This window comes from Macaca mulatta, chromosome 20, assembly GCF_049350105.2.
Source record: "Macaca mulatta isolate MMU2019108-1 chromosome 20, T2T-MMU8v2.0, whole genome shotgun sequence".
NCBI lineage: Eukaryota > Metazoa > Chordata > Mammalia > Primates > Cercopithecidae > Macaca > Macaca mulatta.
In genome coordinates, this window is record NC_133425.1 from 2,327,852 (window position 1) to 2,445,941 (window position 118,090).

The 118,090-nt window shown below is 62.9% G+C and overlaps 4 protein-coding genes and 1 long non-coding RNA gene across 10 annotated transcripts; 2 read left to right on the forward strand and 3 right to left on the reverse strand.

The window, feature by feature from the left end:
* The first annotated feature begins 14,943 nt into the window (after window positions 1-14,943).
* On the forward strand, window positions 14,944-83,077 carry CACNA1H (calcium voltage-gated channel subunit alpha1 H). Its single transcript, XM_077984990.1, has 34 exons — window positions 14,944-15,081; window positions 15,331-15,647; window positions 55,721-55,832; window positions 56,115-56,248; window positions 56,609-56,706; window positions 59,245-59,404; window positions 61,438-61,990; window positions 62,829-63,618; window positions 65,505-65,947; window positions 66,304-66,455; window positions 67,328-67,513; window positions 68,217-68,334; window positions 68,492-68,647; window positions 69,029-69,119; window positions 69,271-69,479; window positions 70,292-70,672; window positions 71,317-71,417; window positions 71,643-71,766; window positions 71,855-71,923; window positions 72,053-72,237; window positions 72,439-72,565; window positions 72,730-72,855; window positions 72,966-73,055; window positions 73,182-73,374; window positions 73,741-73,758; window positions 74,921-75,072; window positions 76,147-76,256; window positions 76,414-76,547; window positions 76,678-76,748; window positions 78,059-78,137; window positions 79,058-79,179; window positions 79,349-79,793; window positions 80,308-80,468; window positions 81,288-83,077. The coding sequence occupies exons 2-34, from the start codon at window positions 15,349-15,351 to the stop codon at window positions 82,299-82,301; spliced, it is 7,203 nt and encodes a 2,400-aa protein (XP_077841116.1). The 5' UTR covers window positions 14,944-15,081; window positions 15,331-15,348; the 3' UTR covers window positions 82,302-83,077.
* LOC144337831 (uncharacterized) lies at window positions 47,010-55,696 on the reverse strand. Its single transcript, XR_013411428.1, has 2 exons — window positions 55,034-55,696; window positions 47,010-49,950 (listed from the first exon to the last, which is right to left on the reverse strand). It is a non-coding gene; the product is annotated as an uncharacterized LOC144337831 (long non-coding RNA).
* TPSG1 (tryptase gamma 1) lies at window positions 82,960-86,503 on the reverse strand. Of its 2 annotated transcripts, NM_001204311.2 has the most exon segments (7): window positions 82,969-83,102; window positions 83,105-83,403; window positions 83,503-83,648; window positions 83,959-84,224; window positions 84,744-84,915; window positions 85,873-85,899; window positions 86,443-86,500. In NM_001204311.2, coding segments are annotated over 7 exon segments (993 nt in total). In that variant the 5' UTR covers window positions 86,489-86,500; the 3' UTR covers window positions 82,969-83,065.
* Window positions 86,504-89,942: 3,439 nt separating this feature from the next.
* On the reverse strand, window positions 89,943-91,816 carry LOC699599 (tryptase beta-2). Of its 4 annotated transcripts, XM_028841314.2 has the most exons (6): window positions 91,738-91,816; window positions 91,492-91,552; window positions 91,167-91,338; window positions 90,792-91,057; window positions 90,501-90,664; window positions 89,943-90,417 (listed from the first exon to the last, which is right to left on the reverse strand). In XM_028841314.2, exons 2-6 carry the CDS (start codon window positions 91,550-91,552, stop codon window positions 90,253-90,255), a joined length of 828 nt encoding a protein of 275 aa, XP_028697147.2. In that variant the 5' UTR covers window positions 91,738-91,816; the 3' UTR covers window positions 89,943-90,252. The 4 variants fall into 4 exon arrangements, with proteins under 4 accessions (XP_028697147.2, XP_077841436.1, XP_028697146.2 ...); XM_077985310.1 differs by lacking the exon at window positions 91,738-91,816 and having other exon boundaries at window positions 90,810-91,057; window positions 91,492-91,721; XM_028841313.2 differs by lacking the exon at window positions 91,738-91,816 and having other exon boundaries at window positions 91,492-91,721.
* Window positions 91,817-107,061: 15,245 nt separating this feature from the next.
* LOC100425930 (tryptase beta-2) lies at window positions 107,062-109,884 on the forward strand. 2 transcript variants are annotated; one of them, XM_077985309.1, is made up of 6 exons: window positions 107,062-107,134; window positions 107,322-107,382; window positions 107,535-107,706; window positions 107,816-108,081; window positions 109,072-109,235; window positions 109,306-109,884. In XM_077985309.1, the coding sequence occupies exons 2-6, from the start codon at window positions 107,322-107,324 to the stop codon at window positions 109,468-109,470; spliced, it is 828 nt and encodes a 275-aa protein (XP_077841435.1). In that variant the 5' UTR covers window positions 107,062-107,134; the 3' UTR covers window positions 109,471-109,884. The 2 variants fall into 2 exon arrangements, with proteins under 2 accessions (XP_077841435.1, XP_014980749.3); XM_015125263.3 differs by lacking the exon at window positions 107,062-107,134 and having other exon boundaries at window positions 107,169-107,382.
* The last annotated feature ends 8,206 nt before the right edge of the window (window positions 109,885-118,090 follow it).

Below are 118,090 nucleotides of genomic sequence, written 5' to 3' on the forward strand. Positions count from 1 at the left end.
CGCATACATAGGCCCCATCTCTACAAAAAAAATTAAAAATTAGCCAGGCACGGTGGCACCTGTAGTTCCAGCTACTCAGGAGGCTGGGGTGGGAGGATCACTTGAGTCCAGGAGGTGGAGGCTGCTGGGAGCAAAGGTTGCACCACCGCACTCCAGCCTGGGCAACAGAGCAAGACCTAGTCTCAAACACGTTTTTTTGTTTTTGTTGTTTTTTTTAATTTCAGCCGTTTTTGATACATTCTGAGTACAAGCCCTTTGCCATGGATTTGCACTGTGAATATTAACTCCCAATCTGTGGCTTGCATTTTGCTTTTTTTTTTTTTTTTTTTTTTTGAGAGGAGTCTCGCTCTGTCCCCCAGGCTGGAGTGCAGTGGCAGATCTCGGCTCACTGCAAGCTCCACCTCCCGGGTTCAAGCGATTCTCCTGCCTCAGCCTCCCGAGTAGCTGGGATTACAGGCGCCCGCCACCACACCCGGCTAATTTTTGTATTTCTAGTAGAGATGGGGTTTCACCATGTCGGCCAGGCTGATCTTGAACTCCTGCCATTAAATGAATCCTCTCGCCTTGGCCTCCCAATGTGCTGGGATTACAGGCCTGAGCCACCGCACCTGGCATGATTTTGTGGGTTTTTTTGTTTGTTTGTTGTTGTTGTTTTGAGAGAGTCTCTTTTTTTGTTTGTTTGTTTGAGAGAGTCTCGTTCTATCACCCAGGCTGGAGTGCAGTGGCATGATCTCAGTTCACCACAACCTCCACTTCCCAGGTTCAAGCAATTCTCATGACTCAGCCTCACGAGTAGCTGGGATTACAGGCGTCGGCCACCAGGCCCGGCTAATTTTTGAATTTTTAGTAGAGATGGGTTTTCACCATGTTAGCCAGGATGGTCTCAAACTCCTGACCTCAGGTGATCCACCTGCCTTGGCCTCCCAAAGTGCTGGGAATACAGGCGTGAGCCACTGCGTCTGGCCTGTGTTTTCTTTGAGAAATATTTGTCGACACCAAGATCACATGGATATTCCCCTCTAATTCCCTACAGAAGCTTCGCTGGTTTCCCTCGGGTGGGCAGTTGAAGAGCGTGTGTGTGGCGTGAGGCAGGGGTGGCAGCTCATTCTGAGTTCCTCGCGTTTCCCCAGCACTGATTGCCGAGAAGCCTCCTCCTTCGGTGTCCATAAGGCAGCTTTTCCTTCTCTCTGCTTTCAAGATTTTCTCTTTATTTTTAGATTTCTAGAAGTTTGACTGAGTTGAGCTTGGGAGTGGTTTTCTCCGTATTGATCCCGGTTTGGGGTGGTTGAGCCTTTTGGATCCGTAAGTGCTGACTTTCCAGCATATTTGGGAAATCTGGGGCCATGCCCTGAACTGCTTTTTCTGTCCTGTTCTTGGTCCTCAGCCGGTGAGGCTCCACCCGCATGTGCATTACACCACTTGAACCTCACAAATGTCTCTGAAACCCTATTTCCCTCCGGCCACTCTCCCACTCCAGGGCTGTCTACTGTCCCTCGTGGCCTGACCACTTGGACTGAAATCCATTGCTCAAGGCTCCCATGCACATCAGAGTGCAAGGCCGAGACCCCCAGGGACAGCTGCCCTCAGACAGCCCGGCGCCTCCTTCTCCTGGCAGCACTCAGGCCCCCCACCCGCACACCGCCCATGCCCACTCCCGCCTTCACCAAACACTGCTGACCCCCAGCCCCCACCTCGACAGCTGCCCCCCACCTTGGGCATCCCTCGATGTTCAGGCCAGGGTCTCCCCATCCCAGACTCACCTGGTCTGGCACCTGTCTCTGGTTACTGACATCTGACTGGGTCTGAGAGCAGGGGCTGCTTCTACCTTCTCCCCAAGCCTGGCACTCAGGTCCCGGCCAGCACATCCTGGGCTCACGTGGGATGCTGGACCTCCCAGGAAGGTGCATCCTCCTTCTGGCATCCCCAGGCTGGGTGACTCCAGAGTCCTCTTTACAATCCAGCCTCAGCCCACCCAGGGGGATAAGGCAGGCTCCAATGGCCGGTGGGGGTGAGGACAGCCAGGACCCTTGGACCTATGGGCAGGGGCTGGACCAGGAGGCAGAGGCGGCCAGTCTCTCCACTGCCTTGGCCCCTCCTGAGGCCTGTAGGGCCGATCAGGGGCCAACAGACCCCGCCCCACTGGCCCAAGCCTGCAAATGCTCAGGGACCCTCGCAGGTGTCACCCGGTACGCCTGCCCAGGAACAAGAGGTGCCGCGGTTGATTTGCTGAGCCGCTCCACGCCCCCCAGCAGCCCGACGGAGAGGGGCCCTTTCTGCTGTCCTTATCTCAGTAATAAAGTCACAGAAGAGGCTATAAATCCAGGAAAATTAAAGCTTCAGCATCTCCCGGGTAGAAACCTGCGTTGCCTACAGCTGCTCTCTGACCAGGGGAGGGGCGGGAGCTGGAGGAAGGTCGCGGGAGGCAGGGCGGCAGGCAGCTCCTGGAGAGGCCATCCTGTCATCGTCCCCAGGGCCTCCACACTGACCCCGCGACTGGCCAGGGGACCACCCCCGCCCATCATTCGCAAGGCCTATCCAGCAGGCATCGCCTGTTCCCCAAGCGTCCAGCCTGGGCCTGGGATCGGGGCTCAGGACCCAAATGGAGGGCTAAGGGGTTGAACCTTCAGCACAGGCCCAAGGCTCAGCCCTGGGCTGGGTCCCTGGCTGCACCCAGCACAGGCCCAGGTGTGCAGGTGTCCCCGTACCCTCCTGAGACCCCGGTAGTGGGCGGGCTCATCCCAGAGGAAGCCCTGCTTCTTCAAGTGGGCTCTGTGCTCACCGTGGCCACTGCTGCCGGACGCTTCGCAGAGCCTGTCCATCCCTGCTGCCCCCGAGTCCTCATACTCTGAAAGCATCCCCTGCAAGCCTGATCCCCCTGGTTCCACCAGCCCATCCCTCTGAGCTAAGGCCGTGCCTCCCTGGGGCTGGGTGGGGCTGGGGGCAGCCTGCAGGCTGCTGAGATCTGCAGCCTTACTTTCCAACCCCAGCCTTGCGCCACGGCACCCACGCTCCCAGGTGATCACGAAAGCACCTGCTGCCCCATCCCATCCTCTTCCCCTGAACCCCTGCTCGCTGCTGTCGGTGGCAGGAGAGGGCCTGAGAAATGTATTCACACTGCAAAGGCGATGGCTGCTGCAGCTTGGCACACGGTGCCTCCTGGAAGGACGTGGCCTTTGGAAAGAAGAACCTAAGCCTGGGCAACATAGCGAGACCTGTCTCTACAAACAAAAATGAAGAAAATTATTGGGTGTGGCGGGCACCTGTGGTCCCAGCTACTCAAGAGGCTAAGATGGGAGGATCACTTGAGCCCAGAAGGTCGAGGCTACAGTGAACCGTGATCGCACCGCTGCACTCCAGCCTGGGTGACAGACAAGACCCTGACTTTAAAAATAGAAAACAAAAGGCCGGGTGCAGTGGCTCACGCCTGTAATCCCAGCACTTTGGGAGGCCGACGCGTGTGGATCACGAGGTCAGGAGATTAAGACCATCCTGGCTAACACGGTGAAACCCCGTCTCCACCAAAAAAATACAAAACATTATCCGGGCGTGGTGGCGGGCGCCTGTAGTCCCAGCTACTCAGGAGGCTGAGGCAGGAGAACGGCATGAACCCAGGAGGCGGAGCTTGCAGTGAACTGAGATCCGGCCACTGCACTCCAGCCTGGGCGACAGAGCGAGACTCCGTCTCACAAAAAAAAAAAAAAAAAAAAAAAAAAAAGAGAAAGAAAAGAAGAGCCCAGGATGGCCACACTTAATACTTAACCTAAGGAATGGCAGGCTAATGGTGGAACTTCAGAGTAAGAGGAGACTTTCCAATGCCGGCACAGCGCGGCAAGAGTCCTACCCTCCAGGCAAGAACGGAACACCCGCCAGCCCTCCAGGGGCCACAGGCTGGTGGCTCCACGGTGGTCTGGGTGTGACTGATTTAGCAAGGCCCACCCTGTGTGTCCCGCAGGCGGCTCTGCAGCCCACAAAGATAAAGACCAGATACGCGAGGGGTCCGTGCACCCCAGGCGGCGGCCGGCTCGCTGAGCGAGGGGTCCTGCCAGCTCCACGACAGGTGCTCGCCCGCCTCACTGCCACTGCTGCTGCTAGAACACTTAGATCGGTAAAAAGATGCTGTTTTATTTTACCTTCACCTCTGACCACAATTAGAAACTGATTGAGCCGGGCACGGTGGCTCACGCCTGTAATCCCAGGACTTTGGGAGGCCGAGGTGGGCGGATCATGAGGTCAGGAGATCGAGACCATCCTGGCTATCACGGTGAAACCCCGTCTCTACTAAAAGTACAAAAAATTAGCCGGGCGTGGCAGTGGGCGCCTGTGGTCCCAGCTACTCAGAGGCTGAGACAGGAGAATGGCGTGAACCCAGGAGGCGGAGCTTGCAGTGAGCCGAGATCGCGCCACCGCACTCCAGCCTGGGCGACAGAGCGAGACTCCGTCTCAAAAAAAAAAAAAAAAAAGTAATAAACTGATTGAGGGCCGGATACGGCAGCTCACACGTGTAATCCCAGCACTTTGAGAGGCTGAGGCAGGCAGATCACCTGATGTTAGGAGTTTGAGATCAGCCTGACCAACATGGTGAAACCTTGTCTCTACTAAAAATACAAAAAAAAAAAAAAAAAGAAAAAAGAATAGAAAAAAGTTATCTGGGCGTGGTGGTGCGTGCTTGTAATCCCAGCTGCTGGGGCAGCTGAGGCAGGAGAATCGCTTGAACCTGGAAGGCAGAGGTTGTAGTGAGCCAAGATCGTGCCACTGCACTCCAGCCTGGGCGACAGAGTGAGATTTCATCTCAAAGACAAAAAACAAAAACAAAAACAAAAAATACTAAGAAATAAAAAAAGAAGCTGATTTACTAGTGCATGATGGAAAGAACAATAGCCTCTGTCCTCCCCTTGCTGTCTGAAGCCCAGAGGAAATGAGGAAAAACCATCAGGGTGCTTGATGCGGCCACGCGGCATGGAGCAGTGAACACGCTCGTCATCCTAGCTGGAACAAGGCCTTTGCGGCTGTGCACGTGCACCAGAGCTCATCGAATTGCACGCTTTACACGTGTGCGGCTTATTCTGTCTCACCACATGGCACTGTTTCAAAGAATGCACTAGAATGGGCAGACTCCATGCAGTGCATCTGCAGGGTGGACTAGTCCTCAGCCCCAAAGAGGAGGCGCTGACCTACACTCCCAAGATGCACCTTGGAGTGCCACATCCAGAGAAAGAGGACAGCCTCACACACATCGCAGCCAGGCGGGAAGAGGGGAGGCCGGCCTCGCACACATCACAGCCACGCCCAGGGGAAGAGGCCGGCCTTGTACACATCACAGCCAGGCGGGGAGACAGGAGGCCCCCATTTCCCTGGGGTAGAGCAAGGCTGGTTTTGGAGGCTTGCAGGCAGCCTCCGGGGCCCAGATGAGAGGAAACACCAGGGTCGCTTGGGCTCAGACGCCCCCACCCAGAATGGCCTGGACCTCATCCCACATGGGTGATGGGGGCCAAGGCCGTCAGAGTGTGGCCCACGCCCCAGCCGGGCCCAGGGTACAGGAGGGCCTTCCTGTATCCAGAGGAGACCCCTGTGCCCTGGAGCCCACTCTGAGTGAAGCCGCTCGGCTGGACTAGCTTGCACCTGCCCTTGGTCCACACACCCCACCCGGCGCCAGCCTCCAGGACACAATGGCTTCCAGGTGGTGCTAGGGATGGGAGACAAAAGACCCGTGACAATGGTCCCGGCTGGCCTGTTGTGCCCTGTCCTGCCCCAGCCTGCCATGAGACCCTGCTGAGTCCCGTCCAAGGCCGCCACTGGCACCCCACTGTTCTCCAAGGTCCCCAGAGACCCTTAAGGGCTGGGAACCCCGAGACTCCCGAGACTGGGGCTGCAAAGTCTCGGCCCCATGGCCGGTACCACGGCCCCCACTTCTGGGCCGGAATGGAAGGAACAGGCCTTCTTTTCAAGGCTCCCAGAGTGACTGGTCATCACCCTCACGCCTGAGGTGCTGCCATGGCCAGCTCTGGCCCAGGAGGCCTCGTTGTCCCTGTGTGTCCGGGATGTGGGGAGTAGGAGCAGAGAGAAGGTGTTTGTCCTGCCAGCTTCCTGCTGTCCCATGCCGCCTCCCAGGGAAGGGAGGTGCTGATCCGGGGTGCCGGCCGTGTGGGGGTGCACGGGCTTGGGCAGGGAGCCGGGCAGGAACGGCCACGGCTCTCGTGGGCTGGATACCTGGTCTCAAGGCAGAGCCCTATTGTCAGGCGCAGCCCTCCCTCCCCGAACGTGGTCGGCTCCCTGCGACGTGGCCCGGCCGGCAAGCCCAGGAAGTCGGTATTAAGTGGAATCAGCAGAGCGTTAAACGAGGCACAAATGATTTGCAATAAATTATATAAATGCTGTCGGAGCTGTCGGGCCTCGGCCCCCAAAGCCCGTGAGGTCTCCTCGGGCAGCCTGGGGGCACAGGCGTCCGGCACCCCCATGGCCATCCCTGGGGCAGCTACACGGCCTCTGTGGATGCCGACCTTTGTCACAGCCAGGAGGGGACCTCCCTCGGGAGGGGCTGTTCAAATATTGGCAGTTGATGACTTAACTCAGTTAACCGTAAAGATAAAAAAAACCTCCCGGGTGAGTACAAAAGGAGCTGGAGTCGGAGCGCCTGGCTGCACAGCTGGGGCCCAGCCTCTCTCTGCAGCCACCGTGGGCGGCGTTGGCCTCTCCACTGGCCGCCTGGGGCTTGTAGCCGGCTCCTGTCCAGTTCTCCCAGGTGACGCAGGCTGTGGAGCGGGGGCTGCCCCCCCAGTGCCCGACCCCTGGCCACTCTGCACAGGCCCCCACCCCGGGTCTGGCTCAGCTGGTTCCTCAGATGTCCCTGGGCGGGCTGGCACCTTCTCTGAGTGGCTCCTGGGTGAAATCCCCCCAAAACACACTCTCGAGGCCCGTACGTGGTCATCTGTGGTTCTAAGAGCTTTGCCTGCTGGGCCGAGAACTGGGGCACCTGGCACCTGAGGGTGGGAGGGGTGAAGGACCTAGGAATGCCTGCAGATCCACATTCCAGGGGCTCCTCTCGTGTGAATCTCCTCAGAGCTGCCGGGGCTGGGCCTGGCCTGGGGGAGAGTGAGGTGGGGATGTTGAGGGTGGTCCGGTGGCTGGACCTGGAATCCGGGGGACCTGCTGCATTGACCTCCTGAGGACTCCCTAAGAGAGGACCCCACTGAGGCCTGGAAGGGACCCTGTGGCTCTGCACCAGCTCAGCCCTTCCTGCAAGCAGAAGGGCCGTGCAGAGCTGGGTGCTGGTGAGGGAGCCAGGCAGGGAAAAGGGGTACCAATGTCTGCTTTGCCACTTCCACGGCCTCGTGCAGTGTGTTGGAAGCACCCAGCCTGGGCTCACCCCATTCTGTCACTTTCCTTCCCAGGTCAACCCTCATCCTTCCCCCTCCACAGTGATCCGGGGAACTCAGCGGCTCAGGCAGAGTTGGGTGCTGCCAAGCACATGACCTGTGCCCACCCCCGCACACCCCAGACTCAGCTCCCTGCCCCCCATGCCCTCAGAAGAGGCTTCCCTGACACATCTGGGGCCAAGAGACTGAACCAGACGTGTCCACCCCAGCCTCAAGGCCTTGACCCAGGCCAGAGGCAGCCCCACTGCTAGGGCCTCCGAGATCCTGAGGACCCCAAGGGGCAAGCTGAAGGCTCTGCTCCCCCAGCCCAGCTCCATCCTGGGTTCTGTCTCCTCCCACGAGGCCACGCCCTCTGGCTCCACCCCCACGGGGGCACCTCCCTCTTTGTGAGCCTTCATCCAGTGCAGGCTCCTATCCTTCATGACTGCACAGCCTGAGACAGCGTTCACAGACGGACGGCTCACCCACTTATGGGCACTGTGCTGCAGTTTTCAGTGCACCCAGCGGTGCAACCATCTCTGCAGGTCTCGCTCTGTCGCCCAGGCTGGAGTGCGGTGGCACAATCTCTGCTCACTGCAGCCTCGACCCCCTCACTGTCAAGCAATCCTCCCACCTCAGCCTCCCAAGTAGCTGAGACTACAGGCACCACCACCTGGCTAATTTTATTTCATTTTTTTTTTTCTTTTTGGAGAGACGGGGTTGGGTCTCAGTATGTTGCCCAGGCTGGTCTCAAATTCTTGGGCTCAAATGATCTTCCTGCCCAGCCCCCATAAGAGCTTGGATTGCAGGTTCGAGCCACTGTGCCCAGCCCACAGTCAACCGTCATCACCCTAAAATAAATCCTTTTCTGTGTTAGTCTGGTTTGTGTTGCTGTAAAGGAATGCTTGGGACTGTGTGATTTCTAAAGAAAAGAGGTTGATCTGGCTCACGGTCCTACAGCCTGTATAGGAAGTAAAGCGCAGGCATCTGCTTCTGGGGAGGCAGGCCTCAGGAAGCTTCCAATCGTGGCATAAGGGAAGAACCCAAGAGTCACATGGAGGGAGAGGGTGTCAGGGAGAGGAGGGGTGTCAGCACCCATGTGAACTACCAGAGCAAGAAGGCAGTCATCACCACTGGACAGCAGCAAGCCACTCCTGAGGAATCCACCCTGATGCAAACACCTCCCATCAGGCCCACTTCCAACCCTGGAAGTCACGTCTCAACGTGAGATTTGGAGGGGCCACACATCCAAACCACACGAACCGCCTACCTGCTAGCAGTCTCCCCTCCCCACCGCCCCCAGCCCTTGGCAGCCACCCATCTTGGTTCTATGGATTTACCTGTGCTGAAAAGCTCCTATCAATAGGATCCTATGAGGTGTGTCATTTTGTGTCTGCCTTATTTCACCTGGTACGATGTCTTCAAGGTTCATCTACGTATGTCAGAATGTCATCCTTTTTTTTTTTTTTTGAGACAGAATTTTGCTCTGTCACCCAGGCTGGAGTGCAATGTCACGGCCTCGGCTCACTGCAAGCTCCGCTTCCTGGGTTCAAGTGATTCTCCTGCCTCAGCCTCCGGAGTAGCTGCAATGACAGGCATGTGCCACCACGCCGGCTAATTTTTGTAATTTTAGTAGAGACAGGGTTTCTCCATGTTGATCAGGCCGGTCTCAAACTCCCAACCTCCTGATCTGCCCACCTCGGCCTCCCAAAGTGCTGGGATTACAGGTGTGAGCCACTGTGCCTGGCCGTGTCGTTCCTTTTCATGGCTAAATAATATTCCACTGTATGGAGAAGCCACATTTTGTTTACCTGCTTATCTGTGGGATACTTGGGATGTCTACACCCTTGGCTTTTGTGAACAATGCTGCTGTGGACGCCCGAATCCACAGTTTTGTGTGGACACACGTTTTCATTCCTCTTGGGTACACCCGGAAGAGAAATTGCCGGGTTGCATGGTAATTCCATATGTAATCATTGGAGGACCGCCTGTTCATGACCACTTTTTTTTTTTTTTTTTTTTTTTGAGACGGAGTCTCGCTGTGTCTCCCAGGCTGGAGTGCAGTGGCGTGATCTCGGCTCACTGCAAGCTCCGCCTCCTGGGTTCACGCCATTCTCCCGCCTCAGCCTCCCAAGTAGCTGAGACTACAGGCGCCCGCCACCACGCCCAGCTAGTTTTTTGTATTTTTAGTAGAGACGGGGTTTCACCATGTTAGCCAGGATAGTCTCGATCTCCTGACCTCGTGATCCACCCGCCTCGGCCTCCCAAAGTGCTGGGATTACAGGCTTGAGCCACCGTGCCCGGCCTCATGACCACTTTTTATGTGATGAAGCATTGATTTTCCAGAGGAGGAAATTTAAGGCTCAGAGAGGGTAAGACGCATGTCGAAGGCCACGCAGCCAGGAAGTAGTGGAGCTGGAATTTCAACCCAGGCTGTGTGTCTGCAGAGCCAGAGAAAGGGCCAGAGCCTCCCTCCCCGAGTAACCAGGCGGCGTGTGTGCCCCTCACAGCCCAGTGATCCTTCAAGCACGCCCCAGCCCAGCCTCCGCCTGCAGCTCCTCCACAGCCTGTCCAGGGCAGGGAAGGGCCACCTCGCAGGCCACGGCCTTTTCCTCGCAGTGCCTGGGGGCCGGTCTTGGGGACAGTGGCGTGGTGCCCGTGCCCCTCCCGTCTTCCACACAGACAACTGCGACGGTGAGAAGGGTCGGCGGCGTCTAAACGGCGCTGTCCACCCAGCGGCAATAAAACCAGATGTTGGCCGGGCGCGGTGGCTCACGCCTGTAATCCCAGCACTTTGGGAGGCCGAGGCGGGCGGATCACAAGGTCAGGAGATCGAGACCACGGTGAAACCCCGTCTCTACTAAAAATACAAAAAATTAGCTGGGCGCGGTTGTGGGCGCCTGTAGTCCCAGCTACTCGGGAGGCTGAGGCAGGAGAATGGCGTGAACCCGGGAGGCGGAACTTGCAGTGAGCCGAGATCGCGCCACTGCACTCCAGCCTGGACAACAGAGCGCGACTCCGTCTCAAAAAAAAAAAAAAAAAAAAAACAAAACAAAAAAAACCCAGATGTTTCTGCACGCAGCACCGTCATAGGCTTTCGCCATTTAATACAGGAACTCTTAAAATCATTACTGCTGACTCAAAACTGTCCCGAGATCAGGAAAGGGCTTGGGGCGCCCGCCAGCCGGCAGCCACCAGGCTCCCCGTCCCACAGTGTGGGGTCATGTCTCCTGCCCAGCCCGGTCTCGAGGGTTGTGGATCCCAAAATTCCCTGGGATGCTAGTGCAGTCCCTTCAGCCACCCAGTCAGCGGGCATTTATTAGCACCTACTGGATGCTGGGCAGGGTCTCGTGTCTCTGACTCCACGGCAGGATGAAGGCGAGAGCCCGCCATGCTTCAGGGCGGCCTATCGGGCTCCGTTCTGCCCTAGAGTCTGCCACTCAATGGGGCTCCGCCGAGGTTGCTCCCAGGGAAGCAGCATTCCGGCTAGGCAGGGCCCGGGCCTGTGTCAGTGAGAGGCCGTGTTGCCTGCTCTGGAGGCTGATCCCTGCAGAGGCCAGTCTAGGCAGGGACGCCCCTCTTGTCTGCATCTCCCCGGGGCCTGGTTTCCTGGCTGCGTGGGCAGCCTCCTTGGTGGCGGTGGCCTGGGTCCCCAACTCACAGGCCACAGGTAGCAGCAGAATCCAGAGCTGGCTGGGAGAAGGGGTCTCATTGGACACCAGGCAGGGACCGCCACGGCTGGCTCTCCAGGCTTTGCCAGGACAGGACTCTGTCCACCAGCCCTTGGTCCAGTTTCTAGCAGACCAGCCATGGGCCCCACTGCTGCAGGGAGCCAAGGACCACTCGGGGCGTGCCTGTCCCATCAGTGCCATGCTGGGCCTCACTGCCGATGTCCTCCTTCCCCTGGGCAGCGTGGGTGATGCTGAGATCTGGGGGAGACCCCAAGGAGCCCACCCCACCTTCTTGGGTTCCACCTCATGATGGAAAGAAAAAAGGAAACAGCAAAAAGCAGAACCAAATTTTCCAGAGACCTGGAGGATTAGAATCAACACATCTGAACATTCTGTAGTTGAATTAAACAATCGCAATGCCAGTTTCCAACTGTCCTGGGCTTCTCTCTGACGCTTAGCGAAAGGCGCATGTCACAGCATCATTGCTCTCAGGACGGTTTCCCGTCTTATCTTACCGGACTGCCTGCCTTTTACGTCCTTTTTTGGTGGAGGCCTTCACATCATGTTGAGGTGGACCCCGCTCCGGCTGCATGAACGCGGTCTCAGCTGCCTCATCTTCTGGCTGATGGACGTTCAGTGCAGGGAGTGTCTACGTTCCAGGTGTGCGGGCACCTGTTCCACCAGACGTGGACCGCACAAGTCAGTGGGCAGCAGCCCAGGGGACACAGAGCCCCCAAGGACAAGGTGGGCACACCATCCGATTGGCTGGAGTGAGCGGAAGGCGGTGGGAGGAGGCCTCCCTCCCAGACCTTGAGCTGGAAAATGCCCATCCAGGTGCTGGAGCGGCTCCAACCGGTCTGCAAATTGTCCGTGGGATGCCTGGCAACCGCACGCTTTCTCAGATTACAGACGCTTTCTTTAAAAAATCACGTCTGTTGGCCGGGCGCGGTGGCTCACGTCTATAATCCCTGCACTTTTGCAGTCTGAGGCGGGCGGATCACAAGGTCAGGAGTTCAAGACCAGCCTAGCCAACATGGCGAAACCCTGTCTCTACTAAAAATATGAAAATTAGCTGGACATGGCAATTACATGCCTGTAATCCCAGCTACTTGGGAGACTGAGGCAGGAGAATCGCTTGAACCGAGACCAGGAGTCGAAGGTTGCAGTAAGCCGAGATCATACCACTGCATTCCAGTCTGGGCTACAGAGTGAGACTATGTCTCAAATTAAAAAAAATGTTTTAGAAGTCCGTGGTCCTTTTCCCTTCTGCCGACATCTGGAGGACAAAGAGTGGCCAGGAGGACAGAAAGTGGCTAGGAAGGCAACAGCTGCTGTGTTCACCATTCCAAGATGCTTCCCAGTCGCCCTCTGGGTCTTCCCGCTCCCGGGCTCCCTCCAGCCTGCCACAGGGCCTTTGCACAAGGTGCCGTTGCTGCTGGAAAGAGCTACTGCTTCTCTTCTGTCTGCTGGCTTGTCCTCACGGAGGCCCTGCCCTCGCCTATCTGGGCACCCCCTGGCACTTAGCTTGGAAACCGTTTCCTCCTCTCCATAGGACGGAAGCTGCAGGGCACGAGAACTGGGTCTGTCTGGTCACAGTCAAGGCATCTCCACTCTCCAACCGGACCCCTGCACACTGTCCACCCTCAACTACCGTTTGTCCAGCAAATGAACCACAGCCCCCAGCTAGAATCTGGAGCTTCAGTCTGTAGCTTTACCTTGGCTTCAATTAATTTATTTACTTATTTATTTATTTTTTTTGAGATAGAGTCCTACTCTGTCACCCAGGCTGGAGTGCAGTGGCATGATCTTGGCTCACTGCAATCTCTGTCCCCCAGGTTCAAGTGATTCTCCTTCCTCAGCCTCCAGAGTAGCTGGGACTACAGGCATATGTCACCACGCCTGGCTAATTTTTGCATTTTAGTAGAGACAGGATTTCACCATGTTGGCCAGGCTGGTCTCGAACTCTGGACCTCAAGTGATCCAAACACCTCGGCCTCCCAAAGTGCTGGGATTACAGGCGTGAGCCACCGCGCCTGGCCCGCCCTAATTTTTAATGAGCAGGGTGTTGAGAAAAAGATCAGAGCTTCCAAGTGCCTTCTGGAGAGGACTCCAATTCAGCGTTTGTGTCTCCCCACATGCTCCAGCCTCCCTCCACGGATGTGTCCAAAGCACTGGGCTCTCCTAGCTCCTGCTCCTCTGTGGCTGGGACCTTAACTGCTCTTTGAAGGCCTAATTCACCAGCTGTGGCCCTCCATCGCTGAGTAGTTGCATGAAAATAGACTAAATGTTTTCTTTTTCTTGAAAAGTTCACGTATACAGGAGGAGGTGCTGCTGAGGAGGACCTGTACCCCAGCCGGGGCCTCACACTCTCGCCTTCCAGTTCCTCAGCCCACCCCAGGTGCTGTGTCCTTCTGGGCCCCAGCTGGGCAGGGCCTGTTCTCCTTCCTGCATGGTGTGGCCCACCCAGGGGCGGTCCTGCTTCTCTGCTGCTCACCCGCAGGTGGGAAGCCACAGCCGCCCCACAGCCTCTCCGGATCTGGGGTCTCAGGGTGGGCCTTGGAGCAGGGCCTCTTTGTCTGGAAGGAAAAGAGGTTTCTTCCACTACCAGAAGCCCCTTATTGGTGGGCGTGCTGAGGTGCAGACCTGGGAGCTCAAACCCTCTGGCGCACAAAGCAGCGGTCCCAGAAGCAAGACCCCCCTTCCAGCCTGGAGGGTACCCTGGGAGGAGTCGGGAGCCTGGGCACCTGCCCCCACCTGCTGGCACCTCGAGGTGTGGTGAGCCCTCGCTGGGACATGGCCCTGGCCATCCCCAATGTCTGAAAGGGCCACCCCTTCACGACCAAATCACTTGCTCTGAGGGTCCAGGGGAAGGCCCCTCCGCTGGCCTGGCTGAAGGAGCAGCTGCTGGCAGGGAGAGGGGGCCTGCACTTCTCCTCGGGGGTCCCTCGGTGAGTCTCGGTGAGGCAGCGGGGTTGAGGGGTGCAGGAGCACCAGGCCGCCGTCCCCAGGGTCCCCCAGATTCCCACACGGGAGGGGGCTGGAGACGGGGACAAGTTCGCGGAAACTGCCCGTGCGTGTCGGGAAGAGATGCGCATGCAGGAGCACCCAGAATCCCACCCACGGACTCCAAGCCGCAAAGCACACCCCCGCCCGCCCCCGCGCCCCATCACACACGCGCGCGTGCGGGCACACCCGGGACACACACGCGGCGGGGGAGGGGCACGCAGCCTCTCCCCTTCCACGCCCGCCCGGTCCCCGCCCCTCCGCCGACCCGGGCCCGCGTCGCAGTGGGGGTGGGGGCGGCGGCGGCGCGCGCGACGGCGCGGAGGGGGAGGGGAGCGGCAGCGGGGGGGAGGGGCGCGGCATCCGCAGCTTGGCCGCCCCCGCAGTTGGGGGCGGGGAAGGACTTAGGTGCTCCCCTCCCACCCTGCTGGATCCTCCCGCGAGCGCCCCCTGGTGCACCCCACGCCCGGCGTTGGCGGGGGAGCACGAGGAACGCGGAGCCCAGTGCGGGGGCGTGGAGGGGGCTCGGGCGGGGTCCAACTTCCCCGACTCAGGGGCGGGGTGGGGCGCCGGGCGGCGACGGGGAGGGGTCGCTCGGGCGCGCGCATCTCGGGCCGGGGGCGGATCCTCCTCGGCACCCCCACCCGCCCCGCCCCCGGCCCGGCCCCGCCCCCTCCGCGCCTGCCCCGCCCCTTCCCCGCCCCGCCCCGCCCCCCGCCGCTCAGCCCGAAGTTTCCTGCGCCGCGCGCGGACGGGCTCGAGGCTCGCTCGCTGCCTCACCGGCCCCCGGCCCGCGCCCCGCGCCCCGCGCCCCCAGCCCCGGCCTCACCCGTCCGCTCAGCGGCCTCCACGCCGCGCCAGGGCCGCCGCCGTCGCCTCCGCCGGGCAAGCCGGAGCCGGAGTCAAGCCGCAGCCGGGAGCCGGGAGCCGGGCGGGCTGGGGGCGCGGGCCGGGGGCGGAGGCGCTCGGGGCCGGGGCCGGGCGCCGAGCGGGGTCCGCGGTGACTGCGCCGCCCGGGCGATGCCCGCGGGGACGCCGTCGGCCAGCGGAGCGAGGTGAGACGCGGCGAGGACGTGCGCCTGGGACCCTCGTCAACTTGCGCGGAGCCGGCCAGGGAGCCCCTCGGGGTGGGGGTGGGGCCGCCGGAGGGAGGGAGGGGGCGGGCGGGGGCGGGGGGCGCGTTTGTCTCTAATAAGAAAAGACAAAGACATCCCGGCGGCAGCGGCTGTTCCCGCAGCTCCGCGCCGCGCGAGGCAGGGCGGGGGCGTCGCCACCGGCCCCGGGTCACCCCCTGTCCTCCGCAGGTGCTGCCGGCCGCCACCATGACCGAGGGCGCACGGGCCGCCGATGAGGTCCGGGTGCCCCTGGGCGCGCCGCCCCCTGGTCCTGCGGCGGCTGTGGGGGCGTCCCCGGAGAGCCCCGGGGTGCCGGGACGCGAGGCGGAGCAGGGTTCCGAGCCCGGCGTGTCGCCCCCCGAGAGCCCGGCGGCCGAGCGCGGCGCGGAGCTGGGCGCCGACGAGGAGCAGCGCGTCCCGTACCCGGCCCTGGCGGCCACGGTCTTCTTCTGCCTCGGGCAGACCACGCGGCCGCGCAGCTGGTGTCTCCGGCTGGTCTGCAACCCATATCCTTCCCGGCCGGCGGGGGGCGGGGGGCGTGGGGAGGGCGGGGGTCCGGGGCTCGGGACTCCCTCGGCGTGCGCCCCCGCGCGCCCATGTTGGTGGGACCTGGCGTGGGCCGGGCGCGCGGGGGTGCAGGGCAGGGCCGCGAGGTCGGCGTTCTTCCTTCCGAGAGTGGCGGGCGTGGGGGGCCCCCGGGCGCCTCCGGACTCCCTTCCCCAGAGCCGGCTCCGGACGGAGAAGGTGGAAGCGAAGCGGCGAGGCCACCGCGGGCTTGGTGGGGAGAGGAGTCGGGTAGGGAGTAACTCTTCGCGCCCCCAAGAGTGTTGGCCAGGACGGGAATTTCCCCTTGGCTGTTTGAACGTCCTGCCCGAGGCAGGCCCCTCGCGGGGGAGGGGGAGGCCAGAGGAGCTGGAGTCAGGGGTGCAAAGTTTTCAGCTGGCGCCTGGTGGTTCCGAGTGCGTGGGGAGACCCGTGGGGCCTGTGAGCGCTGCCAGGCCCTTTTCCATGGAGGGAGGCGGTGACGTTGGTTGTGAACTCGCTTTTTCTGGCTGAACTCGGTGGCGGGGCTGATTTAAGTCATGCGCAGCTTGAGGGTGGGGGGCAGGGAGGCAACTGGCACTGCCCAGGGGGAGTCCCTTCTCCCCAGCCCCTTCCCTGGCTGGAGAGGAAGGGGCAGCCCCTTTTATTCTTGGCGAGAGCGGCACAGACTTACAGCGAAGGTTCCAGAACAGAGTTGGGTTAGGGCCAGTGGTATTTCTGGGATGTACACGGAGGTCCGGGGGGCCTCCAGCAGGTGACCTTATCGGCCGGTCTCCGCACGCCCTGAGAAGTGCCTTACCCGGTGCCTGTGTCAGGGCTGGGTCTCCCCACCGGCCCTCTGAGCTGGCAGTTGGGGTGGCCAGGCTGTGGCTGCTGCTCCGGGCGTGGGGATGGGTGGTGGGCGGCCTAGGGCAGGGTTAACACCGTGCCCGCAGACATCCCCCGTCCGAGGTGGGGAGACAGGCTGGCAGCAGGAGCGGCCTGTGTACACTTCCCTACTTTGTGTGTTTAACTGTACAAATATTAAGCATAAAAGAGGAATCAGTACGAGAAAAGTCATAAAGCCCGTGTTTCTCCTTTCCCAAATCTAAACATGGAGTGAGTCAGACTCATCTCTGCTTGTAGAGGAAGAGGAGGCCGCCGTGGTCCCGGGGGCAGCCGGCCCCGGCCAGAGGGTTGCCTCGGAGCCCCACACCCGCTGCCCTGGTGGCCTTGGCCTCCGTCGCCCGAGGGTGATGTCTTCGGGTGGGTGGGTGGGTGTCCCTGGGAGCCAAGCTTCAGGCCTGGCCTTGAAGGGCAGTTGTAGGTTTGTCTCCTCTCTAGAACCAAAGTGGGAGGTGGCTATGCCCCTTTTTTCTGGTGGAAGGTGTCCAGGTGTGGAGTCAGTCCGCGGTGCCGGCAGGCTGTGGGGAAGGGGCTAGAAGGCACTGCATGGGTTGGGACGGGAGGCTGGCGCCGAGCCAAGGCCTGCGTTCCTTGTTTCCAAATGTGTGCAGACCAGAGAGGGGAAAGAACCAAGCAGGACCTGGGCTCTGCTCACAGCCCCGGGCCTGGCTGCCCGTTCCCAAGCAGGGCCTGGACTCTCTCCTCACAGCCCCAGGCCTGGCTACCCCGTCCCCAAGCAGGGCCTGGACTCTCTTCACAGCCCGGGCCTGGCTGTCCTGTGCCGTCTCGGCCGAGAGAGTTTTAGAGCCTGGCCCTGGTGTTCTGGGCTGGCTGTGTCCCTCAGGGCTTCCAAGGAGGTTGTTTGCGTTGCTGTGTGCAGGGAAGGTGTTGACTGGGTGGCCTCACGCAAGTGGGATGAGCCCTCCAGGGGGAGATGAGGGCTGGGGGCCAGCAGCATCACGTGACCCAGGCCCTGTCCCCGGGCCTCCTGAGGTGCTGTCCTCGTGGGCTTCGTAACCTGACAGGAGGATGCTCTGGTAGCCCGAGAAGGACTTGGGCGCTGTCCTGGTCTCGGGGGCTGAGTAGTGGTTTCAGTCTGGGAAGAGTAGTGTGCGCCCCATCCCTGGTGTTCCCAGGGCTCCCCGGACTGGGAGAGGACGGGCGGTCGGCCTCCTGTTCTTCAATGGCATCCCTGGCTTGGAGCACTGGGTCTGCCTGCAGCATCGTAGGACCCCCACCCTCCTCACCGCCAGCACCTCCCAGCCCCAAACCCAGTGATGTGGGGTGTCCCCAGTGCCCTCCACTCCAGGAGACGTGGGAAGCGGAGCTGAGACCCCAGGCTCGGTTCGTTCTTGGCCCCGTGGAAATACCCATTGGTCAGGTGGAGTGGGCTTGTGGAGACCTCTGCTCCGTGGCAGTGGGTGTGACCTCTAGCAGATGCCTGGCCTGGAGCGAGGGTGTGTGTTTTGGCCTCAGAGAGAACCTAAAATAAGCTGGCAGGCCTGGACAGGTGGGGGATTGGCTGAGCCGGGGAAGCCCGTGTGGGCCGCGGCTGAGGCTTTCCAGAGCTCTTCGGATTCCTGGGAATTGGGAGGGGGCGGCTTTGCAGGAGGTGGAGGGGCGGTGGGCGGCTGGTGTGGCCGGGGCGTGTCCTGTAGCAAGAGGGTGCTTCCTGGGCCTCAGCCTCCCCTCCGCAAGGCCCCACATCCCTCCTGAAGAGGGTGAACTTGAGAGGGAGGGATAATCGGATTTGCTCAGGGAGCCCACACTCAGGAAGACGACTCCATGCTCCCTGGGGGTTGGCAGAGTCCCAGCTGCTGTCCGCCGGGCCCAGCCTGAGCCGGGGTTCAGTCAGCACAGGAACCTGGGGGAGGGCCCGCATTTATCCCTGAACCTTTCCGGAACCCCCAGGTGGACACCCAGCACCAGGGAACACGTGCGAGCCGACTCTGTCTCCAGGGTGACTCCATCCCAGGCAAAGGAGCCTCTGAGGACGGCCCTTATCTTTATTGATTGGTTTCTTAAAAATATAATTGTCTTAGAACTTTTGGGGCGAGTGCTGTTTCTCCTCCACAGGTTTATTTATAGAGGAAGGTGGGTGGGATCTGTGTGTTGTCGCCCGGCTGGGCTGTGTGCTGCCCGGGCTCCCAGGGTTCCTGACTCTGCGTTCGCCTGCGACACAGCTGCCACCGTCCCGGCGCACGGGCGGGCGGGGCGGGGTGGGGCCCCCGGGAATGCTTGGAGGCCAGGAGGGGGGACCCTGCCTCAGTCCCTGCGAGTGCGAGGGAGGCGGGCTGTGGGTGTGTAGGGACCAGAAGGTGACCAAGGGGTGCTTGGGGGCTTGGGGATGGCAGGACGCTCTGGGAGGCGTCTCCTAGGGCCCAGGCTCCAAACACCCCGTGTCACGGAGCTCTGAGATGGGGAAGGATATATCAAGGTCATCAGGATGCTGAAGGGCAGAGCTGGGTGAGCCCATCTTGGCTCTGAGGGCCACGTGCTTGGCACAGCCCTGCCCGGGTGGGGACGAGCTGCAGGAGCCTGAGACAGCCCTTCACGGCATCTCTGAACACTCGGCGCTTGGGCTGTCACGCTGCTCCACGGGCGTCCCCTGGGAGTGCGAGAGGGCACCGATCTGGAAAGGGCCGGTCCCGCCCGCACCCGCCTCCCCGGGCTCCACGTGCCCCGCAGGCCCTGCGTGGGCAGGACGGGGCTGGTCGTCCTCTACTGACCTTGCATCGTGGTAGTCTCTTGATCACTGTGTCTCAGCAGCGTCTGGATATCTGAACTGGTTTCAGAGGGGCTGCCTCAGTGGTCGGAAGTCACAGGCCCAGGAGGCCCCAGAACCGTCCCATGACCCTGGGCCTGAGCTCCGAGCTGGGGGTCTCTCGGGAGGGCGGGGCTCGGCAGAGGGTCCGTCACAGGCCAGACGTCCCTTCTGCCTGGGTGGACCAGGGCGTGAACTCGGTGGTTGCACCCGACCCATGGCCTGGCTTCTCTTGGCCGTACTAGGGCGCAGTGTCTCCCGGGGACCCTGGGCTGCCCGTCCCTTGGCCCTGGCGCCCTTGCCCGCGTTCTGACAGGAAGGAGAGTTGCAGGAATGGGTCTGCTAGTCTCTGAAGCCACCGACTGGCATCGCAGTGTTCCTGGGGTAGGTGTGGGTTCCCACCGAGCCCTACGGCCTGCCCACAACGCGGCTGGATGTGTCCCTGCCTCCTGGGCTGGTGTAAGGTGGGAGAGGCTGCCTCCCCACCCCCACGGTTGATCCTGTGAAGAAGCAGAGACACAGATGGGGCTGAGACGGGAGCGTTGCAGGGCTCGGGGGAGGGGCCTCCCCACCCACCGAGAGCTGGGGGAGCCGTGGGGGCAGCTCATCCTTCCCGGGGTGGTGGGAAGAGGCCCCTGGGGATGGCGGCAGGGTAGGGGTCTGCCGAGCGCCTGTTGGGGTCATTCCCTCCCCTTTGTGGAAGCATCGGGGCCACGCGCCCCTTGGGACGTCATCTTGTTCCTGCCAGGAAGTGGGCGTGACGCCAGCAGGCTGAGCTCACTCTCCGGGTCGGGGCTACCCCACTGGACTCAGGACTCAGGCCCCACTGGGGAGGAGGGAGGAGATGGAGCCCAGAGCAGGCTGGGCCCTGGCAGGGACCGTGGGCCTCCCAGACCTGCTTCTGCAGCTGGGGCTGGTGGGGATGTGACCTTGGGGCTCCTGGGAACAAGTTTGCCGGGAGCTCTGGTTCCTGAACCACTCCTGCCGTGCCGCACCCCCAGTCCCTAAGGCTCCCACTCAGCCCGCACCCCCGGGACCGGGCAGGGGTCTCGGCTTTCACTGTTCTTCTGGCTCCCGGACTCTTCATCACTGGGATCGCCCTTGGCGTTGACTAACCTCAGGGCCCCTGTTTGCCCGCCTGGGGCACTTCAGGGTGGAGGGAGTCCCTGAGCGCGGCCTTCAGCCTCTGGTGGGGGGACTCGGGGAGTGGTGCAGAGTGGGGACAGCCTCTGATCGCCTCGGCAAATGTCTCGTGGTCAGGCCCCCACAGAGTGCACGGGTGTCTGTATCCTGGGGTAGAGCGAGGCTGGCCTGATCCCTGTGAGCAAGGCAGGCAGGGGCCCCTCGGACGGTGGGGTGGGCCAGACCGGGGGGCCCAGGAGCCTGTGTGGGAGGAGGCGTTCGAACTGAGACCTGGATGGGGCGCGCCGAGGGAAGAGTATCCAGGCAGGGGGACGGTGCGGGCCCTGAGGTGGGGGGTGTCTGTATAGCAGATGGGAGCGGGGGCAAGGAGCACGGCGGGCCGTGGGGAGGAGATCTGGGCACGTGGCGGTGGCACACCAGCGTGGCGACCTGGGCCCTGAGCCTGCCCCCGGGAGTTTGTGGGCTGTGAGGAGGCAGAGTGATGGTGGGGACCAGCAGGTGGGCTGGCCTGGGGGCCCGGGGCTCAGCTCTGCCTCTAGCTGGCTTCGCAACTGCTCCTTAGGGAGGGCAGGCCTGGGGCCAGGCTTAGCGGGAAGTCGAGGCGAGAGACAAGGCTGGAAGGGCAGGTGAGGGCTTCGCAGGGACGGAGGCTGGGAGTTGGGAGCGCTGGTGTCCCACACCCTCAGGCCTAGAGGGCATGGCTGCTGCCAGCCCCTAAAGGAGGCTCTCGGGCTTGTGGGCATCACGCTCCGAGCACCCGAACTTCATTCTGACTGGGGCCGGCGGTGGGCGCCCTCCCGGCCCGGTGCAGCGCTCGGGGTGGTTCTGTGTGCTCCCCTCACCTCCCCCGAGGGCTGAGAGCCGAGGGCGATGCAGGGCTCCCGGAGCTGCAGAAGAGACGTTCCGTTCCAGGGTCAGGACTGGAGGAATGCGGGGGAGGGGCCGGCCTGTCAAGCACTCCGGGGATGGATCCACAGCAGCTCTGCTGGCTGAGTCCAAGCCACGGTCACACAGTCAAGGTCAGACGAGGAACGCGTTACCTCTGTTTATGCAGATGTCGGACGGGCCGTCCGTCCAGCCGCCTGTGCCGAGCCCGCTGTGGGAAGGGCGGGGACCATCCCTGCCCGCCCCCGCGAGTGGGCATTCCCCTCCCTGGCACAGAAGAGGAGTCTTCCCTCTCCTCAGTGGTTCATGTTGGCGTAACTTGGAACAAGTCTAAGTCGCGCAGGCCCAGGTTGAATTTCCAGGCTGGAGATTAAAGACCGGCCGCTCACCCTGGGCAGAAACAAGGGGTGAAATCAGCCGGTCGCGCCCTGAGTGGTGATGTGCGGCCCCGCCTCGGTCGGAGATGGTGGGGGCGGGGCTCGGGGAAGGAGCTCTGCTGGCTCTCAGCCCCTGCCCAGCTCAGGAGAGCTGGCAGCAGGTCTGGGCACCGTCCCCAGAGCGCTGTGCCCGCCGAGGATGACAGATGGGGACCGAGTAGCAGCTTGCCGTGGTGCAGGGGGTGTGCCGCCACGTGGCCGCTGGTGTCCCTGGCCTCCACACACACTCCTTGTGGGGCGGAGGTGGGCCCAGGCTGACGGGAGAAGCGGCCGTTGGCGGGGCGTGAGCGCCCCAGGGTTTGATGAGCCCGAGGGTTGATGAATGTGCTCAGTGAGGCTTCCTTTGTCCTCTTGCTGCCGCCTGGGTGCTTGCTGGGAGCGGAGCTGTGGGCAGAGAGAGCCTTGGGTGGGTGTGGCCGCTGCCTGCCTTCGGAGGCCCAGTGCAGCATCGACCCGGGAGGCCAGAGCACTCCATCCTCGGGTGGCCGGCGAGGACCAGGGCGTTAGCCCAGTGCGGCCCCCACCCAGCCTCGGTGCAGCCCTGGGCTCTTTGCCCCAGTTGCGAGCAGGGCTGGCAGGGAGAGCGCCCGGAGGCCCCCACGCTGCCTCAGGGTGAAGAGGCTCCTCTGACCTGCAAGGGGTGTAGACCTGATGCAGGTGCACCCCCAGCTCTGCTTGATGTCTGCGGACCTGGCTCCTGCAGAAAAGGCCTTGGGTGAGACCTCAGCCTCGGCTGGCCCCGCTGGACTCGTCTGACCCTGGGCTGCTGGTGCTGTGGGTGCTTCTGTCGTTGGCGACTGATGGGAGCAAAGCTGTTCCCCTGTGGATGGACCGTTAGGTGACACGGGATGTTGGCATTAGTGAATGCCGTCACTGAGCCGGTGGCAGAGGTGGGGGCAAGGCCAGGGATCTGGGTACAGAATGGTCTTGGATAGCGGAGAAAGTGCGCGAAGTGGGGTGCGCACAGACCACATCCAAGACCTTGGGCCTTAGCAGGGGTGTGCCCAGCCGGGGTGGGGGACTCCTGGTCACTCTCTGTCCCATCTGTCCCACCTGGGTTCTGCCTGCCCCTGAGGGCAGGTTCCAGGTGGGGTCCGAACCAGGGGGAGGGCTTGGAGCCCCGCTCAGGGAGCCCGCGCTGCTGTTGACCCCCGGGCTGCCCTGTGTTCTCGTCCCTTGTCCCCTACCCAGCTGTCTGCACCTGGTGGCTGTCGCTAGGCCCCTCACTGGCCTTAGGACTGAGGTGGGGACATCCTGAGTCCTTTTGGACAAGGTGGTCTTTAGTAGCCCTGGATGTTAAAGACTCAGCCTCAGTTGGGTGGAGCCTCTTGGGATTCTGGGGTCTCCTTGGGCACAGGAGGGGGGTTAGCAACCCCTGCTAGCCTGGGCAGTGCCTCCACGTGTGCCTCAGTTTCCCTGTCACACCACCTTGGTCTGCCATCTCGGTCACTGATGGAGTGAGGCTCCCACCAGACCGGGTGGGAGAAGGGGCCAGATGCGGTCCTGGGAGAGAGGCTGTCGGCCCCGTCCAGTCAGTGAGTGGCCAGTGTGGTGGCTGATGGGGGACAGACCCCTGGCCAGGCCCCACACCAGCGCTGTCCCCATCTCTGAGCAGCCCCTGGGCCTCCTGGGTCCCCTCGCCGCAGCCTGCCTGTGGGGTGGGCCTGTGGGGCAGGCCTGGTCGGATGCATTAATGGTGGCTCGGGGCAGATCTTTCTACAAGGCAGCAGAGCCGTCGCGGTGGGCCAGGCTGTGTCCTGTGAAGTCCGCAGTGGGCTGGCAGAGGTGGGCACCGAGGCCCCTGCTCCGGACCCTGTTGGGGTCCTGTCACCTCCTGGCTGTTGGTTTTCTCATCTGTGAAATGGGCCTGCTGCCCGCATGGCCTCTGGGTGTGTGGCAGGGACTCCTCATCCCTACTGAGTCTCCAGCGTGGTGCGGGACACGGGATCCTGTCGGCCCCATGACCCCTCGCCCTGGGCCTCCGGCCTCCAGAGCCCCAAGAGGCCGTTGCTGTCTCAGGCCCCTACCTGTGGCACTCTGTTACAGTTGCCTGTAGCCGGGATGCCCCCATCCGCCCTCACAGCTGCGAGCAGGGGTGCTGGTGTCCAGGGAGGCCCCCAGCACCTGCTTGGCCCCTTCCCTGCCTCTCCTGCGGCCCCCCCCGGAGGGAGAAGAATGGCCCATGAGCAGGACGTGCTTGACGCAGTAACAGGAGTCAGCCCCTTTCAGGATAAATCGCAATTGGTCGCCCACTATGTCAGGTTCCTGCGATGCGGAGCAGCCCCCGGAGAGAGGGTGCTTGGCCGTGAAGTGGGTCATTCGGAGCCTCGGTCGGCGCGGGGGCCGGTGTTAAGCTTGTGTGTCTGTGCCCTGGTTAGAAGCTGCCCCGCACGGCCGGCTCCTGCGGACACCTGCAGTAGGGGAGTCCGTCTAGGAGGAGCCGAGTGTCTTGGGACCCTGTGAAGGAGTCTGGGGGGCCGCGCTCGGCTCTGGTGAGCGGGGAACAAGATGGATGAGACCCGGGCCCACCGATGCCGGGAGGGCCGCGTCCGAGCTCGGGGACTGTCCACCAGGGCTGTGGCGTGAAGGCCGAGGGGGTATGAGCAGGGGTGGGATGGTCCCAGGTGGCTGGAAACAGCTGTGGCCAGGTGGGTGCGCAGTGGTCAGTGGCCTGTGGCCCCTGGAGCACCTCTTTTCATGGCCACTCCATGGGTGCCTGTCCCTGTGGCCACGCGGAGCTGTCTTTGGCTCCAGCCACAAAGGCTGTGGGGACACAGTGGCTGGTGTTCCTGCCTCCCTGGACCTTGGGCTCCTCTGACCTTGTGTTTGCTGTGTATTCCTCACTTGTCACCCAGCCTATCTGTTCTGGGCAGGTGAGGCAGCCTGCAGAAAGGGGTAGGTGTGGGCCAGTCTGCCCTGGGGGGCTGACCCTGTGTCTGGAGAGGCCATAGCCACCTCCACCAGCTCTGCCATGGACCTCGAGGCTTGAGACTGCGCCCTGGTGCCCGTCTGCAGGGCGGCGGGGGTGGCCTCGGCCCGGTAGGGCCAGGTGAGCATCAGGGATGTTGAGTGGGGTCCAGGTGGAGCAGGGCCTGGGAGGCAGGCAGTGGGGCATGGTGTGGAGCTGCGAGTCTCCGCACGCGCCTCGTGCTCTCGGAAGGGGGTGCTGGTCTGGCCTGGGAGTGTCCAGGGAGCAGCCGGCCTGTGCCCAGCCCCTTCTGAAGGCCCAGCCACACACAGCCCCGCCTGCCACAGAGGGGAACCCGCGTCCAGATGCCCAGAGAGTGGCCACGGCCTGCCGGGAAGGTGTGGAGGGGCAAGGGTATCTCTCAGAGCTGCACACACGGTCCCTGCCCCGGCCTTTGCAGGCAGCCACCAGCCCTGGCTGTGGTCTGATGAGTCAGCCTGCATTAGCGCCTCATTAAAATGGACGGGAACTTGTCCCGGGCTGCTGGGGGAAGCTGGCCGCTGTCTCTGAGGATCGCTCAGGTTACTGCCTTGGCTGGTAGCTGGGACAACACTCGCCCAAGCCCACTGGGCCACGGGCTCTCGTGCCAGTGCTGACCTCATGCTTGGGTGACCTCCTGCAGGTGCTGGGGTGAGAGGCCCGGGGACGCCACCTCCTCTCCCTGAGAAGCTTGGTCATTGCAATGAGAAGTTGGGCTGTGTGGCGGCCACCTCGAGGGCCAGGTCTGAGGACCCTCCTGCCTGCGACTCAGTGGCTCAGCTTCTTGCTTAGTGAGGAGGGGAGAGGCCGTGTCTGGCTCAGCTGCCTGTGCCCCAGCCGAGGAGCAGCCAATGGGCGCCCGCTGGGGTGTGAGGCTGCATGGCCACTGGCTGGGTATGGAGGCCGGCACAGGCGTGGGGGCATATCTGCCTCCCATGGAAGCCACACAAGCAAGGGCCCTGGGCCTGAGTCCCTGACTGAAAATCCAGGATGCTCATTCAGTTACATTTGGGTTTCAGGTGAGTGAGAATGTTTCAGGGTGAGGGGCGTCCCTGCAGTGTTGGAGACGGACAGCAGCGTCCTCAACTGCAGGGGTGCGGTCCAAGGCCCCCAGGGATGCCTGAAGCCTCAGATCCAATGAGCTGTGTCCTGTACGTATTGTTTCTTCTTTACGTTTTTGAGACAAGGTCTCACTCCGTCACCCAGGCTGAGCGTGGTGGTGCAGTCACACCTCACTGCAGCCTCGATCTCACATGTTCAGATGACTCTTATGCCTCAGCTTCCCCGGGTGCTGGGATTACAGGTGTGAGCCGCCACACCAGGCCTCATACTCTGTTTTTTTCAGCCTGATAACGGAGATGGCTGCTAAGTGGCCATCGGGTGGGCGGTGGCCCGCAGCGCGGGTCCGCTGAGCACGGGCGATTCGGACCCCTGGCAGTGCTGAGCGCGGCTACACCAGGCTCATGGCTGTACAGAACGGGGCACAGTTAAAACCTGGGAGTGAGGTCTGCCCGTCAGAGACCCTTTGGATCTCCCTTCTGTGAGACCTCGGTCCTCAAGCCCCGCGGAGGGGCTCGTGGGGTCCTGTCGGTGGAGCTGGGGTCTGGTGGCGTTGCCCTCACTGACCGGGCTCAGGATATGCTGTTCGGGGTGGAGGGCGGCCGTTCACAGCCCTGGGGTCTGGAGGAGGTGTGGGTGAGCCCGTGGCCCCGTTTGGGTTTTGGGGAGTGGGTCGAGTCACCCCTTTTGCTGGTCCCTGGCTTGGCAGATGTGTTTTTTTCCTTGGGTGCAGCAGGCGGGGCCCGTTGGTCCAGCATGGGCTGATCTCAGGGCGCTTTGGCTCCGTGGGGTTCTGGGGCGTGAAGGACACCCGTGCGGGGGCGGGAACAGTGGCACTGACCTGACCGGGCAAGGAGGGGGCTGGTGGGGCAGGAGGAGCAGAGAAAGTGCTGGCGTGTCTGGGGCCCGGAAGTGGGTGGGGATGCGGCAGGCACCGGCAGACGACTGTGGCGCAGTTGCTGGGGAGATGGGGGGAAGAGCAGGGAGCACACGAGGCACAGGCCCATTGGAGGAACATTCTAGAAGCCAGGTGTAGCATCACAGGAATGGCTCCAGCGGGCCTGAGGGCAAAGGCTCAGAGGCAGCAGACCCGGACCACAGTTGGTGTGTTTGAAAGCCGGGCCTGCCGGGCCTCCCGGGCCACACTCTCGTGATGGCACAGAGCTGTTGTTTTCTAACCTTCCGTGGAAATCTGGGTCACTCACATGAGGAGGATGAGGCTGATGGTCTCAGGGAGCTGCTCGGTCGCGTGGGCCGAGCCCCCGTCCAGCACACTCACAGCCGGGTGGAGAGAGAAGCGCCCGGGCTGCCCCCACCTGGGCTCCGGTGCATCCAGACAAGGGGGTTCAGGCTGCACAAACCAGCCCAGAGCTGAGGTGCCCTCCCTTTTCCCCGCCTGTCCCCCCGAGGCTGTTGCCAGGTGACTGCACACGGGGGACACCCCTCCTGAGGCTGTAGAGGGGCTGCCTCCCACCCCCGCCCCAGCTCGCAGTGCGGGTGGGTCACCCACCACCCGGGGTTTCCTTCCTCTCCAGGAGATCGGGGGCTGGGAGCTGGTTCCCCTGGAGAGAGGGGTGGGTCCTGCGGCCCCTGCTTGGGTGGCGTCTGGGGCCTGGCCCGGCCGTGTGGGGCAAGAGTGGCGGGCATACCGGCCCGTGCGTGTTGTCATTGTGGTGCCTCTTTCTGGGCTGAGGCCCCTTCTCGGTCCTCCTCGTGCTGCTGGCGCCGTAGGGGACACGTTCCCGTTTGTGAGTTGGAACTGGGTGACTCTGAGAGCTGATGCTGAGATTTCTTGTTTGTGTTTTCTCACTCAGACTCGGAGAATGGTGAGGCCTAGGGAAGGGGCAGGCAGGCCTGAGAGGACGGTGGGTGTTGGGGTGAGGGTGCCTCTTGCCCCCGGGGGCAGGCAGAGTGTCCACAAGGGAGTCCTTTGCGTCCAGAGTGGGGTCTTCACTGGCTGCTCCATTCCTCTGTGTGGGGAGTGGAAGACAGGAGCTCCCTGTGGCTCAGACCCTGCTCAGCTCCATGGCTCCAGGGCCGAGTAACGGTGCCCCGAATCCCGACCCCTGCCTTCCTCTCAGGCCTGCCGAGGAGGAGGCCGAGGCTAGAGGGCCCTCCAGCTGGCCCAGCACCCGCTCGTTCCTGTTGTTGGTCTTTTCCCAGTGGTACTGAGAAGTAATTTATCCACCACCTAACTCGCCGGTAAAGGGTCCAATTCGGTCATTCTTCCTGTGTCCTCGGGGTGGCACAGCCGCAGCAGCGATGGGCTCCAGAAGGCTTTCGTCGCCCGAGAGGACACCCTGCAGTGAGCTGTCTTGGCGTCTCCCGCTGGCCTTTTCCATCTCCAAGGTTGGCCTGTTCTGGACGTTTCCTGTATATGGAATCCCGTGCAGCGTGACTCCTGTGCTGGCTTCTCGTGAGCTTCGTGCAGGCTGGTCGTCCATCCTCGCCACAGCGGCAGAGCCCTGACCCTTCCGCAGTTAGATGTGCCCTTACGTAGACGGGCTGCAGTGTTTATCTCTTCACGGGTGGATGTCTGGGCCATTTCGCTCTTTGCTGCTCTTCACGGCGCTGCCGGGACGTCCGTGCTCCAGGTTCTGGGGAAACCCTGGCTTCACGACTCTTGGACATAAATCTGGGAGCGGAATTGCTGGGTCAGGCGGGAACAGTGTCGAGTCCTCGGAGGAATGGCCAGGCTGTTTTCCAAAGCTCTGCCCTCCTGTTGACCCACCTCTCACCCCCAGCTTTGGGGTCCCTGAGCGGTGGTTCTGCAGCCGTGACACCCAGCCCGAGTCCAGGGCTGTGGGCAGTGGGCACAGCCCTTCCTTTCCTTGCTGACCCATCGGGAAATGGCAGCCCCTGACCTGCCCAGTAGGGATGAAACGGGGTCTTTGTGGGGGGCCTGTGGAGTTTGGGCTTCCTGTCAACAGCCTGTCCCGGTGGGCGGGGCTTGCCCGCTGCCCCATGAATGTCAGGAACCTTGGAGTCCTGACGCACGGGGGTGCGGGGGCGATACCGGCACAGAGCGGGCGGGGTGGCGCCCGGGCCGCGGGTGGGAGAATCTGGCGTGTGTGTTTGCACGGCATCCATCCCTCCATCCGTCCTCTGGAGAATTTCAACACCCACACTTGGAATAAAAAAAAAAAAAAATTATTAATGAGCTTGGTGCGGTTGCCATGGGAACCTGTTGCTAATGAATCTCTGGGGTTTCCTGTTACCTTTGCCGAGCCTAGGAAGGCTGGAGCCGCGCTCCTCACCACGGCAGTGCCACTAATGGGGTTGCCGTGGCAACGCCTGTCACTAATCCCCAGCTGCTCCTGGTTGACCGGCCCGGTCTGTGTTACATAAAGCGGTTTGGCCCATGCAGGCCGCCTCCCGGCTAGAGACCCCGAGACCCCTCCCTTGCTCCCTGAAAGGAGCCCACCCCTCCTCCAAGGACACACCGAGACACGGGAAATGGGACACCTGGAGCTGCGGCGCTGGCGTGTGCTTAGAAAGTGCACCTGCAAGGCTGGGGCGTGGCCTGGCTGTCCGTCCACGGGGCCCGGGCTGCCCACGGCCGCAGGTGCCCAGTAAGGACCTGCCTCCCCGGTGTGTGGAGCGCATGGGGCCTCGGGAGCCAGGCCTGTTCCCCGGGGCTGCCTGGAGGCGGCCGCTTGTCCCCAAGGCCTGGCGTCCGCACGTCTGTCTGCCCTAGGCCTTCGAATTGGGGGATATTTTGTAAGGAGCCCCTGTGCTTGGGCCAGGGATGTTTTCGGGGGGGGGCCCTGTACCCGGAGAGGTGAACCAGAATTCCCCTGGGGCATGGTGTTGGGAGACCAGGGCGGCCTCTGGTGCCCCTGACCCCTCCAGTTGGGGCGGTTCATGGGGGACCCCACCGGTGACAGTCTTTACCCAGCTCACCCCGATGAGCCCACCATGTCCCGTCTGTTTGGACGCTGGCCATCCAGCTACCCCCGTCTCCTCCCTCCCAGGGCCTGGACGTCTGAGGCCTGCAGTCCCCGAAGCAGGAAGGTCTGGAGCTGGTGGAGTCCATGCAGTCCGACCACCCACCCTGGGGCGTGGTTCTAGGATGAGGCCAATGATGTGGGGAGGCTCCTGGGCGGGCGGGGAGGCTGCTGGATTTGTGATTGTGGCTCCTGCGTGGGCCACTCTGGGGGCCCTCCAGCTGCCCTGCCGGGTGCCCAGGTCACCCCAGAGCTGGGGAGATGCACCCTGCAGGCAGGGAGGGCTCCCTGGAAGTGGTGGCAGGTGGGGTCAAGGTAGGGAGGGTGACGGCCCAGTGTGTCTGGTGGTCCTCAGTGCCCCCAAGCCCCTCATGCATCGTGCCGGCTGAGTTGGCCCTGCGTCAGGAGCCTGCTGGGCCCCCACTCATTGCTCTCCAGACCCTTCCAGAGTCCCAGGGCACCATGCCCCACTCTGGGTGCCTGTCCTAGGAGGGTCGTGGCGCCTCCCACCCCAGCCTTGCCCTCCAGGCCTCCCCTGGAGCCTGAGGTCCGAGGAGCAGTGAGTCTGTCTGCCTCGGGCACTCCCTCCTCCTCAGCCTGCTTCCCACTTTAGGGGCCGCAGGGGGTGACCCGCTCTGAAATACCCTGGCCCGTGAGCCTCTAGGAGGTGGGCTGGGCACGCCCCTGCCCGTCTGGGGTGAGTCTGGCCACAGTGGAGTCTCAGGTGACGCCAGGGGGTTTTGTCTGCCAGGGTTCCGAGCGCGTGGGCTCGGGTGCTCCATAAGCGCGCAGCCTCGGCAGCAGGAGGTGGAGGGAGGGAAGGTTCTGGACCATTCCAGATAACGGAACGCGGGGTGTGCCTCCCAGAGCGTGCCTGGCAGCGGCCGGGCTTCTTGCAGTGGGGTGGGAGTGGGGCGAGGCTTGCTGGGGGTCTTAGCCCCGAACCTGGACATGGACGGGCTTCCTTTGCCACTGTGTTCACTGTGGGCGGCACCGTGGCCGGTGGCTGAGTCTTCCTGCCCCAGACAGCACTTGGTGAAGGGCTGGCATCAGATGCTGCCTGGGCTGGCCAGAGCCGCCGACCTGCCCTCCCGCCCTCCAGCATGGGCGTTGTGGACTGGGCTGGTGGGGTGGGCCCCGAGAAGGTGGCACGGGCGTTCGCCTTGGTCCTTGCCGGCGTGCCCGTGGCCCCCGCGACTTTCCCCAAGCAGCAGCAGCAGCAGCACTTGGCGGGCACGGCGCGCGTCTCGTGTTCCCCGTGGGCAGCGGCCCCACGCGCCGGCCTCTCCCGCCGAGAGACACTTCAGAGCTGTGTGGGCCGTGTTTTCGCCTCCGCCCATCAGCCGGCGTCCGGGGTCCTGGTGCTTCCCTCGGAGATCAGGGAGGCCCCAGCCCACAGGCCGGTGGGGGCAGCTGACACCATGGTGGCTGTGGGGGCTTCAGGCCGGCCAGTGCTGGTTCCCAGCGGCGTTTGTCTGTCTGCCTCCTGGGCCTGGTCCCTGGCCCCAGGGTGAGCGGGGCCCATCCAGAGCCCGGGACTGGCTCCCTGTGAGGCTGGACATGGGCGTGTGCGGCCACCCAGCGCTGCAGTCACGTTGGGAAGCGCAGAGGCTTGGAGCTGGGCGGCTGGGTGTTTTTCTGAGCATTTGAAATATGGCCTGCCCACGGGTCAGGATCAAGGATGTTTTAATTCCTAATTTAGACTGTTTATGTGCAGGGCTCAAGTCCTGGTGGGAAGAGAGAGTGTGGGCTGATCCCCCCTCCCCCCCTCGCCTCTCCAGGGCGGCCTCCCGGCTTACAGCGAGCTCCCAGCCGCTGGGGGTGCGGGGTCTGCCCGCGGGGGTGCCGGAGGGGGGGCCTGACCTCTGCACCCTGACCCCAGCCCGTCGGGGTGCGTCTTCACTGCAGGGCTACCCAGACCCAGCCCGCCCTGCTCCCAGCACAGAGCCTTCTTTGTGAGGGGCAGGCCCCTCCCCACGCCTTCGGGCCTTTCTCTGGGACGGGAGCTGAGGTCGCACCTTGGCCGTGGCCATCAGGCTGCAGGGCTCCTTGGGGCGGAGCCAGCGGGACAGGGCCCGAGGAATCCGGGGGCAACACTGGGCAGACGCAGCTGTCGGCCTGGTTTACCGTAAAATAAACTCGGAGAGACACGGAGGCAGGGGAGGGGAGGGGAGGGGGTGGATGGGAGGGGACGGGTCGTGAACAGCGAAAAACATGCCCCCCACACTGGCCTGCAGCCCCCCACAAGCCCAGTGGCCGTCAGCCTTGGGATTTTCAGGTTTTCCAACTTCAATCAGGGAATAGGTCTCTCTTCCCTGCACGAGTGACGTGTGGGGCCTGGTCGCCTTCCTGACTGTCATGCTGCCCGGGTTTGCGGGGCCCTCCTCGTGCCCCTCCATCTGGACGGGGGTTTCGGGGTGAGGGGTGCTGGGCTGTGTCGGGGCCCCCGTGTGCAGCAGGAAGGGGCCAGGAGACGAGGTCGTAGTGGGGCAGCTCCCTGCTGTGCCCTCTTTCCTGTGGCCGTGCCGCCTGTCTTTTTGTTTTGGGTGCTGGCCCTGGTCCCGTGGCTCAGGGTTCAAGGAGCCCACCCACGTTGTCTCCTTGGCTCAGCGGCTCTCGTGTGGAGGGTCGGGGTGCCTGGTGTGGGGGCCTTCTGCTCCCCAGGGGGACAGGTGCAGTCAGGTGTCAGGAGAGGGCAGACCATCCCCCTAGTTCTCCCCCCACCTGCTGCACCCACAGCCCCTCCCTCCTTTTCCCTGCACACCCTTGGCTCCCTGTCCCACTCCACGGTCAGGCCTTTTTCCCTGCTGAGCCCCTTCCCTCCCCTAGCACATTCCCACCTGCACCCCTGGGGTGCTCTCTGGGGAGCCCTCAAAGCCTGTACCCTACCCAGCTGTCTGCTCACACCCCCGCTGCCCGGACCGCCTTCTTGTGGGGAGTCTCTCAGGCAGCCTGCTCTGTGGGGCCCTCCCGTGTGGTCTGGGCGTCTAGTGGGGGTCGTGGAGCTTTGGGACTGTCAGCAGCCAGGGGGGTAAGAGGACAAGGCCCAGATGGGCCAGTGGCCCTGGGGACAGGCTTTCCTTAGAAAGTTACTGGGGTCCTGGAGCGAGTCCCTGCGGCCCACTTTTTTTTTTCTTTTGAGGCGGAGTCTCGCTCTGCCGCCCAGGCTGGAGTGCAGTGGCTGGATCTCGGCTCACTGCAAGCTCCGCCTCCCAGGTTCACGCCATTCTCCTGCCTCAGCCTCCTGAGTAGCTGGGACTACAGGCGCCGCCACCACGCCCGGCTAACGTTTTGTATTTTTTAGTAGAGACGCGGTTTCACCGTGTTAGCCAGGATGGTCTCGATCTCCTGACCTCGTGATCCGCCCGCCTCGGCCTCCCGAAGTGCTGGGGTTACAGGTGTGAACCACCGTGCCCGGCCCCCACCCGCAGCCCACTTTTTGGCTTCAGGCCCTGACCACAGAGTCCACGGAGGCTGGAGCCTGGAGGAGGCTGACGTGAAGCTTCTGGAAACAAAGTTTGAGTGGAGATGGGGGTCGGTGTGGATTTTATTTTCCAGGCAGTAAACTCCGTTGGCTGCCGCAGAAAACCAGAGGAACCTCAGGCGGCTTTTGTTGCTCGGAGCTGTGGGGTTCCCTCATTTCCAGTTTGCCAAGGCTGCCTGGGGGCCGGCTCATCCCTCCCGCCTCCTGGGCTGTCCCTCGGCCCACGGGGACCACCACCCTCCCTCCGGAGCTGCTGGAGTCCCTGGAGCTCTGGGCAGCCTTCCCCCGTCCACAACGTCGCCACCCTCCCAGGCTGGGCAGACACGACCCCCGTCTCGCTCCGTCTCTGGGCGCCCGCTGGCTCCGTCTCTGGGCGCCCGCTGGGTCCGTCTCTGGGCGCCCGCTGGCTCCGTCTCTGGGCGCCCACTGGCTCGGTCTCTGGGCGCCCGCTGGGTCCGTCTCTGGGCGCCCGCTGGGTCCGTCTCTGGGCGCCCGCTGGCTCGGTCTCTGGGCGCCCGCTGGCTCGGTCTCTGGGCGCCCGCTGGGTCCGTCTCTGGGCGCCCGCTGGGTCCGTCTCTGGGCGCCCGCTGGCTCGGTCTCTGGGCGCCCGCTGGCTCCGTCTCTGGGCGCCCACTGGGTCCGAGGTGTCCGTTCTGGGCTCCTCGCTCACGGACGAGAGGGTCAGGGCAGAGCCCGAGGCGGGGAGCAGTGTCCGTGGGTGTGGGCGTCTTCCCAGGCCAGGCAGGCGCCAGGACGGGTGCTGGGGTCCAGGTGCGGCATGGGGCCCACGTGGGCCCCCCTGCCGGGCGCCGTGGAGTCAGAGCAGCTCGGCTCAAGGTCCTGGGGTCTGTGCCAGCCTTCACTGAAGTCTGCAGCCGGCCTGCAGGTGCCAGGACGTCACCGGGAAGATGCTGGAGTGGGCAGGGCCCCGGGCCGCAGGGGGTGGGCCGCACACGGTGGGTGTCGGGGCGAGAGTGGCTGTGTGCCTCGATCTGGCTGGCCCAGGGCCTGGGCAGCGCCCCTGGAGCTTGGCAGGGAGTTGGGGGTGGGGCACCCCCCACAGTGCGGCACCTCGGCCTTCCCTGTTGAGTAGAAAGGATGCTCGGGGAGCAAGGCTGTGCCGTCCCCAATGTTCTAGGCTCTGTCTGAGCCCCCATTACCCCGTCCCTAGGCTGCCCCCAGGCATCCTTCCCTTTCAGATGGTGGCGGCGGGGCTGCCCTGACCCTGCCCTGAGCCTGGCCCGCCTCCGTCTGGGGTGGCCGTGGGGTCCCCAGCAGGACACGTATGTACCTGTGTGTTGTCACGCACATCACCCGCTCAACAGGGAACCCCAGGGCGTGGGAGCAGCGGGTCGTCTGCACTCCACACCGCTGGATCCCAGCAGGAGCTCCCGGCTTCCCTAATTAAACGATTTATTATTAAAGCAGCTGCTTCCCCATAACTGGCTTCCTGCAGCCACAGGGGCAGAGCCGCCCGCATGGGTGCGGGGCAGGGAGGTGCATGGGGTGGGCTGGGGCGCCCATGGGCGAAGTGGGCTGCTGCTGCCTGTGTGCCCCCCGGGGCTCCTGTCCAGGTCCAGGCCCAGGGCTGTGGGCTGGGAGGACTCAACAGCTTTGCTTCTCCGAGGCGGGGCAGGGGCTGTGATCAGGGTTGGTACCGCCCCGTGGGGACTCCCGCAGTCACTGGCCCTAAGCTTTGTCAGTCCTTGGCAGCCAGCCCCAGGGACACCAGGGACCTGCAGGTGGGTACTGTCTGGGAGGGAGGGGTGGTGCGGGGCTGGAGTCCCAGGACCGCAGACCTGTCCTGGGCATGGCGTGGGGGCCCTCTGTGTGGCCATGGACCTGGGGATCCGAAGTGTCCTTGTGGATATCGGGGTGTCGAGGTGTGGGGCAAGTTGGAGGTCCTAGTGTGTTTAAGCGGCTGACGGGTGCAAGGTGGAGGTGCCCAAGAGGCCGAGGCTGGAAGGGGGCCGCAGATGACGGGGTGCTGGTGACCAGGCAGGGAGGAACGGGGTGCGGAGCTTTGCAGGGGTTTGAGCAGGTGGCACTGGGAGGCCCAGCAGGCACAAAGGTGGCAGAGCCCCGGGGTGGGAGGACGTGCTTGTGGAGTGTGGGACGAGGTGTGCTCCCCCACAACCTCCAGAACAGCAGCTGTGCCTCCGGCCTCGGGACCCGTCCCGCCGGTGTGGACGGACGAAGCTCAGAGCCTCTGCCACTGGTTTCTCTCTCTCATTGTTTACCTTGTTAGTATTTAACATAAGAAAATTTTAAAAATTATTTACTAAGTTACTTAACCACAATAAGTCCTTTGTGTGTTAACATAACATGTTCTTTCACCGAAAAGGGTTATATTTCTCAAAACCTTAAAAATTCAGTGAGAAGTGGGGCTGTGTTTTGCGGTTTTGCAAGACCCTTTGCTGCCCGGCCTGGTGGAAGTGTCCGGGGACGCCCGTAGGAGGGGCGAGGGAAGGAGGGTGGGGCTCCCCAGCCGCCACACTGAGAACCACTGGTCTAAACCAGCAGGTTCACCCCACGAGAATTCCCCCTCTCCTTCTGAAAGACTGTGGGCGTTGACCTGTGCGCACAGTGGGGCCTCGCGTCACCTGGGGCTGTGGGCATTGACCTGCGTGCACCAGTAGGATCTCGCATCATGCAGGCCTGTGAAAGTTGACCTGTGCGTACAGTAGGCCTCCTGATACGGGGAGCCGTCACCTGGCTGGACTCTCAGTTCCTGCAGCCCTGAGACCCACCACAGAGCCATGGCCTCTCAGATGAGGGCACTGAAGCAGAGAGTCCCCGAGGAAGGGCAGAGCTCTTGGCGTCCTCAGTTTGCTCCTCCCTCTCAGGGCACCCGGCTGAAGTCTCCTGTGGGGCTCCTGGGTTCAAGGCCACCCCACGGCCACGGGCCAGGTGCCTTTCTCTCGCTCCTCCTGGATCCCACCCTTGGTGGGGGCTAGACCCCAGAGCCCAGGACGTGGAGGTAACTACCATTTCACAGCAGCCAAGCGTGAATTTAGCCCATTGCTGCCAGGATGGGGGGCTCCATCTCGGGGTGCTGGCATGAGGCTTTCAACAGCTGCGGGCAGCGCAGCCCACCTGGCCCAGCCCGGACTCTGCAGGGTGGAAGCTGGGGTGTGGCCACGGGGAGGTAGGGAGGGGAGGAGGGAGGGGTGGGGTCGCCGTGGCTCTCCAAGGGAAGCCCCTGCCACGCTCGCTCGGGGCTGTCTGGGCCCCTCCCCCAGCAGGGGCAGAGGCACCTTCCAGAACACAGCAGAACAGTGTGTGTCCAGCCCCCAGCTGGGAGAGGAGAGGCGCCCATTGTTAGTTTAAAAAAAAATGACTCAGAGAGTTCACAGAGCCTTCCTTTTCCTGCCGGCTTCCAAGAATTCCGATCTGACTTAATGGATCGAGTTGCCGGTGGGTGGATTCGGACACGGGTGAGAGCCAGGATGGCCGAGTTGGCGCAGCGCTGGCCTCGGGGCTACCAAGGGCCCAGATCTGCAGCCAGCTGGCGGTGGGCAGGCGGGAGGCCAGTGGGAGGCCCCTACCCCACCCCCACCTTCACCCCCACCCCCCACCCCCCACGTCCACCCCACCAGCCGGGTCTGGCCATGGCTCCGTGGTAGGTCTCAGAGCTGCAGGGACTGTGAGGCCAGATAGGTGGCAGCTCCCTGGATTAAGAGGCTTATTCTATGCGTAGGTCGGCGCCCACAGCCCCACGCGACGTGAGGCCCCACTGTGCGCGCAGGTCGACGCCCACAGCCCCACGCGACGTGAGGCCCCACTGTGCGCGCAGGTCGACGCCCACAGCCCCACGCGACGTGAGGCCCCACTGTGCGAGCAGGTCAATGCTGCTCGCAGGTTAACGTCCACAGCCTCCATGTGGTGTGAGGCCTTACTCTGTGTGTAGGTGTGGCCACCAAGGGAAGCCTTCCTGCATGTGGGGTTCTCTGCCGGGTTCCGGGGAGCCCCGGGAGGACCACTCACCTTCCCGCACGTCCCTTTGGTAGTTTTGCATTATGCAGGCTGGTTGTGGGGCCGGGCTTTGAGGGGGTTGACAGGAGACATGGTCTGGGGCCCTCAGGACTTCCCCCTGCTGTGTCCTTGCTCCTGCTGGGCCCTGGCCTGGGCCGGATGCACCCTTTCCCGCTCCACCCTGTAGCCTCCAGCTCCCGAGCACCACTCAGTCTAGGTCCGTGTGTCCGGCGTGCCCCGAGCTTGTCCTTCGCCATTGCTGCGCCCAGTCCTGACAGCTGGCCCCACGTGTTTACTCTCATGTCCGAGAACCTGAAGCGGTTGCTGACACACAGTAGTTGTTCCGCAAATGCCTTAGGGAGGAGGAGTAGCCCAGGTGTCCTTCCTAGAGGAAGACCCTGGGAGTGGGTTTTGAGGGCTGCGTAGGAGTGTTCCCAGGCTGGGGAGGTGGGCGGGCGGTGGGCGTTCCCTGGGAGTGGGTTTTGAGGGCTGCGTAGGAGTGTTCCCAGGCTGGGGAGGTGGGCGGGCCGTGGGCATTCACCGGGAGTGGGTTTTGAGGGCTGCGTAGGAGTGTTCCCAGGCTGGGGAGGTGGGCGGGCCGTGGGCATTCACCGGGAGTGGGTTTTGAGGGCTGCGTAGGAGTGTTCCCAGGCTGGGGAGGTGGGCGGACGGTGGGCGTTCCCCGGGAGTGGGTTTTGAGGGCTGCGTAGGAGTGTTCCCAGGCTGGGGAGGTGGGCGGGCCGTGGGCATTCACCGGGAGTGGGTTTTGAGGGCTGTGTAGGAGTGTTCCCAGGCTGGGGAGGTGGGCGGACGGTGGGCGTTCCCCGGGAGTGGGTTTTGAGGGCTGCGTAGGAGTGTTCCCAGGCTGGGGAGGTGGGCGGGCCGTGGGCGTTGCAGGCTGCAGGTGAATTGGGCTGGGCTTGGGATGGTGCATTGAGGGGCGTGTGCCAGTGGCCCCTGTCCGTCTTGGGTAGACCCTGGGCTGCCATTCCTCCTTCCCGGACCCCCAGTGCAGGTTCTACAACAGCCTGGAGTCTGACCCCGGTTCCTCCGTCTGGACCTGGCCTTGTGGCCCAGCCCCATTCAGGGAGGTGCCTCCCGCTCCCATCGCCCAGTCATGGGACACGCCGTGTCTAGCAGGCTCTGCTCTTTCCACCTCTTTGCAAATTGGCTTGCATAATGGCTCAGCTGGGTTCTAGACCTAGGGAATTTCAGCCCAACCCATTAGACACAAATGCTGTGTGGTTAGAGATGCTGTGTGGTTAGAGATGTTTGTGCCGGAGCCGCCCTGTCAGTTCTGAGCTCGGAGCTCTAATTAGTGCCCAACGGGGCGCCTCACCCCCACGGGGGGGCAGGAGCGAGGCACAGCAGCAATGTCGCAGAGCTTCCTTGCCCACCTTCGGGTCCAGCTGTGCGGACAGCCAGGCGTGGGTCTGGGAGGGCTGTTGCCGCAGAGTGGGGTCGGCCGCTCCTGCTCTCGGTGGCCCCAGGGCCTCTGCATGGATCTCCGCTGCCGGCTGTTTCTGCAGGGTGGACGTGGCAGTGGCCTGTGGTTGGGCTGGGAAGACCTGGGGCCAGTAGTTCCCACCATGCTTACAGGTGACGGGCCTGGGCTGCTGTGGGGACCCCGAGAGGGAGTCTGGGTCTCAGGTGACCCCTCCCAGCCAAGGGGTGCCGGGTTTGAGTCTGCACAGGCCCCGGGACCAGCCACTCTAGCAGTGAGCAGTGGGCTGATGGGGGGCCGGGGACCGGCTGGACACAGAGTCTCGGTGGCCCAGTAGGGGATGTACCCTGAAGCTCCGTTTATCTGCCAAGAAAATCGTGGTGCTGGGAGGGGAGCGGGGCTGCCCGCTGGGGAGCTGCCTCTGTCCTACAGTTACGCCCGCCTCCCCGCGGGCCTTCCCGCCAGTCTCTTCACCCCAGGGGACGGGGAGGGGGCCCTAAGGCCAGTGTGGCCTTCTGGAGGCTGAGTGTTCGTCGCTGCAGCTGCTGTGAGCATGTCCCACGGGGTGGCGTGGGTTCGGCTCAGGTGGGGGCTGCCTGGGGACAGGCAGAGTCCCCCAGGCTGGGAGGAAGCGCTGGGGGAGGCCTGGGCAGCCTCACTCCCTCCCCACAGGAGCTTTTCTCAGGCCCTCCACACCTTTCTGTGAACCCTACACTGGACCCCAAAGGCCACTGTGACTTCAGAGGCTGCCACTCCAGGCGTCTGTCCTGGGCAACCCTGTTGGTCATTCCACTGACGTGTACGAAGGCCGTCTCCGACTCTCCGGCACTTGGAATTCTGAGTGACACAGGCTGGATGGAGTTTGACTCCACCAGGCACTGCCGACCCCCAGGCCACCCCCCACCTCCGCTGCCGATCCCCTCCAGGGCCGGGTCCCCTGCTGCCCGGGCCTGAGCCCCGGCCCTGCTATTTACACACTGTGGCCGCCGGCACCCTTGGAGACCCAGCCCAAAGTTCAGGGCCGAGGGCCCTCCTCATGGTACGGTGCGGGGACAGCGTCCGACCGAGACTCACCCTTCCGTCACCCCGGAGTCCCCCAGGCTGGCACACCTAGCGGCTCGTGGTCACATGTGTGTCATAGATTTGAGGGCCGAATTCGGACTCAGGCCAGAGAGTGGAACAAGCTCCAAGCGGGAAAGGGGGTGTTGGGTGGAAGGAAAGGGACCCCCCAAGGCAGGCTTGGGAGGGGCGTCTTAGTCTGCTTGGGCTGTGACAGAAATTCTGAGGACGTGGTGGACGTCCCGGGGCAGGGCTGGGAGGATCGGGCTCCACGGCGGCCGCTTGTGGGTGACGACGCCTGCTTCTGCCTGTGTCCTCACGTGGTGGGAGGAGGAGGGGTCTCTCGAGGTCCTTGTTATAAGGGCATTAACCCCATTTTCTGAGGGCTCCCCCGCTCCTGACCTCACCTCATCCCAGTCACCTCCCAAAGGCCCCGCGGTCTCAGCGTCTGAACTCGGGGGACACAAACTCTTCGTCCCCAGCAGGTGCCCAGGCTGCGGGCTCTGCCCTTTCTCCCTGGGCCCCACTGTGGTCTCTCCCGCCCCCTCTCCCTGGGGACCCCGTGGTCCCTCCCCCACCCCAGAAACCCCCCCCCATGGATTCTCCCGCCCCCTCTCCATGGGGCCCCTCATGGTCCTTCCCTGCTCTGCCTGGGACCCCCCCACCAGGCTCTCCTACCCTGGATCCTTGGATCCCCCCCATAGTCCCTCCCACGCCCCCTCTTTCTGGACCCTCCCCCATGGCCTCCCCGGTCGCCTCAACTGCAGGCTCGTTCTGGTGCCCCCGTATTCATATCTCAGAGTCCTAACCCACCCCCCGAGTGCCTTAAAATGTGACTATTTGGAGATAAGGGCCGTTTGGAAGGGGTTAGGATTAGGTGAGGCCACAGGGGGACACAGATGCAGACGGGTGACAGCAGCGTCTACAGGCCGAGGACAGCCACAGGAGGAGCTGGCCCTGCCTACATCATGGTCTCAGACTCCAGCCTTCAGGCTGTGGGAAAGTGAGCGTCTGTTGCTTCAGCCACCGCCATCCAGCAGACCGGTGTCCAGCCCCAGAGGGGCCACACTGTCCCTCGGGTCCCTCCCTGCCCCCTGGCCGGACCTGGCTCACCCCCGGCCAGGAGCTCCTGCACAGGTTGGGCCCGGATGCCCCTGCCCTGTCTCCACCGAGCTCCAGAAATCGGGGTTAGGGTGAAGAGACATGGCAGAGTGCCCGTGGCAGGCAGGTGTGGCTGTCAGGGCAGAGGGAGGACCAGATGGTGCATCTCCCCAGCAGGGCAGCCCCCATGGCCCTCCAAGCCCCTCCATTTTCCCCGGGGAATAAACTGAGGCTCTGTGACCCCTGACAAGTCTCAGAGACCCTGTTGAGTGGTGAATGGGTGGCCCGTGGACAACAGGCTGTGGTGGTGTGGGGCTCCGCCCTCCCCTCACGCTGTTCCTCACGCCTGCCTGGGAAGCGAAACCACAGCAGCGTCACCCCTGGCTGGGCCTGGCCACCGCCTGCTCAGGAGCGAGAGCTGTGTTTTTATCTAACGTGCCTCCCGGCATGGGTGGAAGAGGTGTGTAGTGGCCCTGTCGGTGGGGTTTGGCCTCAGGGGCTTCTGGGCAGGGTGAGCTGGGGGTCCCTGACCTCAGTCACCAGGCAGCGGTGGACGGAAGCCTTGGCTGACCTGGCATCGGGGCCTGGGGACTCCCCCTGTAAGGGGAGGGAGGTGGGAGAGCAGACCGAGCTGCTGCTGAGTAGCTGCTCCGTTCTCCTCATTTAATTATTTGTGTATGCATTTGTGCGTGTGTGTTGTTTTGTTGTTGTTGCTGGTGTGATCTTGGCTCGCTGCAACCTCCGCCTCCTGGGTTCAATCAATTCTCCTGCTTCAGCATCCTGAATAGATGGGATTACAGGCACCTACCACCACGCCCAGCTAATTTTTTTGTATTTTTAGTAGAGATGGGGTTTCACCATCTTGGCCAGTCTGGTCTTGAACTCCTGACCTCGTGATCCACCTGCCTCGGCCTCCCAAAGTGCTGGAATAACAGACATGAGCCGCTGTGCCCAGCCCATTTTTCTTTTTTTAATATGTATCTGGTTGCCAGGTGATACTGAGGAGACTGGGCTCTGCAGGGACAGGGCTGAGGGGCGTCATGTGGATGGACGGCCAGCCCATTGGGTGCCCTGGGTGGGTCCCCGTACCTGCATACCGGGCGAGCCGGCTCCTGCGTGTGCACAGGCATGGGTCCCCGTCCCTGTATACCGGGGGAACCGGCTCGTGTGTGTGCCCCGGGTGTGTCCACATCCCTGCATACGGGGCGAGCCGGCTCCTGCGTGTGCACAGGCGTGGGTCCCCGTCCCTGCATACCGGGCGAGCCGGCTCCTGCGTGTGCACAGGCGTGGGTCCCCGTCCCTGCATACCGGGCGAGCCGGCTCCTGCGTGTGCACAGGCGTGGGTCCCCGTCCCTGCATACCGGGCGAGCCGGTTCCTGTGTGTACACAGGCGTGTGGTGTGTGTCTGTGTTGCAAAACACTGGATGTTGCAGGCCTGAACTGGGTTTTCGCACAGATTGAGACCACAGCGTCACTCACAGAGCATGTAGAGGCAAGAGGGACTCGGGCCGCCGTGGGCTGGGGAGGAGGGTCCCATAACTGGGGGGCAGAGCAGGGGCAGGCTGGGTGAGGAGGGGGTTCCCCAGGTGTCTGAACCCCAGGTCTGGGGAGGCCTGAGGTCTTAAGGGAGATCCCCAGTGGTGAGACTGGAGGTGCCCTGGGGCGTAGAGGGTGGGCCTGTGTCCTGGCATCCCCAGCGTCCCCATACCCCCTCTGAGGCACAGTCACAGTCTCTGGGTCCTGAGCAGGGCCCGCAGTCACAGCTAGGGTGTGGGGGGACCAGGGAGGGTCTGCTCTCCGTAGCGCTGGGGAGTGGCCTGGCTGGCCTTGGCTTTCCTGGCGCAGGGGTCCCCTCGGTCACTGCGTGGAGTAGGGAGGGGCCTGGGTAGGGCGGGAGGGGCCTGGGTAGGGCGGGAGGGGCCTGGGTAGGGCGGGTGGGGCCTGGGTAGGGCGGGTGGGGCAGGCAGAGATGAGATGCAGACTGGGGAGAGAGCTCAGGGTGCGCAGCGGGGGCCGGGATGCCGCCGAATGGGAGCCTGTGGCTCCCACAGGGAGGCCCCTTAGGGGAAGAGGACCAGAGTGAGGTCAGCCCTGGTCCACGGCCACCCCTGCCCTGGACTCCCTGGGCCAGCACCCGACCTGGCCGCCAGTGTGCGGAGGACAGACCCGCCGGGCCGCTTTGGCAGGGACTCACCCTGTCTTCCCGCAGGACAGAGCGTTGGCGGGACTGCTTCCGCCAGCTTCCGGGCCAGACTCAAGGCTGGAGCTCCAGGCCACGTTCCCATGGAGGGAGGGCCTCGTCCCCTGGGGGGGGTCTCTAATTTGGGCCGCGGCAGCTGTGCAGTGGCACTCAGGCAGTTATTTCTGGCCTGGAGAATTCCAGCCCGGAGCAGGCCCCACGGGCCCGTCCCAGGGGCGGGCGGTCGTCTTCCCCAGGGTCCCGCGGTCGTCTTCCCCAGGGTCCCCTCCTGGCTGGGTTTTTGCTGCCCACGCTTTTTCTTTCCAAGCTTGGGGGCATGTAGCACCCTCATATGGGGACCAGGATGGGCAGGGGCGAGGCCAGAGGGGAGGAGCTCTCACCCGGCACGGCCGGCCCCTCCACCTCCTGCTCCCAGGACAAAGCCTGCCTGACCAGGTGGCCCTGACCTGGGGCAGCTGCTGAGCCCTCGGCAGTGGTGGGAGCTGAGCCAGCACTTGGATGCCTGTGTCGGCCTTGAGAGTCTTGGGGTCTGCTCCACTTTCAGGCAGAACATCCTGGATGGTCGTGCACCCAAGGTGCTTGCCGGCATTGCTACACGCTGCCACCACGTGGCTGGCAGGGCCTCCGGTTTCTCGGCCTGCACAGCCGGGCTTCCCACAGGCACCCAGATGAGGGCTGGGATCAGGCACTTTTCCACTCAATTGTGCCTTGAAAAGTTCCCAAATCAAGCTCTTTGTTAGAGATAAGCAGATACATTAGGTCTCTTCCTAATTAGCATGACTTTTTAAATCGCACGAAGTTAGAGGGAGCTGTCCGCATGTGCCGCGAACCAATCTCTCCTTTTGTCCCTGGAGGTGGGGGACCCGCCCTTGTCTCAAGCCTGAAGAGGGCTGTGTGTGTGTTCTCCACTCGTGTGGGGTGAGCCCGGCCCATGCACACAGGCAGCTACACACACATCGCACACCCACACCCGGACACGTGCCTCAGGTCCCCACGTTGCCGTCACACTGCATGCACCCCTTGCACACGCACGCCCCCGCACACGCCCCTCTCACGCCCCTCTCGCACGCATGCCCTCCTCGCACACGCATGCGCACAGGCCCACTCTGCCGCCTGTCCCTGGCTGCTGTGTGCTTCCCGCCCTCCCTGTCCCCCACACCGATGGGCGCGATGCTCCCCAGGGTGAGAAGTGGCCGCCCAGGTGAGCCTGGTGGTTCCCTGGGCTGTGGCAGGGGCGGGATCCGTGCCTAAGACAGCTCAGGCGATGGGATCATTTCGGCTCCTCCGGTGGGTGGCGGGTGGGAGGTTCTGTGGGGTGGGGGAGGCGGGCCTCACCCCGCCTGGGTGCAGCCCCGTGGACATAGAGGCGGAGGCCAGGGCCGCTCCCTGTGGGGCCCGAGTCTCCCGAGGCCACTGTGTAGGGAGGAGCTCCGTTGAGACGGAATGTTCCGGCAGCCGGGAGTGAGCCGTCCACTCATGGAGCTGTGACTTCAATCCCCCAGGTGGTAGCCTGTGGTGGGTGTGGGCTCCCCGCACCCCTGTGCTGGGGGTGGTGCGCTCCCACGGGCAGCCCAGCCCCCGTGCCCTCCTGTGACCCGCGGCGCCGGCTGGAGACAAACACTCCATGTTTGGCTGCTGCCCGGGCTCCCCACCCCCACCGCCCGTGTGAGTCACGCAAGTCCAGGCGGCTGGCTCCGGCCTCGTTCCCCTGGCCAGGCCACGGGGGAGAGGGGCTCCCACATCGGGGGCCTGGCTGGGGTGGAAGCTCAGGGTAGGCTGCACTTTGAGACTCGGAGCAGACTGGGGGCGGCTGGAAGAGGCTGGGGGTGAGGACCAGGACAGAGGCCAGGAGAACTCGCAGCCCCCTGATGAGATGGTTGGTCAGTGTGGCAGGGACCCCCACCTCAGCTCCCCTCTTGATGTTGCCCAGATCCTCCGTTCCCTGCCAGGGATGGGGTGCAGGTGATCTCCGTGGAGCTGAGTCCTGAGTCCTGGCCCCAGCCTGAGAGCTCCCAGGGCGGGAGTCGGCCACGGGGTCCATGGGCACTGCAGGTTCTCAGGAGGGCAGCTGTCCCATCTCTGGACAGTTCAGTCTCCAGGGCTGGTACCGGTGCCTGTGAAGGAGGCCTGGGCCCCAAGCACCACCCCCGCCCCCACCTACTGTGACACCCACCACCCCCACCCCCCACCCTCCATGACACCCACTGTGACTCCCCCAGCAGCAGGGATTGGGGTGGGACACGGTGGGGCCCCGGGTGGCTGTTTCCGGGAAGTTCTCTGTCAGGCCTGGAGCCCGGGAACCCGGTACCCTCCAGCCCCGTGGGGCTGTGGGAATCTTGGGGCTGCTCTCGGGAGCCGGCCTCCCCAGGACCCCTGACAGGTTCTGTTGGGTCTGATGGCAGTGCGTCCCCCCACTTTTCCCCAGCACAGACGGGTCTTCAGGACCCCACCCGAGTTAAAACCCTGCAGTGGCTTCTCCCGAGGAAGGAGACGGGCGTGGGGGCCGCCCTCAGCGTGGAACTGGGGATCCCGCCTGGCCCCTCCCCCCAGCCCTGACCGGGTTTCCTCCTCCCTTGTCTCCATGGCAACGGCCTCCAGGGAAGGAAGAGAAACCTCCTTCAATCAGCGCATCCCTGGCATCCCTGATCCTGGATCGCGTGGCTGCCTTGCCCTCCCTCTTCCCACCCAATCCCCTCCCCCTAACAGGCCCCGCTGGAGAACAGGACACTCGCCTGTCGTGGCGTTGGGGTCACGGGTCCGGCGGAGGCACTGCGCTCAGGGCAGGCTCTGGAGCTCCCTGGGCCCCGTCCCGTCCTGCAGGTTTCATGTATTTTCTGTCGTCTCCCCTGTGAGGCTGGGGGGCGGTCCTGGGGGGAGCGTGTGAGAGCACTTGTGTGTACACGGGTGTGCACGTGACCTGGTGTGTTGCTCCCCCAGTGGGGTCTGTCCCATCCCCCCTGCTGGGAGACTCCAGAGTCTGCCAACATCTGGCTCCAGAATGTCCTCACTGCAGAGGGAGACTGAATTAATTAATTCCCTCCTGGATAGGTTAATTAACCTCCGGTACTCTGGAGCCGTGTCCGTGCCGCCTGGGGAAGGGGTGTCTGGGCGGCCGCGGCTGCTCCAGTCTTTATCGGACGCCAGGGACCAGAAGAGTCAAGGCCAGCTGGGCTGTGCCTGGCCCCTCAGGCCTAGGTGGAGCTGGTAGGGGAGATGGGACACCAGCCCACTCCACAGGATGTAGGCCAGACTCCAGGGTGTCACTTCTGCCCACGGAGGCTTCCGGCGCTTCAGGAACGGTCAGGTCCAGCCTGCCGCATGCACAGGGCCCCTCCGAGAGCCCTGAGATCAGGGAGCAGACCCTGGCCAAGGCTCCGGCCCACTGAGTCCTTGACAGCTTTGGGCCTTACTGCCTGAAGCAGAGGCTGAACTGTGGAGGCCGGCAAGTGTGGGACCGAGGCTCCGGTGAATGGGGCCCCCAGCCCCAGAGAACTCCAGGCGGCTTGGCCTGGGCACCTGCGCACAGCGGCTGTCCTGCCTTCGAGGGACATGCATGGGGAGGGCTCCTCACCTGCTGCCAGGGGCTGCTCGTCTCCCGGCCCTCAGCCTCATCCTCTGTGAGCCTGGGAGGAGGCACAGATGCCGCATGAGTCTCCAAGCGCCCTTGCCCTCTCGTGGGCATCCGGACCCCCTGGTGGAAGGCAGGTCTCAAGGCGCTGGGGGGCACCAGGAGTCGTCATGTGGCCGGGTGGGCCCAGGGCATGTGGGGGCCTTCTGCCCAGCGATAGTGGAAGCCACGGGGCAGGAGGAGGAGATGCCCCCTACCACACCCTGTCTTCCCAGGTGCCGGGTCTCAATTCCCGGTCCAAAGGGCGCTCTGAGTGGCGGCTGCAGACAAGCACAGGGCTCCAGCGAAGCTGCCATTTAGAGGGAAAGCTGGAAACGCAGGCTGTGGTGATGTCTGAAGTGAGGTTCGTGTACCACGGGGTTGGCCGTTTTATTTCACGGGGTTGGCGTTTTATTTACTTATTTATTTGACGATCAGCTGATTTTAAGGAATTAACATTTTAAAGCGCACGGTCAGCGACCTTCGCATTGTTGAACCATCACCTCTGCCTAGTTCCGGAATGCTTCCCTCGCCCCAGAGGGAAACCGCGTCCCCGTCAGCCCTCGCTGCCCAGCCCTGGCGGTCTCTACCTTGCTTTGTCTCTGGGTTTGCCTGTGCGGGACTTTCCATGTGACATGTGGTCCTTCTGTGCCCAGCTCCTCCTGGCATCACGTCCCCGGGTTCACCCGCGTCGTGGCGTGTCAAGCTTCCTTCTTTTTCATGGTTGGGTAATATTCCGCCCTGTGGCCAGACTGCGTTCCGTCCATTCATGGGTCTGTTGGACACTGGGCTGTTTCCATCGCAGGCTGTCAGGGTCATTGCTGCCGCGGACATGCGTGGGCCCGTCTGTCGTGAGTGCCTGTTTCCCTTGTCCCTGGAGTAGGCAGGATTGGCCTTCATGGCCTCACCCACCGGTTATCTGGAGCAGGATTAGACACGCCCTGGGTGGGAGCTGGACTCCTGGATGCTGTCTGTGGGTCCTGCCAGCAGCAGCCAGACTCCCACGTGGACCCAGCCATCTGCAGACGCCTCCCCTAAGTCTGCCCTTCTGGGGAACCCCGGAGATGCTCAGAAAGCCTAGTGGGGCCGGGCACGGTGGCTCACGCCTGTAATCCCAGCACTTTGGGAGGCCGAGGCGGGCGGATCACGAGGTCAGGAGATTGTGACCATCCTGGCTCACACAGCGAAACTCTGTCTCTACTAAAAATATAAAAAGTTATCTGGGCGTGGTGGCGGGTACCTGTAGTCCCAGCCACTCGGGAGGCTGAGGCAGGAGAATGGTGTGAACCCGGGAGGTGGAGCTTGCAGTGAGCCAAGATTGTGCCACTGCACTCCAGCCTGGGGAACAAACACAGACTCCATCTCAAAAAAAACAAAAAGGCTAGTAGGGCACAGGGGTCCACGGCAGGTGAGTAGCCGGTCGGCGTGCGTAGGGGCTGGAGGTGGGGTGTGTGGGGGGCCAGGGTGTACCACACTGGTCCTCCCGGGGCTGCTCAATGGGGTCTCCTTCACGGTGTTTTGAATAAAAATGCACGGCTCCCTCGGGGTGTCCCAGCAGGGCTGTTCAGAAGCTGGGCCCAGGGATCCCGGAAGGCCGGGCCCACCCTGCTGTGACTGCACAGGCCGGGACTCCCGGACATTTCGTTTCTGTAATTGCACACGCGGGGCCTTGATTCGCCGTGCAGAAAGCCAGACGATGCCGTGGCGTGGGGGTGAATGTCAAAGGGTCACTGTGGAGTCTGCCCTCGTCTTGTCCCTCCCCATGGTGTTCTCATCCTCCAGCGATTCCCTGAGAACTTCTCTGTGTCTCTGCACACACGTGTGCACACACACGCTCCTCGAGGTGGCGTGCACTGCGGCTTCTGTCGTGAATGGGGTCACGTGCCCTCCGTGACTCACTCCTCCTGCCCTGTGTACCTTGGACCTGGCTCGGTCCTGATGCCCACGGCACCACTGCCACCTTTCGGGTGGCCACGTAACGCTTCCTGGCCGGGTGAACATGCCGTGTCAGTGGAGACATTCTGCTCTTCCAGCTCTTGTCGATACAAGCAGTGCGCCCTGGCTCTCAGGGCCATGACCACCACTGTGGCCGGCAGACTTCAGGGCGGTCGGTTCCACCCCCGTGGCCTCGAGGGTCCTTTGGAGCTGCCGCGGTTCTGAGCGGGGGTGGACACAGACACAGGGCCGGAGGGTCGAGGCTCTCTGAAGGTGGAAAATGCGTCGTTTCGTTCTGACCAGGCAGCCGGTTCCTGGGGATCTCCTGTGCCACTCATTGACTCCCAGGGTCTGCGGCTGGCCCAGCCCCTCCTGGGTCTCTTGATGTGGAATCGAAGCTGTTGCTTCCCCTGCAGCAAAGGGGACGGAGTCCCTCAGAGCACGCGACCGTCCCCTCCACACTGCAGGCTGATGGCTCTTGCGGGAATGGGCTTCCCCCATGAGTAGACAAAGGGCTTCTCCTTAAACAAATGGGAAAAGTAAGGTCGAGCGCTCATGAGAATGAGGGCCGGGAGGGGAGGAGGCAGCCAGCGCTGCGTGGGGCCATGGGCAGAGCGGGCAGGGAGGGAGCGGCCTCAGCCTTGGCATCTTCTGCCCAGGGCAGGGAGGGTTTGCCCAGCCAGGGATGGGTGCAGAGAGGGGAGCATGTGGCTGAGAGTCCTGGCTGCCTGTGAGCCCAGCTGCAGTCTGTGCCCTGCGGGGCGTGGGGTCCTGAGTGGGGGGCTGTGGCCCACCTCACCGTGGGCTTCCCCTTCTTGCTCTGGGTGCCTTCCCCGCCCACACCCCTGCCCCTGGCGCGGGCCGCTGGTGCCCAGCTGTTGCGGATTTGGCCTAATGGGGCTCAGCTGGCTGAGCAGATTGCTCTGGGGACAGCATGCGGGGAGGGAGCGGCTCAGCCTCCCGATCCTCCCAGCTGCAGAGCCCTGCGGCCCCCGCACTGATGTCAGGATGCAGCCCAGCACGGAGCCCCACTGGGATCCCTGGAAGCCACAGCCTTGCTTGGGGGCCACTCTGACCATAGAGGAGGGACCAGGCGGCAGCTGCACCTGGAGACATCCCTTCGCTGGGCTGGCACTCCCCCGTGGTCTGAGGAGCTGAGGCTGGCCCATGTCTTTGATGCCTTAACCATCTCTTGAGGAGGGACACACAGCCCCGCCTCCATCCCACTGTAGAAACGTCTGTCCTGACCTTGCTCCGGCTAACGTGGAGGCCTTGGTGTGGTGAAAACGTGTCCTCCAGAGCCAGCAGGAGCAGGGCCCAGCCGTGTCCGGAGGGTAGATGGAGGGTCTTGTTTTGCAGGAGGATCTTGTTTTGCAGGAGGGTCTGCATAAAACCTGTCAGTGCCAGAAAGATGAAATAGCCCGTTTGTACAGATGGGGACACTGAGGCTTAGAAAGGGGGAGGTGCAGGTGGAGGTAGAATTGGGGTCAGGTTCTTGCCCCACGGCCCTGGCTTGAGGATTAGTCACGGGGCAGGGGCAGGGAGGCCCTGACCCCAGGATACCTGAGCCAGCAGGTCTGGGCGAGCCTGGGAGCTGATGTTAGCTGATGTTTCGGGTTGGGGTGGTCCAGGACCACCCTTTGAGCCATGCTGGTCCCACAGCACGTGGGCTTCTGAGGACCCCCTGTCCCGACCTGGGACCTTGGAGACTGCTGGCTCTGGGGAGAGGGGTCCCACGGCACCTCAGGGCTCAGCTGGCAATGTTTGGGGGTCTGGCAGCCCCGATCTTTGCTGAGTGGCCCTGAGACTGGCTCCTGGCCCCCAAGAATCCCAGGTCTCCAGCATCTTCGGCACAGAGATAGCAGCTGCCAGGGTTCCCCCCACTCCCAGACACTCCCCCTCACCCAGCAGCGGGGAATGCAGGCCTTGCTGTCCCCCACATAACAGGCAGTACTTCTGGGGCTGCCCACGCCCACGCCCAGGGGCCAGGAGAAAACGGCACCTTCAGAGCTGTGCACTTTCAAGCTGGGAAGAACAGTTTGGGAGTCTTTTTCCTCCTCGACTCCCCGCGGAGGAGAAAGCGGGGATCAGTGGAGCAGCTCCAGTGAAGCTGTGTGTTTCTGGCCAGGAGGCCACTTCCTGGCCCCCACACCTAACCGCAGCCGTCCCAGCTCGGGTACACCCAGGACAGGCCCAGGCGAGGCGGCCGCTTCAGCACCACGGACAGCAGCCGCCGCAGCACTGCCCGCCCTGCGTCCATGCCTCCTGACCCACCAGAGGCTGGCATTGGGGGTGTGCTGGAGCTGGGCTCCTCGGAGGGCCCCCCAGGTCCTGAGAGCGGAGTGGGTCCTGTGGACCTGCCCGCCCTGCGTCCATGCCTCCTGACCCGCCAGAAGCTGGCATTGGGGGTGTGCTGGAGCTGGGCTCCTCGGAGGGCCCCCCAGGTCCTGAGAGCGGAGGGGCTCCTGTGGACCTTGGTGTGGGCCGCCGTGGCCACAGGTGGTGCCCGTGCGGGAAGGGGAGCACTTAGCACCACAGAAAGGAGGCTGGGGGGCCATCTTTGCTCCAGGGTCCTGAGGGAAGCAGCGGTCTGCAACAGGAAGCCTGCGGGGGTGAGAAAAAGCAGTTCGTCTCCCAGAGACGGAGGAGCTGGTGTCCCTGAAGCGTCCTGGGCAGGACTGGTTTTCTTTGTGGGTGCCAGCTGGGGAGGCCTGGCCCCAGGCAGGGCTGCAGGAGTAGGAAGGGGCCTTCACACCTGCCCAGCCCCTCAGAAGTGCACAGGCCTGGAGGCCTGAGGAAGGGGAGGTGGCCAGGGTCTGCTGGACCTGGCAGGTGCCCTGAAGAGTATCCTTTTTTTTTTTTTTTTTTTGGCATGGGGTCTTGCTCCGTCACCCAGCCTGGAGTGCAGTGGCGTGATCGTGGCTCACTGCAGCTTCCACTTCCTGGGGTCAGGCAATCCTTCCACCTCAGCCTCCCGAGTAGCTGACATCACACTCAGCTAATTTTTTTGTTAAATATTTTTGTAGCGGTGAGGTCTCACTACATTGTCCAGGCTGGTCTCGGACTCCTGAGTTCAAGTGATCCTCCTGCCTCAGCCTCCCAAAGTGCTGGAATTACGGGTGTAAACCACCGCGCCCAGCCGGGGAGCACTGATTAATTTAGAGTGTGGGACTGAGGGACAGGATGCGTTCTGTGCTTGAGGGGTCATTCCTCAGGACCCCACCGCCGAGGGGGTCTTCAGCCCTGTTCCCCTGTTCAAGCCTCTCTGGGGGGATTTCTCCTTTATGAGCCTCTGGCCTGCATTGTGGGGCAAGTGAGCCCAGCCCAGCGGGGGCCGCCTGGGGAACATGTCACCCAGGCCAGACTCCAGGGGCTGGAGAAGGCCCCTGTGTTCCCCCCCAGCCTTGGTCTGTCAGGAAAGAGGAGAGTCACTGAGGTCCTGGGGCTTAGCCCGAGGAGATGAAGGAGCAAGGGTTGGTGGGTGCGTTGCCGCTGGCCGGGCCTCAGGGTCTGCTCCCTGCCTGAGGGAGACCCCGTAGCTGAGACCGTCTCACTGCGCCGCTGCCCTTGGCTGCCCGGCCCTTCCCTGGCTGGGTTCCCTGACCGTTCCGTCGCCCTGCAGCCACCAGGCCCCGTCCCAGGGCTGCTCCCGGCCGCGCTGGCCCGCCTTCCTCCAACCCGCAGTGGACATTGATTCTAATTTGTAGAAGTTGATTTGAAACCTAAAAGAATTTTTAATTAAAACCCAGAAAATCCATCTGTGTAATTAAGGCCCTGGAAGTCACCGGGCTCCGTGCGAGGCAGCCGGCAGATACTGCGTGTCCTCAGCTGGCCACAGAAGTGTGGCCGGGACGGCGTGACACATGAGGGCCAGCCTGCTCCGCCCGGAGCTGCCCGAGCCCCTGCTGGCCTATAAGGGACGTGGGACATGGACTGGCTGCTCCCCTCTCTAGGCAAAGCTCCAGGGGGCACTGGGACCTGGTACATCTGGCAGTCCCTCTCCAGGGCAGGGAGGGCTGGTGGCTGGGGTGTGCCCTGGTTGGGAGGTGCCCAACATGCCTGCCTGTCACCTCCTCTGTTGTGAGAGGCCTCCTTGGGGCCCCCCCGGATCCTGCTACACCATCATTCCCCCCAGAGTTGCACCACAGGTACAGGGGTGGGATCCTTGCCGTTGGAGGAGCTCTCTGGGATTGTGGGGCTAATTTCAGGGTGGGTGCTGGGGGAAGGGGAGGCAGAGGATCTACGCTGGGTAGGGGCCCTGCAGACCCAAAAGCTGCGAGCCGAGAGGCCGGCCTGGTTGTGTGGCCTCAGGCGCGCTCGGGGTCTCTGCGAGCCGGGAGGCCGGCCTGGCTGTGTGGCCTCAGGCACGCTCGGGGTCTCTGCAAGCCAGCACCTGTGTAGCACCGTGGGTCCAGGAGATTTGGGGTTGCCATTGTCGCCAGGCATAGCTCAGGAGGCCATCTGCAGTTGGGGTGCCTGCAGGCCCAGCCTTGTCCCTCTAAGGCCTTCAGCTATGTGTGTGATTTTGGGGGGACATGCGCCTGGATGGGAGGGGCTCACTGGAGCCACACCCCTGCCTGGAAAAGACAGTCCCATCCCCCACTAAACCAGATGGTCTGAGAGGTCGGGTAGGGGCACCCAGGCCCCCTTCTGGCTTCCTTCACAGCCAGTCACAGAGGCTTGGGGTGGGTCTCAGTGGCATGGTAGAAGGGGCAAAGGTGTCCAGGTAGGAGACCTGTAGCCAGCCGTCTTTGGGGAGTGACTAAGCACTGGGTTTCACCCACCCCTGCCAGCCCCTCTGTGCCATGGGGGCAGCTCTCGTGGTGACTGGCACTGACTGGCCCTGGGCTCCGACACCATCCACTCTACTCTGCTGGCCGGACAGGCCTAGAGATGGCTGGTCAGAGGTGCTGGCCCCTTCCCTTCTGTCCCCATTGGCCTCTCCGCCTCAGGGTCTGGGCCGGGTCCAGAAGTCAGCATTCCCCTCAGTGCTGGGGAGGCCATGCCGTACCTTTAGCTCTAAGTCCTGAGCTGGCTGGGGTGGCAGGAACTGCCAGGGGTGGCTGGAAACTGCCTGCTTTCATAGTGGAATGTGTGTGCGCTGGTTGGGGGCCCAACTTGAAGGAGAGTGTGGAGGGAGGAGACAGGCGGCCTCAGGCACCCATGGGACAGTCTCACCACCCCCATTGGGTAGACGGGTAAACTGAGGCCTGGGATGCCCTGTGCCCAGGGAGAGGCAGTGCCACCTACAAGACCCGTGGCTCAGCCAGGCTGGGGTGGAGTGCGGTGGGGGCTCAGGTCAGGGAGCAGCATTCCCCACACCTGCCTCTGCTGTGTCCTGTCCTGGCTGGGTGCCTTTGAGCTCCTCCCCGCCAGCCTGTTCCGTTGATCTAAGAAAATCCCTCCCCCCGGGAAATGACGGCCCTCATAGAGATGCACAAAGACAGTCCCCAGCCAGGCCCGCAGAAAGGTGCTATTTGCAGCAGTTAGGGGACAAAGGTGCCCGAGGCGGGGGGCAGAGCCGCCATCCACCGTCGTTCCCTTGCACTGGCATTAGGTCAGGAGGCCGGGAGAGGCCAAGGGGCCTGGCACGGCTTCCACAGCGGGGCCTCCGCTCCTGCCCCCACCACCTTGAGCAAGTCACGCAAACTCCACCCCCACCTCGTCCAGCAAGGACCGTGTTCCGAGGCTTGCTGTGAGCGCGCTCACACACTGGCCGCTGGGCTTGCACTGGGTGCGTCACCGGTAGGCGGCAGTGCGTGCTGTGGCCTCGCCCACCTACGGGACAACGGCGTGGCCGTGCCAGCATGCCAGCTGCCTTGGCGGGAGGCTGATTTCAGCTTCTTGTAGTCGTGTTACAGCTGAGGGTCTGTTACTGCTGAACCCATTAAGTGTAATTACTGCCCTCTTGGCGGGAATGCGTAATTACATTGGTGGCCTGGTAGCCGTGGCACTGGCATCAAATGCTGACCTGCCAGGAGGCTGGGGCCCTGGCTTTGTGGGAGGGAGGGTTCCGGGATGGGCTGCTGGGGTCCCTGAGGGGGGGCTCCAGGCTGGACTGACAGGCAAAGGCAGGGAAGGTCCTCATCACCGAGCCTCTTCCCCTCCTACTGTGGCAGCTGCCCTTGCTATCATCCCTGAGAGTTTCAGACACTCAGACCCTGACCTCAGTGCTGCACGCAGCACCCGGGACCTCCGCTGTAGTGAGCATGGCCCGTGTTGGGCAGGGGGCGCGGCTGCTGCTACCATCATCCTGCCAGGGGTGAGGGGGAGCCCTGGGCGCTGAGGCCTGTGGTCTGCGCGAGGTGGGTGCCAGGAAGGGCGGCCACTGAGAGTCAAGCACAGGCCCAAGTCCAGAGCCAAGGGTGGGGACGGCCACCAGGCTGCCCCCGAACTAGCTGTGAGTGGATGCCCAGCTCCATCCCCTCCTCAGTTCCCACGTGTTGGGGACCGCAGGGGCTGGCAGAGCTGGGGGACTTCCCGAGGCTGTTTGCTGACAAGTTGGCGTTTTCCAAATGCCGACTTCTGTCTACCTTAAGCAAGGTCGCTCCAGGTCCACAGTCATCACCGGATTGCCCCTCCCTCCTTCCTCTGGTTCCCTGGTCAGAGTGGGGCCCTGCAGCCCTGGGACAGAGGGCCAGGAAAGCCTGCCCCAAGTGTGCCGCCGCCCAGGCCTGGAGGGTGGGACGGGGAGTCCTGTCCCGGTGGGTCACATGGTTGTACCCGGACATCCCCTGGGGCCCTCCCAGTTGCGCAGGGCGCCCTGCCTGCAGCCCCCCAGCGAGGGAGCCCTAGGCAGCCTGGGCCCCACGTGGGCAGCTAGGCTCTGGGAGTCTGAGTGGTCCTCAGTGGGGCCTCACTCCTGACGCAGCCAGCCCCCCGAGGGCTCCTGCACCCCGCTTTCTTAATGAGCCAACGCCGGGGGCCTGGGGGCCGGGCCTGGGACAGCGACCCCCACGGCGCAGAGCCCGGCCAGGCGCAGGCTCCCGGCGCCACCTGGTGGCTGCTTTCAGGACTGTCCGTGGGCCCTGCAGGTCCCCATCCTGGACGCCCCCACGCGTGCACACCCATGGCGGGGCACCAGGCGACCGGGTGGACACTTGGAGGGCCCCGTGGGGGCGGGTCCCGGGCTGCGCCGGCGTGCTCCTTAACCCGCGGCGACACGTGGTTCGAGCACGTGAGCATGCTGGTGATCATGCTCAACTGCGTGACCCTGGGCATGTTCCGGCCCTGTGAGGACGTCGAGTGCGGGTCCGAGCGCTGCAACATCCTGGAGGTGAGGGGCGTGGCTCGGGGGTGGGGAGGGGGCGTGGTTTGGGGTGGGGCGGGGCTAGGGCGAGGTGAGGTTCAAGGTGGGACGGGGCGTCGGGTGGGGCGGGGGTGTGGCAGGGGTTGGGGGTGGAGTGAGGTTGAAGGCGGGGCGGGGCGTGGGGGTGAGGTTCGGGGCGGGGCGTCGGGTGGGGGCGGGGCTCAGGCTGGGGCGGGGCTCAGGCTTGAGGGGAGTGGGCTGAGCTGAGCCAAGCCGTTCCATGGGTTCTCCTGATTTCTCCTCCCGCAGGCCTTTGACGCCTTCATTTTCGCTTTTTTCGCGGTGGAGATGGTCATCAAGATGGTGGCCTTGGGGCTGTTCGGGCAGAAGTGTTACCTGGGTGACACGTGGAACAGGCTGGATTTCTTCATCGTCGTGGCGGGGTAGGCCCCGCCTCGGAGAGGCCACAGCGCTGGCGAAGGGGCCCCGCCTCACCCCACAGGGATCCCTGGGTCCCACCTGTAAAGAAAGATGGGAGGTGTGTTCTGGAGGGATCCAGGTAGAACCAGGGACCCTGTCTGGGACTCCGGAGATCCTCCTTCCTGGGCACAGGTGAGGGAAGTGGCCGCCTGGTGTGACCAAGAGTCGTGCTCCTGCTACCTTGGGGCCTATCCTGGCCGATTCAAGGCCCTCCGGGTGCCGGGCTGGCCGACTCTGTGCCTGCCCGCCTTGCTCTGCACCCAACCCCACCCCTGGCCGCCTGGGCCCCTCGCTGAGCTGCTCCCTCTCGGCCCCACCCCCAGCATGATGGAGTACTCGTTGGATGGACACAACGTGAGCCTCTCGGCTATCAGGACCGTGCGGGTGCTGCGGCCCCTCCGTGCCATCAATCGTGTGCCGAGTAAGTGACCAGCCCCACCTGGGCTTGAGACCAACAGGCTTGCGTGTCCGCCAGCCCTGCAGAGCCCTCAGAAGGGCTCACAGGAGCACAGGACTGGGAGGTGAAGGTTCCCAGGCACTCAGGCCCCAGCCCGGACCCCAGCACTGGGGGGGCCCCTGCCACTATCCGTGGGCCCTGCAGGTCTGGGGATAATCAAGCTGGGGTGTGGTGGGCAATCAGCATTCACAGGATCCCTGGCTTCCACATGGCCGAGTGACAACCTCGGGTTTCTCCTCTGCATGGCATCTGGGGCAAGGCTGGGGGCCAAGCAAATCCCTGGTGGATTTGCTGTCTGGCGCATCCTAGTGTGGCTCATGGCTGGTGGAGACACCCTTGTGAGTGCAGCTCAGCTCAGCTGGGGGCTCTGTGCAGCACCCCCTTCACTCCCACACAGGCGAGGGGAGAGCCTGACACCTGTCCTGAGGACAGCTCACCCTCCCTACCCGCCACTGCTTCTGGCCCCCACCCTCCTGCCAGGAGCCCCACCCAAGGGAAGAGGGGAAGCTGGCTGGCCAGGGCTGGGCCTCCATGTCCCCTGCTGAGCAGCTGATTTTCTAGAAGGAAGGCTGGAAACCCTTCAGGACTTGGCCAGCAGGCGTGAGGAGGGGGCCTGGTGGAGAGGAGCTCCTGTGTGTCTGCTGTGCACTGGGGATGAGGGGAGGCAGAGGAAAAGCTTCCCGGGAAGTCCCATGCCTGCTTGTTTGGGAAAGATCCGGTCAAACCCGGGCCAAGGGCCACCCACCTGCGTCAGGGGATGGGGTGGGATCGTTCTTTAAAGCCCTCAGCTACATTCAGTTGCTCTGGCTCCTGGGGGTGGGTTCAGCTCCCACGAGGCCGTAAGAGGCCCCGAGTGCACGCTGTGTGTAGGAGTGGCCCCATGTGTGCACATGCTGGTATAACACAACCTTTCTGGCTACCTAACCAGGGTCCTGGTGGCCTTGGCACTCAGGGCTTGACCTGCAGCAACCCCCCAAAGTCACAGATCCCCAGGGCTAGGCACTCCTTCCCCTGGAGCCTCTAGCTTCGCAAAAGGCAGGTGCCACTTGTCCCCGAGCCTGCCTTCCCCCTGCCTGCCTTGGCTCAACTGTGCGGCTCAGATAGGGCTTGAATACTGTGTGACACTGATTAACAGAGCCTGAACCTCAGTTTCTCCTGGAATAGTGGCGTACAGGGGTAGCCATGACCCCAAGGGTGGCTGAGCCTGCGGTGAGTGGACGCACGTGTGGCTCTTGGCCCTTTGCCCGGCACCCACTGTATGCTCAGTCTGCACACCGGCCTGGCCCCACCTGTTGGAGCATGAAGTAACCCAGCATACACAGCCCCCTGGAATTCCACGGATGTTTATTTTTCAGGTTAAATTCCCAGAGTGGCCCTACTTGTCGCCAGCAGCCTGGCCTCCTGGGGACCTGCTCCTGTCTCGAGGGAATTAGGGAACTCTTCCAGACTGCATAATAACGTTCCTGATAATAAGGGCACGTTCAGGGCTGCATCCCATTCTGTTGGCCTGGGGTCCAGTCTGACCCTTGGATCATCTGTGATCTTTGAGGCAGTGCGGTCTGGCCAGGGCAGCGCTCACCGATTGTCTGCTCCTGTCGGCTCTTTTGACACTTCAGTGCTCCTCCTGGCTCTGACTCACCCCATGACCTGAGGGGCCCATTTTGCCATTGATACCCCTGGGTGCTGGGTGAGACCTTAGCGTCCCCAGGCTCCTGGCCCAGGGCTCTGCCTGCAGCCTCAGCCTGGCCTTTGCTTAAATTTGGGGAAAAGAACGTCTTGGGGGAGCAGGCCCAGGATGGAGCAAGGGGCGCATGGGGCTTGGCTGACCCCCTTGCTGGATTAATCTGGAGTTCACATAGCTCATAGCACCCAGGACCGATGGCTTCAGTGGTACCTCTTGAAAAGCCACTGTCTGTCCTCCCCACCGCCTCCAGCAGCCTCTCTGAGGTGGGGCTCTGCTCTGGCAGGATTCTCACTGGGCATCAGAAAGGTTTCAGGATCCCAGACCTGCTGCAGAGACCCCCGGAGGCAGCCAACCACCTGAGGTTCTGGGGCTCCCGAGGCCGCTGCTGCCTCGATGGCAACTTTAGGGTGCAGCTGGACAAGCCTTGAGCACCACTAAGCTCCACCTGATCATCCTGAGCCCCTGAGATACCGCACGGTCAGACCTGCCGCGGGCAGTCCCCTGCCTCCGCTCCCACCCCTCCACACCGCAGCCCTCCAAAAGCAGCAGACCTGCCATCCTGGTATGGTTGGAGGTGGAGACCTGGCACACCTGTGGATGGGTGTCAGTGTCCCTGGAGGCTGGCGGTGGTAGGAGGGGAGCCCCGATCACCCTAGGGGTGCAGGAAAGTCACCAGGGGGTGGCCTGAGTCAGTGTGCGGTGGGCGTGGACACCTGCTGTGAACAGTGGACGGGGCTCAGCGGACCCAGGAGGGGCTGTAGCCCCAAGGACGCTCCTGCAAGGCTTAGGAGTGCCAATCCTGGACCTGCTGCCCACAGGCATGCGAATCCTGGTCACTCTGCTGCTGGACACGCTGCCCATGCTCGGGAACGTTCTTCTGCTCTGCTTCTTCGTCTTCTTCATTTTCGGCATCGTTGGCGTCCAGCTCTGGGCTGGCCTCCTGCGGAACCGCTGCTTCCTGGACAGTGCCTTTGTCAGGTACCCAGACCCCACCCCTGTGACCCCTGTGAGGCCCCGCCCACCATGCATATAACACACCATGTGGCTCCACCCAACACAGTTACCGCCCCACGTGGCTCTGCCCATCATGCAGTCACCTGCTCTCCACCCCCACCTTCGTCATGACTCCGCTCGCCATGTAGTCACCTGTCCCTCCTGCACCCTCCCCCATGCCCCCCTACCCCCATCATGATTCCGCCCACCATGCAGTCGTCCGTGCCTCCCGCCCCCCCCATGGTTCTGCCCACGATATAGTCTCCGCCCACCATGCAGTCACCTGCACCGCCCCACCCCCATCTTGGCTCCGCCCACATGCGGTCTGTCACCGCCCCACATGGCACTGCCCCACATAGCTCCGCCCACCATGCAGTCAAGTTCCTGCCTCACATGGCTCCGCCCACATGCAGTCGCTTGCCCCGCGGAACCGCAGCATAGGCCCCGCCCCCAGTGCCGCTTTTTCTCAGCCCGCAGGACACGTTAGTCCCCACACTCCGTCCCCTCTCCTCACCCCCAAGTTCCCTCACCCCTCACCCCGTGGTCCCCTCAGCCCTCACCCCGGGGTCCTCTCTGCCCTCACCCCGGGGTCCCCTCAGCCCTCACCCCGGGGTCCCCTCAGCCCTCACCCCGGGGTCCCTTCTGCCCTCACCCCGGGGTCCCCTCAGCCCTCACCCCGGGGTCCCCTCAGCCCTCACCCCGGGGTCCTCTCTGCCCTCACCCCGGGGTCCCCTCAGCCCTCACCCCGGGGTCCCCTCAGCCCTCACCCCGGGGTCCCTTCTGCCCTCACCCCGGGGTCCCCTCACCCCTCACCCCGGGGTCCCCTCAGCCCTCACCCCGGGGTCTCCCCTCAGCCCTCACCCCGGGGTCCCCTCAGCCCTCACCCCGGGGTCTCCCCTCAGCCCTCACCCCGGGGTCCTCTCAGCCCTCACCCCAGGGTCTCCCCTCAGCCCTCTCCCCGGGGTCCCCTCAGCCCTCACCCTGGGGTCTCCCCTCAGCCCTCTCCCCGGGGTCTCCTCAGCCCTCTCCCCGGGGTCTCCTCAGCCCTCTCCCCGGGGTCCCCTCAGCCCTCACCCTGGGGTCTCCCCTCAGCCCTCTCCCCGGGGTCTCCTCAGCCCTCACCCCGGGGTCCCCTCAGCCCTCACCCCGGGGTCCCCTCAGCCCTCTCCCTGGGGTCCCCTCAGCCCTCTCCCCGGGGTCCCCTCAGCCCTCTCCCCGGGGTCTCCCCTCAGCCCTCACCCCGGGGTCTCCCCTCAGCCCTCTCCCCGGGGTCCCCTCAGCCCTCTCCCCGGGGTCTCCCCTCAGCCCTCACCCCGGGGTCTCCCCTCAGCCCTCACCTTGGGGTCTTCCCTCAGCTCTCTCCCCGGGGTCTCCCCTCAGCCCTCACCCCGGGGTCCTCTCATCCCTTACTCTGGGATCGCCTCTCCTCACCTCAGGGTTCTCTCAGCCGTTGTCCTGCAGTCACCTCCCCTCACCCCAGGAGCCCCTCAGCCCATGCCCCAGGGTCCCCTCAGCGCCTGTCCTGGGATTTCTCCACTCCTGCTTTGGGGTCCCCTCCCCTCATCCCTCAGCCCAGGATTTCCTCGGCCCTCACCCCAGGGCTGCCTCCCCTCCCTCACCCCAGGGTTTCCTCTCCTAGTCCCTTGCCCCTCCCCCCTCATACCCTTCCAGGAGGAGCTGAGGTCTGAGCCTGGGTTTCTGGCTCCTGGGTCCTCCTCCCTGTTTCTCTGCTGTTCTTTGTCGATTTCTCTGTCTATCCCTGTTCCTTTGTGTCTTTCTCTCTCTGTGGATTGGGGCTGAGGAGGGTGTGGTTTCTGCAGCACCGCTGTGTCCTTGACTCTGGTTCTGGCTGTGTCCCCTGATCCTGGTCGTGACCCCAGGTCCTATCACACCCCCTGACCCTAAGTGTGCCTCCCTAACCACGATTGGTCTACTGGTCCTGACCCTGATCGTGCCCCCGACCCTGACCGTCCCTGACCCTGATTGTACCTCTTGGCCCTGGTCGTGCCCGTCCCCAGAAACAACAACCTGACCTTCCTGCGGCCGTACTACCAGACGGAGGAGGGCGAGGAGAACCCGTTCATCTGCTCCTCGCGCCGAGACAACGGCATGCAGAAGTGCTCGCACATCCCCAGCCGCCGCGAGTTGCGCGTGCCCTGCACGCTGGGCTGGGAGGCCTACGTGCAGCCCCAGGCCGAGGGGGTGGGCGCCACGCGCAACGCCTGCATCAACTGGAACCAGTACTACAACGTGTGCCGCTCGGGCGACTCCAACCCCCACAACGGTGCCATCAACTTCGACAACATTGGCTACGCCTGGATCGCCATCTTCCAGGTGGGCGGCAAGAAGGTGGGACGGGGACCCTGGGGCACGGCAGGGGAGCGGGTGCAGGACTCGCCCCCCAGCCGAGACCCCAGGGGGCACGGGCGGGGAGGAGGAGGGGTCGTGCGGGCCCAAGTCCAGCCACCGCCCCCCCAGGTGATCACGCTGGAAGGCTGGGTGGACATCATGTACTACGTCATGGACGCCCACTCGTTCTACAATTTCATCTATTTCATCTTGCTCATCATCGTGAGTGTGGGCGGCAGCGGTCGCCACGATGGGCCCTGGTGTTAGCTGGCTGGAGGTGGGGTGGGGTACCTGGGTGGTCACAGGGGCTTCTGTCTGGCCTCCAGTTGAAGGGAGGGAGGCAGAGCTTGCGGGGGTGGGGAGATGCGGTTGGGGACCTCAAGAGGCCATGCCACCACCTAGACAGGGCCCAGGCCTGTGGGTGCTGGCTCAGGGCTGAAAAGCCAGGAACACCTCTGGAGAGTACACAGCCTCCCAGCGCAGCTTTCCACAGCGCGTGTGGCCCCAGGTGTGCTCCTCACCTGGTCCTCTCACAGGCCCCATGGGGTCCCAGCAGAGTTGGGCTAATCAGGCCGCAGACATCTGTGGGGTGCTGGGTGTACGTAGAGCCACCCTGCAAGGACCCAGCAGGTAACAGAAGCAGACAGACATCCCCAGCTTGTTCTCAGAGAGCAAGCGAGGAGAGCGAGCAGAGATTTGCTGCACACTGGCCGGTGCTAAGGAGGAAACACCTGGGGTGCTGGGGAGGGGAGAGTGGCCACCGTTGAGAGGGTCATCTCAAGGGCAGACCTGCAGGCAAAGGAGGGGCTGAGCCACATGGAGAGACAGGAAAGAGGGTTCCAGGTGTTTCATCTAAACAGGCATAGAACAGCTACTGTGCCGCCTGCCGCAGACGTAGGGGCTCAGCAGTGAACACCGCAGTAACCTGCCCATAGCAGGGCACCCCACCCACTGTGCTTATGGCGTGGCCCCCACTCGAATAGGCGGCGCGCAGTAGGGCTCAGTGGCGAATCAGAGACTCACTCACTCACCGCCACCCACCTGCCCGCCCCCGTCACAGGTGGGCTCCTTCTTCATGATCAACCTGTGCCTGGTGGTGATTGCCACGCAGTTCTCAGAGACAAAGCAGCGAGAGAGCCAGCTGATGCGGGAGCAGCGGGCGCGCCACCTATCCAACGACAGCACACTGGCCAGCTTCTCCGAGCCTGGCAGCTGCTACGAAGAGCTGCTGAAGTATGTGGGCCACATATTCCGCAAGGTCAAGCGGCGCGGCTTGCGCCTCTATGCCCGCTGGCAGAGCCGCTGGCGCAAGAAGGTGGACCCTAGCGCTGTGCAAGGCCAGGGTCCCGGGCACCGCCAGCGCCGGGCGGGCAGGCACACAGCCTCGGTGCACCACCTGGTCTACCACCATCACCACCACCACCACCACCACTACCATTTCAGCCACAGCAGCCCCCGCAGGCCCGGCCCTGAGCCAGGCGCCTGCGACACCAGGGTGGTGCGGGCCGGCGCGCCCCCCTCACCACCCTCCCCAGGCAGCAGAGCACCCGACGCAGAGTCTGTGCACAGCATCTATCATGCCGACTGCCACGTAGAGGGGCCGCAGGAGAGGGCCCAGGTGGCACGTGCCGCCGCCACCGCTGCCGCCAGCCTCAAACTGGCCACGGGGCTGGGCACCATGAACTACCCCACCATCCTGTCCTCAGGGATGGGCAGCGGCAGAGGCAGCACCAGCCCCGGACCCAAGGGGAAGTGGGCCAGTGGGCCTCCAGGCACTGGGGGGCACAGCCCCTTGAGCTTGAATAGCCCTGATCCCTACGAGAAGATCCAGCATGTGGTCGGGGAGCATGGTGAGGACCCAGCCCCACCCCATGGAGGAGGTGGTGGGACCTAGGCAGGGCGGGCAGGGTCTCCAGTGTGTCATGCCTGCCCCCAGTCTAAGCACTCTCATGAGCCCAGCTTTGATTTGTGGAACAGACCAGCCACGCCTCTGGAACCCATAAGAGGGGAAAAGAGGGAGGTCCTGCCCCCGTCAGTGCCAAAGCAAGCCCCCCGTGGCCCACATCTCACAGCAGGCGTGGTGGCCACGGAGGTGGGATTCTGAACCTGACAAGGCCTGTCAGAGCCTCCTGGGCCAGCATCCGTTGCCCCTGCCCGGCTCCAAGAGGGACCACGTGCTTGTGTCCACAGACTGGACACTTCCCTGGAGGACTTGCAGCGCCCTTTGTGGCCATTGAGGCTGGCCCCCCTTCTAGGTGGGGACACCGAGCGGGGGAGTGTGGGGGAGGTACCGTCACAGTCAGCCAGTCAGGAAGAGAGGCTGGTGCAGGGTTCTCCTACCCGGGGCCTGGGCCTCCGTTGACCAGGTGAATGGGAGACTCCAGGACCCCCAGATGGTAGGTTCCACACAGGCTTGGGGGTCCCTCCTGGTTCCGGACACAGATGTAGAGACGCAGGCAGGGGTGTGTCCCCCGTGGCCGGGATGGGTGCAACTGAGGGTACCAGGATGCTGTGTGCCCTCATGCACCGGTACCCAGGGCATGCGGGCAACAGTGTCAGGGGCACGTGCTTCTAGCCCTTGAACTGTGGGAGTCCAGCCACTGTGCATCGTAAGAGGCACACGGGTTCCAAAGACAGCGTGAAAACATCACAGGACGGCTGGCTGGTCATTTTTATGTCAGTTTCGTGTTGGAGTGATCGTGGTTTGCTTGCGCGGAGTCCAATAGAATCCCGTAGCTAACTTCGCTGTGTGCTGTGGCTGCTGGGAAGTGGCTGGTGTTACATGTCTGCAGATGGCACAGCCTAAGGCAGGCAAACGTCTCTGCACCTAAGTGTGTCCCTGCCCCAGTAGGTGAGCAGGAATGCGGCTGTGGGGGTTGGGCCTGTGTGCCCAGGTGTGTCTGTGAATGTGCCCAGTATGTGCCCGAATGTATGGCTTTTCTGATGTCTGAGGCTGCTGTCACCACGAACTAGTGGGCTTGGAACAGTGGAAACTCACTCTCAGCAGTGGAGGCTGGTGGTCCAAAATCCGGGCGTTGCAGGGTTCTTTCTCTGGAGGCTCTGGGGGAGACCTTTCCTCACCTCTCCTGTGTTCTGGTTTTGCCGGTCCCCGGCTTGTCGACACGTCCCTGCGGTGTCTGTCTGTCTTCACGTGGCTGTTTGTTTTCTTTTTTTTTCTTTTTTTTTTTTGAGACGGAGTCTCGCTCTGTTGCCCGGGCTGGAGTGCAGTGGCCGGATCTCAGCTCACTGCAAGCTCCGCCTCCCGGGTTCACGCCATTCTCCTGCCTCAGCCTCCCGAGTAGCTGGGACTACAGGCGCCCACCACCGCGCCCGGCTACTTTTTTGTATTTTTTAGCAGAGACGGGGTTTCACCGTGTTAGCCAGGATGGTCTCGATCTCCTGACCTCGTGATCCGCCCGTCTCGGCCTCCCAAAGTGCTGGGATTACAGGCTTGAGCCACCGCGCCCGGCCTGTTTGTTTTCTTCTTATTGGAACAGTTGTGGCTCAGGGCCTTCCCTACTCCAGGATAGCCTCATTCCTCATTCTTCATTTTGACTCGACACCTGCAGAGATCCTACTTTCTGTGAAGTCCATTTGCAGGTTCTGGAGGTTGGACTCTGGATGGATCTTTTTGTGGGGGACACGTTCACCCTACCGCTCCTGTGTGTGTGGGTTCCCGGGCCCCTGTGGCAGCACCACTGAGTGGGCCTGCCTCTGTCTGTGCCCTCTCCCACAGGACTGGGCCAGGCCCCTGGCCATCTGTCAGGCCTCAGCGTGCCCTGCCCCCTGCCCAGCCCCCCAGCAGGCACGCTGACCTGTGAGCTGAAGAGCTGCCCATACTGCACCCGTGCCCTGGAGGACCCGGAGGGGGAGCTCAGTGGCTCAGAGAGTGGAGACTCAGATGGCCGTGGCATCTACGAATTCACGCAGGACATCCAGCACGGTGACCGCCGGGATCCCATGCAACCACCCCCTGCGACGGACACACCAGGCCCAGGCAGCCCCCGGCGGCGGGCACAGCAGATGGCAGCCCCGGGCGAGCCAGGCAGACTGGGCCACCTCTGGGCTACCTTCAGCGGCAAGCTGCGCCGCATCGTGGACAGCAAGTACTTCAGCCGTGGCATCATGATGGCCATTCTCGTCAACACGCTGAGCATGGGCGTGGAGTACCATGAGCAGGTGCGGGCTGGCCTGGTCACGGGGCTGGCTCCCTGTCATGCTTGCAGGGCCTGGGGAGTCTCAAGAGGCTTCCAGCAGTCCCAGTGCCTGACCTGATGGTAGGACAGTCAGGCAGGGCCCCAGAAAGCCGGGGGTGGTGAGGAAAGGAGACTAGGTATGCTGAGCCTCTGCTGGAGGGAGCCTCCTTGGGGTCCTGGCCTCCTCTCTAGATGGCAATTGATTAGGCTGCTGAGATGCTGCTGCAGCCCTCCTGATCCCTTGGGTCTTGATGCAGCCAAACCTGCTCCTAGATAAGTGCTGAGGAGGGTTGGGAGCCATGGATGGGGTCACCTGATTGTCCCCACCTCTGCCTGCAGCCCGAGGAACTGACTCACGCCCTGGAGATCAGCAACATTGTGTTCACCAGCATGTTCGCCTTGGAGATGTTGTTGAAACTGCTGGCCTGTGGCCCTCTGGGTTACATCCGGAACCCGTACAACATCTTCGACGGCATCATCGTGGTCATCAGGTGGGTCTCCACCCGCTCCCCAGGCCAGAGGGGCCCGGGAAGCTCCACTGTCTGGCAAAGAATCCACCTGCAGAGCAAAACCCTGAGCACAGGAGGAAGTGCTGGCAGCGACACAGCTCTTTATGACAAGCTGTGGGAAGCAGGTGCTTGGTGGCCCCAGTGCCCCATGGGACTGTCCTGGGCAGAGTCCCCTCCCCAGACCCTATGCTTCCCTGCAGGCACTACTAGGTGCACACCTGTTAGGTCAGCTGCATCTCAGAAGGATGTTTCTGGAAACTAGAAGAGCTGTTCCCTGCAGGAACAATGCAGGTGTGCATTGGCCTCAGGGCTGAACTGTTTGGGGCCAGACCCAGCGAGAAAGACCAGCTTAAAAGGCTGAATCATGTTTGCTGCTGGGGGAGCATTTGCTGCAACAAAATTAAACCAGAAAGGATTGGGAAAATTTGAGGGGAAACGCCGCCCGTCTTCCCCTAGAAGGAAGCTCATCCCTTGAGAGTAGAGAGGGGTGAGGGGTCTCACACCCCGGGGCAGGGAGTGGGTGAGCGGAACGGACAAGCCAGGTTGGCTGTGGAAGTCCCGGGACAGGAGAGCGTCCTTGGCGAAGGGGCTTCCTCGACCTGACCAGAGCCAGGCTTCTGCTTTCCCGGCGGTGCGGGGGGCCAGACAGCCGCTGGGGCTGTCAGCAGGTCAAGAGGCTTTTGAGGTGCATCCGCAGCTGCTCATGCCCCTCGATGCAGCCAGACCTGCTCCCGTCTGTGGGATGCAGCACAGGGGCCACTGTGGCTCCCTGGCTGTTAATCCTGCTTCCAGCGGGAGGAGGGCTGGGGTCGGGGACCATGGCCCCGCTGACCGTCGCCCCCACCCATCCGCAGCGTCTGGGAGATCGTGGGGCAGGCGGACGGCGGTCTGTCTGTGCTGCGCACCTTCCGGCTGCTGCGTGTGCTGAAGCTGGTGCGCTTCCTGCCAGCGCTGCGGCGCCAGCTTGTGGTACTGGTGAAGACCATGGACAACGTGGCCACCTTCTGCACGCTGCTCATGCTCTTCATTTTCATCTTCAGGTGGGCCCCCCAGCCCGCCCAGCGTCTCACCCCAGGGCAGCCAGGAGCACAGGCCCGGGGCGCCCCCAAACAGAAGGAGCCCTCCCACCACCAGCCCCAGGGCATCTGCAGACACTCGACCTCCGCTGCCTTCATTCGAGAAGCACTGATGGGGCACCTACTGTGTGCCACGCACTAGACATGGAGGGAGTGAGATGGCAGGGTTCAGAGATGGGTTGCCAGGTAGACAAACTGGGGACTTACTGAAATAAGGGTAGAGTGCTGGGGGTGGGGATGGGCACCAGGCTCCAACTGGGTTGTTCTGAGCGCCCGCTGGGTGCCACTCTAGCCTGGAGCTCAGGGTCAGGGTCAGCTGGAGGGTAAGAAGCCAGGCAGGCGGGGTTCTCACGGTCCAGAGGGGCTGAATGAGGCAGGTGTCCCAGGTCCCGGTTGCCGCCCGAAGCCAGAGTGGTCTCCCCATGTTTGTTCCACCTCTGGTCTTGGTCCTCTTGCCTGTAGAATGGACATTACTGAGTTGTGGGGGTAGGAAGTCCCTTGTAAGCCAGAGAGCTTGGGCGCCCAGGGAGGGTGGGGGGCCAGGAGAGCCCAGATGGCCAGAGCCAGCCCTGCCCCTCCTTCCTTCCACTCTTCTCCCCTCCCCCACCTTCTTCCCCTCAGCACACCCCTGCTTCCACCCTCAACACGCCCCTGTCCCCGCCCCCAGCATCCTGGGCATGCACCTTTTCGGTTGCAAGTTCAGCCTGAAGACAGACACCGGAGACACCGTGCCCGACAGAAAGAACTTTGACTCCCTGCTGTGGGCCATCGTCACCGTGTTCCAGGTAGTGCCCAGGGGTGCCCGCAGCAGTGCTGGCTGCCGAGTCTGGTCCCCAGAGAGGTGGATGTGCCGTGCTGCGTGCCCAGAGCTGCCTCCATCCCAAGGACTTGCTGGCATTTTGGGGCTGGGCTGACCATCCCGGTCTCCCTGCTGTCCCCCAGATCCTGACCCAGGAGGACTGGAACGTGGTGCTGTACAACGGCATGGCCTCCACCTCCTCCTGGGCCGCCCTCTACTTCGTGGCCCTCATGACCTTCGGCAACTACGTGCTCTTCAACCTGCTGGTGGCCATCCTTGTGGAGGGCTTTCAGGCGGAGGTGAGGAGGCAGGGAGAGGGGCTTCCAGGAGAAGGGGTTGCTGCCAGGAGGAGGGCGATGAGAAGCAAAAAGGGCTTTAGGTCGAGGGGAGGGGTCCCCGTGGGGGGCCTGCCAGGAGGTGAGGGATAGAGAAGGGAAACTGGCTTCCACGAGGAGGGGGCCTTCCAGAAGGAGCGGGGAGGCCAGGAGCCCAGCGGGGTGGGCAGGGATTGGTCTGGAGAGGCAGATTCCTCACCTACCTGCCCCGACCTTGGCAGTGAGATCATCCTCTGGGTCCTCCTGTCTACACCCCACCTCCCAGGCCAGCCCAGCCTTCCATCTGGCATGAGGGGTCACCACTCACAGGGCCCTCATCCCTGCCTTGTGCTTTGCGGGGTACAGGGTGATGCCAACAGATCCGACACGGACGAGGACAAGACATCGGTCCACTTCGAGGAGGATTTCCACAAGCTCAGAGAGCTCCAGACCACAGGTGCGTGTGGTCGGTGGGTGGTCCGGGTTCTGGTGGGTGGAGTACGCCGGGCTGGCTGGGCAGGGCCCCCAAGGGCGAGTCCTAGGTGGGAGGATTCCTGATCCTGGGAGCCTGGCAGCTTTAGGGGCCTGTTCCTCCCTCTGTTGCGCAGAGCTGAAGATGTGTTCCCTGGCCGTGACCCCCAACGGGCACCTGGAGGGACGAGGCAGCCTGTCCCCTCCCCTCATCATGTGCACAGCGGCCACACCCATGCCTACTCCCAAGAGCTCACCATACCTGGACGCAGCCCCCAGCCTCCCAGACTCTCGGCGTGGCAGCAGCAGCTCCGGAGACCCGCCCCTGGGAGACCAGAAGCCTCCGGTAGGGACCATCTCCTGCCCCAGCTCTTAGGCCCCTTCAGGTTTTCCCCACCTGGCTCCTTATGGCCTTCCCCAAACACGAGTGAGGGTCCCTCCCCACATGCCCATAAAGTCCCAACCCTGTGCAGAGACTGGGAAAGAGTGCTCTGGTTTCTGTAAACGGAAGCCAGGGCTGCTGTTCCGCGAGGCCGGTGTGAAGGGGCAGGCGTGGAACCTCTGTGCAGCCAACGGTCTAGCAGAGTGCACAGCGCACAGCACGGGAAGACCCAAGGCAGCTGGGGGCAGAAGCGTGCCCGGGAAACAGACAGCAGGCCAGGCGGGGGTTCCGCTGCCACGAGAAGCAGCCCGATTCCCTTTACAGCCAGGGCATCTCTCTGGGTCCGGGGAACTGGAGGGGAGCAGTTTTGAAACGAACTCCAGGCAGTACCACCTGCAACAGTCACGGAGCACGGGAGTGAGGCAGACGCCCTAGCAGGGGAGGAAGCGGGACAGATGTGAGGCTGAGCCACAGGCCCAGCTCCTGGGGATGCTGGGGCCACCCGCGCTTTGTCTGGTCCTGCACTGGTTCTGGCCCCTGACCCAGCAGAGCCCAGGGCCTCACCCCTGCAAGGCGGGCACCTTGACCCTCACGAGCTGTGCCTATGGTTGGCTCGGTGGGCCCCTAAAATCGCAGCCTCCACCGTGCTTCCCTGGCAGGGCTGTCTATGTGTGAAATGATCCACGTATGGTTTGCACACAGTAGGTGCTCCATAAATGCCAACAGTTGGTGTTAATAGTGATGCCGTCAGGCCACTGACTCCCGCCACCCCCCAGGCCAACCTCCGAAGTTCTCCCTGCGCCCCCTGGGGCCCCAATGGTGCCTGGAGCAGCCGGCGTTCCAGCTGGAGCAGCCTGGGCCGTGCCCCCAGCCTCAAGCGCCGCAGCCAGTGCGGGGAACGTGAGTCCTTGCTGTCCGGTGAGGGCAAGGGCAGTACTGACGACGAAGCCGAGGACGGCAGGGCCACGCCGGGGCCCCGTGCCACCCCACTGCGGCGGGCCGAGTCCCTGGACCCACGGCCCCTCCGGCCGGCCCCCCACCCACCCACCAAGTGTCGCGACTGCAACGGGCAGATGGTGGCCCTGCCCAGCGAGTTCTTCCTACGCGTCGACAGCCACCGGGAGGATGCGGCCGAGCTTGACGATGACTTGGAGGATGTGAGTGCGTGGCCCTGGGCCCACAGCCGTCTCGCCTCCCTCTGTCTGGGGCAGGTTCCCTGAAGTGGGATTTGAGGTGGGATTCAGAGCATGGTGTTAACTGGGGAGGTTCAGAAGGGGAGAGAAGCAGGCTGGGCCAGGGAGGAATCCAGCAGCATTCAGGGATTCAGCCACAGCCGATCCCAGAGTCCCTGTTGTCTGGGGGCCGTGTCCTAGATGATCCATGTACAGCCTGCATACGGGGGCTGCGCCCTGCACCGTGGGTCAGCCACTGGCTGAGAGCTGTTGCCGAGGCAGGGCCAGGCATCCACTAGACTCTCAGGCTCCTGTGGGTCAAGGACCACTCCTCAGAGCCAGAGCCAGAGCCAGGGGCCCAAGAGCACCCACTTACCTGGCCCCGTGGACTCCCAGCATGGGTCACTCTGCCATCCCCAGGGTAGGGAAGGAGGCGGTTCTGTGCTACGGGCCCCAGAGGCCAGAAAGCCAGAGCCCAGAGGCCAGTGGGTGAGGAATGAGGATGGACAAGGCTGAGAAGGTGCTGGGAGGAGGGCTGGGAGGAGTGGCCGAGCTGAGTGCAGAGGGCCCTGGTGGGGGGCCAGGCAGGCAGGCACAGGGCTCTGAGAACCCGACTTCTCATCCCCCAGAGCTGCTGCTTCCGCCTGCACAAAGTTCTGGAGCCCTACAAGCCCCAGTGGTGCCGGAGCCGGGAGGTCTGGGCCCTCTACCTCTTCTCCCCACAGAACCGGTGAGGAGGCCGGGTCAGGAGGCTACATGGCTCGTGCCAGCCCACGGGACCCCCGCCCCCAGGTCCCCACTGGGCGGGGCTGGCACTTGGAGGATATTTCTGGGTGGGCCCCCCTTCTCAGACCACAGGGACCCGGGCTGAAGTGGAGACCTGGCCAGGGCTGTCCTGCGACCCCCATCCACTCCGCTGTCTGTGCCCGCCTCTCACCCGCTCCTGCCCACCCAGGTTCCGCGTCTCCTGCCAGAAGATCATCACGCACAAGATGTTTGATCACGTGGTCCTCGTCTTCATCTTCCTCAACTGCGTCACCATCGCCCTGGAGAGGCCTGACATTGACCCCGGCAGCACCGTGAGTCGGCCAACCCCATCGTCCCAGGCCACCGCGACCCCCAGGGAGGGACGGAGTGGACACAGCCCCCACCGTCCTCTCCCGGCAGGAGCGGGCCTTCCTCAGCGTCTCCAATTACATCTTCACGGCCATCTTCGTGGTGGAGATGATGGTGAAGGTACCGCAGGGCCCGGGGACTGCCCCTCGTTCCCAGGCCCCCATTCTGCCCTCATCCCCACCAGTTGCGTGCCAACTTCCCAGATCCCCCAGGCCTGAGCCTGAGATCAGTGCCATTGGCCCTCCCCAGGTGGTGGCCCTGGGGCTGCTTTCGGGCGAGCATGCCTACCTTCAGAGCAGCTGGAACCTGCTGGACGGGCTGCTGGTGCTGGTGTCCCTGGTCGACATTGTCGTGGCCATGGCCTCGGCTGGTGGCGCCAAGATCCTGGGCGTTCTGCGCGTGCTGCGTCTGCTGCGGACCTTGCGGCCTCTGAGGTGGGGACCGGGGGCACCCCTGGGCTCCTGGGGCAACCCGGAAGCACAGTCCCCCGACGCCACTATCCATCACTGCTCTCGCAGTCCTGGGCTGTTCGCAGGCTGCCCAGTCAGCCCCACCTTGGGGCCTTTGCCAAGCTGTGCCAGCGCCTGGCAGCTGCTGCCATGGATGACCGCAGTGTATCCTTCACTCTCTTCCAGGGTCATCAGCCGGGCCCCGGGCCTCAAGCTGGTGGTGGAGACGCTGATCTCGTCACTCAGGCCCATCGGGAACATCGTCCTCATCTGCTGCGCCTTCTTCATCATTTTTGGCATCTTGGGTGTGCAGGTGTGTGGCCTCCACGTGCCCCAGGGTCTGTCTTCCCAGTGTGGCTCCCAGCAGCACTGTTGTGGGACGGGGAGGGACAGCTCAGGCCTCACTCGCACCCCAGGAGGCCCTCTGTGGGGTGGGGCACAGGCCGGGCCCTCCGCGGTGACCGCCGCACCCATCAGCTCTTCAAAGGGAAGTTCTACTACTGCGAGGGCGGCGACACCAGGAACATCTCCACCAAGGCGCAGTGCCGGGCCGCCCACTACCGCTGGGTGAGGCGCAAGTACAACTTCGACAACCTGGGCCAGGTGGGCAGGCGGCGGCAGGAGGCGGGGGGGGGTCTCCAGGACCCCCTGGAGCGAGAGGGCCAGCGACCCCAGCTCCAGCCCTCCTCAGTGACCCTGGCTCTGGCCCTCAGGCCCTGATGTCGCTGTTCGTGCTGTCGTCCAAAGACGGCTGGGTGAACATCATGTACGACGGGCTGGACGCCGTCGGTGTGGACCAGCAGGTGTGCACAGGCGGGTGGCCGGGTCACCTCAGGGTCTCCCCCGAGTGGCTGTCTTGGCTTCTGGAGACTCGTGGGGCCGTCCTGGGCAGGGCATCTGGGCGGGGACCCACCAGCTCTGTGCCGCAGCCCGTGCAGAACCACAACCCCTGGATGCTGCTGTACTTCATCTCCTTCCTGCTCATCGTCAGCTTCTTCGTGCTCAACATGTTCGTGGGTGTCGTGGTCGAGAACTTCCACAAGTGCCGGCAGCACCAGGAGGCGGAGGAGGCGCGGCGGCGTGAGGAGAAGCGGCTACGGCGCCTGGAGAGGAGGCGCAGGAGTAAGGCGCTCCCGGTGGCGGTGGCGGGTCGGTACCTGTGTGCCCACCGGGCCCTCCAGCCCTGCCTGCTCCAGCCCCAGCCTCCCCGAATGGCTCTGCACGCCACCCGCCTTGCCTGGGCCTGCATGGGGGCCGGGCCTTGGAGGGGCTGGCCGGAGAGGGCCGCTGGGGGAGCCCGCCACAGCAGGAGAGGAGGCGCCCCCAACCCCATCCCCAGTGCCCAAGGGGCAGGTTCCCCACCGAGTCCTTACTCCACAAGGAGCCAGCACAGCCCCCGAAACACGGGGCCTGAGGGAGAGCAGGGAGGGCTCCAGGCCCGAGTGCCCCCATGCCCTTAGCCCTCAGACCATCTCCTTGTCTTTCCAGGCACTTTCCCCAGCCCAGGTACCGGCCCTGCCCTGCATGCCTCAGGCCCCGCTCCTGCGGCCGCTGCTCGGGAAAGGGCGGGCATCCCAGGCCTGCTGGGGTCCTCCGCAGGGCGGGCACAGGCAGCTGGAGGTGCTGGGTGTGTGGCGCAGGGACGGGCTGCGCTCGCCCACTGGTGCCTGGGCTGCTGTGTACATGCATGTGTGTGGCTGTGCCCGACTCACAGTCTGCCTGCATCTCTGCCGTGCACCAGGACACCCAGAGCAACAAGGGGCCACCCACACCCCTGCAGGCCTGTGGCTGCCCTGTGTCCTTGCTGGTCCAGCCCGACTGTCCGCTGGCCCCCTCTGGCTGCCTAGGCTGCACCGAGTGCTTCCGTGACTGCATGCTGGCCCGCAGAGCATGGGGGTCGGGCGGGGGGTGTATCCTGCTCTTCCAGGCCCTGGGCCAGTGGTCCCCACCCGTGTGTGGTTCTGTGGCCGAGGCAGGTGCTGGGGTGTGGTGGCAGCTCACGCCTTCACCTGCGGGAGCTCCTCCTTGTGCGTGGAGGGGCCCTGGAGGCCGAGCGTTCAGTGCACACCTGCCTGGGAGACACACGCAGATGGTGGGCACCGACTTCAGATGGTCTGGAGTCTGGCAGACCCTAGACCACAGCCCATGGCCTCTTGGATGATGGGGAGGGGAGGGACTTGGGCTGGTGGCCAGAGGGCAGGTCACGCTCTCGTCTCTGCTCCAGTGAGGCCTTGTGGGCCCGGGTCTAAGAGAGGGGCCCAGCCATGTGGTGTGCCAATCTGGGAGCTCCAGGAGGGCGGGGTGTGCCAGGCAGCCAGGTGGGATGTGGGGAAGCCGTCTCAGCTTCGGACCCACTCTTGGGGCCTGCCCAGGATGCGGCCGCGTTGCTGAGGAGGAGGTTAGTCAGCGGCCTGCTCCAGCCCGGGCCTCCTGGCCTGGCCAGCTTCCCAGTGAGCTGCATCTCACCTAGAACAGGGTCCCTTCCCTGAGTGAGTCCTTCTCCTCCAGTCTGACGTGAGCCCTGCCATGAGGCAGGGCCAGCCCCATCTTCACATCTGAGCCTGGGCCCCCACTTCTCCCCTACACTTGGCCACCTGGGAAGAGAATGGGGTCTGCAGGAGCCTGGGGCAGCCCTCCCGCCTGGCGCTCACGGCCGCCCTCCCTGCAGAGGCCCAGCGCCGGCCCTACTATGCTGATTACTCGCCCACCCGCCGCTCCATTCACTCGCTGTGCACCAGCCACTATCTCGATCTCTTCATCACCTTCATTATCTGCGTCAATGTCATCACCATGTCCATGGAGCACTATAACCAACCAAAGGTGGGTGCGAGAGGGCCCTTCCTTCCCGCAGACCAGGGTGGCGAGGGGGCCCTTCCTTCCCCCACACCAGGGCGAAAAGAGGGCCCTGGGGCTGGGGCACCCCCAGTGGGGCAGCTAACAGCACGTACAACCCAGGACTGGCGCTCCGCTGAGCCCTCACTGGGGTTTGCATGGGGGATGTGGAGATTTTGTGTGAAAACAAGTCTTTCTTTTAACATTGATTGAAACTCCCCTCCCCCTGCCCTGGAGGCCCCTCCCCAGCCTGGCCGTGCGCGTCCCACCCGTGAGGAGGGGCTGGCAGGCCGTGCATGTCCCATCGTGAGGAGGCTGGCAGGAGACAGGAGGGCCTGAGATGGAGTTTCTCTTTACTCGGGTCCCCCTGTATCCTATCCTTTCCTCAGTGGAAGGACATGGTCCTCCCAGCCTTCCAGAGGAAGGAGGTAGTCTCGGTAGCAGTAAGCCTTTGAGGCTGAGCGGACTCAGCTCTGTGGAACACATTTTGTGTGGAGCTGAGGATGGCCGTGGCCAGAAACCAGGAGCATGGGCTGGGAGGGGCAGGGTCTTCCCTCCCCAGAGGTTCATCCTCAGAGGGTGGGGGGCTCCAGGATCCATCCAGGCAGTGCGTCCCAGCCCAGCCCAGGCTGCATACCGTAGGTGCTCAGAGTTGGGCCCTGTGAGCCCATGTCCCCATGCCGCCGAGGTGCTCAGGTCGGTAGGGGACAGTTGGGAGGCCAGGACACTGCCGCTGGGGCGCACAGATGGCTGCAGCGTGTGAAGTAGGCGGGCAGCTCAGGGTGGCTTCCCGGACCCGGAGACCGTGGCGTTCAGCTGGGCCTGTGGATGCTGGGAGAGTAGCTTTCACTCATTCACCTGGTCAGATGCTTCGAAGCACTGCCTGTGTGCTGGGCTGGAGGAGGGCCGAAGAGGCTCCCGGTGCCCAGGAAGGAGCTGCTGAGCTGACCTGGGAGCCTCCAGGGCCGGCCCCCGGGGTCACTCACAGGCGTGCAGAGTGGGAGCCAGGGGAAGAGGGGTGGCCCCAGCCCCACCTCAGCCAGCCCGACCCTCCACCCCCAGTCGCTGGACGAGGCCCTCAAGTACTGCAACTACGTGTTCACCATCGTGTTTGTCTTCGAGGCTGCGCTGAAGCTGGTGGCGTTTGGGTTCCGTCGGTTCTTCAAGGACAGGTGTGTGGGGCAGGGCCGTCTCGGGTTCTGGGGGCCCCTCGGGGCTCTAGAGGCTGGGGCAGGTGCGGCCGCAGGCTTTTCCACGGGGGGGCAGAAGTGATGCTGCTGAGCCGAGGCGGGGACCCCGGGCGTGTGCGCTGAGCCTGCGGCCTCGCAGGTGGAACCAGCTGGACCTGGCCATCGTGCTGCTGTCACTCATGGGCATCACGCTGGAGGAGATAGAGATGAGCGCCGCGCTGCCCATCAACCCCACCATCATCCGCATCATGCGTGTGCTCCGCATCGCCCGGGGTAGGTGCCCGCGCGCCCGCCAGGTGCCCTCTGCGGGTGGAGGGTGGGGGCTCGGCCTTAGGTGGGAGTGAGGGTAGGCGCGACCAGGGTCCCCAGCCCAGCCCTGCTGACGCTCAGCTCCCGGCCCTAGTGCTGAAGCTGCTGAAGATGGCCACGGGCATGCGCGCCCTGCTGGACACCGTCGTGCAAGCCCTGCCCCAGGTAGGTGGAGCCCTCACCATCCTCAGCGCAGGCCCCACACGCGCCCGAAAGAGGAGGTTGCAGGGAGGGCCTCGCCGCCCCCACTCTCCCTCATTTGTCTCTCTGGTCCCTCGGTTGTGCGACGGCTGAAGCCGTATCCCTGCTGTGTGCAGTGGGTGGCTTGGCTGGGCTGGGAGAGGTGGATCCAGCCGCTGCCCTCTGGCCTCCGTCCTCTGGGCAAGACCCATAACTGGGGCCACCTGCCCAGTGCACTTCCAGAGGCAGGGGCTGTGGAGAGCCGGAGGGATCCAGGCAGAGTGCAGCAGGTGGCCAGGGCGCGTGTGTGTGCGCCCAGGACCACACCCAGGATGCAGGCGTCAGCCGCAGGCCTGGCTCCCCCTCAGAGCCCACATGGGCCCAGCCTCCCTGCTTCCTGTGCCCCTGGCCCCTGCCCAGATCCTTTCTGGCCTCCACAGCCAAGAGACCCAATGCAGTGTCCTGTCCATAGTCTCTAGTACACCTGTCCAACCCTCGTGTCCATCTATCCACCAGCCCAGCCACGTTCCCAGCCACCCGCCACCCCCATGGCTGCCCATGCACCTGGCACCTCCTCTTCCCAGTCATTTCCCGTCTCTGTGCCATCTGTCAGTTGCCCCCTGCCTGTCTTCTGCCTCCCACCTCAGCCGTCCCCACTCACCCTGTCCTCAGCGGTGTGCCTAGCTTCATCCGAGTAACACTCCCGAGGGCCCGGTGCCGCTTCACCAGGTGCTCAGCTGTGCAGAGGAGGGACGTGGAGTAGGGCAGGCCTGGCCAGCCTTGGAGGGTGCGCCGCCCGGCGGAGCAGTGTGTGCAGATGCTGGGGCTGGTGGGGTGGTCCACAGGAGAGCTGTGGCAGGGGAGGGGTGAGGCCCAGGCCACCTGCCAGGACCCCTCAGTCAGCCGCGTGCCGGCCTGGGCCCCGCCATGGAATCTCTGAGGTAGCCCCTGAACAGGGTGGGCCAGAGCCCTGGGGGAACCTGCTGGGCAGAGAGTGTGGAGTGGGCTCTGGGCCAGAGGCTGATGCTCAGGGGGAGGGCGCAAAGAGAGAAGCCAGTGTGGGCGAGCATGGAGGGGTAGGTTGTGTCTGTCTACCTGGTGAGACCATGGAGCCCCGAAAGGGGCGTGGGGCTGAGGAACGGGGGTCCCCGCCCAGCTCTGGGAACTTGCTTCCACTTGGCCTGGAAGAGGGTGGGCCGGTGGGGCCTGGTGGCTGAGGTGCCGAGTGCCCTGCAGCGTGGGCTGAGGCCTCCCTGCCCGCCTGCCTGACCCGGCTCTGCTTCTCTCTCATGTAGGTGGGCAACCTGGGCCTTCTTTTCATGCTCCTGTTTTTTATCTATGCTGCGCTGGGAGTGGAGCTGTTCGGGAGGCTGGGTGAGTGGCCCCTGCGCCCTCCTCCTGGCACACACGGGGTCCTGATAGGCACCCCCGTGCCCGTCTACTCACAACGCAGTCACATGCCTGCGAACAGTGCGGGGCCTGACGGGGGCCACACACCCGCTGGGCGTCCTCACTCGGGCCTGCGTCTGAGCCTTTTCTGCACGAGGCCGAGGCTCCTATGTTGACGCAGAGGCCTGCACCCAGGCTTGTGACACGTATGCAGACGTGCACACAGGAACGCAGACACAGGGATGCCTGCCACACACGAGGGGAAGCGAGTAGACGTGGAGACGTGCACGCACAAACATCTAGAAACACGCCGCCATCCCTAATGCCACGTGGTCCCCGGAGACAAATGCTGGCTGTGTCCCCTCGCCTGGTGGCTGTAGCCTCCTGAGGCCCCCACCCAGGCCTCAGCCTCAGCCCAGGCTGGGCGGGGCAGGCAGGGACCCTCCTTAGATGGCCCAGCCCTGCCCCTACCGGGTCCCACTTCAGACAGCCCAGTCCCTGCCAGGTCCCTTCCCCGAGCCCCGTTCTGACAGGTGTGACATTGTCACAGTCCAGCATCTGTCCACCGGGCAAGCTTGATTCTGGCCAGCCGGCCCCCACTTGCCCCCCACCACGCACAGTCCCAGACACAGACAATGATGTTTCTTCCACGGTTTGGGGTCGCAGCCGCCAGGCCTGATGAGTCCCAGCCAAGGTGCGGCAGCAGAGGCCTCAGCCCAGGGCCTCCGGCCTCACACCCAGGGTCAGCCTCTGCTGGGCAGGTCGAACCACCGGGGCCTCGTCATCCACATCCTCTGGGCTGACCCCGCCTCTGGGCTCCCCAGGGAGCATGTGGAGGCTGGGTGTGTGTCCCGCCTCCACCCAGAGCAGGCGCGGCTGACCGGGCGGGGGGTCCCTCCCTTCAGAGTGCAGTGAAGACAACCCCTGCGAGGGCCTGAGTAGGCACGCCACCTTCAGCAACTTCGGCATGGCCTTCCTCACACTGTTCCGCGTGTCCACGGGGGACAACTGGAACGGGATCATGAAGGTACCCGCCATGGCCGTGACCCTGGTACCTGGCAACCCCAGTGGTGTTTCAGGTTTTCCCAGGACTGGGCCGGGTCCGTCCTTGCCGGGCAGGGGGAAGGGCATGGCACTCCCAGGGTGGTGCCCACAGGTGGGTGTGGACCCCAGCCTGCAGCTGTCCCCCGCCGCAGGACACGCTGCGCGAGTGCACCCGCGAGGACAAGCACTGCCTGAGCTACCTGCCGGCGCTGTCGCCCGTCTACTTCGTGACCTTCGTGCTGGTGGCCCAGTTCGTGCTGGTGAACGTGGTGGTGGCCGTGCTCATGAAGCACCTGGAGGAGAGCAACAAGGAGGCACGCGAGGATGCAGAGTTGGACGCCGAGATCGAGCTGGAGCTGGCGCAGGGCCCCGGGGGTGCACGCCGGGTGGATGCAGACAGGCCTCCCTCGCCCCAGGAGAGTCCGGGCGCCAGGGACACCCCAAACCTCCTTGTCGCACGCAAGGTGTCCGTGTCCAGGATGCTCTCACTGCCCAACGACAGCTATATGTTCCGGCCTGTGGTGCCTGCGGCGGCGCCCCACCCCCGCCCGCTGCAGGAGGTGGAGATGGAGACCTATGGGGCCAGCACCCCCCTGGGTACGGCAGCCGGTGGGGCCAGCAGGAAGACGTGGGCTGAGTGGGAAGCAGGACAGGGCAGTGAGAGGGAGGATGGCCGGACAGGGAGGAGGATGGGGCAGGCCAGGGTGGGGCAGGAGGGAGGGTGGGTGGGAAGGAGGATGGGGGCAGGCAGGAGGGAGGATGGAGGCCAGGCCGGGGAGGCCGGGTGTGGGCAGATGAGGGGACGACTGGGTGGGCAGGTGAGAGGGAGGACGGATTGGGCCGGGGCTGGCCAGGAAGGAGGATGGTGGCAGGTTGGGGGAGGACGGGGTGGGTGGAAGCCGGGCGGGAAGGAGGGTGGGGGCAGGTTGGGGGAGGACGGGGTGGGTGGAAGCCGGGCGGGAAGGAGGGTGGGGGCAGGTTTGGGGAGGACGGGGTGGGTGGAAGCCGGGCGGGAAGGAGGGTGGGGGCAGGTTGGGGGAGGACGGGGTGGGTGGAAGCTGGGCGGGAAGGCAGGGGCAGAGCTGCCAGCTTAGATTCTCCCCTGCCCTAGGCTCCGTGGCCTCTGCACACTCGCCGCCCGCGGAGTCCTGTGCCTCCCTCCAGATCCCATTGGCTGTGTCATCCCCAGCCAGGAGCAGCGAGACCCTCCACGCCCTGTCCCCTCGGGGCACAGCCCGCTCCCCCAGCTTCAGCCGGCTGCTCTGCAGACAGGTAGGAGAAGCTGTTGCCTGCAGTGGAGGCTGGCGGGGGTGGGGGGCTTACAGGGATGCCCTCTCTCATCTGAAGGACCAGCAGATGAGGACAAGGCCCAGGGAGGGTGGCACTGGGTCCTTGGGGCTCTAAAGTTTTCTGCCTGCTGCTTGGTGGATCTCGGAGCATTGGGCCCAGGTGGGTCTTCAGGCCTGTGAGCCTGTCTGTGGCTATAGAGCTCCTGGCTACGGGGACCCGAATCTTCTTGGAACCACAGCCTCAGGCCCCAGGGTGGGCAAACAGCAGTTTCTCAGGCCCACCCCATGACAGGCAGACGGCAATTTTCCAGGCCCCATGTGGGCGTGTGTCCCATGGTGGGCAGACAGCGGCTTCTCCGGTCCTGGCTTGTGCTCAGATGTCCCAGCCTCACCCACTTGCAGCCTCAGCTCCTCTTCCTGCCTCTCCCTGCCTCTTGCTGCCCAGTGCAAGACCCCCGTTCCGCATGGGAGCAGTTAGGAGAGCCCCATCCTGGGGGTGCCCAGCTGGGCTGCTGGTGTCCCGGGGTGGGGAGGTAGCCTCAGCTCTGTGCCCCTGGGGGCCGTGGCATCTGTGCCTGCAGAGTAGCGGGTACAGGCTTTCCCCAGGAGCCTCACAGGTCAGGAGTGAGACTGGGATGTCCACACCAGTGGCTTCCAGCCCCATCTCGAGGGTCAGGAGCCACCCAGGGGACCTGCCCACGTTGGCCTCTCTAGGACCTGGATGGTGAGGGGTCCCCGGGCCCCGGCCACCGATAGGGCTCTCCCAGGTTCGTGCTCCTTCCTTTGCCTCCACATCCTACAGGAGGCTGTGTGCGCTGATTCCTTGGAAGGGCAGATTGACGGCCCTAGGGACACCCTGGACCCTGTGGAGACTGGCGAGAAAACCCTGGTGAGGCCGGTGTCCCAGGGGGGCTCCCTGCAGTCTCCCCCACGCTCCCCACGGCCCGCCAGCACCCGCACCCGGAAGCACACCTTCGGACAGCGCTGCGTCTCCAGCCGGACGGCAGCCCCGGGCGGAGAGGAGGCCGAGGCCTCGGACCCAGCTGACGAGGAGGTCAGCCACATCACCAGCTCCGCCCGCCCCTGGCAGCCCGCGGCCGAGCCCCAGGGCCCCGAAGCCTCTCCCGTGGCCGGCGGCGAGCGGGACCTGCGCAGGCTCTACAGCGTGGACGCTCAGGGCTTCCTGGACAAGCCGGGCCGGGCGGACGAGCAGTGGCGGCCCTCGGCGGAGCTGGGCAGCGGGGAGCCTGGGGAGGCCAAGGCCTGGGGCCCCGAGGCCGAGCCCGCTCTGGGTGCGCGCAGAAAGAAGAAGATGAGCCCCCCCTGTATCTCGGTGGAGCCCCCGGCGGAGGATGAGGGCTCCGCGCGGCCCCCTGCAGCGGAAGGCGGCAGCACCACCCTGAGGCGCAGAACCCCGTCCTGTGAGGCCACCCCTCACAGGGACTCCCTGGAGCCCACGGAGGGCTCAGGCACCGGAGGGGACCCTGCAGCCAAGGGGGAGCGCTGGGGCCAGGCCTCCTGCCGGGCCGAGCACCTGACCGTCCCCAGCTTTGCCTTCGAGCCGCTGGACCTCGGGGGCCCCAGTGGAGACCCTTTCTTGGACGGTAGCCACAGCGTGACCCCAGAACCCAGAGCTTTCTCTTCAGGGGCCATAGTGCTCCTGGAACCCCCAGAAACAGAGCCTCCCATGCCCGTCAGTGACCCCCCAGAGAAGAGGCGGGGGCCGTACCTCACAGTCCCCCAGTGTCCTCTGGAGAAACCAGGGTCCCCCTCAGCCACGCCTGCCCCAGGGGATGGTACAGATGACCCCGTGTAGCTCGGGGCTTGGTGCCGCACAGCGCTTTGGCACTGGGGTCTGGGGGCCCCGCTGGGGTGGTGGCCCAGGCGGAGCCGTGCGTGGACCCTGACTTGGGTCCCGTCGTGAGCAGAGAGGCCCGGGGAGGATGACAGCCCAGGCCCTGGTTCTCTGCCCAGTGAAGCAGGAGTGGCTGCTGGGCCCCGCGAGCCCCCGTCCGTTCTGGTTCGGGCTTCTTGGAGTTTTGCTGCCAGCTGAGGCTGTGCGGGCAGCTGGGTCAGCGTCCCGTCGTGAGAGAAGCTGTGTTTGTGGGACGAAGACCAGGCATCCGCCAGAGAGGGGAAGGTACCAGGCTGCGTCCTCTCAGGCTGCGCATTGTTACAGGACACTCACTGGGGGCCTGGGCCCTTGCCGGCAGCAGGTGCGGCCACCACGGCCCAAGGCCACCTTCACTCACAGTCTGAGTTCTTGTCCGCCTGTCACGCCCTCACCACCCTCCCCTTCCAGCCACCACCCTTTCCGTTCCGCTCGGGCCTTCCCACAAGCGTCCTGTGACTCTGGGAGATGGTGACGTCACATCACTAAGGAGCCGACTCCGTGGAGTAACGCGCCCGGCACCGACGCAAATCGGGCCTCCCCTCCATCTGGGGGCTTTGGCCGCGAGATTCCCGTTGACACCTTTGTTTTGTGTGCTTTTAAATTCAGGTTAAATGTTGCAATAATCTGATGCGGAAGACTCAGCTTCTCAAGGGAGAGGGAGGGGGCAGAGCGGAATAAACAGTAACTTATTTAAGAAATGCGCTTGGATTCCTGCCATCAGTCAGGCGGGGAAGGGAGCGCCATCCCCAGACGGGCGCAGCAGGCACTTGGCCAGCAAGACACAGGAGACTAGCAGAAGGAAGAGTCCGGGGAGGAAGAAACCAGCCAGGAGGGGGAGCCTGGGGTACCCAGACCCTGGGCCCCCTGACGCTGTGGTGTGGCGGCGGATCCAGCTCACATAGGCGGGGACACGGGTGTAGACCCCTGGCCTGTTGGGGCGGCCGCAGCCCTCACCCCAGCTCACAATGCCAGCCTGCACCCAGGCACCGTTCACCTGGCAGACCAGGGGCCCCCCGGAGTCATCCTGAGGACAGAGAAGGCGAGCATGGGGAGCCGAGAAGGTGGGGAGCCCCTCCCTGGGCTGCACCCACCCCCGTCCTCTGTCACGGCCTGGCAGGCTCACCTGGCAGGCATCCCCGGGGCCCTGGGCGCACAACATGTCGGGCCGAAGAATGCTGCCCCCAGGGCCAGGGTAGTCCCGGCGGCAGGTCTCTGTGTCCACCACCGAGACTTCTACCTCCTGAAGGCTGTAGGGGGGTGGCAGAGGCTCTGGGGTGGGGGAGACAGGCTTCAGGGAAGGTTGGAGCATCAGGCCCTGCCCTGGGGGGATGGGAGACCTTGCCAGACACAAGTCCAATGCCACTGTGACCCTCGTCATGGCACGTGGGTTGTGATCTGATGTTTGGTCGCTGCTCTGGACCCACACGATAGGCTTTGAAAAGGGACAGCCGACGGGGGCGGCCTTGGCCGGGTGTGCAGGCCACCAGGAGCAGGTGGTGGCATCAGTGTCCCTCAGGCCAGCTCTCTTCCAGCTGCCCTTGCCTCCCTCCATCCCAGCATCCCCACACAGGCTCCTCACCTCCCTCCCGCTTGTAGCCCCAGCCAGTCACCCAGCACCGGCTCCCAGGGCGGAAGTCATCTGAGGCCTCCGGGAGGCAGACGGGCAGGATCCGGCTGGAGAGGGTCACGGGGACACTGAGTTGCACCAGGGCAATGTCCCCGCTGGACCCCGGCGGTCCCGAGGGGCTGGAGTGCAGGATGATCTGCCTCACGGTGGAGAAGTGGGGAGACAGAGTGATCTCCAGCTCCCCCAGGTGCACCTGGTAATCGGAAGAGTTCAGGGACCTGGGAGGGAAGGTGGGTGGGTGTTGCGGGCATCAGTGCCCTGAGAGGGGCCGGCTGCAGAGGCCGGAGGTGAGCATCGGCCCTGCCCAGACCCCACCCCTGCGGGCATCTGAAGCCCAGCTCTTCCCTCCTGGGCTCGGGACACACACAGCCTGGGCAGTGGCCTCGCCCTCCAGGGTCCAAGGACCACGGCAGCACCTTGGGGTTCCTGCCAGCGCCCGGAAAAGCCAGCAGCACACCCGAGACCAGCAGGGGCTGGTCAGGAGGCAGATTGCAAGCTCAGTTTCACATGAAGAGATAGCGGCGGGGGCGCGGGAGGGAGCCGTCGGTCCCTAGAGGTGAGCAGAGACCGGCAGAACCTCACAGAGAGTGGGCAGCCAGCTCCTCCCTTTCCACTGGAAGGAAACAGGCTCAGAGTTCCCAAGCCTCAGTGAGTGAAGACCCGGTGGAGGCCTGTGCGCTGGCGTAGGCCGCACTCAGGCCTGGACGTTCAGAGTGCCCCTGCCCAGCCAGACTCACCCGGAGAAGCAGTGGGCAGCTGTGAGCACCCACTGGGGGCTGAGCAGGGACCCGCCACACACGTGCACCCTCCGCAGGCGGAGGCTGGCCTGCCATGGCCATGCGCCGGCCTGGGCAGCGTGGCCCCCCACGATCCGGCCTCCTACACCCGAATGCTGCGGCTGGCCACACCCTAAGTCGAAGGAGGAAGGGGTGGCTGGTGGGGATCCCAAGAAACCCACTGTGCTTCCTCCAGGGAGCCTTCCCTGACCACACCTGCCTTCTCGGGGACTTCGCTCTTCAGCTCCCCCGTCTGCCGGCCTTTCCCTGCAAGCCTCGCGGGTGCAGCGGAAATGACAGCCAGCAGCCGTGAGCGCGCCCGGTGCGCAGGCTGCAGTTTGTAAGTGCCGTGCTCCACAAACTAACCAGGGCTCCCCGGGCAGCTAGAAAGGGGCTCAGAGAACGGTGGAGCCCCCGAGAAGGCCGGGAGTGGCTGCCTGGTGGGCAGTTTTCCTTCAGGGGAGGTGGAGATGTTCGGAGCTGGATAGAACGGGAGGGGGGGTGGGTACACGGCACTGTCCGAGGTGCTCAGGGTCTCTGAACTGGACGCTTGATAATGTAACTTTATCTCCTGTGAACTTCACCTCAGAAAATTAGAAAGAAATTAGGAGGAAGTCGGCTTGAGGCCCACCGGCCGCACTTGGGGCCGCCTGAGCTGGATAATTTTGCTGGCAATGGAGTGTGGGCACTCGACTGCATGGAAGGGAAGCTGGGCTGTAGACAGACGTAGAGATTTATAGACAGGGAGTGGGTCTGGGGGTGGGGCGTGGGCTCTCCTGCTCAGCAAAGCCCCCAGCTGGCTCCTGGGCCACAGTGGGGACCCTGCGGGGAGGAAGTTCAAGGAGGGCCAGGTGGCTTTCATGGCCTCAAAGCATCTCCCAAGGTACAAACTGACCGCAGTGGTGGGGGAGACGGCCCCGGCAGCAGACCCCGGCCAGCCTCCCTCAACCGAGAGATGTGAGCGGAAACCACCTGACAAACCATGGCCTCCCCAGTGGGACCCCCAGAGAAGGAGAGGGTTGTCTCCGAGGCCCCCCTGCCAGGCCTTGCCTGCACCCACCCCCTCACCGCACACCTGTTGGAGACGTACCTGGCTGCAAAGCCCTGAGGGACACACCTGTGGGAAAGAGACGGAGGGCCCAGGATGGAGGGGGCTGCCGAGGGGAGGGGTGTGCAGGCTCCAGAGGCCCCTGCCCGACACCTGCCGGGCCTCAGGGTGACACTGGGGTGGGCCCTGGCCCTGAGCAGAGGGGCCCGGCCTGGTGAGGCTGGGTTAGCCGCTGTCTCACTGGCCCGGGGCTGGGTGGAACCAGCCACGGGCCATAAACAGCAGCTGGAGGTCGGGAGTTTGGCCTCAGGCCTGGGCCTCCTCCCCACCCTCCAGGTCCTGCTCGGGGGAGAAATCACCAGTATTCTGGGTCCTGGGACTCCCGGCACCCCCAACTCCCACCCGCACCTCCCTCCTGCCTCTGTCCCCAGGCACGGACAGCCGGGCCTCCAGCCAGGGGTGCAGTCTCCTCAGAGGAGACACGGGGCCCCACAGGGTGGGGGCTCAGCGTGTTCCTCCCTCCCTCAGGCCAGCCGCCAGCTTCACCCCCACCAGGGATCCAGGCTGGAAGCAGATGCCCCCCCATCCTCATACCCAGGCCAGGTCACCCACCGGGCACAGCCAGGAACAGCAGGAGGCCACGGGCCCCGAGGGCCATGGTGTCTGCCCACTGTAGGGAGAAGAAGGAGGGCCCGCCTGACCCTTGGACCTGCTGGGCGTGGGGGATAGGGGTGGCCACACGCCTGCTGTCAGGCAGGGCGGGAGGATGGAGGAGGCGGGAGCTCCACAGACGGCCCCACCTGTTCCTTCTGCACATCTCCTAAGAAGGGTCGTCACCTCCATTTATCCCATGTGGATGCCACAGCCCTGGCACCAAGTGGCCGGCAAGGCCCAAGGGCACAGTGGTGAAGGACAGAAAGCAAGCACCACTTCTCACCCTATGTCTGCTCCGGGGCCAGGGCTGAGGGAGAGGTAAGTGTCCCTATCAGTGCCGCCCCCTCCAAGAAGCCTTCCCTGGTTCCCTCAGGGCACACTGGCCGCCTCTGCTTCATCCTCTGGGAGCCCAGGCCTCGGGGTTCCTCAGGAGGGTCCCAATCAAGGCCCAGCAGCCCCATGGAGACAGCTCAGGCCCTCGTGACAGCCACCCTCTGAAAAGTCCCTGTCCCCACATCGGGCAGCAGGTCCCGTGCTCGCTCGGCAGATCAGATGGGCGCCATTTCGCTGCCCAGCCTGGACTGGCCCTTCCTAACCGTCCTGGCCGCCCCAGCCTGATGACCCAGCTGATAAGGGGCCCTGGGCAGTGCCCGGGACTTTCCTGCCCCCTTCCCCAGATCCAAATCACAGGCCGGGCTGGAGGGTCCGCCTGAGACCCTCGAGGTCAGGGATCCCCTCTTTGATGTGGGGAACTGAGGCACGGGGGTGAAATTGCCTGACCACCCACCAGGGTGTGGCCTCCTGGGCACAGACTTGGCCTCCTGCACGCCAGCGCGGGGGGCAGCCAAGGCTCTGAACTGTAGGCTCAGTGTTTTTCCTGGTGACGAAGAAGGACAACACCAGCCTCTCCCTTCGCGTGCGGGGCCAGCAGCGCACCCACGACCGGGCACCCTCCTCCCTCACGGCGGCCGCACACCTGATGGCAGGGGCACACCTGGAGGGGTTGCCTTGGGGGAGGCAGGACAGTCCCATCCCACACAAGGGAGCAGAGTCTGAGCCACCAGTCCGTGGCCCAGGGCACCCCTACCCAGGGTGATGTCATCCAGTGGGGAGGAGCCTGAGGGGCCAGGGTCTTCATGGAACCAGGTCCTCTAGTCCTGACCTCGAGGGCTGTCCCCAGGTCCCCACAGGCGGAGACTTCGGGGCCCTCACCTGTCCCAATTCAATTCACCTGCAGCACTGGGGACCCCGTGTCTCTGCCTGTGCCCCAGCACGCCGCTCCCAGCAGTGTGTGCCACACCACCCAGATTCCAGGCCTGCTGGGGAGAAGGAAGCTCCACACACCATCCTGTGAGCCCCACATTCCTGTGATGTGGTGCCTTTCCCCCCCCCCCGTCAGACAGGAGAGCCAACTGAGGAACAGGGAGGGGGCCTGGCCCTGGCAGTGGCCTCCAGCATGGTGGGGTCTCCTGTAACCCAGGACCCTGGGAGACCTGGGGTTGCTTCTGTCTACAGTAACCTGGCCACCTGGGCGCTGTCCCCTCAGTAGGAACCCTGGACCCCCCACTGGCCCTCCCCCTCACACCCCCGGGGACAGGGAACCAGGGCCTCCTGCCAGCAGCCACATGGGTGATCTTGGAGCAGGTCACCCCGTCCCAGTCAAAACGCAGGTGGCTGCAGCCGTGGCCAATGGCCTGCCTGCCGCGTCCTGAGAGACCCTTCCTGTTGAAGCTGACGCTCACTTCCGCCAGTGTCACTGGGCTGAGCTTCGGTGAGCTTCCCAGGAATCTTGGATCTAATTTGGGAAGCTCTGGGACTGGAGCCTGCCCCGCCCCCTCCACCTAGTGGCCGGCCCCTGCTGTCCACCTTCCCTTACACCGGAAACCCCGGGTCCGTGTTGCTTCCCTTCAGGGTCTCATGCCTCCGACTCCCACCCCGCAAAACCGTCGCTGGGCGTGCGGAAGTGCTTCTAGGGGCTCAGTGCTCACTGGGAGTCACCCCGTGCTGTCCCTGTGATCCCTAGAAGGTGGGATGGGCCAGAGGGAGGAAGGAGGGCTGGAGTTCCAGATCCATCTTCATAAACAAGACGCTGGGCCTGCAGGACAGGAGCCGAGGGATGGGCTCCTGGTGCCCCTCTGTCCCCACCCTCCAGGGGCTGCAGAGACAGAGGTCACGTGGGACTGAACAGGGCACTGGGAGTCGAGTACACCCCTTTCGAGGACAGAGGTCATTTGCAGAGATCCGGCCGACTGAATGCACATCTCTGCATCTGACAGTTGGAAGGAAAGAATGAATGTTTTCTTAGAGATTTTTCTTTTTTTTTTTTTTTTTTTTTTTTTTGAGACGGAGTCTCGCTCTGTCGCCCAGGCTGGAGTGCAGTGGCCGGATCTCAGCTCACTGCAAGCTCCGCCTCCCGGGTTCACGCCATTCTCCTGCCTCAGCCTCCCGAGTAGCTGGGACTACAGGCGCCCACAACCGCGCCCGGCTAATTTTTTGTATTTTTAGTAGAGACGGGGTTTCACCGTGGTCTCGATCTCCTGACCTTGTGATCCGCCCGCCTCGGCCTCCCAAAGTGCTGGGATTACAGGCGTGAGCCACCGCGCCCGGCCTGAGATTTTTCAACCAGAATAGCCTAGCCCCATATTTCATTTATGAGTATAATCATGTTCAAATATAAAACGCAAACAAGAGCCTGGGATAAAATGCAACACTCGCCAGACGCCAAGGGCTCACGTACTGATGTAGAGAAAGACCTCAAAATGAATTTGAAAATGTGAAACTCAGGTCGGGTGCGGTGGCTCACGCCTGTCATCCCGGCACTTTGGGAGGCCGAGGCAGGCGGATCACTTTGAGATCCGGAGTTCGAGACCAGCCTGGCCAACATGGTGAAACCCCATCTCTCCTGAAAATAACAAAAATTAGCTGGGCATGGTGGCGGGCGTCTGTAATCGCAGCTGCACAGGAGGCCAAGATGGGAGGATCGCTTGAGCCCAGGAGTTCAAGGCTGCAGTGAGCCCTGATCACACCACTGCACTTCAGCCTGGATGACAGAAGTGCAGGCTGAGTGAGATCCTGTCTCAGAGCAAACAACTGGGCAAAGCGAAAGCGTTGGACGGAGGGGCAGGGAGAAGACCTCGTGAGAAGCGCGGGGTAGGGGCTTGTGATGGGCAGCCCCAGGGCTCCCAGTGACCATGCTCTCTCTTGACCGTCGTGGGGACCTAGCTGTCCTTTACAATCATCTTTAAATTGCCGGAGTGGCTCTGTGTGACCTGAATGCTGGGTGCATTGTGTGGGGAGAAGCCATCCCCAGGGACCAGGGCTGCCCAGGAGACCCCATCCCACAGTGAATGGCTGTGCCTTGGGGGCCGGGAACCTGCAGCTCCGGCAGCTGTCCCCAGCACACCTGGACGCCTCCTCCCCCAGTGACATCCACAACCAGAAACAGCAACCCACACCAGTGATTTTCATGCACTTTAATGAGGTCCAGCGCTCAGAAGGATTAGCACCCACCACCAGCTAGCTGGGCAGGGGAGGGCCGGAGGGCCCGGTGCAGGGGTCAGGCTCAGGACAGGGGAGGGGGCTCAGGATGGGGAAGGGTCCTCAGGACAGGGGAAGGGACTCGGGACAGAGCAGGGGGCTCAGGACAGGAAGGGGCACTCGGGACGGGGCAGGGAAGGTGTGGGGGGCAGTCGCCACCTGGGTCGGAAGCAGTGGTGTTTTGGACAGGAGGGGCTGGCCCTCCGCTGACCCGGGTGACACAGGCCTGGCTCAGGGCTTCTCGGGGACGTAGCGGTGGATCCAGTCCAAGTAGTAGGTGATGCGAGTGTAGATTCCGGGCCGGTAGGGCTGGGCACAGCCCTCGTCCCAGCTGACCACGCCAGCCTGAAGCCAGGTGCCATTCACCTTGCAGACCAGGGGCCCTCCGGAGTCGCCCTGCGAAGGGCAGGGGTCAGTGCTCGCCGGCCAGGCCCGGGCGTGGGGGCTGTGGTGCGGGGCGGGGAGCACGCAGAGCCCACCTGGCAGGTGTCCCTCCGGCTGTTCCCGGCACACAGCATGTCATCGCGGATGATGCGAACGTCATCTCCCGTGTAGAGGCCAGAGTGGTATTTCGCATCACAAATGTGGTTTTCCATTATGGGGACCTTCACCTGCTTCAGGGGAAATGGCGGTGGGAGGGGCACTGCGGGTGGGGAAGAGGGTGCAGACTCAGGAGGGGGCCCGGCAACCGCCACCCGGAGCCAGAGGGAGCCCAGGGGCTGGGCCGTGGCTAAGACCCAGCACCCACTTCCCACTGTCCCCAGCCCCACCATCATTGTTCACGTCACCCCAGCCGGTGACCCAGCACGGTGTCCCCGGCGGGAAAGTCTCTGAGGCAGGGGGCAGGGTGACCGTGTGGACGTGGCTGGAGATGTTCACGGGCTCCTCTAGCTCCAGCAGGGCAATGTCCGCCCCGGTCTGGACAGTGTAGAACTGCGGGTGCACGATGATCCTGCTGACCGGCAGCAGCTGGTCCTGGTAGTAGAGGTGCTGCTCTCGCAGCTGCACCCTGAGGTCGGCCAGATCCTTGACGTCCCTGGCCAGCGGAGGCTCCCATTCAGGGCCCTGGGCAGCCTCCAGGAGCACCCGGGAGCCAGGGCACACATCCGGCCCTCGCCCACCCCACCAGGCCCCGGGAGACTCACGGTCCCACGCAGTGTGCCGCGGTCAGCACCCACTGGGGGTGGATGAGGGAGCCCCCACAGAAGTGCATCCAGTACTGGTCGTGGAGTCTCAGGCTCACCTGCCAGGGCCACTTGCTCCTGGGGGCCTCCTTTCCCCCGACGATGCCCGCTCGCTGCAGGGCCTGGCCTGGGGCTGGGGCAGGAGCCAGTTCAGGACCAGGAAGCAGCCCCACGCCTGGGCCCAGCCCTTCCCTGTGTGGGGGCCAGCCCGGCCTCCCCAGAACCCACCCAGGCCCTGGCCTGTGGAATGTGGTGAGGGGCAGGGTGGACCCCGGCTGGGACTCACCAGGGGCCGCGTGGGCCGGGCTCACCAGGACGGGCAGCGCCAGCAGCAGCAGGTTCAGCATCTGGGGAGCAAGGAGGGGCATTGTGGGCCTGGCCGGGGCTCACAGGGCAGGGCTGGGGGCTGCAGATTATGGGGTGAAGAATGGAGCTGGGACGGGGGGCCTGGGTCTTGGTGCTCTGAGTCTGAGGCTGGGCCACTCTGCTCCAGGCGACGCTGATGTCAGGGTGTCTGAGAGTGGGGACTTACCCTGGCCGCTCACTGTTCCTTCTACCCAGCAGGCTTTCCCCTCCCCATTTATCCTTCCAGATCAGGACGGCGTGGAGGAGGGGCGCTGCGCCCTCCCATCCAGATACGGAGGAAGTGGGTGACTCAGACCCAGGGCCCCCATGTAACACGTGCCCCCGCCACCCTGACGCCCTCTGTGTGTGGGGCTGCCAGGCAGGCCGCGCCGAGGGCTGAGCACTGGAGGCTCGCAGCTCCGCCTGTCAGCTGGTGGATCCCAGCACCGGAACGCACCACCTTCCCGCTGGTGGGATCAGCTGCCCTGTCCCGGTGCCAGGAGGCCTTCAGGCACAGCTGCACCCAGGCGGCCTGGCTGCCCCATGCTACGAGACCAGTTGCCCTGAAACCTGTTTCCCCAAGAGGGACACGGGATGGGGAACTCATGACCATGGGCCACCCTCCAAGCGACGGGAAGGTGCCCATGAGGTGGGAACATGACAGGTGTCATCTCTCCTACGGACTCCGAATCCACGGGGGTGGGGCCAGCCCTCCTCGACTCACTTGGTGGGGGGCTCACAAGAGATCTCCTTGTCAGATGAGGAAACAGCCTTGAGAGGGGACAGCACCGAGTGTCCTCAGCCAGGAAGGGGCCCTGCTGTCCACCCTTGGTATGAGACCCAAGTCCTCCTGTGAGTCCTCAATGTCCACCTCTGGGGCTGTCCGTGCAGGTTCCCTGGTCTGCAGGTGCCTTATTGTCATGGGATCTGAGCTTCATCTGCAGAGGGAGGAACAGACGGGAGTGGGGTGCGACCCGAGGAGACCCAGCCCAGCTCTTCACGGACTCACCCCAGGAGACCCAGCCTGGCTCCCCACGGACTCACCCTAAGCCTCAGCCAAGCTCCCCATGGTCTCACCCCCAGTCCCAGCCCAGCTCCCCACGGACTCACCCCAGGAGACCCAGCCTGGCTCCCCACGGACTCACCCTAAGCCCCAGCCAAGCTCCCCATGGTCTCACCCCCAGTCCCAGCCCAGCTCCCCACAGACTCACCCCAGGAGGCCCAGCCTGGCTCCCCACGGACTCACCCCAGCCCCAGCCCAGCTCCCCACGGACTCACCCCAGCCCCAGCCCAGCTCCCCACGAACTCACTCCAGCCCCAGCCGCAGCTCTCTGTGTACTCACCTCCAGCCCAGACCCAGCTCCCCATGGTCTCACCCCCGGTCCCAGCTACCTGTGCTCTCCGTCCATCCAGCACTGACACTGTCCCTGCAGGTCTGTCCACCCCACCTCCCAACTCCCCTGGGCCTGCTGGTCACTGAGGCCTCCAGCCCACCTCCTCCCCTTCTGAGCCCCAGGACCCCCTACCTGTCCCCCGACTGCCAACACAGGGCCACTCCAGCGCTCACCCTGCCCCCACCCTGCCTGGGACCAGCCTGGTTTGGGGCTGACGCTGCACACCGAGGCCATATCCACCTGAACTCCTTCCAGGCAGCATCCCCAGGGCACAGGCAGGGGTGGCCCAGACCGCTCCTGCTCACGACCCTGCTCCTCATCCATTCTCTGGACAAACTCCCCAGAGGCCTCCACCTGCCCCGTCCTGGTTCCATGAACGAGGCCCACAAGATGGGACCCTCAGGAGCCCAGGAAGTGAGGGGATGGGGTGATGGGGGACACCAGGGACGAGGGTGGGGCAGGGACACGGGAGACACCAGGGTTGACAGTGAAGAAGAGACTCGGGACCCTAGGGCTGGGGGAACCCAGGGACACACGGGACTGTGGCTGGGGGAACTCAGGGACACACGGGACACCAGGGCTGGGGTGTGCAGAGGGCTCTGGCACCCCTGCGTCAGGGGCTCTGGTCCTTCCTCCTAGGAACACCCCGATAGGGTCAGGCCTGGGAGGCGGACCAATCAGCAGCGTGGGGATGCGAGTGCTTTGGCTAACCCTGGGCCCATCAGGGCGAGTCCTGGGCACCCTGCCCCGATCCCGGCCCCTCACCTGGGGTGCTGCAGGGCTGGCTCCCAGGCCATTGACAGACATTGGGAAAGAGGCCACACGAGGCAATGTCCCCGAGAGAAGGGTGGTGAGCTGGGTTAGACGACAGTGACATGTCAGGACTCAGTGCAGCAACGGGAAACTCAGCCCCAGGAGCTTGTGGGCTGGGGAGACGGACACTGGCATGTGGAGAGGCCCAGGCAGCAAGGACTCATGAGACAGAAAACTGGAGAGGAGAGAACGGTACAGATGCTCGGAGGCATCTGCAGGGGGGTCCCCCGGAGTCCTTGGCCCAGTGCCGGAGACGCAGAGACACGCAGAAGTCACGTCAGAAACAAGAACCACCAGAGAAGGTGGGCAGAGGAGTCCGGGAGTGCCCGCAGAGCTGGGAATACCATGTGTCCCCACCGGCCGAGTGTAGAAACCTTGTCAGAGGCAGGCATTGGAGAGTCCTCAGAAAGGTATCGAAGGGTACTAGGGGAGAAAATTTTCCCAAAACCGAAGGCTTCTCTGGACCCACCCTCACAAAGCTGAAAAGCAAACTGCAGACGGATCCAAATGATTTCAAGTAACTTAACTGCCTGTGAGAACACATCCCAAAATGATGTCAAGGAATATAACACAATCCAGCACGCAACAAAACACTCCAGAGAGTATTCACGAGACGGGGCTACTCAAAAACAAGCAGGCGCCCAGGCGCGGTGGCTCACGCCTGTAATCCCAGCACTTTGGGAGGCCGAGGTGGGCAGATCATGAGGTCAGGAGATCGAGACCATCCTGGCTAACACGGTGAAACCCCGTCTCTACTACAAACATAAAAATTAGCCGGGCGTGGTGGCACGTGCCTGTAATCCCAGCTACTCGGGAGACTGAGGCAGGAGAATCGCTTGAACCAGGGAGTCAGAGGTTGCAGTGAGCCGAGATCTTGCCACTGCACTCCAGTCTGGCAACAAAGCGAGGCTCTGTCTTAAAAAAGAAAAAAAAAAAAAAAAGTAGGCATGAAAAAGGTTGACCCTCCAATAAAAAAATCAGTCATGGCCAGGCATGGTGGCTGACACCTGTAATCCTAGCACTTTGGGAGGCTGAGGTGGGCGGATCACAAGGTCAGGAGATCAAGACCATCCAGGCTAACACGGTCAAACCCCATCTCTACTGAAAATACAAAAAACTAGCCGGGCATGGTGGCGGGCACCTGTAGTCCCAGCTACTCGGGAGGCTGAGGCAGGAGAAAGGCGTGAACCTGGGAGGCAGAGCTTGCAGTGAGCAGAGATCGCGCCACTTCACTCCTGCCTGGGGGACAGAGCGAGACTCTGCCTCAAAAAAAAAAAAAAAAAAAAAAAAGAAAGGAAAAAAAGAAATGTGAAAGGAAATTCTGCGGAAAGAAGATAAGAGATGAAAATCTAAACCTAAACTAAGGGAAGGCAAGCTCTAGAAATGGAAACAGCTGTGACTGTGTAAGACAGTTTTCTCTCTCAAAAAATGTTGAAAAGAGAATTGACAGTTTGAAGCAACAACAGTAAAGCAAGTGCAGGTATTGTGTGGTTTATGGAATACACACAGGTGTGATGTGTGCTACAGTAACAGAAGGATTCAGGGGAGACCAAAAGCAGGTTGTCCCAAGGTGAAATTGCACATGAAGTTGTATGGTGTTTGGAATTCATATACTTTATTATTTTATTATTATTATTATTATTATTATTATTTTTGAGACAGAGTCTCGCTCTGTCGCCCAGCCTGGAGTGCAGTGGCGCCATCTTGGCTCACTGCAAGCTCTGCCTTCCAAGTTCATGCCAGTCTCCTGGCTCAGCCTCCCAAGTAGCTGGGACTATAGGCGCCCGCCACCTCGCCCGGCTAATTTTTTGTATTTTTAGTAGAGATGGAGTTTCACCGTGTTAGCCAGGATGGTCTCAATCTCCTGACCTCGTGATCCACCCACCTTGGCGTCCCAAAGTGCTGGGGTTACAGGCGTGAGCCACCGTGCCCAGCCCATACACTTTATTTTTTATTTATTTTTATTTTTTATTTTTTATTTTTATTTTTATTTTTATTTTTTTTGAGACGGAGTCTCGCTTTGTCGCCCAGGCTGGAGTGCAGTGGCCGGATCTCAGCTCACTGCAAGCTCCGCCTCCCGGGTTTACGCCATTCTCCTGCCGCAGCCTCCCGAGTAGCTGGGACTACAGGCGCCCACCACCTCGCCCGGCTAGTTTTTTTTTTTGTATTTTTAGTAGAGACGGGGTTTCACCATATTAGCCAGGATGGTCTCGATCTCCTGACCTCATGATCCGCCCGTCTCGGCCTCCCAAAGTGCTGGGATTACAGGCTTGAGCCACCGCGCCCGGCCCACTTTATTTTTTAGAGCAGTTTTAAGTTAACAGACAACTAGGCAGATAGTACAGATAGTATAACCCCCACACCCGCCCCCCCCACACACAGAGTTTCCTGTGATGAACATTTTGCATTAGTGTGGTGCATTGTTACAGCTGATGAACAATATTGATACATTATTACTAACGCCCACATTTTACATGAGGGTTTACTCTGTGTATTGTACATTGTGTTCTGAGGGTCGTACGTGGCAATTGCACAAGTCATGTGTCCACCATTACTGTATTATACAGAATACATCCACTGCCCTCAAAATCTCGTGCTCCATTGCTTCTCCCCCTCCGAAACCCCTGGAAACTATGGATATTTTCATTGTCTCTGAAGTTTTGATTTATCCACCATAGATGATACACTGTTAACTTTTTCCGACTGGCTTTTTTCACTTTTTTCACAGTTAAGGCCCCTCTATGTCTTTTCAAGGCTTGATAGCTCATTGCTTTTATTTATTTATTTATTTATTTATTTATTTATTTATTTAGAGACGGAGTCTTGCTCTGTCACCAGGCTGGAGTGCAGTGGCACGATCTTGGCTCACTACAACCTCCAACTCCCTGGTTCAAGTGATCCTCCTGCCTCAGCCTCCCGAGCAGCTGGGATTACAGGCATGCGCCACCACGCCCAGCTAATTTTTATGTTTTTGGTAGAGACAGGGTTTCACCATGTTGGCCAGGCTGGTCTCTATCTCCTGACCTTGACCTCGTGATCTGATCCGCCCGCCTCAGCCTCCAACAGTGCTGGGATGACCGGCGTGAGCCACCGCGCCCGGCCGGGTTGCTTGCGCTGGGATGACAGGCGTGACTACGCGCCCGGCCGGGTTTCTTGTTCTCTTTAATGTTGACTTTGAGAGTTCTTGGTATATTCTGGATAATCATCCTTTATGAGATACGAGTTTTGCAAAGATATTCTCCCAGTCTGTGGCTTGTCTTTTCATTCTCTTAACAATGTTGCTTTAGAGCAGAGGTTTTTAATTTTTTTTTTTTTTGAGACGGGGTCTTGCTCTGTTGCCCAGGCTGGAGTGCAGCGATGCGATCCTAGCTCGCTGAAGCTTCAACCTCCCAGGCTCAAGTGATCCTCCCACCTCAGCCTCCCGAGTAGCCACCGGTCTGTCCAGTTTGGGAGCAGTGCTTTGCCCTGTGAGCCCAGTTCTCAGATGGCTGTTCAGCTGCATTTCATTTTGCCCAGCGTTTCCGATGTGGTTGTGAGGATGGACTTGATGACTTCCAATCCGTTTGTATGGTTGAGTGGGAACTGAATGTATAGATATATTTTTTATTGAGAGAAAATTAAATAAACAGAATGCACAGACCTGAAATGTCCAGTTCAATAAATTGTGATGATCCCACACCTGTGTAACCATGGCCCAAAGCAAGATGTATCACCCTAGGGTGTCTGCTCCCCGCCCCTTCAGGCAGGTGACCGAGAGGTGAGGAAACACTCTAGGGTGATGAAAATGGCCCGTGTTCCTGTCGCTCCACCTACGAAGGGCTTTGAAATTTCCTTCCAGCTGGATTTGTCCTTTTTGGTGCAGAGATCTTGCGTGCCTTCTATTAAATGTATTCCTGGTGTTTGACTTTTTTATTGTGTAGTAAAGGGTATTGATGTTCGCGTTGATCTTCCAATATTCATGGCTGGCATTTAGAAATAAAATAATACTTTTGTGTATTGGTTTTGTATCTCGCAGCCCCGCTAAGTCCCTTAGTCCAGGGTGTGTGAAACCTGGATTTTCTATGCAGCGATCCGACGTCTCCCTCCGGAGCGCTGCACTTCCCCGAGTCTCCACCAGAGGGGGCCCCTGACCGTGCAAAGCGGAGCCCGGGCGCGGCCGAGGCAGGCGCTGGGAGGAAGCCGGGGCGGGGCGTTTGTGGGAGGGCGGGGCGCGGGCGGGCAGGGGGCAGGGCAGGTGCGGGGAGAGGGCAGGGCAGGTGCGGGGAGGGGAGGGGAACTTCCAGCCCTGGAATAGGCCCTGCGTGTGACCCTAGCAGGTAACTGCACCCTCTCTGCCTCAGTTTCCCCACGGGGAGAAGAGACTGCACTGGGGTGCGAGCCCAGGCTGTGCAGGCCTGGAGCGGGGTCTCCCTCCAGGCCTAGCCTGTCGCCATTGTCCTCCACTCCCCTGGGAGGAGGGAGCTGCAGGGGCTCATGCAGGTCAGGGGCCAAGGGTCAGAGGTTGGGGGAGGAAGAGCCACTGAGGCTGGCCCAGAGATCCCTTAGCCACCAGACGCAGGAGACAGCCAAGAGGAGGACGAGTTGGAGGAGGAGGAAGAAGCCCCCCGGAAGGGGAGCCTGGGGAGGCGCCTGAGCCCCCGATGCTGGGGCCGGCTCACACAGGCAGAGAGGAGGATGTAGACCTCTGGCCAGTCCGGGAAGCTGTAGCTCTTGACCCAGCTCATGACACCAACCTGCCCTCAGGAACCATGCACCTGGCAGACCGGAGGCCCTCCCGAGTCACCCTGAGGGCAGAGAAGGCAAGGACTAGCAGGTGGGGGGTCCGGTTTCCGGGCTCCAGCACCCCCACGCTCCGTGCCCAGCCTGGCTCATCAGGTGGCTTTCGTGAAAGCCTCAGGGAGTGCCCACCACACACCCACGGAAACGGCCAGAAGCTTTCTAAACAGTCAAGCTCTGCTCACTTCTCCACCCCACCCCTTCCCTTTCCCTCCGATAGATTCGGTCCTAAAGCCTCTCGTGGGGCGAGTCCCAGGGTGGACCTGGGGCGCCACAGCCACACTGGCCCAGAGTGGGGGGCACACGGGGGATTGATGAGATCAATGAATTGGGGGTGGAACCAGCTCCCCACTGCTGAAGGCAGTCCGATGGGAGAGGAGAAATGCAGAGTGAGCCCTGTGGGGTGGAACCACAGCTGAGGCACTGTGAGAGCTCATGGTTTTCATTATAGAGATGGCCGTGTAGATGTGTACGTGGGAGTGTGTGTGTGTGTCAGTGTGTGAGTGTGCATATGTGAGGGTGTGCATACGTGTGTATGTGTGTGCATGTGTGAGTGTGAATGTGTGCATGTGTGTTCGTCTGTGCATGTGAACATTTATGTGTGTGCATATGTGCATGTGAGTGTGCACACATGTGTGTGTGTGAGTGCATATGTGCGTCGACCAAGTACATGCATGTGTGGGCATATGTGTGTGCACGCACATGTGTGTATACATGTGTGTGTGAATGTATGAGTCCATGTGTGCGTGTGAGCATTCGTGTGTGTATATGTGCATGTATATGTGTGTGTGCACACATGTGCATGCATGTGAGTGCATGTGTGAGTGTGCATGGATCTAGTATGTGCATGTGTGTGCATGTATGTGTGCGCACGTGTGCATGTGTATGAATTCATGTGTAAATGTGCATGGATCAAGTGTGTGCATGCGTTGCATATGCGAGAGAGTGTGTGTGTGAGTGTGCATGGATTAAGTGTGTGCATGCATGTGCATGTGTGTGAGTGTACGTGTGCACACATACATGTGTTACCTGGCTCTGTCCCCTGAGAAGGGCTGCGAGCAGTGGCACCCAAGAGCAATGGGCAACCCCTTCACCTAGATCGTGGTCTCTAAATACCATTTGCCACTGACAGGAGCTGGGCTTCCTGGAGGAATGCCTGGCGCAGAGGCGGATACGAGAGGAGCCCATGAGAATCTTGTGGGAGGAAAAGTTCAGAGTCAGAGACGTGTCAGACGACACAGAGGCCAGCTCGCAGGAGCTCCCAGTGTCCGCATCAGGGTGAGTTTGCATATTATAAAATGGGAAAAAGAAATTTAAATAATTGAATAAAACAAGAGACCATGAATCCACACAGTTATAAATAAGCAAATGAATACATAGAGAGTCTGATGAGAACTCAGCTGGTTACAGGGTCTCAAGAAGTCTCCCCACGAAACACGTAGTCATCACTAAGGGAAGGAGCGGCTTCCCGGGGAGAAGCCGGGCAGATGCCCCTCGCTCAGGAGATGAGAGGGGACGTCCCAGCAACTGGAGAAATCGACCGTGCATGCCCTCAACAGGAGGCAGACCTCAGAGCGGGGTCCATGATGTTCCTGCCAAGCGGGTATCCCCTCAATCTGACCGTGAAAAAATATCAGCCCGGCTTGAGGAACGCGCCACAAAAAGATGGCCGGAAATCTTCAAGGGTCTCAGGGCCAGAGGAGCCGAGGAAAGACCGAGGACCCGTTCCAGAGCCCAGCGTGCCTCCTAATCCCAGGCGGGACCCTTTCGATCCAAGGACATTATTGGGAGACTTGACGGACTTGGATTTGGCAATTGAGAATTACATGTCAGTAGGATGCCCACAGCTACCTCGGGGCTTGCTGGCTGTACGGCGGAGCTACGGGAAAATGCCTCTTCCTTCCTTCCTTTACTTCCTTCCCTCCCTCCTTCCCTCCCTCCCTCCCTTCCTTCCTTCCCTCCCTCCTTCCCTCCCTCCCTCCCTTCCTTCCTTCCCTCCCTCTCTCCCTCCCTCCCTCCCTTCCTTCCTTCCCTCCCTCCTTCCCTCCCTCCCTCCTTCCTTCCTTCCCTCCCTCCTTCCCTCCCTCCCTCCTTTCCTTCCTTCCCTCCCTCCTTCCCTCCCTCCCTCCTTCCTTCCTTCCCTCCCTCTCTCCCTCCCTCCCTCCCTTCCTTCCTTCCCTCCCTCCTTCCCTCCCTCCCTCCTTCCTTCCTTCCCTCCCTCCTTCCCTCCCTCCCTCCTTTCCTTCCTTCCCTCCCTCCTTCCCTCCCTCCCTCCTTCCTTCCTTCCCTCCCTCCTTCCCTCCCTCCCTCCTTCCTTCCTTCCCTCCCTCTCTCCCTCCCTCCCTCCTTCCTTCCCTCCCTCCCTCCCTTCCTTCCTTCCCTCCCTCCTTCCCTCCCTCCTTCCCTCCCTCCCTCCTTCCTTCCTTCCTTCCCTCCTTCCCTCCCTCCCTCCCTCCCTTCTTCCCTCCTTCCCTCCCTCCCTCCCTCCTTCCCTCCCTCCCTCCCTCCCTTCTTCCCTCCTTCCCTCCTTCCCTCCCTCCTTCCCTCCCTCCCTCCCTCCCTCCCTTCCTTCCTTCCCTCCCTCCTTCCCTCCCTCCCTCCCTTCCTTCCTTCCCTCCCTCTCTCCCTCCCTCCCTCCTTCCTTCCTCTTTCTCTCTCTCTCTTTCCTTCTTTTCTTCCTTCTTTCCCTCCCTCCCTCACTCCCTCCTTCCTTCTTTCCTTCCTTCCTTTCTCTTTCTCTCTTTCTCTCCTTCCTTCTTTCCTTCCTTCTTTTTTTTCTCTTTTCTTTCTTTCTTTCTCTCTCTTTCTTTCTTTCTTTCTTTCTTTCTTTCTTTCTTTCTTTTTCTTTCCTTTCTCTCTCTCTTTCTTTCTTTCCTTTTTTTTGACTGAGTCTTACTCACTCCAGCCTTGGCTGTGAGTCAAGAGCTCACTGCAGCCTTGACCTCCTGGAATCAAGCAATCCTCTCACCCAAGAGGTTGAAGCTGCAGTGAGCCGAGATCGCACCACTGCACGCCAGCCTGGGCGACAGAGCGAGACCCTGTCTCTAAGAAAAATAAAAATAAAATATTACTGAATTATGGCTGGGCACAGTGGCTCATGCCTGTAATCCCAGCACTTTGGGAGGCTGAGGCGGGTGGATCACCTGAGGTCAGGAGTTCAAGACCAGCCTGGCCAACGTGGTGAAACCCCATCTCTACAAAAAATACAAAAATTAGCTGGGCATGTTGGCTCATGCCTCTATTCCCAGCTACCTGGGAGGCTGAGGCAGGAGAATTGCTTGAATCCAGAAGGTGGAGGTTGCAGTGAGCTGAGATTGCGCCACTGCACTCCAGCCTGGGCAACAGTGTGAGACTCTGTCTCAAAAAAGAAATAAAATAAGATAGATAAATAAAAAATAAATATCCATGAGTCAATGCTGATTAAAGAAATAGTGGAAGAAGTAAACAGTGGGCGGAAGAGGCCAGGCGCAGTGGCTCATGCCTGTAATCCCAGCACTTTGGGAGGCCAACGTGGGTGGATCACGAGGTCAGGAGATCGAGACCATCCTGCCTAACACGGTGAAACCCCATCTCTACTAAAAATACAAAAAATTAGCCGGGCGAGGTGGCGGGCACCTGTAGTCCCAGCTAGTCGGGCGTCTGAGGCAGGAAAATGGCGTGAACCCAGGAGGCGGAGCTTGCAGTGAGCTGGGATCACACCACTGCACTCCAGCCTGGGCAACAGAGCGAGAATCTGCCTCAAAAATAAATCAATAAATTAGTTAAGTGGGGGGAAGAGACAAATTTCCACGCAGAGTTCAAAATAAAGTCACAGCCCTCCCCTCTCACGGAGGTGGAGCTCAGCGGAACCCCCAACCCCGACCTGGCTGCTCAGGGCACTTCCTTCCAAACACTGCAGCACCGAGGCCGACAGGGAGGCGCCGCACGGTGAGGAACCAGCTGTGCCTGAGCCGGCGGTGAATCAGGTTGATGACTCCCGACCCCACGCGACTCCACGCGGCCCCACGACAGGGGCAGGAAGGTACTTCGCCTCTGTGCTCTTCCTCCCAAAACCCACGACCTCAGGCTGAGCATGAGAAAAACGTCAGACAAATCCCCACTGACTGGCACTCGGCAAAATCGCCGACCCACCCTCCTCACAACGGTCAAGGTCATCGAAAGCAAGGGAAGCCAGAGAATTGTCACAGCCAACAGGAGCCGGAGGAGACAGGAGGATCCGGGGCGAGGTCCTGGGACGGGAACGGGGGGTTAGGGGAGTAAGGAAATCCAAGTAAGCTCCGGGCTTTAGTCACCGTAACGAATCGTGCTGGCTCATTCATTACGGCCAACGAGCCTTTTCCTGAGGAAGAATGGGAAGTGGGCCCGGGCCACGCGGATAAGCACTTTTATACTATCTTCGAAACTTTTCCATAAATCTAAACCTGTTCTGAAATAAGAAGTGTGTTTTAAAGAAAGAAAAGACACAGAAATACTTCCAGGCCCAGCAGCCCTGTGGAGACTGCTCAGGCTCCCGTGACAGCCACCCTTTGAGACGTCCCCGTCCCCACATCCGGGAGCAGGTCCCGTGCTCGCTCGGCAGATCAGATGGGGACCGTCTCCTGGCCCAGCCTGGACTGGCCCTTCCTAACCGTCTTGGCCGCCCCAGCCTGATGACCCAGCTGATAAGGGGCCCTGGGCAGTGCCCGGGACTTTCCTGCCCCCCTCCCCAGATCCAAATCACAGGCCGGGCTGGAGGGTCCGCCTGAGACCCTCGAGGTCAGGGATCTCCTCTTTGATGTGGGGAAACTGAGGCATGGGGGGAGAGTTGCCTGACCACCCACCAGGAGATGGCGACCAGAAACCTGTATGTGCAGGATGTCCCAGAGGCCCACCCTCTGGTCCGGCCTTTCCTTCAGGGCAGTGCACCCACCGGGGGTGGCCAGCCCCATTCTCCACCCGGTGCCCCACCAGGGGCTGGCTCTGCCTGGCAGAGGCTCTCTGGACATCACCAGGGCACCTCCTCTGGGCATCTCAGAGGTCCCCTGATCCTTCTCATTTGGGGTCCTGCTCTAGGACAGGGACCTGCAGTGCCATGAAGAAGTGACCCCAGTGCTTGGGCTCCACCACACGCTGGCAGAACAGGACCCAGAACACAGCTCTCTGCCCGCTGACCAGGGCTGGACAGCACGGGGGTCTGGCACAGGGTCCTTCCCCCTGGATCCCAGGGCCCCAGCTAGGAACCTCCACAGAGGCCGGGAAGCCCCGCTGGCCCTCGCTCGCTCACTCCACATTCCGAGGCAGAATCTCCGCGAGGTCGAAGGGCACCGTCTTAGGGCCCTCGACGGACACCCCGGCCACAGCATCCCCTCCAAGCCCCCAGGACACCACCTCCCTGCGATGCCGGCTCCCGCGTCTCAGAAACCCCAGTAAACTGGAGTCACCAAATGATTGCCGGGTTTATTTTGCGTTTTCATTCTGAACTGGATGGAACCTTCTTGAGCACAGGGCATCCTTTCCACTGTTTTCCTGAATTATGGGTTGTCATCGTTTTTATATGTTGCTGGTTGGGCATGACTAGAGTTCAACTTTTTGCTGCTGGACGGCAGAGGTAGGATGCGGAGCTTCCTGAGAGGCTCCGGGGCGGGCCCCTCAGGTCCATCCACCTCCCCCGGAACCCAGCCCTGCAGCACCCCAGGTGAGGGGCCAGGGTCGGGGCAGGGTGCCCAGGACTCGCCCTGATGGGCCCAGTGTTAGCCAATCAAAGCACTCGCATCCCCACGCTGATGATTGGTCCGCCTCCCAGGCCTGACCCTGTTGGAGTTCCTAGGAGGAGGAACCAGAGCCCCTGACGCGGGGGTGCCAGAGCCCTCTGCACACCCCAGCCCTGGCGTCCCGTGTGTCCCCGGGTTCCCCCAGCCCTGACGTCCCGTGTGTCCCGGGTTCCCCCAGCCACAGTCCCGTGTGTCCCCGGGTTCCCCCAGCCCTGGCGTCCCATGTGTCCCCGGGTTCCCCCAGCCCTGGCGTCCCGTGTGTCCCGGGTTCCCCCAGCCCTGGCGTCCCGTGTGTCCCTGGGTTCCCTCAGCCCTGGCGTCCCGTGTGTTCCAGGTTCCCTCAGCCCCAGTGTCCCCTGAGTCTCTTCTTCACTGTCAACCCTGGTGTCTCCCGTGTCCCTGCCCCACCCTCGTCCCTGGTGTCCCCCATCACCCCATCCCCTCACTTCCTGGGCTCCTGAGGGTCCCGTCTTGTGGGCCTCGTTCATGGAACCAGGACGGGGCAGGTGGAGGCCTCTGGGGAGTTTGTCCAGAGAATGGATGAGGAGCAGGGTCGTGAGCAGGAGTGGTCTGGGCCACCCCTGCCTGTGCCCTGGGGATGCTGCCTGGAAGGAGTTCAGGTGGATATGGCCTCGGTGTGCAGCGTCAGCCCCAAACCAGGCTGGTCCCAGGCAGGGTGGGGGCAGGGTGAGCGCTGGAGTGGCCCTGTGTTGGCAGTCGGGGGACAGGTAGGGGGTCCTGGGGCTCAGAAGGGGAGGAGGTGGGCTGGAGGCCTCAGTGACCAGCAGGCCCAGGGGAGTTGGGAGGTGGGGTGGACAGACCTGCAGGGACAGTGTCAGTGCTGGATGGACGGAGAGCACAGGGAGCTGGGACCGGGGGTGAGACCGTGGGGAACTGGGGCCGGGGGTGAGACCATGGGGAGCTGGGACCTGGGAGTGAGACCGTGGGGAGCTGGGACCGGGGGTGAGACCATGGGGAGCTGGGGCTAGGGTGAGACCATGGGGAGCTGGGACCCGGGGTGAGACCGTGGGGAGCTGGGACCGGGGGTGAGACCGTGGGGAGCTGGGACCGGGGGTGAGACCATGGGGAGCTGGGGCTAGGGTGAGACCGTGGGGAGCTGGGACCGGGGGTGAGACCATGGGGAGCTGGGGCTAGGGTGAGACCGTGGGGAGCTGGGACCGGGGGTGATACCATGGGGAGCTGGGACCCGGGGTGAGACCGTGGGGAGCTGGGACCCGGGGTGAGACCGTGGGGAGCTGGGACCAGGGGTGAGACCGTGGAGAGCTGGGGCCTGGGGCTGGGGTGAGTCCGTGGGGAGCTGGGCTGGGGCTGGGGTGAGTCCGTGGGGAGCTGGGCTGGGGCTGGGGTGAGTCCGTGGGGAGCTGGGCTGGGGCTGGGGTGAGTCCGTGGGGAGCTGGGCTGGGGCTGGGGTGAGTCCGTGGGGAGCTGGGCTGGGGCTGGGGTGAGTCCGTGGGGAGCTGGGCTGGGGCTGGGGTGAGTCCGTGGGGAGCTGGGCTGGGTCTCCTGAGGTCACACCCGCACTCTCGTCTGCTCCTCCCTCTGCGGATGAAACTCAGATTCCACGATAATGAGGCACCCGCAGACCAGGGGACCTGCACAGACAGCCCAGATGTGGACATTGAGGACTCACAGGAGGACTTGAGTCTCATACGGGGAGTGGGAGTGATGGAACAGGAGCACCCTCATCTCGGACAAACACCGCCGCTTTCAGTTCCAGCTCCCTTTCCAGCCTCCTGCATTTCAAGGACATCACTTCTCTTCTAACTATAAGCAGCCAAAAAGCAGACAAGGCAGGCGGAGCACAGGGCAGGTGGGGAGAAAGTCTCTTGGGTAACTGCCAAACTTCGCCCTCATACACTGGGCCTTAATAACACCTTCCTTTCCCTTCAGGTGCACTAAGACAAGGGAAGCTGAAAGCAGACGGGGTATGCCATATGCCTGCAGCTGCAGGAAGTTGTATGGGAACAGACACACAACTATCCCTCCCAGAGAAGCGCAATGAAGAGTCACATAAGCACTCCAAGTCTCTGATAAGCTCTCCTGCCCTCAATCCTTAAAAACTCTTAGTGTCTGAGAGCGTGTGGCTCTGACCTAACTCAGCCAGCCGCCCCTCTCCGGTCTGCTTAAAACAAACCTGTCCCTGTTGACTGTGAGGCCGCCCTTCGTGTTTCGCTCCTCTTTCTTTAATTCTTACAGGGAGCAGGGCCCCTTGCTGGCTGAGGACACTCGGTGCTGTCCCCTCTCAAGGCTGTTTCCTCATCTGACAAGGGGGTCTCTTGTGAGCCCCCCACCAAGTGAGTCGAGGAGGGCTGGCCCCACCCCCGTGGATTCGGAGTCCGTAGGAGAGATGACACCTGTCATGTTCCCACCTCATGGGCTCATTCCCGTCTCTTGGAGGGTGGCCCATGGTCATGAGTTCCCATCCCGTGTCCCTCTTGGGGAAACAGGTTTTGGGGCAACTGGTCTCGTAGCATGGGGCAGCCAGGCCGCCTGGGTGCAGCTGTGCCTGAAGGCCTCCTGGCACCGGGACAGGGCAGCTGATCCCACCAGCGGGAAGGTGGTGCGTTCCGGTGCTGGGATCCACCAGCTGACAGGCGGAGCTGCGAGCCTCCAGTGCTCAGCCCTCGGCGGGGCCTGCCTGGCAGCCCCACACACAGAGGGCGTCAGGGTGGCGGGGGCACGTGTTACATGGGGGCCCTGGGTCTGAGTCACCCACTTCCTCCGTATCTGGATGGGAGGGCGCAGCGCCCCTCCTCCACGCCGTCCTGATCTGGAAGGATAAATGGGGAGGGGAAAGCCTGCTGGGTAGAAGGAACAGCGAGCGGCCAGGGTAAGTCCCCACTCTCAGAGACCCCGACATCAGCGTCGCCTGGAGCAGAGTGGCCCAGCCTCAGACTCAGAGCACCAAGACCCAGGCCCCCCCCATGCCAGCTCCATTCTTCACCCCATAATCTGCAGCCCCCAGCCCTGCCCCGTGAGCCCCGGCCAGGCCCACGATGCCCCTCCTTGCTCCCCAGATGCTGAACCTGCTGCTGCTGGCGCTGCCCGTCCTGGTGAGCCCGGCCCACGCGGCCCCTGGTGAGTCCCAGCCGGGGTCCACCCTGCCCCTCACCACATTCCACAGGCCAGGGCCTGGGTGGGTTCTGGGGAGGCCGGGCTGGCCCCCACACAGGGAAGGGCTGGGCCCAGGCGGGGGCTGCTTCCTGGTCCTGAACTGGCTCCTGCCCCAGCCCCAGGCCAGGCCCTCCAGCGAGTGGGCATCGTCGGGGGGCAGGAGGCCTCCAGGAGCAAGTGGCCCTGGCAGGTGAGCCTGAGACTCCACGACCAGTACTGGATGCACTTCTGTGGGGGCTCCCTCATCCACCCCCAGTGGGTGCTGACCGCGGCACACTGCGTGGGACCGTGAGTCTCCCGGGGCCTGGTGGGGTGGGCGAGGGCCGGATGTGTGCCCTGGCTCCCGGGTGCTCCTGGAGGCTGCCCAGGGCCCTGAATGGGAGCCTCCGCTGGCCAGGGACGTCAAGGATCTGGCCGACCTCAGGGTGCAGCTGCGAGAGCAGCACCTCTACTACCAGGACCAGCTGCTGCCGGTCAGCAGGATCATCGTGCACCCGCAGTTCTACGCTGTCCAGATCGGGGCGGACATTGCCCTGCTGGAGCTAGAGGAGCCCGTGAACGTCTCCAGCCATGTCCACACGGTCACCCTGCCCCCTGCCTTGGAGACCTTCCCCCCGGGGACGCCGTGCTGGGTCACCGGCTGGGGCGACGTGGACAATGATGGTGGGTCCGGGGACAGCGGGAGGCTGGGCCAGGTGGGCACCAGGTCACAGTCACGGGCCAGCCCCTGGGGTGATGGGTCCCTCGGGGCAGCTCAGGGAGGGGATTCTGGAGGCCAGGATGAATGCAGCAGGCGGTGGCGAGAGGCAGCTGGTGCCCTGAGCAGAGATGGTGAGGCCAGCAGGCCTGGGCGCCCCCCAACCGCAGGGCTTGGGCAAGTCCCTTGGCACCTCCGTGCCTCGGTTTCCCCTAGCCTGAAAGGGTGCATCGAAAGTTCGTACGTCGCGGACTTGCTATGTGGGGAGGGAAATCACAAGGGGGGTCTTGCTGGAAGGAGAGAGACGGGTGCTGGGATGAGACCCTCCTGCCCTCCCTCCCTGTGCCACGGTCAGCTCAGGGGCCTGGGACTCGAGGTGGTGGCAGGTGCTGTGGGGCCTGGACGAAGCTCACTCTGACCCTCCATGAGGCACATTTTCACTTCTAGTAGGTCTTGTCCCCATTTTATCCACAATTCAGAGCAAAGCTTTGGGGCCTGAGCAGTGGCCCTGGGCTGTGACCTCGGGGTCACTCAGAGGGGGCCAGAGCCACAGTCCTGCTCTTCCACCCCACACACAGGCGAAGCTGAGCCCAGGGCCCTGTGTTCCCCTCCACCGTGGGTCTGACCGTGGACCGTGGGCCCAGCCCAGACCAAAGTCAGCTGAGCCCAGGGGGAGACAGGGGCCAGGCCCTGCACTCCTTTGCCATGGAGCCCAGCCTGGCAACCTCCAGGGACCTCCCCTCCCTTCCCCAGATGGGGCTTGAATGAGGCTGGGACCCAGGACCAGCCTCAGGGGAGGGGCCCGGCCCGCACTCGCCGCCCTTCCCCGGGGCCGCAGGCACAGAACGGTGCTGGCCACGTGGCACTGTCTCCCCGGCCCATGACTCGGCCGCCAAGTCCACGCTGCAGCAGCCATCCGGCCCCAGGCCCGGCTCCACCTGCCGCTCTGCCCACAGTGCGCCTGCCGCCGCCGTACCCGCTGAAGGAGGTGGAAGTCCCCATAGTGGAAAACCAGCTTTGCGATGCGGAGTATCACACCGGCCTCCACACGGGGGACAGCTTTCGAATCGTCCGCGACGACATGCTGTGTGCGGGGAGCGAAAAGCACGACTCCTGCCAGGTGGGTCCTCGCGTCCCCCACCCCGATCCCCGGAGCCTGGCCGGCGAGCCCTGACCCCTGCCCTTCGCAGGGCGACTCCGGAGGGCCCCTGGTCTGCAAGGTGAATGGCACCTGGCTGCAGGCGGGCGTGGTCAGCTGGGGCGAGGGCTGTGCCCTGCCCAACCGGCCCGGCATCTACACCCGCGTCACCTACTACTTGGATTGGATCCACCGCTACGTCCCCGAGAAGCCCTGAGCCAGGCCTGTGTCACCCGGGTCAGCGGAGGGCCAGCCCCTCCTGTCCAAACCACCACTGCTTCCGACGCAGGTGGCAACTGCCCCCCACACCTTCCCCCATCCTGAGCCCCCTCACCCACCCTGAGCCCCTCCTCCATCCTGAGCCCCTCCTCCATCCTGAGCCCCCTCCCCTACCCTGAGCCCCTCCCCTTTCTTGAGTCCCCCAATCCTGAGCCTCCTCCCCCATCCTAAGCCCCTCCCCCATCCTGAGCCTCCTCCCCTACCCTGAGCCCACCCCCAGCCCCCCCTGCCCCTCCAGCCCTCCCCCGCCCAGGTAGCAGGTGGTGAGCGCCAATCCTCCTGAGTGCTGACTCTGTGGTGAGCACCAATCCTCCTGAGTGCTGACTCTCATTAAAGTGCATGATGAAAAGCAGGTGTGGCCGTCACTGTGTTTCTGGCCGTGGGTGTCACGTGGGAGGAGGGGTCCAGGCGTGGCCTGGGGCAGCTACGGGAGCTGCAGGGTCCTGGTCCCCAAGGCACTGTGGAGCGGGGCCTCCTCAGCAGCCCTGGTCGGTGAGTCATGGCTCCCGGTTTGGAGGAGAAGCAATTAATTTCGGTGTCCTCGCGGCAGAGGGAGGCGATTTCTCCCTCAAACACGGAAGCCTGCCGCGGCCGCACTGAGGGTGTAAATCCTCGGCTTCCCGTCTGGGTCTTGGTGTCCTGTGAGTCGCACAGATCGGGGGCTGCAAGGGAGGGACTCTGAATGCTGCGAGGGCAGAGCAGGGTCCAGCGGGGTCCGGCTGGGCAGGGACGTGGCTCGGAGGACTTGGGAATGGCACTGATCACTGTCCCCCACCTGTCTTAGAAAGCCCAGGGAGCGGGGCCGGGCGCTGTGGCTCAAGCCTGTAATCCCAGCACTTTGGGAGGCCGAGACGGGCGGATCACGAGGTCAGGAGATCGAGACCATCTGGCTAACACGGTGAAATCCCGTCTCTACTAAAAAAAAATATATAAAAAACTAGCCGGGCGAGGTGGCGGGTGCCTGTAGTCCTAGCTACTCGGGAGGCTGAGGCAGGAGAATGGCGCAAACCCGGGAGGCGGAGCTTGCAGTGAGCTGAGATCCGGCCACTGCACTCCAGCCCTCGCAACAGAGCGAGGCTCCGTCTCCAAAAAAAAAAAAAAAAAAGAAAGCCCAGGGAGCCAGGGCAGTGTGGGAGGCCCAGGAGCCCCCTGGGAATTGGTGGGTACAGCTGGACCCTGGACCCCGGACCCCAGCTGAGGGTGCCCTGGGACGCGGGCAGTGGCCACGTCCCCTGAGGCCCTGGGCTGTGTCCGGCAGGTCTCACCCTGGGTTTAGAGCAACCGGCAACCTGGCCTGGGGCTCCCCGCTTTCTCCCAGGAAGGGAAGTGTGAGGAGCGTAGGAGGCAGCCACGTCCCCGGGAAAGAAAGGGCAGTGCCCTACCCGTTCACACCCCGGAGCCTTTCCCCACTGCCTTGGAGCGCGGTGACTCCCCCGGCCGGGGTGCCCCTACCTGCTCTGCTCTGCCCCACTCCGGAAAGACCAGGGACGTGGGAGAAAGTGTAAACCCGGATGTGGTTTCTGCACGGAGGCTCAGAGCCTGGGTTTGCCCTGAAGCCCTTGCCCTGTGGGGATCCACCCCACCCTCACCCCCGGGAGTGACAGGCAGGGCAGGCGAGGGCAGGTGGGAGGGTGAAGGCCGGTCCCCCAGCCACTCACCTGCAGAAACTTCCGCGGAGGAGCTGGGAGCCCCCCCCCGCACCATACCCTCCCTTTTGGCCTTCCACCTCTTCTCTGCCCTGCAGAGGTCCTGGAAACACAGGGGCAGAGCAGGAAGCCCCAGGTTTGGGGGACCCAGGGGAGCTGATGCCGGAACCACACATTGACCTGCAGCCTGGGGTCTGGGCGCTGAGTCTGCCCGGTCCAGGTGCAGAATGAACAGGGCGGGAGGAGGGACGGGGCCGCTCTGGGCGTCACCTGCCCCTCAGAGCACTGCTCTCCCTGCCCACACTGGCATGGCCCTTAGAGGAAGCGGCCCAGGAAGCCACACCATGTGGAGGCTCGGCCTCTTGCTGCCGTCCACTCCCGTCTTGCCCTGCATGGCAGTGTCTGAGCTCTGGGACCCGACGCCTGGTACAGGAGGGAGTCGGGGCAGGACCCTAAACCTAACCACTGCCCTGGGAGGCCAGGGCCCAGGGACACGGAGGCCCCGGCACAGGAGGGGCGTGCAGTGTGCGGGCCTGGGTCCCCCAAGCCCCCACCCACCGCGCCTCCACCTCCGGTGAGTTTCTTGCCTCGGTTTCCTCATCTGGAAGCTGGCATTGAAGCAGCACCCATGAGTATCCCCCCCAGAGGACGGGAGACGCACGTCCACGCGGAGCCTGGACCATGAATGTTCTCAGCGTCTCTACTACCATAGCCGAAATGTGGAGGCCTCCAACAGGAGGTGGCTGAGCAAACCGTGCCTGCTGCAGCTCGGAACGCAAATCCACCCCACAGAGACGCCGCACACTCCGCCCTTTCTCAGCTCTTTAATCAGACAGAGACGCAGTGAGGCCCTGCCCTCCCTTCCCCGGCACCTTCCCCACCCCAGCATCAGGGAGGTCCTGGGTGCTGAGGAGCCAGAGAAGTCGGGCTCAAGCTGGTGGCCTGCAGCGGAGGCCGAAGCGGAGATCGCCGGGAGAAGGAAGGTCCTGGTCCCTCCTCAGCTGACCCAGATGGGAGCCCAGCCCGGCCTGCTCAGGGCAATTCCCCGACTTGCTTCAGGATCCAGGGCACGTAGGTCTGGACGCGGGCGTAGACGCCGGGAAAGTCCCGCAGGGCGCAGCCGTAGCCCCAGCTGACCACCCCCACCAGGCGCCAGGACCCTTGCACCCTGCAGACCAGAGGGCCGCCGGAGTCGCCCTGACGAAGGGAAGGAAAGGCGTCACCGCTGAGCTCTGCGGTGGGAGCAGGGCGGGTAGGCAGGGCGGGCCCGGGGCACTCACGTAGCAGGAGTCACGGCCCTCGCTGCCGGCACACAGCATATCATCCAGGATGAGCTGCCGGTCGCCAGTGAGCCCCGAGGCTTTGCGGTACTGCTGGTCACAGACGGCGTTCTCCAGCACCTGCACGCTCACCTGCTGCAGGCGGTAGGGCGGCGGCAGCGACTCTAGGGGGAGAGGTGACCCGGGCTGGCACAGCGGAGACGCCCCTGCCATCTACCCAGCAGCCCCAGTGCCTCCCCTGGGTGGGAGCGAAAGTGGCTCCCCTGCTGCGAAAGGCCCCTCGTCCCTGGGTCTCAGGCTCCCGGCCTGAGCATGGTGTGTGGGACCCCAGGAGGTGTGAGGGCTCCTGTCTCCCTCCAAACTCCCAGGGCTCACAGTTGGACGGACCAGAGAAAAGCGGAGGGATGAGTTTTTCTGGGTTTTTTTTTTCCCCCTCCAAAAAATGCCTTTTGGTTTTGAGTTGTTTTCGTTTGTGGTGGGTTTCTTCCTTTTTTTTTTTTTCCTTTTTAGAGATGGGATCTTGCTATACTGGCCAGGCTGGCCTCAAACTCCTGGGCTCAAGCAATCCCCTTGCCTCTGCCTCCCAAAGTGCTGGGATTACAGGTGTGAGCCACCATGCCCCCCCCAAAAAAAAGAGTAAAAGCCTTTCTTAAGTAGAAAAAAGTGGGAAGAATTTTCCCCTCTGAATATTGAGTCTGGGGCTTGGTCTGGCCATCGGCAGTCACGGGACCCCCGAGTCTCCGGGCCCGGGCAGCACAGAGCTGTAGGTAGAGCAGCCGGAGGTGCTAGCACAGTCGTGAGCAGCTCCGTTTCTTCCCTTTCTAGAACTCACCCCCCCCGCCCCGCCCCCCCGAGCCCTGGAATGAGGCGTTTTGGGCCCACAGCTGAGTCCTTCCCCAGCCCCCACACAACACGCACCGAACATCTCGATCGCGCCCCAGCCGGTCACCCAGCACTTGTCCCTCGGGGTGAGCTCCAGCAAGACCGGGGAGAGCTTGACCGTCCTGATGTCAGCGGCACAGATTACGGGCTTCGCCAGCTGAAGCAGGGCCACGTCCGCACCCAGCCCCGCGGTGACGTATTTGGGGTGGACGATGATCCGGCTGACGTTCAGCAGACCCCGGCCCCCGTACAGATACACGTCCCCGGCGTGGATCCGGTAGGTGGACGGGTCGGTGTCCTTCCTGGGGGAGGACGGACCCGGGCTGCTCAGGGGGCCTGGTCTGCGGCGGCCCCACTCCCACCTCCCCTCGCTGGGGTCCCCCGCCCGGGACTCACCGGTAAATGCAGTGGGCGGCAGTCAGCACCCACTGGGGGTGGATGAGGGAGCCCCCGCAGATGTGCACCCAGGAGGCCCAGTGGTAGCTATAGATCCTCAGGCTGACCTGCCACGGCCACTTCCCCTGGGGGGCGTTGTGGCCCCCCACGATGCCCACCAGGTCATTCTCGGGAACGGGCACTGGGAGCACCGGGAGGAGGTCAGGGAACCCGGCCTCTGCCACCCGAGCCTCACCCCGCACCTGCCCTCGGGCAGAAGCCGGTCTGTGCACGTGTGCCCTGGATCCTGGGGTCAGGGGTGGCAGAGCCCCTGGGAAGGGAGGGCTGTGTGGGGTCGGGACTCACCTGGGCTCCCCGCGCTACAGCTCCCCAGGGAGGAGACGGCCAGGAACAGCAGCAGCAGCATCTGCGGGGAGAGGGCGTGGGGTGTGGGCTGGGGGCTCAGACCCGGGATCGGGGGTGGGGGCCAGGAGCCACCCGCAGGCATCAGGGAGGGGATGATGCCCTTACCGTGCGGGCACTCGGCAGCTCTCTCCCCCAGCCCCTCGGAGCCCCTTTATCCTCAACCGCAGGAAGTGGGCAGCTGCCTGGTCAGTCCTCTCCTCAGAGGAGGGGCGGCGGGGGAGTGGCCTCTCGTTCAGCCACTGGGTCGCTGTTCCCACCGGCATCGCCAGCCAGAGTAGAGCCAGCAGGGTTAGGGGAGAGAAGGGTGTCTCAGCTGCGACTGCAGAAGCACCAACAGGTTCCCGCACTGCGGGCGAGGCAGGTCAAATAGCGTCCCCACCTTGAGCCGCCCCTGACGATGCTCAGAGTCAGGTGGCCAAGATTGCTCGATGCCCAGGGCAGGTGGTGACAATGTTGACAACGTGGGCAGAGTCCCTGCCCTGGGGCTGCACAGTGGGCTCCCAGCTTCTAGAACCACTGCCCACAGGCAGATCAGTTCACAGAGACCGAAAGCAGTGGGGCTTCACCAAGGCCTGGGCCCATGACCTGAGGCCAAATCATCACTGCACGGGTGGAAACGGGGCCCAGTGGAGCCAAGTGCTGGCCATGGAATCCAGCACCCGGGACCCCATGGCCAACCCCAGGCTCTGTCATCCCAGGTCCACACAGCGGCCCAACCCTGGGCCCAGCTGTCCTCCGCTGGTGGCCGGGCAGACAGTTCTCTTCCTCACAGAGACACTGTGCCCCTGGCCCATTGGAACGTCCTGGCAGGTGCATTGTGGACACCACTGCCGGGGGCTGGAGGGGCCCCTCCCCAGACTCCACGCAGGGCTCCATAATGGAATTCGCCCCAACTCTGGGTAGGCCGAGCAGCTCAGCCAGTGGTAGCAGAGTCTCCTCCTCCTGGCTGGAGCCCCCAGCTCGCCGCCAGCCCCACCCTCCGTCCCCTTCCTCATCCACCAGGAACAAGCCTCTCCTTGGTGACTCAGGAAAGCACTTCCAACCCCAGCTCAGGCCCTTGCCCGCTGAGCTCCCAGCTCTCAGTGGCCTCTGGGTGGCTGGTGATGCCAGTGGTGACAGTGACTGAGTCCTCGGGGCTGGCTGTGCCTTGGGAACCACAAGGAAGGTGGCCGGGGAGACAGCACACCCAGGCCTGGAGCCGCCTCCAGCCAGGGAGTGGGGGGGCAGGCCCTGAGCTCTGCTTCGGGGGTCCCAGGCCAGGCTGTCCTGTCTGTCCTCAGCCCTGCCCGTCCAGGGGTCCTGGGCAGACGGCACTGGAGTGGACAGAGGGAGCCAGAGGGCCCGGAGCGGGGCATGGGATTGCCAGGGTGCTTGGCTCTGGGGCAGCCCACGCTGGGCGTGGCGGAGTGTGGGTGGGTGGAGTGGCCAGGAGCTGCTGGGATTTAGGACTGGGAGTCTGAACCTGGGAGGCTTTGGGACAGCCCAGGCAGGGCTGAGCCCCACGGCCAATCAGAGAACACTTTGCTTCCCAGGCCTGGAAAGAGCCAGGAGGCACCTGGAGAAAGAGCCCAGGAGAGACCTGGAGGGAGGGCAAGACGTCCCAGGCTCTTCCTCCAGGGCCAGTGGGCAGCGGCCCTCGGGGGAGACGGAGAATGGAGACGGCAAGGCTGACATCCTCACACCCCCACCTCGGCCTGGGGCTCACTCCTGGGAAGGCCACCACGGCACAGCAAGGGACACAGGGCAGGACGAGGGCCAGCTCTTGAAACACCCTGTGTCCTGCTTTCTGTGCTGACCACGGAGGTGTGGGCCCATCCCTCACAGACGGTCCTGGCTGCGGCTGTTGGGCAATGGCACCTGGGAACAGGATACCTGTTTCTCCTGATAGGGTCAGGACTAGACCACCATGAGAGCGTTTGGTGATAGGATCAGAGGAAGGACTGGGGGCCGTGCAACCGTTAAGACTGGGGTCAGAGGCCCTGGCCAATGATAGGGTCAAGTTCAGGCCTGCGGCCAGGGTGCCCGAGTCCAGGGACATCATTAGGCAAAGGATGTGGCTGCTTCAGGCCAGTGTTGCAAAAGTGTTGGGCTGGAGAAAAGACCAGGCAGAGGGTCCCAGCTCAGGGGCCCAGGGGCCTCAGAACAGAGTGTGCAGAGCCCGAGGTCACTGGGACCTGGGAGATGAAGGGCTCATGACCACGATTCTTCCATGTCCCAAGGTCACTCAGCCTTTGTGTACAAATGGAACCCTGGTGTCCATCAGTCTGGCTTCCCTGGTGTGGAGTCAGCTCTCACAGACCTGCAACGCCCTGCACACCTGCTTCCCGGGGTCCTGGGAAGACGCTTCCTGGGCACAGGGTGGAGTCTGCTCCTCGTCCCGGGCGTCTGCTGGTCTTCCCCTGGCACCCTGCATGCCGGGTGCCCGCTGCTCACACTGGGCACTCCTTTGTGACGAGGCCACTGAGCTGCACTTCCTGGGTTGGGAGACCATTTCCCAAAGGCGTTTTAATGGAGTTTGTGATGAGCTTAAAACCCACATCGATATGACTTGAAAAACCAGAAAACATTATCTTCTTCCAATGTGAAATAGTTTTTAAGGTAAAAGACCTCGGCCAAAATACGTTTTTGAAGTAGAAGTTCTGCATAATTCTATACCCTGCAGTCCCCGCTCTCGCCGCCCGCCGTCACTTCCCCGGCGTACACACGTGTGTTCACGAGAGACAGCTGTGCAGTGACGGTGCTGTGAACACTTCCCTCCCTGCTGACGACCTGCAGGAGAAACGTCGTGCTTAATGGCATGTCGTACCCGGCTGTATGGATTTAGGGAAACTTATTTCACTCGTTCTCCATGGACATTTAGGCAGTCTCCAATAATTTGCTGTTATAAACCATAATGGGAGGGGCCGGGCACGGTGGCTCACGCCTGTAATCCCAGCACTTTGGGAGGTCAAGGTGGGTAGATCACGAGGCCAGGAGTTCGAGACCAGCCTGGCCAACAGAGCAAAATCCCATCTCTACCAAAGCATAAAAAAAAAAAAATTAGCCAAGTGTGGTGGCACACACCTGTCATCCCAGCTACTCGGGAGACAGAGGCAGAAGAATTGCTTGAACCCAGGAGACAGAGGTTGCAGTAAGCCCAGATCGCACCACTGCACTCCAGCCTGGGCAACAAAGCGAGACTCTGTCTCGAAATAATAATAGTAATAATATGAATGTTCTTGCATGTACAGAAGATGTATGCTTGTCCCAGTTAATTACGCACAATGCATAATGCTCAGTCAGGTGTATCTGAGTCCAAAATGATACCCAAACTGAGATCACTGAGCCATTGAGATCCACCCACTTACCCATCCGCCCATCCATCCATCCACTCACCCATCCAGCCGTCCACTTACCATCTATCCGCCAACTTACCCATCCATTCACCCACCTTCCTAACCACACACCCACTCACCCATCCACCCATCTATCCACTCAACCATGTACCCATTCATCCACTCACCCATCCAGCCATACACTCATCCATCTATCCACCAACTCACCCATCCATTCACCCATCCTCCTATCCACTCATCCATCCACCAACTCATCCATCCATTCACTCATCCTTTCAACCACACACCCACTCACCCTTCCACCCATCTACCCACCCATCTATCCACTCAACCATGCACCCATCTGCCCACTTACCCATCCAGCCATCCATTCATCCATCCATCCACCAACTTGCCCATCCGTTCACCTGCCCTCCCAACCACACACCCACTCACCCATCCACCCATCTATCCATTCACTCAAACTTGCACCCATCCATCCACTCACCCATCCAGCCGTCCACTCATCCATCCATACACCAACTCACCCATCTGTTCACCCATCCTCTCAACCACACACACAATCACCCATCCACCCATCTACCCACCTATCCATCCACTCACTCACCAATCCA

Bases quoted from the DNA above. Each gene is read 5' to 3' on its own strand.
- CACNA1H (XM_077984990.1), top strand. From the start codon at position 15,349: ATGACCGAGGGCGCACGGGCCGCCGATGAGGTCCGGGTGCCCCTGGGC. The intron at 69,120-69,270 runs GTGCGTGTGGTC...TCTGTTGCGCAG, and splicing joins CAGAGAGCTCCAGACCACAG to AGCTGAAGATGTGTTCCCTG. The intron at 79,794-80,307 runs GTACGGCAGCCG...CCCCTGCCCTAG, and splicing joins TGGGGCCAGCACCCCCCTGG to GCTCCGTGGCCTCTGCACAC.
- TPSG1 (XM_077983258.1), bottom strand. From the start codon at position 86,488: ATGGCCCTCGGGGCCCGTGGCCTCCTGCTGTTCCTGGCTGTGCCCG. The intron at 84,916-85,872 runs GTACGTCTCCAA...CCTTCGACTTAG, and splicing joins CCTCAGGGCTTTGCAGCCAG to GGTGTGGCCAGCCGCAGCAT. The intron at 84,225-84,743 runs GTGAGTCTGGCT...CTTCCCTCCCAG, and splicing joins GCTGCCCACTGCTTCTCCGG to GTCCCTGAACTCTTCCGATT.
- LOC699599 (XM_028841313.2), bottom strand. From the start codon at position 91,573: ATGCCCCTCCTTGCTCCCCAGATGCTGAACCTGCTGCTGCTGGCGCTG. The intron at 91,339-91,491 runs GTGAGTCCCAGC...CTCCTGCCCCAG, and splicing joins CCCGGCCCACGCGGCCCCTG to CCCCAGGCCAGGCCCTGCAG. The intron at 91,058-91,166 runs GTGAGTCTCCCG...TCCGCTGGCCAG, and splicing joins GCGGCACACTGCGTGGGACC to GGACGTCAAGGATCTGGCCG.
- LOC100425930 (XM_015125263.3), top strand. From the start codon at position 107,301: ATGCCCCTCCTTGCTCCCCAGATGCTGAACCTGCTGCTGCTGGCGCTG. The intron at 107,707-107,815 runs GTGAGTCTCCCG...TCCGCTGGCCAG, and splicing joins GCGGCACACTGCGTGGGACC to GGACGTCAAGGATCTGGCCG. The intron at 109,236-109,305 runs GTGGGTCCTCGC...TGCCCTTCGCAG, and splicing joins AAAAGCACGACTCCTGCCAG to GGCGACTCCGGAGGGCCCCT.